Source organism: Schistocerca piceifrons, chromosome 6 (genome assembly GCF_021461385.2).
Source record: "Schistocerca piceifrons isolate TAMUIC-IGC-003096 chromosome 6, iqSchPice1.1, whole genome shotgun sequence".
In the NCBI taxonomy this organism is placed as follows: Eukaryota; Metazoa; Arthropoda; class Insecta; order Orthoptera; family Acrididae; genus Schistocerca; species Schistocerca piceifrons.
This window is the reverse complement of record NC_060143.1, coordinates 153,133,422-153,277,600: the sequence shown is the minus strand read 5'-3', so window position 1 is coordinate 153,277,600 and position 144,179 is coordinate 153,133,422.

The window sequence follows — 144,179 nt, the reverse complement described above, 5'->3', positions numbered from 1 at the left end:
GGTTTACTATATTCAGAAAATAGATGATTTAAATGCTGATAAATTTTACATAGATCTTTAATCACTCGACAACGTCTATACTCATAAACACGTTTCTAGCCACAACAAAGATACGACAGCATCCATACATAAATCTGACAAGATCACTACAGTGCGCAAACAACCAACAACTAAGTGCACCGGAAAAGGCAGATTACCAAAAAATCCTCAATTAACACCAGACTCTCCTCCGGTGCTGCCAGCACGATCATGGCAGGCTGCGACCTCCATATCGCGCAGCTTCTCTCCACCGCACATCGCGACCGGCCACTTCCGACTTCCCTCGACTACTGCTCGCTCGCTACTACTCGCGATAACAATATCTCTGAGCCGTGCTGCGGCTCGTGTTGGTGCTGTTTGTAGGTTTCCGTCTCTGTTGGAGGGCAGACCGTATCGTTTAGTTGCTATGGTTGCAGTTGTTTTGTCTTTTTCTCGTGTTGACTGGCGCCACTTGGTTTCGCAATCGTTGCCTGTCCGCTAGTGGCAGCACCGGCGGTTATCGATATGTAGCAACTGGGGCCCTATCTTTGGGCGACATCGTGGTTGTTCAGGGTCGAGTGACTGTACAGTTCGGTTGGGGACTCAGGAGGAGCGAGGTCTGCGCAGTGCGAGAACACGCTAGGACCGTTGGCGGCGCGCATGGACTGCTGGATAGAAGGCCTGCGGTCACCAGTGTGCACAACCTCATCGTAAACCGGATCCTGCTAGCTGTAAGTTGAGTTCACTTGGATTCAAGTAGAGAAACGTTCACCATTGTGACATCTTGCGATTCTCCAGTGACTTGGGTTCTTCTTGCTGCTCGTAGTGTTACCGAGACATAGAGCAGAAAGTGGAGTGCTTGGGGAAGGCGGATCTGATTAACTTTCCTGCACTTCCAATTACTTTTTATTGCATTCAGTTTGTTACTATTTGTCAAGTTCAACCAGCGGTATTTTTCCTGCCTCGTGGCCGCTAACGCCCCAGGTACGTGCCTTGGGGGTTAGTGTATGTAACGGCAGTGTACGTCTTCTCGCCTTGCCGTTGCCGTCCAGTGAGGCATGTAGTTTTGGCAGCCTTCTTGATTGTAGGTTGGTTGGCGATTCTTTTACCCTGGTAGTAGTGATTCCTTTCTCATTCTGGGCGCTCTAAGCACAGTATTCTGCGGACGGAGAATTTGGTTTATTGGACGTCAGGTAGCCTCAGAAAGATTATCATTAGTTATTCGTTAGACTGCCACTAGTCTGAGTTACCATCTTGTGAAGTGAATGCAACTCTTGGCTGCCTGTCTCATCGCTTATCATTAGTCATTCGTTAGACTGCCACTAATCTGAGTTACCATCTTGTAAATTAAATGCAACTCTTGACTGCCTGCCTCATCGCTCCCGAAAGAGTTTTTTGCCGGACCTACTCAGAGGTCGATTCCTGGTGCACCGTCTGTGCCTGGCCTTTGTGTTTTATTATCGTATTTGCTGTTTTATTGTATGTTTCTAATTCTTTTTATCTAATTGCCTTTCTTGGCGTTACAGCAGGTTTAAATGATTGTGTTACCAAGTTTACCATCGCTTTTTCTCACCTGTTTGGTGATCAGTTGCTTGTCCGTTTAAATTAACCTTTGCTGTTGTATTTGCTGTTTTGCTGTAAGTTTTTTTAAATTTTTTTATATAATTGCCATTCTTGGCACTACAGCGGGTTTAAATAGATGTGCTACCATGTTTAGCATCATTTTTACTCACCCGTTTGGTGATCAGTTGTCTGTCTTTTTAAATTATCCTTTGCTATTGCAGTGCTGTTTTACAGTGTGGTTGTTAAATTTTTTATAATTGCCGTTCTTGACGTTAAAGGCCTTCAGCCGTGACTGTGGTTACTTTCCTTAAAATTCCAATTGGGATCACATTGCCTTGTTTTTAAGAACATTATTTGCTGTGTCTGTATTTTATGCTCATTTGGTAAATTGTAATGCACTGAAAGCACTATTAATTACACAGTTGTTTATTCTTTCATTAATAACGTGTGATATCTTTATTATTGGTCAGTCTGGAATTACCGTTTTCAAATAAATGTGTGTAATTGCAATAGGGAAACAACAGTAACTGGTTACGGCCCCGTCCATAATCGTAATCGAATCCTGCCTTCCCTTGACCACCGCGTCTCAATGTCAGACTCAAGAGTTTGTGTATGCGAGCAACAGAATGTCAGGCGTCATACTTTCACAATCTTCGGTGAAATTATAAGCAAGGGCGTGAACATTGAGAGAGCAACGGGTACCACACTGTTAAAGGCACAGCAGAAAAAATTACGTGCGACTTGTTGCTACTCTGCAATTTTAATTACAGGATCTGTTGAATGGAATGCATAGTCCAACGATTTTAAGCTGCTGGAGGCCATCGACCACGACTTATACTTTTGGAGACTTATGTCATTGGTAATTAGGTAGCTAGAATAACTGGTTAATTTCTGATCAAAGATTCTTAATTATTGAACAAATGAGAATTTTTGATCAGAAATGACCAGTTATTCTAGCGATCAATTCAGCAGTGACAGTCTAATGACCACAGACTATAAATGGAAAGCATACCGAAGTAATTCGAAAACAGCGAAAAGTAGTAGAAATATTGGCGATAAACATAATGTCAAAATTGGTGACACCATGGAAAATAAATGAAGAAATTCAACTACTTTGAAAGTAAAATAACGAATCATGGTCTGAGCAAGAGGACATAAAAAGCAGAATGATACAGAGAAATAGGACATTAGTGACCAAATAGGTCTCCCTTATCAAACATGGGCCTTAATTTGAGGTACGCCAGGTCTTAGGCACCTTGCCACGGTTCGAGCGGCTTCCCCCGTCGGAAGTTCGAGTCCTCCCTAAGGCATGGGTGTGTGCGTGTTGTCCTTAGCATAAGTTAGTTTAAGTTAGATTCAGTAGTGTGAAAGCCTGGGTATCGATGCCTCAGCAGTTTGGTCCCATAGGAACTTACCGCAAATTTCCCAATTTTCCTAAATTTGAGGAAGAAATTTTTGAGATGCAGCACATCATTGTGTGATACTGAATCACGTACTGTGGAAACAATGGAAGAGAATCGACGTGGTGCTATAACAGGATGTTGAAAATTAGTGGCTGATTTAAGGAGTGAGCAGGTTTTGCAGAGAATCGGCGGAAACTAGAGCGCAAGGAAAACAGTGACGAGAAGACGGGGCAAGACGACAGCACATAACTTCCATGATACTAGAGGAAGTTGTAGAGGGTAAAACCTGTAGGGGAAGAGTCAGATTACAATGCATTCAACAAATAATTGAGGACGAAGGGAGCCATTAACAGTCTGTATGAACCGACCGGCACAGTACAGGAGTTCGTGGTATGATGTATTAACCCAGCCACTAGACAGAAGTCTCGAAAAAAAGAAATAAAATTAAAATAAAAAAAATAATAAAAAAGAAATGATAATGTTTCACACGTGTTATGTCGATGAAGTCCTCTTCAAAGTTTCTTTGCAATGTCACAGAATTAAGAATACAGTTCTATTTTGCAAGTTGGTGTCATTATTTTGGCAGCTAGAAAGGTTAAAAAGTTTTGGCTGAATTCGTCGCGTTGTCCGCTATAACTTAGCGGAAAAAGGACCCGATATATTTTCTTGTTATGAATTTGGTGGTCTACCTTACCTACTTATCCCGCGTATTATCTACTAAAAGTTCATCTACGGAAATAACTCATTATTTTATGGCTCTAAGTTTTTTCGTTTCTGAGTAAGGGAAAATTTAAGTTCTGGATAGAGCTAAGTTCCTGATGTTACATTTGTCAATATTCCAATTTTTTTCAAATCGTGGTTGAGAGACTGTTCTTAGTATGTTAATTTTTTTAATGGCATAACGAAATGAGCTTCGAACATTGAAACTGGATACTATTTTTATGCTCCTACTCTGCACAATGACTACTTAGTGCCTATGTGGGTAACTGTCACGGTGCGCTCGTCTAGGTAAACTTTCAGAGCGACAGGTTGGGAGACAGCGAAGGCTAGCAAGCCAAATCAATGTGGCGTATCAGCAAACCGGCCACCATGTGGCTTTTATACGGTTTTCCGAATCTGTGCCTAAGAAAATAAAATGCACAAGAAGTTGAATAACAAGTTTTTATTACAAGTAATTGTTAAAATCATCCATGTGATCCCGTTATACGTGTCGGGGAAATGCAGTAGTATACCACCAGCAAAACCATGACGAGGCGTCAGTCTGCGATGTTCCACATTATCATCACGCTCAGCAATGAATACTGCAATTTATTGCCTATAAAAGTAGTTTTTTTTAGAAGTCACTATTATATCTACAACTTTACTAATAGAAAGTAAAATATCTTGACACAAGAATCCTGTACATGTTAGCATTTATTATGTCTTTTAGAGTTGTCTATTGTAGATCCTTGATTTAAATGACTGTTACGCTGGTCGGGGAAATAAACAGCATTACGAAATCTTTCTACATTCTTCGTACGAGAAATTATATACATAAAAGCAGAAAAGAACAGCACGTGTTTTAGTTCCGCATTGTAGCGCATGTGAAGTTTCGTTTGCTGTGACTCTTAGTTCTGTTCGTGAGTGCCATTAAAGAGCTGTAGTTGTCTTCAAATAAAACGTTCTCTAATTGAATCTTCTGGAGTCCACTTTAAAGAGAATCCTCTGATCCTAGTAACAGATTACAGACTAATTCTCTCAGTAATCTTTGATTGAAGTCTCCCATTTGAAACGTCCCCTTTTTAACAATTTATACACGACTGTGCTTAAACTGACACACAATATTTTGTTAGCGCAACGCAATCTGACTTTCAAAATTCCCTACAAAAGAATGGCCCTGACTAACATTAAACTATATCTTCCAGAAATCACTTACCTCACAAAAATCTTCGCTACTCAAGCTACTGCAATACCGCGAGCGCCACTACTGCCAGCTAAATAAAGAAAGAAATGATAATGTTTCACACGTGTTATGTCGATGAAGTCCTCTTCAAAGTTTCTTTGCAATGTCACAGAATTAAGAATACAGTTCTATTTTGCAAGTTGGTGTCATTATTTTGGCAGCTAGAAAGGTTAAAAAGTTTTGGCTGAATTCGTCGCGTTGTCCGCTATAACTTAGCGGAAAAAGGACCCGATATATTTTCTTGTTATGAATTTGGTGGTCTACCTTACCTACTTATCCCGCGTATTATCTACTAAAAGTTCATCTACGGAAATAACTCATTATTTTATGGCTCTAAGTTTTTTCGTTTCTGAGTAAGGGAAAATTTAAGTTCTGGATAGAGCTAAGTTCCTGATGTTACATTTGTCAATATTCCAATTTTTTTCAAATCGTGGTTGAGAGACTGTTCTTAGTATGTTAATTTTTTTAATGGCATAACGAAATGAGCTTCGAACATTGAAACTGGATACTATTTTTATGCTCCTACTCTGCACAATGACTACTTAGTGCCTATGTGGGTAACTGTCACGGTGCGCTCGTCTAGGTAAACTTTCAGAGCGACAGGTTGGGAGACAGCGAAGGCTAGCAAGCCAAATCAATGTGGCGTATCAGCAAACCGGCCACCATGTGGCTTTTATACGGTTTTCCGAATCTGTGCCTAAGAAAATAAAATGCACAAGAAGTTGAATAACAAGTTTTTATTACAAGTAATTGTTAAAATCATCCATGTGATCCCGTTATACGTGTCGGGGAAATGCAGTAGTATACCACCAGCAAAACCATGACGAGGCGTCAGTCTGCGATGTTCCACATTATCATCACGCTCAGCAATGAATTCTGCAATTTATTGCCTATAAAAGTAGTTTTTTTTAGAAGTCACTATTATATCTACAACTTTACTAATAGAAAGTAAAATATCTTGACACAAGAATCCTGTACATGTTAGCATTTATTATGTCTTTTAGAGTTGTCTATTGTAGATCCTTGATTTAAATGACTGTTACGCTGGTCGGGGAAATAAACAGCATTACGAAATCTTTCTACATTCTTCGTACGAGAAATTATATACATAAAAGCAGAAAAGAACAGCACGTGTTTTAGTTCCGCATTGTAGCGCATGTGAAGTTTCGTTTGCTGTGACTCTTAGTTCTGTTCGTGAGTGCCATTAAAGAGCTGTAGTTGTCTTCAAATAAAACGTTCTCTAATTGAATCTTCTAGAGTCCACTTTAAAGAGAATCCTCTGATCCTAGTAACAGATTACAGACTAATTCTCTCAGTAATCTTTGATTGAAGTCTCCCATTTGAAACGTCCCCTTTTTAACAATTTATACACGACTGTGCTTAAACTGACACACAATATTTTGTTAGCGCAACGCAATCTGACTTTCAAAATTCCCTACAAAAGAATGGCCCTGACTAACATTAAACTATATCTTCCAGAAATCACTTACCTCACAAAAATCTTCGCTACTCAAGCTACTGCAATACCGCGAGCGCCACTACTGCCAGCTGAATAAAGGATTCAAACTACTGAAGGCACTAACTACTGATAGGGATAGTTAGCAAATGAAAGATATTAATAGAGAACGAACAATGTATTTACCTTGATATCATCTTATATATAGCAGTTCATGACAAATTTCAAAACTCCGCCATCTCTCTCCCCACATCCACCACTGCTGGAGGCTCACCTCCAACTGCCCCTCTACAACGGCAGACAACAATGCAAACTAGCCACAGACTGCACACAGCACAGCCAGTGATTTCATTTTCATACAGAGAGCGCTACGTGGCGGCGGCGTTACCAATATAAGAACCTAAACAGCCTACTTACATAAGAACCTAAACAGCCTACTTACATAAAGAAAACATAAACAGCCTACTTACATAGCCCCCATGCTCCCCACAAAAAATTTTTACAAATGGTGTTGGGCACTGGCCAATACAGATTTGACAAAACATTTTCACAATTACAGTAACAAAGATATAAAATGCACACACTTATTGATACAATGTTGGTCAAAAGCTAAAATTTTCTCACAGTCCATAAAGATAGTCCTGATCATTCATCATAATAGTAATTACAGTTTCTCATTAGTAAAAGAAATTGCACATAGAAGTAGTGGATTTCCATACAGTCTTGAAGAAGTAGTGTTGTCCTTCCAACGGAAAGACAGTGCTTACTCTTGACATGCTGACAGGTAATGGGCCACAATGGAGCAAACCCACAGCAGAGTCATTCGAAGTTTTGAAGAATATAGGTAGGTAGGTCATCACAGAGCAGACCCACTGGAGTCCTGGTAGAGATTGTGGTATTGGTGGGCCACCAGAGGTGCAGACCCACTGCAGTCCTTGTAGAAATAATGGTGTTGATGGATCATCAAAGATGTAGACCCACTGTAGTCCTTGTAGAGATAATGGTACTGGTGAGTCATCAAAGATGCAGACCCACTGTAGTCCTTGTAGAGATAGCCAGCAGCCATCTGTTGTGACTGTGCAGGTGCACAATCACCATTGAAGAGTCTTGCGGATAATATAGCAAGTCCATAACCACCACTTGCGCACTCACAAAGTTTTTGGAATTGTCCTTAGAACCAGCAATGCTGTTATCCAGTCCCTTGCTGAATCATTAACACACGTGCAAACACTATCAGTCCCTACTTCTCACATATTGTCCATATACTATGACCCACAGAAACGTGTGCAGTGAAATGTAACTTAATTTGAAGAACTGGCGTTACCAATATAAGAACCTAAGTAGGCTGTTTATGTTTTCTTTATGTAAGTAGGCTGTTTAGGTTCTTATGTAAGTAGGCTGTTTAGGTTCTTATATTGGTAACGCCGCCGCCACGTAGCGCTCTCCGTATGAAAATGAAATCACTGGCTGTGCTGTGTGCAGTCTGTGGCTAGTTTGCATTGTTGTCTGCCATTGTAGAGGGGCAGTTGGAGGTGAGCCTCCAGCAGTGGTGGATGTGGGGAGAGAGATGGCGGAGTTTTGAAATTTATCATGAACTGCTATATATATGATGATATCAAGGTAAATACATTGTTCGTTCTCTATTAATATCTTTCATTTGCTAACTATCCCTATCAGTAGTTAGTGCCTTCAGTAGTTTGAATCTTTTATTTAGCTGGCAGTAGTGGCGCTCGCGGTATTGCAGTAGCTTGAGTAGCGAAGATTTTTGTGAGGTAAGTGATTTCTGGAAGATATAGTTTAATGTTAGTCAGGGCCATTCTTTTGTAGGGAATTTTGAAAGTCAGATTGCATTGCGCTAACAAAATATTGTGTGTCAGTTTAAGCACAGTCGTGTATAAATTGTTAAAAAGGGGACGTTTCACATTGAACCGCCACTCCCACCCCACCGTCCAATCCCACCAGTTTTCTATTATGTTCAGTGAGAATTAATTCTAGAACCCAACAGTGTTGAATTATTTGTCATATATCACAGGTTACCACGATCACTGAGCCTCTAGTGTCGATAAAAAGCACAGAACATATTCCTTCGTCGTAAAGCATTCAGACTGCGAATTACACTCAGGAGATCAAAGTGTGTCCGACCTTCTTTTGCCTGCCGTAGTGCAACAACGCGACATGGTAGAGACTTAACAAATCGTTAGAAGACCCCTGCAGAAATACTGAGCCATGCCACCACTGTGGCCACCCACAACTCCGAAAGTGTTGCCGATGTAGGGTGTTGTGAATGAACTGGTCGCTCGATTATGTCCAAAAAATGTTCGATGTGATTCATGGCGGGCGATCTGGATCTCGAAATAATTCTCTCGAATTGTCCAGAATGTTCTTCAAATGAGTCCAGAGCCAGCGTGGGCCGGTGACGTGACACCTATGTTTCGGAACAAGAAATCCATTCATGGCTTCGAATGGTCTCCATATAGCCGAATATAATCGTTTACGGCCAACGATCAGTCTAGTTCCACCGGAGGACGCCGTCCATTCCATGTAAGCACAGCACACACGATTATTGAGCCACCACCAGCTTGCACAGTGCGTTGTTGACAACCTGGGTCTGGGCCGCACTCTAACATTACCATTAGCTCCTACCAAGTGAAATCGGGACTCATCTGATGAGAACACGATTTTCAAGTAGTCTATGTTCCATCTGAAATGGTCACAAGTCCAGGAGCGGCGCTGCAATCGATGTCGTGCTTTTAGCAAAGGCTCTCACGTCGGTGGTCTGCTGCCATACCCCATTAATGCTCGTCTGTTGCCACAGCCCAGTACCGTTTAACATTTTAATGTTCGGATAATAAGTTGCCGTCTCTTTAATCTAAGAATAGATTATCAATGCGGCTAGCCGCTATCTCCGTGTAATGTTTTGTCTGTATAGACGTGTATCTGTTGTCTTTAAGAACCCTTCACCTTCACACACAAGTTTATACAGTAAAGTAAGGCCCTCCCAGTTCTTGGCTGATCCGTGATAAGACAGGCGAAAAATTTGACTAAAGGAGGATTATTAGTATTATCTCTATTTTCATTCGCTCTCTCTCTCTTTCTCTCCTCTATCTATGTATAGTTTTTAATATAAGATTTCATTACGTGATATAGTGATAAAAAGAATCAGCCAAATAGAATCTTTGGTGGAGTCCTTCTACATCTACATCTACATTGATACTCCGCAAGCCACCCAACGGTGTGTGGCGGAGGGCACTTTACGTGCCACTGTCATTACCTCCCTTTCCTGTTCCAGTCGCGTATGGTTCGCAGGAAGAACGACTGTCTGAAAGCCTCCGTGCGCGCTCTAATCTCTCTAATTTTACATTCGTGATCTCCTCGGGAAGTATAAGTAGGGGGAAGCAATATATTCGATACCTCATCCAGAAACGCACCCTCTCGAAACCTGGCGAGCAAGCTACACCGCGATGCAGAGCGCCTCTCTTGCAGAGTCTGCCACTTGAGTTTATTAAACATCTCCGTAACGCTATCACGGTTACCAAATAACCCAGTGACGAAACGCGCCGCTCTTCTTTGGATCTTCTCTATCTCCTCCGTCAACCCGACCTGGTACGGATCCCACACTGATGAGCAATACTCAAGTATAGGTCGAACGAGTGTTTTGTAAGCCACCTCCTTTGTTGATGGACTACATTTTCTAAGCACTCTCCCAATGAATCTCAACCTGGTACCCGCCTTACCAACAATTAGTTTTATATGATCATTCCACTTCAAATCGTTCCGTACGCATACTCCCAGATATTTTACAGAAGTAACTGCTACCAGTGTTTGTTCCGCTATCATATAATCATACAATAAAGGATCCTTCTTTCTATGTATTCGCAATACATTACATTTGTCTATGTTAAGGGTCAGTTGCCACTCCCTGCACCAAGTGCCTATCCGCTGCAGATCTTCCTGTATTTCGCTACAATTTTCTAATGCAGCAACTTCTCTGTATACTACAGCATCATCCGCGAAAAGCCGCATGGAACTTCCGACACTATCTACTAAGTCATTTATATATATTGTGAAAAGCAATGGTCCCATAACACTCCCCTGTGGCACGCCAGAGGTTACTTTAACGTCTGTAGACGTCTCTCCATTGATAACAACATGCTGTGTTCTGTTTGCTAAAAACTCTTCAATCCAGCCACACAGCTGGTCTGATATTCCGTAGGCTCTTACTTTGTTTATCAGGCGACAGTGCGGAACTGTATCGAACGCCTTCCGGAAGTCAAGAAAAATAGCATCTACCTGGGAGCCTGTATCTAATATTTTCTGGGTCTCATGAACAAATAAGGCGAGTTGGGTCTCACACGATCGCTGTTTCCGGAATCCATGTTGATTCCTACATAGTAGATTCTGGGTTTCCAGAAATGACATGATACGCGAGCAAAAAACATGTTCTAAAATTCTACAAGAGATCGACGTAAGAGATATAGGTCTATAGTTTTGCGCATCTGCTCGACGACCCTTCTTGAAGACTGGGACTATCTGTGCTCTTTTCCAATCATTTGGAACCCTCCGTTCCTCTAGAGACTTGCGGTACACGGCTGTTAGAAGGGGGGCAAGTTCTTTCGCGTACTCTGTGTAGAATCGAATTGGTATCCCGTCAGGTCCAGTGGACTTTCCTCTATTGAGTGATTCCAGTTGCTTTTCTATTCCTTGGACACTTATTTCGATGTCAGCCATTTTTTCGTTTGTGCGAGGATTTAGAGAAGGAACTGCAGTGCGGTCTTCCTCTGTGAAACAGCTTTGGAAAACGGTGTTTAGTATTTCAGCTTTACGCGTGTCATCCTCTGTTTCAATGCCATCATCATCCCGTAGTGTCTGGATATGCTGTTTCGAGCCACTTACTGATTTAACGTAAGACCAGAACTTCCTAGGATTTTCTGTCAAGTCGGTACATAGAATTTTACTTTCGAATTCAATGAACGCTTCACGCATAGCCCTCCTTACGCTAACTTTGACATCGTTTAGCTTCAGTTTGTCTGAGAGGTTTTGGCTGCGTTTAAACTTGGAGTGGAGCTCTCTTTGCTTTCGCAGTAGTTTCCTAACTTTGTTGTTGTACCACGGTGGGTTTTTCCCGTCCCTCACAGTTTTACTCGGCACGTACCTGTCTAAAACGCATTTTACGATTGCCTTGAACTTTTTCCATAGACACTCAACATTGTCAGGTTCGGAACAGAAATTTTCGTTTTGATCTGTTAGGTAGTCTGAAATCTGCCTTCTATTACTCTTGCTAAACAGATAAACCTTCCTCCCTTTTTTTATATTCCTATTAACTTCCATATTCAGGGATGCTGCAACGGCCTTATGATCACTGATTCCCTGTTCTGTACATACAGATTCGAAAAGTTCGGGTCTGTTCGTTATCAGTAGGTCCAAGATGTTATCTCCACGAGTCGGTTCTCTGTTTAATTGCTCGAGGTAATTTTCGGATAGTGCACTCAGTATAATGTCACTCGATGCTCTGTCCCTACCACCCGTCCTAAACATCTGAGTGTCCCAGTCTATATCTGGTAAATTGAAATCTCCACCTAAGACTATAACATGCTGAGAAAATTTATGTGAAATGTATTCCAAATTTTCTCTCAGTTGTTCTGCCACTAATGCTGCTGAGTCGGGAGGTCGGTAAAAGGAGCCAATTATTAACCTAGTTCGGTTGTTTAGTGTAACCTCCACCCATAATAATTCACAGGAACTATCCACTTCTACTTCACTACAGGATAAACTACTACTAACAGCGATGAACACTCCACCACCGGTTGCATGCAATCTATCCTTTCTAAACACCGTGTGGACCTTTGTAAAAATTTCGGCAGAATTTATCTCTGGCTTAAGCCAGCTTTCTGTACCTATAACGATTTCAGCTTCGGTGCTTTCTATCAGCGCTTGAAGTTCCGGTACTTTACCAACGCAGCTTCGACAGTTGACAATTACAATACCGATTGCTGCTTGGTCCCCGCATGTCCTGACTTTGCCCCGCACCCGTTGAGGCTGTTGCCCTTTCTGTACTTGCCCAAGGCCATCTAACCTAAAAAACCGCCCAGCCCACGCCACACAACCCCTGCTACCCGTGTAGCCGCTTGTTGCGTGTAGTGGACTCCTGACCTATCCAGCGGAACCCGAAACCCCACCACCCTATGGCGCAAGTCGAGGAATCTGCAGCCCACACGGTCGCAGAACCGTCTCAGCTTCTGATTCAGACCCTTCACTCGGCTCTGTACCAAAGGTCCGCAGTCAGTCCTGTCGACGATGCTGCAGATGGTGAGCTCTGCTTTCATCCCGTTAGCGAGACTGGCAGTCTTCACCAAATCAGATAGCCGCCGGAAGCCAGAGAGGATTTCCTCCGATCCATAGCGACACACATCATTGGTGCCGACATGAGCGACCACCTGCAGATGGGTGCACCCTGTACCCTTCATGGCATCCGGAAGGACCCTTTCCACATCTGGAATGACTCCCCCCGGTATGCACACGGAGTGCACATTGGTTTTCTTCCCCTCTCTTGCTGCCATTTCCCTAAGGGGCCCCATTGCGCGCCTGACGTTGGAGCTCCCAACTACCAGTAAGCCCACCCTCTGCGACTGCCCGGATATTGCAGACTGAGGGGCAACCTCTGGAACAGGACAAGCAGCCATGTCAGGCCGAAGATCAGTATCAGCCTGAGACAGAGCCTGAAACCGGTTCGTCAGACAAACTGGAGAGGCTTTCCGTTCAGCCCTCCGGAATGTCTTTCGCCCCCTGCCACACCTTGAAACGACCTCCCACTCTACCACAGGTGAGGGATCAGCCTCAATGCGGGCAGTATCCCGGGCAACCACAGTCGTAGTCCGATCAGGGGATGCGTGGGACGAGCTGGCCGTCCCCGACAAACCCCCATCCCGACCCCCACAGTGATGCCCATTGGCAACAGCCTCAAGCTGTGTGACCGAAGCCAACACTGCCTGAAGGTGGGAGCGAAGGGATGCCAACTCAGCCTGCATCCGAACACAGCAGTTGCAGTCCCTATCCATGCTAAAAACTGTTTTGCTAAGAACGTCTGAACTAATCTACAGAGAGCGCAAACAAATCGACAAAATTTAAGCGGTTATTAAAATACAAGATTGCCTAGTAAATGCAGTAATGCTGCTACTTGCGCACTGCTGACACTGCTCGGCGGCGGAAGGAGACTAAGCGAAATTACACTATTCAGGTACTAAAACACGATGCTACACTCTCAAATACTATAATACGCCCGAAATTTATGAATTAAACACTGCAAGAACCAAAAACACGCAAAGAAATTAAGAGTTAAACTATGTAACAAATGAGTGAGCTAGGAGTATACGACTTGCTGCTCAGCTGCTTATCCAACGGCGGCAGGGAGCACACTGACTGCGACCAACCGACACTGGCCGTTCAAAACAAAACAGTAGACAAACGACTACGCGAATTTACACTATTCAGGTACTAAAACGCGATGCTACAACTCTCAAATACTATCATACGCTCGAAATTTATGAATTAAACAATGCAAGTACCAAAAACACGCAAAGAAATTAAGAATTAAACTATGTAACAAATGAGTGAGCTAGGAGTATACGACTTGCTGCTGCAGCTGCTTATCCAACGGCGGCAGGGAGCACACTCTTCGTCTTGGTAATCAGTGGCTGGCTAGCTGTAAGAGATCTTTACATTTATTATTACTGTTAAACACTGCAGTCAGTCGGGAGAATCAATCGTTTAGACAATTTGTTCCTTTTACGAAAGATTGCGAATTCCAGATGTGTACGAAGCCTTTTTGGACGATTTAACACAGACTCAGTGATTGCAGGCTCTCTTCGACACAGCTGAAACTTGCCCACTAATTACAGGGCCAACGTGATCAACAAATGATTCAGAAAAAAATCATTCGTTCATTCACTCCAGAACAAAAAAGTCACAAACCTTATTTATGGAGGAAATCGTGTATTAAATCCATCTCCATTACATTTCCAGATCTCCGATGATTCCACGTCATAATTATTTTCCTTTTACAATCTCTTTCTCTTCAAAACAAACCGCTAGCGGCACAAATGTTAATTGGCTCGTTTTAGCGAGAAGAAAAACAGAATATGTATCTCTCAGAAACACGTCAATCCCTCAACAGATACTCCAGAAGCTGTCCTAGTTACCACTCCTCTAACAACCATGGAGAATGCATATATACATCTCTGTTATTTCAAAGAATAAATGCACTAGAAAATACTCTGGCGTCGACGAGCTTGCGCCGCATATATTACGAGAAAATCAGATCAGATAACTTTTCCAAAGTGAATGAATGTGGATGGTTTGATTGAAATTTATTAATAGGTGCTTGGTAGATCGTATTTGCTGTGGGGACATTACAACCGCCAAATTTCTCACCACTGCCCTAACAGATACGCTCGTTGTACGTCCCACATTGATTCCTGCGGTTATTTCACGCAGTTGTCCGTTAACACTGACAACACTACGCAAACGCCGCTGCCCTCGGTCATTACGTGAAGTCAGTCGGTGGCTGTATTTTCAGTGGTGAGCGGTAATGCCTGAATTTTGGCGTTCTCAGCACACTCTTGACACCGAGAAACACGTGCGGCGCGGTTATGTCCGTCCATTACCAGCTGCTACCTATGAACTCGTTGCAGGAGATCGCCGGTGGGAAAGCCGAGCAGAAACCTACCGTGGTTCAACTCCCACCAGGCTGCATAAAACGTAACTATTCTGAGAACCGCGAAAAAAAGTGGAAATACTGACAAAACTTTGGTATATTCTGAATCTTGAAAAGTACACGTTCGCTGCCAAGCCCGTGCTAATCGTAGCACAGTCTTGCACAGGCCCTTTCATTCACGTTAGCAAGGTTATGGTAGCGTATTTCCCGAAATCTGAACAGCTAATAAGCACGGATTGTTCTTAAATGCCGGCCGGAGTGGCCGAGTGGTGCTAGGCGCTACAGTCTGGAACCACGCGACCGCTACGGTCGCAGGTTCGAATCCTGCCTCGGGCATGGATGTGTGTGATGTCCTTAGGTTAGTTAGATTTAAGTAGTTCTAAGTTCTAGGGGACTGATGATCTCAGCAGTTAAGTCCCATAGTGCTCAGAGCCATTTGAACCATTTTTTTGTTCTTAAATGAAAATCCTCGCCAAACCATCCAGTTTCTCGGTGTCTAATGCACTAATGTTTTTAGTCATCGATCTGCTCAATACGCCATTCGGAATTACTGCCTTTTCTCATACACAAAATTACTTAAAAATCCGCGCTTTCTAAAAAAAACACATCGGGATAAATATGCCTTCGCTTTAGAACGCTTTTGAAACTTTAGCACAACTAAAACTGGCAAATTATAACTTCCTTCGGAGCTCATACTACACACGACCGTATCATTCAAGGGCTGGGCTACGACTCTCCTTGACTGCTGTAATCATTCTATATCTCCAAGAGAAAAGACGCGCGAAGAATACTCCGATCTGATCGATCAGTTTTCTTTAAGGCCAATATAAAAACATTATTCTCCCGCGTTAGTCCGAGCTTTTCATGACTAACCAATCAACAAATAACACACTTTAGAACTGTACCTATCCCGAAATAAATATTTAACAGTTCGATGTTTTGTTTATACTTTACGTAATTAACTATTTTCATTTACACTCGAATTAGCTTTCCCTATAACATAAACTTACTTAACATATTATGATACAAAATTTCCCCTCGTCTGAATTCGCACTGTCTTAAAACTTTCTCGCACTAGTTCGTACTGCATTCATCAGCAAAACAATGATCTACATATTTACTTGAGACCACATTCTTAACTACATTATAGTTCTTTCTGTTTAGTCCTGTCCGCTACTGTCCTCTTTCAGATGAAAATTAGAACTATGTATTCGACTGAACCCGCTTCAGATCATCTGTCACTGAGCACGCATGAGCTATTTTCCAGATACACAGGCCCTAGACGGGAGCGATATAAGGTGCCACGCCCAACACACAATACTTAATTTTCTAACGATTTTCGAAATGGAATGTTCCATGCATCTAGCTCCAACTACCACCCACATTCAAAGTATGTTAATTTTCGTCGTGTGGCCATAATCACGTCAGAAACCTTTCCTCATGAATCACCTGAGTATAAATGACAGCTCCGCCGATGCAGTGGCCTTTTGTACCCCACCTAAGCGATACTATCTCCATCGCTATATTTGCTTATCGTTGCCTGATGGCTTTTGTCGCCTCAGTGATTCAGATAGATTGTGTCATGACTATTAGATCTGCAAAAAAGTTGATGCAATTGCTTGAAAAGCGCATAAACTCTTGTTACAGCTGATTTGACTTGGGTGAACAGAAATTTTAGAATAAATCTGTGCCTCTTTTAGCAGTACTGGAACGGGACAGAACCTCTTGTAGAAGTTGTAGAAATCTGCAACCTTGGATGTGAGGAAGCGGAGCACCATCTTTTTGCTGATTTACATGCAATACGTAACTTGCTAGAATGCAAGAACTGATTTTATTTATGAAATCAGTTTGGTGATGTACGTATAGAATTATGTACTATCCCTTATGCAAGTGCGGCTGCCACATCTCGCATCATTACTTTTGATAATCGTTTTCGATATTTTCAATACTGGGCAAGTCTCCGAATGCCGCATCTGAGAACACGATGCACAATCAGTCAAAATACGATAGCGCACGAAACAAGGTTTACACGATTCACAGACACATGGGCAGACGACTTTACCTCCATAGGTTATCTTAACACTTTGCCGTCCGGTGACACCATAGTGGTGTCGTGAGCGAAATAGTGGTCAACGGCTGGCGACACCACAGCAGTAACGTGAGCATAGTATCGTGCAGTGGCCGGTGACAGCACTTTAGTACCCTTTTCATTCTGTTGGTGTTTTGCTTACTTAACAATATGTTACACACGTTAACAAGTTTTTTGTTTTTATAAGTACTTGTGCACTTTCATGATGGCAGACGAAAGAGACAATAAGATTGTTTGCGATGAATGCGCGGACGCCTTGTCTCACGTTCCGGACGACTTGGCCGATTGGGAAAAAGACATTGGAAATCAAAAAATGAAAGTGAAGCAGAATTGTCGGAAGATAGTGAAATACGTCCAAGATGAATTCGGCGAACGCTATGGTTGGCAACTGATTCGGATGAATCAGACGAAGAAGACAGACTATGGTTTACCTAGGACCACTAATACATTTGAAGTATTTCCAAAGATTCACAGAGCGTCGTGGGTATCGCAGAATTATATATTTGGAACGATCTACACTCCTGGAAATTGAAATAAGAACACCGTGAATTCATTGTCCCAGGTAGGGGAAACTTTATTGACACATTCCTGGGGTCAGATACATCACATGATCACACTGACAGAACCACAGGCACATAGACACAGGCAACAGAGCATGCACAATGTCGGCACTAGTACAGTGTATATCCACCTTTCGCAGCAATGCAGGCTGCTTTTCTCCCATGGAGACGATCGTAGAGATGCTGGATGTAGTCCTGTGGAACGGCTTGCCATGCCATTTCCACCTGGTGCCTCAGTTGGACCAGCGTTCGTGCTGGACGTGCAGACCGCGTGAGACGACGCTTCATCCAGTCCCAAACATGCTCAATGGGGGACAGATCCGGAGATCTTGCTGGCCAGGGTAGTTGACTTACACCTTCTAGAGCACGTTGGGTGGCACGGGATACATGCGGACGTGCATTGTCCTGTTGGAACAGCAAGTTCCCTTGCCGGTCTAGGAATGGTAGAACGAATGGTTCGATAACGGTTTGGATGTACCGTGCACTATTCAGTGTCCCCTTGACGATCACCAGTGGTGTACGGCCAGTGTAGGAGATCGCTCCCCACACCATGATGCCGGGTGTTGGCCCTGTGTGCCTCGTTCGTATGCGGTCCTGATTGTGGCGCTCACCTGCACGGCGCCAAACACGCATACGACCATCATTGGCACCAAGGCAGAAGCGACTCTCATCGCTGAAGACGACACGTCTCCATTCGTCCCTCCATTCACGCCTGTCGCGACACCACTGGACGCGGGCTGCATGATGTTGGGGCGTGAGCGGAGGACGGCCTAACGGTGTGCGGGACCGTAGCCCAGCTTCATGGAGACGGTTGCGAATGGTCCTCGCCGATACCCCAGGAGCAACAGTGTCCCTAATTTGCTGGGAAGTGGCGGTGCGGTCCCCTACGGCACTGCGTAGGATCCTACGGTCTTGGCGTGCATCCGTGCGTCGCTGCTGTCCGGTCCCAGGTCGACGGGCACGTGCACCTTCCGCCGACCACTGGCGACAACATCGATGTACTGTGGAGACCTCACGCCCCACGTGTTGAGCAATTCGGCGGTACGTCCACCCGGCCTCCCGCATGCCCACTATACGCCCTCGCTCAAAGTCCGTCAACTGCACATACGGTTCACGTCCACGCTGTCGCGGCATGCTACCAGTGTTAAAGACTGCGATGGAGCTCCGTATGCCACGGCAAACTGGCTGACACTGACGGCGGCGGTGCACAAATGCTGCGCAGCTAGCGCCATTCGACGGCCAACACCGCGGTTCCTGGTGTGCCGTGCGTGTGATCATTGCTTGTACAGCCCTCTCGCAGTGTCCGGAGCAAGTATGGTGGGTCTGACACACCGGTGTCAATGTGTTCGTTTTTCCATTTCCAGGAGTGTATTTGAATATATTTGCATCGAAACCAACAAGTATTACAGTTAAAATTGTAATAGAAGGAAACTAGATTAAAAAAGATGCCAAATTTGTCGAGGTTACGGGACCTGAACATTGAAAATGGTTTGGGCTTGCTATCCTTACGGGAACAGTGAAAAAAGCAAGGATCGATGGTTACTGGTCAACGAATCCGTTGATGGAAACACCGATGTTTCGCAAAACGATGTTCCGCAACCGATTCAGACAAATATTATCATTTTTACATTTTTCCGACAACAACAATAAACCGGATAACGCCGACCGGCTTTTCAAAGTGCAGTTCGTAATCGATTATTTTTCCAAAAAGTTTAAAGAAACCTTTAATCTAAGTGAAGACATCTCAGTTGATAAAGGAATGTTGCCTTGGGGTGGACAGTTAATTTTTAAAGTTTACAATCCGTCGAAAATTACGAAATGTGACATACTAATTCGGATGCTGTGTGATTCAAGTACAGGATGCAATTCCACACTCAAGATATACTCCGGCGCTGGACAACCTTTAGCAAAAACAGTGATGGAGCCACTGACACCTTCTTACGGAAAGTGACATCACCTCTACGTGGATAATTATTATAACAGTGTAGAACTTGCAGAGAAGTTACTTGAAAAGAAAATTGAGTTTGTGAAACGATACAGCAAAAGAGACGATTTCCGGAAAAATTAAAACGCGCAGCCGGCCGGCGTGGCCGAACGTTTCTAGGCGCTTCAGTCTGGAACCGCGCGACCACTACGGTCGCAGGTTCGAATCCTGCCTCGGGCATGGATTTGTGTGATGTCCTTAGGTTAGTTAGGTTTTGGTAGTTCTAAGTTCTATGGGACTGATGACCTCAGAAGTTGATTCCCATAGTACTCAGAGCCATTTGAACCATTTGTTAATTCCCATAGTCCTGAGAGCCATTTTTTTAAAACGCGCAAAAGCAATGTGTTTGAAGCCTGTCGTCAACTGAAGGGTGACAAGCGGCCGGCGACAAGCCCAGTAATACGAATTACGCTGCCTGCTCCAACCGAATAAATTTGTACCAGACGTGCGGACGGCAAAGTGTTAATGACTGTGGAGCAGGAACAGACCAAACCATGAAAATTCAGACTCCGCCGTAAGTGGCATGAACGCTGGGGCAAAGAAAGAAGAAGATCGACTTTTAACCGACTGCTTCATGCGGCAGGACTTTTATTCATCATACCCTAAATTTGCAGTAATAATATTTGGTTCTGATATAAGAAGACAGACAACTTAGTGTATCACATTACATGTGCTTGAAATTATCCGTCTGTATCATATACAGTAAGTGAAAACTCCGTTTCAGTAGGTTATTTAATCGAAGTGGTTTTAGGTAGAAAATTGAAAAAAAATTGTAAATACGTTTTCAGACTGCTAATAATGCACTACTGGCCTTGGTACGCTTGGGTATTGAGTCAAACAGAGCTTGGATGGCGTGTAAGGGTACAGCTGCTCATGCAGCTTCAACACGATACCACAGTTCATCAAGAGTAGTGACTGGCACATTGTGACGATCCAGTTGCTCGGCCACCATTAACGAGACGTTTTCAATTGGTGAGAGATCTGGAGAATGTGCTTGTCAGGGCAGCAGTCGAACATTTTCTGTATCCAGAAAGGCCCGTACAGGACCTGCAACATGCGTTCGTGCATTATCCTGCTGAAATGTAGGGTTTCGCGGGGATCTAATGAATGGTAGAGCCACGGGGCGTAACACATCTGAAATGTACCATCCACTGTTCAAAGTGCCGTCAATGCGAACAAGAGGTGCCGAGACGTGCAACCAATGGCACCCCATACCATCACGCCAGGTGATACGCCAGTATACGAATACACTCTTCCATTGTGCGTTCACCGCGATGTCGCCAAACACGGATGCGACCATCATGGTGCTGTAAGCAGAACCTGGATTCATCCGAAAAAAGGACGTTTTGCCATTCGTGCACCCAGGTTCGTCGTTGAGTACACCATCGTATGCGCTCCCGTCTGTGATGCAGCATCAAGGGTAACCGCAGCCACGATCTCCGAGCTGATAGTCCATGCTGCTGCAAACGTCGTCGAACTGTTCGTGCAGATGGTTGTTGTCTTGCAAACGCCCCCATCTGTTGATTCAGGGATCGAGACTTGGCTACGCGATCCGTTACGGCCATGCGGATAAGATGCCTGTCATCTCGACTGCTAGTGATACAAGGCCGTTGGGATCCAGCACGGCGCTCCGTATTACCCTCCTGAACCCACCGATTCCATATTCTGCTAATAGTCATTGGATCTCGACCAACGCGAGCAGCAATGTCGCGATACGATAAACCGCATTCGCGATAGGCTACAATCCGACCTTTAAGAAAGTCGGAAACGTGATGGTACGCATTTCTCCTTCTTACATGAGGCATCACAACAACCTTTCACCAGGCAACGCCGGTCTACTGCTGTTTGTGTATGAGAAATCGGTTGGAAACTTTCCTCATGCCAGCACGTTGTAGATGTCGCCACCGGCGCCAACCTTGTGTGAATGCACTGAAAAGCTAATCATTTGCATATCACAGCATCTTCTTCCTATCGGTTAAATTTCGCGTCTGTAGCACGTTATCTTCCTGGTGTATCAATTTTAATGGCCAGTAGTATATTTCAAATGTATAATGTATATGGTAGGAAGCAAATAAGAATTTTCTAGTGACTGTAAAGATAGATTTTTTTTAATACATGAAGCAATTTAATTACTCAAATGCGAGAGGTGACTCACGTCGTCCAATGACCAGGCCACGCCACGTATTGCAGACGCCGCACTTTCGCGAGGCACTGCCGGACAGCTCTGCGTTATCCGGAGCGCTCTTCGGGATAAAGCCGCCCCTCCGTCACCCGGAGCGCTTCTGACGCCAAGGTACATCTTTCAGAGAGAGAGCCTTGCCGCCTTTGTTCCGGCACACGAGCGTTTGTTGTTGCTTGCGCCCTTTTGCCGGACCGCTAAAACTCGAAATGCGCACGATGTAATTTTCACGGTGCTGAAAAATGTAACAGAGTGCATTGTGTAGTCGGCACGGTAATGGAGCTCTTCTTTCAGTGCACCGCGGCGCGGGTCTGCGCGAAGCCTCTTCCGGACCCTCCTCCTCCTCCTCCTCCTCCCCCACCGACACCCTGCGCACTGGCGGACCCAAAAAAAGTGAAATTTTAAGACCTTTTATCCGGCCGCGCTGCCCTCCCGATTAGAGCCGAGCCGGTGGGGTCGCCGTAATGAGACGCGGGCCTCGCCCACCGAGCAGCGGAAACAGCGGCGGCGGTGCTACAGAGCGGCAGCCGGCCGTAATCCCCACACACGGCGAGTCGCGGACACGCCAGTAACGCGGCGCCAAATTGGGTTCGGGATTTCGACCGGTAATCGAGTTCTGATAGCGGACTCGGGGAAAACTTTGCGCCGAGCTCCCTACAGCCATGAAGTCTGGTGCTTCATGGAGTGCTGTGCGTGAGGAGAACGGAAACTCCCGGCCTGAGCGCGGTTATGCTTGGGAAAACAAAGTAGCGAGAGTTCCTTTCCGCTCCTTCTCTTCCTTGCCTGATTCACTTCTGTTGCACTCATCGCAGTTTTCCCTAATAGTCTTACTTTATCATTTGCTGTATAAAGATAATAGTACTGATCTATCCACATCTGTACTAGTAATAAAACTGTAAAACCGTCGTGTCTCTAAAACTCTGCATGTTAAACGCAATGATCCGGCTGAGGGACTGGTGTCATAGGCGAAGAAATGTATTTTTTTTTAATGTGTTGCTGTTAAGGCAATTTTGAAGCTAGACCCGCTGGCCGCTGTGGCCGAGCGGTTCTAGGCGCTTCAGTCTGGAACTGCGCTGCTGCTGCGGTCACAGGTTCGAATCCTGCCTCGGGCATGGGTGTGCGTGATGTTCAAAAATGGTTCAAATGGTTCCGAGCACTATGGGACTTAACATCTGAGGTCATCAGTCCCCTAGAACTTAGAACCACTTAAACCTAACTAACCTAAGGACATCACACACATCCATGTCCGAGGTAGGATTCGAACCTTTGACCGTAGCGGTCGCGCGGTTCCAGACTGAAGCGCCTAGAACCGATGTGTCATGTCCTTAGATTAGTTAGGTTTAAGTAGTTCTAAGTTCTAGGGGACTAATGACCACAGCAATTGAGTCCCATAGTGCTCAGAGCCATTTTTTGACCTTTCAGTTAGAAATAAAAGAAATAACTGTTTCACTATTTGGGCGATATAAGGGGGTTAAATAGGGCAAAACTGATTTACTGACGCATCATCACACGTCTCAAAACGATAAGCGTAGTAACTTGAAATTTGGTGAGGGTGTTGATCCTTATGCTGTAGACATCGTTTAAGAAGGGATTGTCCGAAATTCCACTCCAAAGGAGGTGAAGTAGGGGATGAAAAGCTTTTTGAAAATATATTGCTATTAAAACAATTTTGAAGCTAGAACTACGGAAACTGGTGTTTGGTTCCCCAGATATAAATAAAAGAAATTTTTGTTTTAGCATTTTTGGGAATTCAGCCGCTACCGGTATAAAATGATGAGTGAAAAGAAAATTTTGAAAATAAATCATTAGTGAAGAACTTCGACAGCATTTTTAAAACTGAATCTATGGAAATTAGTATCTGACTTCTAGTTGTGAAATAAAAAAATATATATATTTCATTCCTTTTGGAAATTGAACCTCTAATGCGGTGAAATAGGGAATAAAAATTTTTAAGAAAATATTTTGTTACATTAAAAAAAGTTTGAAGCTAAGTATATAAAAACATAAATTTCACTTATCAGTTAAATATAAAGAAATATATGCTAGGAGATGAAGGTTTTTATGGAGATACCACAGCAAAAGTCATTATTAACAAAAACCTTGGACCCCAGCAAACAGAATCGCTTTTTGACCAAAAGTACATTCGGAACAGACCACGAAGGCTCTGAGCACTATGGGACTTAACATCTGTGGTCATCAGTCCCCTATAACTTAGAACTACTTAAACCTAACCAACCTAAGGACATCACACACATCCATGCCCGAGGCAGGATTCGTACCCGCGACCGTAGCAGTCACGCGGTTCCGGACTGAGCGCCTAGAACCGCTAGACCACCGCAACAGACCACGATTTTATGGCCTTAATTAGCTGAAATCCCAATAAGGTGTTGTAATTTGTCAACAAGGAAAAGAAGTTGTGCAGACTGTATAGTCTACGCTAGCGAAGCATTGAGCGATGAGACAGTTGAAAATATTTAACGAAACTGATTCCAGATGGTGTAAGGCGTGTAACAGAAAACTGTAAGCCAATTTTTAAAAAGTTGGTCTGTCTGAACAGTTGAAAATGTCTGACAGTTGAAAATGTGTGCCCCAAGCGAGACTCGAACCCTTGATCTCCTGCTTACATGGCAGACACTCTATCCATCAGAGCCACAGAGGGCACAGAGGATAGAGCGACTGCAGGGACTTATCCCTTGTACCCTCCCCGTGAGATCCACATTCCCAACTTAATGTCCACACACCACATTCATAGTGCCCCTACCCGTTATACTCATTACTCGCAGCAGACAATCTTCCGAGTCCCGTAAGAGATCAGGCAATGCGTGTGCATCCGCACAGAAGGAGAAGGTCAATAATGATGGTATCTGTTCTTTCAGACATGCGCATGCACATGCATTGTCCGAACTCTTCGGGGATTCAGTAAGATTGTCTGCCTCGAGTAATGAGTGTAATGGGCAGGGGCACTACGAATGTAGTGTGTGGACATTAAGTTGGGAATGTGGGTCTTACGGGGAGCGTGCAAGGGATAAGTTCCTGCCGTTCGCTCTATCCTCTGTGCCCTCGGTGGCTCAGATGCATAGAGTGTCTGCCATATAAGCAGGAGATCCCAGGTTCAAGTCCCACTCGGCGCACACATTTTCAACTGTTCCCGTTGATGTATATCAACGCCTCTCGACAGCTTAAGGTCTTGATTTAATTATTATTTCATTCCAGAGAGTTGCACGGTCACCGATGGTATCTTCATATAAGTATAGTCTGTCAGTCAGTAACCCAAGGAGTCTCAGCCCAGATGGAACGAATGGGCTCACCGAAACCAGGAAGATACCAAGCATGACTTGTCACTTCAGTCCCGAGTAGACGGCAACGCAACGACATGCCCACCACAAGAGGCTCGACACACCATTGGCACATTCCAGAACTGCTGCTTGCTTGACAGCTCGGGCCCAGCGATTCACTACGTGACCTCAGTGACACCAATTGGTTGTACGTGAAGTTATTATGAACGCCCGCGACCTACACCTACTTTCTCGATCCTCGACGGCGTATAACTTCCCGCCCCAGTAAACTATCATTAGGCTAAAATATCTGCATCAGCGACACGCTGCTGGCAAGTAGGAACACGACCGTACCAATAATATGAGATCAAACATGAAGATGTCACTGCTCTGTATGTCTTACAGCTTCCATCCATTCATCTTATGAATCTTCCGAAGTACTTAAGAAGAACCCTTAAATTGTAAAAACCGGAACATACGAACGCTCTTTTCTGAGTACTTGGTATGTGGGGCTCGTGGTCTTCGGCAATCCCATAGGGAATAATAATGTACGGTGCACATATAAGGATCACTTTTTGAAACCCTGTAATTGTCTCCCATTGCAATGCTCAACTTAGAAATTTGGGTCAGAGGTGCCTACAACCTTCCTCCCTAATAGTGGAAAAGCGTGGCGCCCTGCGAAGCACACTCGTTCTTGGCGACGGTTCAGACAGCGAGGTGTCGACTCATTCCATAAAAAGGCCACAGGTCATAAATTTATGTGAAGTGTAAGGTGCTTAATGACATCACATTGACACCAAAATTCACCATAAATTCTCCGCCCAGAATCGACAGGAAAAGGCCGCAGAGCATAATGGGAGTCAAAGAACGATCCCTACCCTTGGAGTGTTGATTCCCACATATTCCACGGTTGGCCGCGCGGAGTAGCCGTGCGATCTCGGGCGTTTTGTCACGGTTCGCGGGGCTACTCCCGTGGGACGTTCGAGTCCTCCCGCGGGCATGGGAGTGAGTGTTGTCCCTAGGATAAGTTAGTTAGATCAAGTAGTGCGTAAGACTAGGGACCTATGGCCTAAGCAGTTAGGTTCCACAGTCCTTACCACAAATTTCCCAATTCCGCTATTCAAAACGATAGTTTGCAGTGCAGTGAGCATACGAGTAGCAGGACGATGTTCTTGACAACATTAGACACTGCTGAAAAGCCCCGGACGATTCAACCCTTCCCTAAGACATCGTGGGGCTGAAACCCCACTCAACGCAATCTGACTTCTTTGGAGTCAGATATTTTTACTCTGATATACGGGGTGAAACGACTAAAACCATTCGAAATCAATTGACTAAATTCGAACATGTGCCGAAGCAGCAAGGTATGTTTATGCTATTCTTCCATCCTGGTTCACCCTCTCCTGTGAAATGTTCATGGGGGCGGGGGGTGGAGGGAAGGGGCCGAGGTTGTTACATTGCCATGTGGTTGAGAAAAATACATGTAGCCTTCATCCTTAGTACCAACCGCACACCTTCGTTTAACACTTTAAAAATGTATTTGTACAGTGTTTGACACCTATTCAACTGAATGGCGCTCCACTGGTGCTGTCCTCCGGCGCTATAAGGCCAGCAGAGCTTGCAGGTATGCAGAACCTATCGGGGTGTCAAAGGTCTTGCCTGCCCTCAGGTGCTAGAAAATCAGCAGCTCACCACTCAGCCGAAAGGGAGCCCGAAGACTCTGTATAGGAACACTTTTGAAACGTTCTACAAAGACGCACGTGTGGCACCAATGTTCCACCCCTTCCCCCAGCCTTTTTCGATTCTGAAGGTCGATGTGTCTGAAATGTTTTCCTAGCCCCCCAGAAAGAGACCTGATTTCAACTCCGAGCTTCACAGTTCTGACCTTTAACGCAGTGGCGCCAACAAAAGGTGTGAAATGTGATTAAGAGAAGTGTGACGACCATTTAATCGTGTGACACGTCCACGGTGGCGTTGGGCAGAATTCTGTCGGATTCTGGTGCCAACGTTGTATCATTAACTCATATTATATCTCACATGAATTTCTGAGCCATGATGTTTTTTTAGCACGTGTAGACACGTTGCCATTTCAAGCGTCCACTAGAAACGTCGTAAGGCCGACACTTCTGCTCCATCACAGAGGAAGGCTAAAGGCAACTATTAGCGAAATTTCAAACTTCTATTGGCAATGGGAGACATTTGCGGGGTTTCAAATAAGTGACCCTATAATTGTGTTGTGCAGTGTGAATACCATTTTCTTATTATTTGGGGATCACAGTCATTCAGAACACCATTTAGCTGTTATTTTTATTCCATTTGAATTAAACTTAAAATTTTGTCTACGAAAACCCCGCCCTTTCTAGATTTTTATTCCTTTCGTACGTGCAAAGCATTTCCCTATTGCATCCTTTTGTAGTTAGTTTCTATTTGGTCTCTCTGATTCTTTCTTCGGCTACCATTTGTTCCGTAAGTCATTATTATTTTTAGCATTGTATTTTCATTCATTCTTTTGAAATGATCTGTTCATTTACTTCTATAGTATCTGATCTGTTCGTTTATGCTTTTCTATTTGTTGTATCTCTTATTATCGTAGCCAATTGATCGTCTTAACCTGATTTTTTCTTCTTCCACTCTTCTCTCGTTTCCAGCTTGTCGTTGCTCACGTCTCGCTGATCTTGTTTTGAATGATTTTAATGGAATTTCTTTCCTCTTTTCTATGCAGTGTTAGGTTTTCCAAAGTGTTGAATTCATTCACTCTGTTTTCTGGCCTTTTATTAAAGTTCTGGTTGGGACCGAGTCCTCGCTTTTAAAAGCGACGACTTCAGTTCTTTGAGTAGAGATTGTTAAGCTATAGCTCTTTGTGACTGAAATTGATTTAGAAATGCCTTATTAAACAGTGTTCTCACTGTCAGCTATAAAATGTAGGTAACCATTAAAGAGTGTTGCCATTAAGTACGTTCCTTGGTAAAGCTACGCTTGTAAAAGTCTACTTAGCGATTGTCTCAATGTGTCATCAGATGGTTCAAATGGCTCTGAGCACTATGGGACTTAACATCTGAGGTCACCAGTCCCCTAGAACTTAGTACTACTTAAACCTAACTAACCTAAGGACATCACACACATCCATGCCCGAGGCAGGATTCGAACCTGCGACCGTAGCAGTGGCGCGGTTCCAGACTGAAGCGCCTAGAACCGCTCGGCCACAATGGCCGGCCAATATATCATCAAAATTAGTTGTCTTTTGTGTCAGGTTTCATGGCTACAACATTTGATTCAGTATTTGACCATACAGGGATCGTCATGTTGGTGTAACGTAAGTCGTTTGTTAAGGAACAAATTAAAAGTATAGTGTACTGTATGGAACTGGTGACCTAGTAATGACGGAGAGGCTTCGTCCGCGTCGTAGCCCTCAGTGGTTCACAACCCCACAACAAGCTGCAGCAGTCCACTCACCCCACGGCCGCCCCACACCGAATCCATCATAACAGACGAGGGTAACCACAATGTGTACGTGTACGTGGAGAAAGTGTTCGCCCAGCAATCGCCGACATAGTGTAATTGAGGCGGAATAAGCGGAACCAGCCCGCATTCGCAGAGGCAGATGGCCTTAAAAACCAATCCACGGACTGGCCGGCATTAGCCCGCCGGGCGCATTCGTGCCGAGGACTGGCACGCCTTCCCGGCCGGAAAGCAGGGCGTTAGACCGCACGGTTAACCGGGCCAGCCAAGTATAGTGAAAGATGCCAATCAATTAATATGATGTTCTTCACGCGCAACACGACATGAGATGTTATAAAAAAATCGGAAGGACAGAAATGTATTACTTGACAGTGGCTACAAATCCAACATTAAATTAGCAGGGAGGACATCTAAAGCAGACTGCACAGGCAGAAAGGTCATTCCTATCCAAGAGAAGTCAACTTGTTCCAAGCATAGGTCTTAATGTGAGAAATTTCGGATAATGTACGTTTCATAGCACACTATTGTGTGGCAGTGAGACGTGGACTGTGGGAAAATGTTGTAAATTAGGTGGACTGATTAGGTAAGGAGTGAAAAGATTCTCCAGAGAAACAGCGAGGAGAGGAGCATATGGCAAACCCTGAGAAAAGACATCGGGTAATAACTTACATGTTACGATAGGAAGGTGTAGAGGCAGGCATAGATTGGCATACATACAGAAAATAACTGAGAATGTAGGTTCCATTCGCTACTCTGAGACGAAAAGGTTGGCACGGAGAGGAATCCGTGGCGGGCCGGATCAAATAGTCACAAGACTGATGACTGAAAAAAAAATAACTAAAATAAAATAAAAGTAAATTTAAGTGGAGCACTTAACAGAGTAGCCGTATTTCGCTCTAATTTTTTTTCTGATAAATTTTTAATTATGTGAGACAAAATATGTTCAGGTTATGTATGTCGCGAAGCTGTTTCTAAAAGTTTAAATCCGAAGTGTATCTTGCTTTTAAAACTCTTATTCCAAAATAGCAACCTTTCTTGTCTTTGGATACCATCTGTGTAGTTGGGGCCATACTTGAATTACGCCTAACTGTTATTGTTCAGTGTTGCGTCCTACCTACTGGTGTTCTTTTTTTTTTTTTTTTTTTTTTTTTTTTTACAGTGAGATATATGACAATACTTAACTTTGGGAATTTACAATGGTGTGTCGCAAGCAAATGGAGACAGTCAGATAAGAAGTCACTTCAGTGTATACAACTACCCGCCCCAATAGATGAGTGGTCAGCGCGACGGAATGGTATGCTGAGGGACCCGGGTTCGATTCCCGGCTGGGTCGGAGAGTTTCTCCGCTCAGAGACTGGATGTTGTGTTACCATCATCATAGGTTCCCATCGACGCGCAAGTCGCCGAAGTGGCGTTAACTATAAAGACTTGCACCAGGTGACCAGTCTGCCTGATAGGAGGCTCCAACCACACTACATTTCATTCCAGTGTGTACAACTCCTAATAAAAGTGAGACAATACAGTTCACAAGTCGCTGCTGTAGGATTCGTAGAACGGCTGGTCTTCAACTGGGCTGTGGCCACACGGAGGGGCGCATTTTTTCTCTTCACCTAAACGCCACTGCTGTCTCGTTGTCGTCCTAGAGAGGGGTCGGTCAGCTTACTATTGGCTGACGTGGTCTCACAGCCCTCTGTGCTCTAACGTTCGGGACCGGTCTGCCGGCGCTTGACGTTTCGCAGGAACATTCAAATGAAGAATTTATCGAACAGAATGGAATTATATTCAACTGCGTTGGGTGTGGAGCCTACACAACTTGAGTAAAAACTGAGGACACTGATCCAAACGAGAATATCAAAAATAATATGTAACTGAATCTGTATTTTCGTTTGTTGCATAGTTTCATGTTCTTGGAGTTGATTGGGCTTGTATGGTTTGAAATCGTTTTATTTATTGTCTGAACTGAAGCAGGGCACGCTTCAGAAATTATAATCCAGAATCAAGTCAAACTGACTGAGTGTGATGTAAATATGAGATAACTGCGATTCACCCAATAGAAGAGGCTTTTGTGGTGCAACAATTTCACTTACAATATACATCAAATAATAGGTCAGAGTAGAATTTAATTTTACGTAAGGGAAGGTAAAAGACGTTAAATTTTAGCAAGAATTGGTTTTATAAGAATTAGATAGTGAGACAGTGGGGCTGTAACAGAACAGTTATCGACACTCCAGTTCGCTGCCGTAAGAAACACAGGGTACAAGTCGTTAGAACTGATTAATAAGTGGCAATAAACGTCAATCAGCGATATCATTTATGGCGTTCAGAGGACCTTTCCCGTCGAACAAACAATCGTTGACCAGCGATCCGCTCCTCGCAAATACATTTACCGAACTACGTGTCCCTAGGCGATTTGTGCTAAAACAGAAAACGGATTTCGGTGGGACGTAAAACTGAATACAAGAGCTTCATTAACGCGGAGTGTTCAAATATACATGCAAAAAGTGCACGTTTGATGGCATTATCGACACTACAAACATCCCAGGCCTCAATTATGTCGTTCTTAATGTACAACACATAATTCAGAGGCTGTAATGTAACCTCATTCAGTTCGACGCATGGAAAACCACGAGAACGCTACAAAGCGTGAAATCTAAAACTGTTTCATCGTCCACGAACACTAAATTCTACAGGAAGTAATGTGGTAGTTACAGAATATGGTAACGTAATTTCATTTGAATAAATTCAATGAAGTGATTCAACTAGATTCAACGAGAATAAAATTAACGAATTCAGTGAAATGAATTAATAACAGTTAAACAAATTTGTTAATGGTGACATGCACTGTAATAAGCAGTAAGTTGTGACAAGATCTGATCCAGAAAAAGATTCGAACGTGAATTTCCTCCTTAGTGTGATCAGCCAGCCATCCATCTTCTTACTATTCTCGAACATTCTTAATCTATCTCCACGGTGGTGCAACTCTTTTCACATGCTGTTTGTCGTGTTTGTCTTTTCTAACACATTCCAGTGTACTTAAATTGCTACGACCATACATCCCGACAGAATAGACTGTCGTTCATCATGACCTCTCCGTCTCAGTGTGGGCCTGTTATTGGAGTTTTCAATTACCAGGACAGCAACACGAAGAAACTTGGAATGTTTTTAACAGTTTTCAGGTGGTGATAGGCATATGTCGAAATGAATCTGTTAATTTCAAGAATATTCATCTCCTCAGTACCTAAAACATCGCACCTTTGCGTCCGATGTCAATGTCCAGGGCAGTAAGTCCACAGGTTCACTGTTCCAGAATTACTGCTTTGTTCGACGACAATTCATTAAATATGTGAATCTCAGTCACGTTGAAACAGTTACATATTCTGTTACTTGTGTTAATCTAATCGCAGCTGCTTACTGACTGGATGCACTGTGCTTTAATTTGCATCTCGGCCACACCAAAAATATAAAATGCGAGAAGGAATCGAATCTTACGATTTCATGAAGGCCCTGGGAATCTGCTTAAGAGCAGAAAGCACTCTGTCGCATACTCAGTGCATATTTACTTTACAAAGCGTACGTTAGAGTGGTATACGTACACTGACGCCATGTGCCAGCAGAAATATTCATAATGACAAATAAATTGTACATGAATTACTGGAATCGGAGCATTAAAGTAAGACAAGTCTCCGAGAGAGGTTAGCGTATCTTACGACAACCGTTTTGCATACCAGCTTATGAGCGCGTTAATTACCCTTACAAGCTGAACATGAAGGACGTTATATAGAGGAAAGTGTACAAAACCGGTTCCCTATTTTGTCTTTGATTTTTTGAATTGAACATAGTAGAAAATTACGTTTTAAAATCATATAATATATACTTTATAATGTCACTTTTCATTTACATTCTACTATTAGTAAATATCATCTACCGTATATATCATCTACCGTACATATCGTCTACCATCTGTTATAAATATCATACGTATCTTACGTTAAAAATGCTTCCGAAACCTTTCACTTAGCGAGTTTGAAAAATATTTCTCAAATTGGACCCTTCTAAAAATAAGCAAAATCCTCTGAAACGAACTGGAAAAACGTACTAAATTAAAGAGAACGTAATTTAGTTCCAAAGCTGGTACATTATAACATTGTCCAGACGATTCCTTTGCCGATGGCGAGAGCCCTGATATAGGATGTGCCAGTAAACTTCCTTTCTGACGTTTAGTTTTGAGAAGCTTAAGAAAAAGTATGACCCAGTTTTTGTCAGCAATTTCGTCTGCTAATTGTACAGAAAATAAAAACCTCTTCATAAAAATTGTATGTGCGCCTTCTTTGTTTTTGCTGCTTTCTCTGGTCTACCGTACTTCACGCTCGACAATCTTGTAAGAGTTGTTTTGAGAACATTAAACTGTTTACTGGCCTTCTTCGAATCCATCTTCTTTTTCGGACCTGCATTAACAGCTTTGGTCATTTTTGAAGGTCTCCACATTCTTTGACAAATGGTCCCCTTTACCATCTTCGATTGTGCAGTAGAATACCAAAAGAATAAAAATAAAAATACGGGCAGACACTAAAAATGAAAAAGTAAGGGCTCCGGTTTACTTAGCTGAAGGGGGTCCAGTTTACGTAACTACAGCCTACACTTTACTAACCTAATAAATTTTTTGAACCAATCATCTACATCAATCCATTTGGTCATAAACTTTAGCCTCACTATTCAAGAACACATATATGTTGAAAGCCTTACCGGCCAATATCTAGGAACACAAAGAAAAATATAGAAAACGTAAGCACTTATTTCCGTTGTTACAACTTGTATTGGCAAACTTACAAGTAACACGAATTATGCACTTCGCTACAGAACTGTAGAAACATAAACTGTTATTTACAGTTGGTTCCACTACAGAACCAAGAACCAGCGGGTCCGCTGATGTATATACTTTCCAACGGAAGCTGGGAACTTATATTTGCGATATCACTTTATTTTTCCTTGGCGACGGTTCTCATTTTCCTGACAGTCATAGCATCAGTACAGACAACTTAATTTTGCCCTGAACATTCTTATAACAAACTAAAGCATTTAAGTGTCTCGATGCGTGTTCTAACTTGTTCGTCGATCGTCTCGTTTTCGCTCTGTCCATCTACTGAACACATCTCCGCGCTACTTAGTTGTTCAAGCCGCAGTTCACAGACGTAGTTATTGTACCAGATGTTCTTTTTGCTTGCTGTAGTAGTAGTCCGCTGGTGTATGAAGTTCTTGCATTTTTGCTGAAGATGACGAGTAAGCTATCGTATTTGTGGGCTCTCTGGTGTCCACATTGTTGGTGATGAAGCACGACACTAATACATATAGTCTGCTTTTTCGTTACTTTTCACTTTGTGTTTGCCGTAAGAAAAAAATACTTTAAAAAGGCGAGCGAATCATATACAAAATCTCACGATGCATGGCCCTGCACAACGAGCTGTATCGATGTTTATCTATGCCTACGATAACATGGAGTACAATATTTTATTTTTGGTTGGGTTAATAAGGTTCTGATTTGAATTATCTCCTTAACATATACAGAAATAGGCAGATTAATGATTGTATGTAATGTAATAATATATTTTCTAGCTATCTTAAATGGCGGAGAAACCAGAGATTTTGTCTGTTATTCCCTTCGAAAATTACATGAACAATAGATGTTTAACAGTTAGCGTAATATTCGCCACATTAAAATTGCAGAAAGAAAATATGAGATATTATCACTTTAGTGGTGTTCACTGTCCATACTCTTTACTTCTTAATAGTTTCAGTCTCTTTAACTATCGCCGAAAATAATGGTTTCTGTTTCTTCAACGATTGTATCAGACTTGGGGGAAAATGGTGGTCTTTGGAATCTACGTCGACCATACGGTGAATTCACCTTTTGGAAAAAAACGGGTGAAACCCAATCTGAAGAATTTTGTTTCAACTTTCAGTTCACAATTACACATCACAACGAAGTGACTAGTTCTAACCGACAAGGTTCTTATGGAACGGATCTGAACACACAGAGAGTGTACAATGAATGTTTCGGGCTTATACAACATAAAACAAACTACGGCGTTGAGCTTGAATTTCTTATGGTATTCAGTACACAGTATAGTACACAGTGGGTTGTCGACCGTGGGTCTGCATAAATGTGTTTACCAGTTCTAGTAACGTCTAACTAAAAGATTCACACATGAAAGTAATTTCTCGAGATCGTTTATTGCGAGCAACGGAATTTAATCTTATTACTATGTGCAATTAGGTTATTAGCTAAGCATACCGTCCTGGGAATTTGAAACGTAAACATTGTTGACCATTAGCCCATGTAGTTGAAACTGATATGTATATCAGTTAACTACATTTTGTGATATGTTACAATACAGCATCACCGGTCTATTGCGGTCTAACTGTGTTGGTGAGGCAGTAAATTTATCCACAGGGCAGTGACTGCGTCACTGCAATTCACTTTGGAAGTGTGGCGGTGGGACTTGTAGTCCCGTACTACCCTCTGACGGTGACAGTACTACATGAGTCAGGCAGAAAAATTTAGCCTAACGTGGGCAGGTATGATTGGAAAGTATTGGACGTAGAATGGGGGCTAGTCCCGCCAAAGGATGCGTCCGTGGTGGACGTGCCAGACCTATCGTTAGCCATGGTCGGAATCCGATTCCTCTAGGATGGTTAGGGGAACCGGATGTCGATGCCAGCGGCGTGGAAGTGTGGTTCCAACGTGGCGTAATCCATGGACAGTGTCCCGCAAGGGATCCACTTTCTCATAGAGCCGCCGCGTGTTGTTGCGTATGGTCGTCTTTAGGGGGACGATATCCGCTTCCTCGTGGAGAGTGACAATTCTCGTGTGTGGCGGGGCGTGCAGGCTCCACCTGAGCACCTTGTTCTGAAGGCGCTGCAATGTCCGCATCCTGGTGACACTAATCGTGGCCCATGCAGCAGATCCATACGTGAGGGCAGGCGGGATAACTGTTCGGTAAATGGAGGTTAAGTTCCCTACTGCGAAAGAGCGGGTACAAAGCCCTGGTTAGCTTTTGCCCCTTGTTGATGACATACTCCGCATGACAGTGGAAGAGCAACTTGTGGTCCATCTGGACCCCGAGATAGGCGATTGTCGGGGACCAGGGCACCTGCACACCTGTAATCGACATATTGCGGCAGAGGACTGGGCGCCGTTTCGTGAAGTAAACTGCAGTAGTTTTGGCGGCATTGAGAGCTATTTTGTTTGTCCGGCACCAGGTGATAGTGGCGTCCACCTGTCGCTGGAAGCGGGCGACGACGGCGTCAGTAATGCGGCCAGTTGTGTATAGTGCTGTGTCGTCAGCGTATTGTGCAAGGTGGCACTCGGGGATGACCGACATATCATTGACATTGATATTAAAAAGGATGGGAGATAGCACCGATCCTTGCGGAGTGCCTGTCGACAACTGGTGAATGCCAGAACGCATTCCCCGTTGGGCCACTAGGAAAGTCCTACCACGGAGGAAGTCATCCACGATCTTGACATAAATATCCGGTATAAGGGTCTGTGTCAGCATCTTGTGTACGAGGTTGTCGTGCCAGATCTTGTCGTAGGCGTTTTGCAAGTCCATAAAAACGGCAGCTGTCGACTTGGCAGTGTTGAAGCCTTTGCTGATGTGTTCAGTGATCCGTAGGACCTGAAGATCAGCAGAGAGGTGCGAAGTGAATCCGAACTGTTCAGAACGGATCGTCCCAGCTGCCGCAAGAGGTTGGGAAAGTTGGTGAAGGATCACAGATTCAAGGACCTTCGCCATAGTATTTAGGAGGCTGATGGGCCTGTTGTTGGTGGGGACTGTATGGTCCTTGAACCTCTTGGGGATCGCAGTCAGCTTGGCTTGTTCCCACTGAGGGGGGAAAAGGCCAGAAGTGAGACAACAGTTTAAAATCTTGGTGAACAAGATGAGTGGTGTGCGGGGAAGGTGTCAAAGATGTTCATTTAATATTCCGTCCAATCCAGGGCCGACCGGCCACGTTTCCGTCGAAACATGCGCTGAATTTCTGCCATGGACGTAAGAAGGGGAGCAGACTGGGGTGGGCGGTTGTGGAAAGCAGCAACAGCTGTCAGGACTTCATGTTCTTCCTGTGGTTCGTTCGGAGAAAGGTCCTGGACCAGAGGGCGGTTTTGGGCCTCGAACGCATCTGCCAGCGTTTCCACAATTTGCAGGGTATCATATGACAACCCCGCTGCTGTGCGAATAGGATGGGCAGTCGCTGGCTTAGAACGCCGCAGGGTGCGAATGACAGCCCAGTCAGATTTTTGGTGGAGTAGCAAAGTGGACATCCTGTCCTCCCACTGTTCGGACCTCCATTCGGCGAGCCGGTGGCTGAATTCGTGTTGGAGGCGTCTCATTTGGCGCTTGTCCTGAGGGTCACGAAACTGCTTCCACCTCCAGCGGTAGCGGTTCCTTTGCACCTTCAGCTCTCGTAACAGAGGGGGCAAGTCGTCCTGGGGTGTTAAATTTCGAGGTGCAGTGGAGGTGGAGAGTTTCACTGCTTTCTGTATTTTGGCGGTTAGGTAATCCACAGCACGGACTATATTGGCTGGTGTTGTCAAATCGAGGTCGTGTCGAGTGGTGTTATTAAGTACCCTGACAAACTTGTCCCAATTGGTGAGGGTCGCAGTGGAATGAACATCAAATGAAAGGGCAGCATTCGTGAGGTGCAAGAGTACTGGCTCATGGTCAGAGGCCAGTTCGTGGAGAACTTCCAGTGAAAACTGAGCGGTGATGTTTTTGAAGATGGCAGTTAGTACGGACTGGGATATGGGTAGGTTCGTGGGGGCCATAGACTGATAGTGCTAAAGTATCCTCCAGGTCAAGGAGGAGCCGGCCTTTGGGGTTAGACACGCGAGAATGCCAAGCTGGGTGCTTGGCATTGAGATCTGCCCCAATGATGAGCCTGTCAAAGGATGACAATGTGCGGAGGTCTGCTTCAGCAGTGGCTTGTTTGGGCTCAAATACGCTGTTGCAAAGGTAATGGCACCAAGGCGGTCAGAGCGGTAACACACCATGTTTCGAAGGCGGAAATCGTCTGCCGGTTTGAGGTGTGTTTCTGTGACCAGTAAAACATCCACACGATAGTCATGGAGGAAGGTGTTCAATTCCATCTTCATACATTTTATGCCATTGGCATCAAAAATGCAAGTGACAAGATCCCGAGGAGGCTGGCGGTGGTGTGGAGGTCCATTCGCCATTATAATATTTGACTAAACCCTTCCACTAGGGCGATGACCTTGGAGAGCCCGTCCTCTGACTGACGGATTTTTTGTGCAGTGTCACGAATAACAGCCCGGATGTGGGGTTTCGTGAAAAAGGAGATGACCTGGAGGATTTCGCATATGTCCGCCCGAAAGGAGACATCAGTCTCCACCACTGGGGGAGAGTTCCGGGTGGTCTGCTTGCCCCTACGGCCCGCAGGTGCAGGTGTAGTAATAGGCAGAGTGGGGGTAGGGGCAGAGGGCTGAGATAGAGCCACAGATGGACTGGGCAGGAAGGGGCACAGGAGCCACCGAACCATCTGGTGCCTGAGTGGCTGGTACCAGAGTGGCTGCTGAGGACAGTGCACAGGCTGACCCCGCAAAACAGGATAGTTGGTCATGTCCCGTAGCGGTGGGGGGAGGTCGAGTTGTTCTTTCTTTTTGGGCAGACGAGAAGACTTCAGTGCCTTCTGGTAAACAGGGCACCCCCTCCAGGATGCCATGTGGTGGGGATCGTGCGTCGTTCCCAAACATCTGGCACAGGCAGGTTTCTCCACAGCAGGTAGTGTGCAGTTCTCCACTAAATGTGGGCCAGCACACTTAACACACCGCAACGGCAGGGAGCAGTAATTCCCAGTATGTCGTAAACGTTGGCATTTGCGACAGATGGCTGGCCCGTTGCGGCCCTCGTACGATTCATTCCGGACTTTCGTGTACAGAAGATACCGGATTTGGTAAATCCGCTGTATGTCCTCCCTCCGGGAAAGGGAGACGACGTTGGTAGGGCAGGGGATCAATGCCCTGGTCTCAGGATTCCTCTTGCTATACTAGTGGACCAAAGGATCTTCGAAATCGAGTCGAAGCAGTTCCTCCTTGACCTCCTCTGCTGTAACCTCTGGTGCAAGTACTTGATGACGATTTTGGTGCGGCGATTACCCAACGTCGCCTTTGATTTTACGAAATCGAGAATGGTAAGATAGTCGTCCCTACTGTCAAGCAGGTATTTCACATGATCTTTTTGGTAAACAGCTCTCAATTGGCCGACAATGAGCCGGTGGAGCTCAGTGTTCAGTTTCGTATAGTTAATGACATTATATACAACAATGGGGGGGGGGGGGGGTATCTTCTCTTTCTTCAGAGGGCTTGACGGGATCTCTTGAGAATGAGGGTCGGGAGCATGAGCCATTTCCTCATCCACAGGACCATCCGGTGCGGCGTCCCCCGGCAGGGGGGTATCGGAACACTATCCGCTGCCACCACAACGTGGGCGGAGCGGCGTCTGGAGCGACGGCCAGAGGACTTTCCGACTGGATAAGGGCGTCCAGAAGACTCGCCACGGTGGCGGGACGGCGTAGAGGGAGGTGCAGGTACAGCCGGGTGGTGGTCAGACAGAGCCGATGTGTTCACCGCCTCACTACGAGAAAGATCAATTACTGGGCGGTCAGGTGAATCGTCGGACGACGACAACGACGGTGGACAGTCTTCATGATGATCGGTTTCAGTACCGGTGGTGTCCACCGGCGATTAGTGGCAGATGGCGCGATCCTTCGCCCGTTGCGAGGTGGGCGGAGCATTGGGCGTTTCCTACGCGGTTCTTCCCGAAGGACGGCGGTACAATAGTCGCCATACACGAAGGCTGCTACAGGATAACTGGAAATATATGATAGACCAGTACAGAATTTCAACTGCGAGCTACATCAGGCAATCGTCATGACTTTTGTGTTTCACTACCATCTCTATGAAGTGCTGGACGTTCTCCAGTTAAGCGACAGTGTGCTATGCTCACTCCTCGCGGAACACGTATGACACTCTGTCGCATATTTGTAAGAGGCAGTCAAATGAAAACGAGACGGATTGAAGTAAGTAAGTAAAGCGTTTATTATTTCATGGAAAAATCATTGCGGTAGCCTGCGGAACCATGATTGTACCCAGAAGTGCACCTTTTTTGTCTAATGCAAATCGACGACCACGAATGTTTCTCAAGGGCTCCAAAAATATGGAAATTGCGAGTCCAAAGGTTGAGAAGACTATTTCGACTACGCAGCAGAAGTGTCACTGGGAAGCCTTTATACATTCTCCATTTAGTCCCTATCTCTCCCCATGCAATTTCCATATATTTGGAGCCTTGAAGAAATTCACACGTGTAAATTGGAAGGAACACACAGAAAATGTTGTGGGGAAGGCTAACCAAAGACTGCGTTTCATTGGCAGGACACTTAGAAAATGTAACAGACATACTAAGGAGACTGCCTACACTACGCTTGTCCGTCCTCTTTTAGAATACTGTTGAACGGTGTGGGATCCTTATTAGACAGGACTGACTAAGTACATCGAAAAAGTTCAAAGAAAGGCAGCACGTCTTGTATTATCGCGAAATATGGGAGAGAGTGTCACAGAAATGATACAGGATTTGGGATGGACGTAACTAAAAGAAAGGCGTTTTTCGTTGCGGCGGAAACTTTCACGAAATTCCAATCACCAACTTTCTCCTCCGAATGCGAAAATATTTTGTTGACACCGACGTACGTAGGGAGGAACGATCACAAAGATAAAATAAGCGAGATCGGAGCTCGTACGGAAAGATATAGGCGTTCATTCTTTCCGCGCGCTATACGAGACTGGATTAATAGACAATTTTGAACGTGGTTCGATGAACCCTCTGCCTGGCACTGAAGTGTGATTTGCAGAGCATCCATGTAGATGTAGATGTACACATTCGTGGTCGTCTATTTGCTACAGATGAAGTGGTGTATGCCTGGGTACAAGCATGGTTCCGTAGGCATTCGAAAACATTTATCCATGAAAGCATTGACGGTCTTGTCTCACAGTAGGATAAATGTAATTACAGTTAGGGTGATTATTTTTGAAATATTGAAAAGTTAGTTACTCTTTTTCCATTTGTCTCGATTTTATGTGACTACTCCTTGCAAGTCCAGAAGTGCATAAACAGGTACACAATTGTGACATAGAGGCAAATCCGAAACTACGATTGCTTTTAATATGGGAATGGCATTCATTTAAGCACATTATTTTACTGAAGCCGTCGCACTTCAGTTCCTGTCTCTGTAACTCAACATACCTGTGACCACGACAATTTTTCTCATGTAAAGTGACCTTAGACTGTACCTACAAGTAAACTTGTTCCAGTCTTCTTAAAGCCACGCTCTCTCCCTTTTCTCCTTCTCCGTTCTGCACTTAACATGTGTATATACATGGTGGTCTCAAAATATGTAAAACTAACTTGTCACTTCTTCTGTGTTTAATCATATTCCCACCTCATTATGTTTCTGTACTTCAACGATCCACTGTATTTTTTAAACATTTTTCTGTAGCACTACATTTCAGATCCCCACATCTGCGATTATTCCCCCTGCATCACTTTTTGTTAGTCGCGTTTCTCCAGAAATGCAATTCCTGAGACGTCCTCCTCAGTATATCAGTGACAGGGACCATGTATAGTTTTGTTATCTTAACCGATTGTGAGCGAGCAGCGATGTTGTATAGCTCTATTGCAGAAATTAGGTTATTATCTTTGTTGTGCGTGGAGGCACAGGGTCAGATAATGTTAAGATGTATTGGAGTAAGGAAGCAATTGTAATGTTAGGTTCGAAACGTGAAGTCTCATTTTATCAATGTGTTTAATGAACATGATTATATCAAGATTGTAACGGAAACTGAGTTGTGAAGAAGAAGGCTTAATCGAACTACGTGTAAACCAGAAGTGGAATTTCAGAAGTAAATATTTTAATGATGTCACTTTTCTCACTATTGCTGCGTCATCGACTGACTTGGTTATTGTACTGAGAGTTGCTAGATTTAAATATGGGAAAGTGTACTATTTGGATGTTAAGACGTTCATTAAATTTGAAGTCATCTATAAGCACTTTTTCACAGTATCCAAAAATACTTAGTGTTGTCATTTATGCCATTATTTCATTTTTCACTTATTTTTCTCTCACAGTTTTTTAACTGACCATTTTTTTAATGGAAAAGGAACTACGTGTGTTCGGAAAATACTTCGATTTACAACTAACAGAGAACTCATTGCACCTAACGAGTATGTCTGTGTAGATATAATAATAGGCAGCTTTAGCATAGCGGCGCGCAAGGCAGAACATTACTGCAACGCGTTATCCAGATTTGCGCAGACTAGAGATAAGGACTAAATATTTTGAAGTTTTTTCATATATTCAATAAGAGCTTACTTGTGTCATTCAGCGAAATTAATCGCTAAATCAGACAGGAACTTAATAAAATTAATGCTCGCCTATCTATGAGAACTATTCCATTTCTCTGCTCCCATAATTTTGCCACGCTTTGTACCGATGAGAATATAGAACATTCTCCGCAACCTCAGCTTACTAAACGAGTCAGAGAAAGAGACTTTTTACAATGACATGACAACTCTCTCACCTTTTTCAGACGAAAGCATCCTTTTGATAATTTCAGAACCGATGGATACGAATACAAGCATTTTTATCTGTCAGGAAATTCAAGGTGTTTCGAAATGGTTTTAAATGTCTACATCGCCTGGACTGGATTCAGCAATTCACCTTTCCTTTGCCTCCAAACTGGCCTGTCTCTCATAAATTAGAATTTATTTGTAGCGTTTTGGAGGAGGAACCGTCAACGAGAATGTGACCTATTGCACGCCAATCTTTTCTGGTTGAGGAATTCCAAAGCGCTTTCCTCACAGATTACTGGTGTGAGAAGATACAGCGTGCAGCAAAAGACACATTAGTTAATTTATCCAATTTCAACAACCAGTTTTGAGACGTTATCACAGTACATTGAATACATGGTACAACAAAACCAACATTTAGCTGAGCCGTTCAGTCCGACAAATGATTCTCTGCATTTCAAATCTTCCAGGAAATCTGAAAAAAGCGTTAAGAGCAGGTCAACAAACATTTAACACCATGCGTTTCGGACGTTTTATTTTTATTCATTTTTCTTAACAGACGAATGATAATAACTTTTGTAAAAACATTCGTAATTTTCACTACAAACACAACGGTGGTCATGCTGGTACGATTTTCTATCGCAATAAGGGTAACTAGTTTTTGAATGAAAGACGTAACAGGCATTACAACAACAACGATTAGAATTTTAATGGTAATCGGTGTGGTGTCACCGCCAGACACCACACTTGCTAGGTGGTAGATTAAATCGGCCGCGGTCCATTTAGTACATGTCGGACCTGCGTTTCGCCACTGTGTGATCGCAGACCTAGCGCCACCACAAGGCAGGTCTCGTGATATGAACAAGCACTCGCCCCAGTTGTACGGACGACCTAGCTAGCGACTAGATGTACGAAGCCTTTCTCTCTCATTAGCCGAGAGACAGAATAGCCTTCAGCTAAGTTAATGGCTACGAACTAGCAAGGCGCCATTAGCCTTACAGTGATTGTAATTAAAGTCTCCTGTGTATAGTCAAGAGCGATGTACCACAATGATTGATTAAAGATAAGTATTAATCCAGCTACGTACTTTTCTTCATAGCATTAATTACGTAGCCTGTTCCAGTACTTCACGCCCGTCTGCGTTAGTCTAGCGTGCATTTTCAGCCATCTCGATCTACAAGGTGTTGGCCCAGCTGCCGACACATCAATCGGTAACTGCATTTTCAGCAGAACCAAAGTTTTCATTGTGGTGTTACCGCCAGACACCACACTTGCTAGGTGGTAGCTTAAATCAGCCGCGGTCCATTTAGTACATGTCGGACCCGCGTGTCGCCATTGTGTGATCGCAGACCGAGCGCCACCACAAGGCAGGTCTCGAGATACGGACTAGAACTCGCCCCAGTTGTACGACGACATTGCTAGCGACAATACGGACGAAGCCTTCCTCTCATTTGCCGAGAGACAGTTAGAATAGCCTTCTGCTAAGTCCATGGCTACGACCTAGCATGGCGCCATTAGCCTTACCTAGTTGAGAGTTATCGTATAAATGTCTCCAGAAGAACGTTGTAAACCAACAAAGAATAAAGTTAAGTATATTCCAAAGCTACGTATTTTCTTTATAGCAGTCATAACGTATCCTGTTCCAGACTTGACGACAGTCGGCGTGTGTGTACGCGTGCCTTTCGGCTCCCTTCTCAGTGTGGCGTAACTAGCTTGTTACGCCATACCATTCATAATGACTACCAACAGCAGAATCACAATTTTCAACAGTCTAGTCGGCAATATGCTAATTCAGAACAATACATAAGTTAACCTTTGCCGCAATAGCTGACACAGCAGCAATTTTGCAAAACAATTCAGGCAATAATTTTGTACACAGAAACAATGTGCGTAGCAACAGACAGCAACCGCACCAGCAAACTCCTATGGCAATGCCCAGCATTTTCATGGCCACAATGGGAATGAACAGAGAAATAGAAATTTCAATCATAATTATGGAAATAAAGGGTACTTTAATAACAGCCAGTCTTTATGCTTAAATGTGACCAGATTCACATTTTCATCCGCAACAAGGTAATCAAAAGCATTCAGAACCTCAGCACACTGTTCAGATTATTGAAGTCACTTCTTCCAACGCATCCGCTACGCAACAATGACTAGTGGACCAGGTGTCAGATGATGCCGACGCCGCGCCAACACAAGGTACATCGCATTCACCAGATATTATAGAGCATATGATCTTTTCCCTCAGGGAGTCACACCTAGTGATACGTGGCTGGCGACCACGGGGCCCCGAGCTGAGTCCTGGCAATGCTTCCACTTACTTATGCCAGGCTCCTCACTTTTATCTTTCCTATCTGGTCACCCTCGACCAGCTCTTGTTCTTTTCCGACCCTGACGCTATTAGGTTTCGAGGGCTAGGGGTCTTTCAATTTCCAACCTCTACTTCTCATGCAGCGTCTGACCCGGAGCATGCGCCTGCAAAAGGCTTCTGTATCCCATGTTAGGGGCGGCCTCCAGAACTGCGGAAGGCCACGGAATACCACCGCAGATTATCTTCCCTGCATAATGCAGTCTCCATTTTATGCACAAAAAATGGCTTCCTCTCATGTTAAATCAGTGTCCGGAGGTAAAATAGTGCCCGATTCGGATCTCCGGGGGGAACAACTTGAAAGGAGGCAAAAAATCAAAACGAGAATTGGTACCTGGGATGTCAGACCTCTGATACAAGCAGGAAAACTAGAAAACCTTAAAAGAGAGATGGAAAAGAATCATATGGACCTCGTAGGAGTTGCTGAGGTAAGATGGAATGGACATGGGAGTTGCAGTCAGATGAATATGTATTCTACTACTCAGAAGGAGAAGTAAAAGGAATTAATGTAGTAGGAATGATTATGACAAAGCAATTGGCTAAATGTGTGGAACATGTAGACTATGCAAATGACCGGGTTATTGGTGCAAGGCTGAAAGGAGCACAAGAAGATTTACTGATTGTCCAGGTGTATATGCCAACTTCAGAACATGATGACCAAATTGTAGAGGAAACGTACAATGTAACAGAGAGAATAATGGACGAAAATAAAAAATGCTGCAAAATAGTAATGGGAGACTGGAACGCCATTGTGGGAGAAGGGAAAGAGGGACACATAGTTGGCAGTCATGGTCTTGGAAAGCGAAATGACAGATGTGAATGGTTAATTGACTTCTGCAGGGAAAGGCAGCTAATACCGGCAAACACATGGTTCAAGAACCACAAGACGAGGCTCTACAGTTGGAAATCACCAGGGGATAAGTACAGAAACCAAATAGATTTTATACTGGTAGAAGAAAGATACAGGAATGGAATCAAGTTGGTACACACATTAACAGGAGCAGATATTAATAGTGACCACAACTTACTTGTGGCAGAAATAGAAATAAGAATGAAAAAACTGAAGAAGGCGACCATGGTGAAGAAGTGGGATTTAGAGAAGATAAGATCCAACAAAGAACAAATTACAGAAATGCTGTCTCGGGAGTTTCTAAACACATTACGAGACAACGAAGCACCTGATTATGCCAACGAGTACTGGAATATGCTGAAAGAAGGAATCATTAAAGCAGGACAGCAAAATATAGGATATGTAAAAGGGAAAAGGTCAAAAAAACCATGGGTCACACAAGAAATGATTTCCAAGATGGAGGAGAGAAGAAAATTGAAAAACAAGAACACTGAAGATGCAAGAAAGATATACCGAAGGTTAAATAATTAACTGCGAAGAGAAACAGAGGAGGCTAGGAAAAATGGCTAAAAGAGGAATGTGATGAAATTGAAGAACTGGACAGGAAGGGAAGATACGACGTACTATACAACAGAGTAAAGACTATGACATGGGAACAAAACAGAGCAGGAAGTGCTACTATGGAAACTTTGAGTAAAGACGAAGAGGTAGTATACAAAGATCGTGACGATGTCCTCCGGAGATGGGAAGAATATATAAAAGAGCTATATGACATAAATAGCAAACCAGAAACTTTGGAACTTGAATCACTCAACAGTGTAAGTGATGACGAGAAAGGACCGACCATCATAATGGAAGAAGTAAAGTCTGCCATAGCTGCAATGAAAAATGGCGAAGCGGTAGGTACAGATACAATACCGGGAGAAATACTAAAATGCTTGAACCACGATGGAATAAGAGAAATATTGAGGTTATGTAATAAAATATATGACAGTGGTGAATGGCCTGAGGACTTTCTGACAACAGTAATGATTCCATTACCGCAAAAACAAGGAACCAAGAAATGCAGCGAGCACAGGATAATCCGCCTCATTTCACATGCAGCCAAAGTGACGTTAAGAATAATTAATAAAAGACTTGAAAAAGTAATGGAGGAGAATCTTGGAGAGGAGCACTTTGGCTTTAGACGGAATACGGGCACCAGAGATGCAATAGGGCTCCTACGAATCTTGGGAGAAAGGTTTATTGCTTCATCGATCTAGAAAAGGCATTTGACAATGTGGTTTGGGACAAGCTGGTGGGTATAATGAGGGAAAAGAGAGTGGACTGGAAAATCAGAAGACTTATAAACTCATTATATCTTAATCAAAAAGTTTCAGTTAAAGTGAGAGGAGAAAGTACAAACTGGATCAGACTAGGAAAAGGAGTAAGACAAGGATGCTGTTTATCACCTACTCATTTCAACCTCTACTTGGAAAATATGATTGAACAATGATCATTAGATGACAAAGGAGTGGAAATTGGAGGAAGAAGAGTAGTGTGTTTGATATTTGCTGATGACATGGTCCTTCTAGCCACGGGGGAAAAAGAATTACAGGATTTGGTGGACACCATTGCAACTAACGGAAAAAAATATGGAATGAAAATTAACACAAATAAAACAAAAGTATTGGCACTAGGAGGAAATAAGGAAATAAAAATTATGGTGAATGGAGAAACACTAGAACAGGTGCTAAATTTTAAGTATCTTGGAAGCAGGATAGACACCGACTGGAAGTGCACCACAGAAATTAAAACAAGGATAGCAATGGCAAAAGAGGCGTTTTATAAGAAAAGGAGAACCTTCTGCAACGGTCTGGACAGAGAACGCAGAAAGAGACTCATAAAATGTCTTGTATGGAGTGTTCTTCTATATGGTGCTGAAACATGGACTATGAGGTAAAAAGACAGATAAAGGCTGGAGGCTTTTGAGATCTGGACATGGCGGAAGATGGAAAGAATAAGTTGGATGGACAGAGTAAAAAATTAAGAGGTACTGAGAAGAGTGGGAGAGAAAAGACAGTTACTAGATGTAATAAAGAGAAGAAAATGAAATTGGACTGGGCATATATTAAGAAAGAATGACGGACTGATAAAAACTGTTTTACAAGGTTATGTAGAAGGGAAAAGGAAGCGAGGAAAGAAGAGATTCCAGATACTGGATGACATGATGGTCGGTACAACATACAGCAGCCTTAAGAAAGAAACAATGAATCGCAGAAAATGGAGAGGCAAAGGACCTGCTAATATAGCAGATAACTGATGATGATGATCCGCTTAGAAGACATCAGAGATTAACTGTTATGTGAATCTGAACAGCCCCTGAAACGTTTTTATCATCCTGTTATTACCATTCAGGTTGGCAAACACGTATTAAAAGCAGTTCTGGATTCTGATTCTCCCGCTACTGTCTGAGTGACTCTGCATTCAACCGCTGAAATTCTAATGATTCTTGTCCGATTTTACCTCTCAATAAAATCAAAATAAATGCTGCTGTATCTGGTAAAAGCGCCGAAGTCAAATCTCAAACTCACTCACAGTTTTCCAAGTAAGGTCACACATTTTTCACCAATTTTGTTATCGTTCCATTATTAACAACTGAAGTCATTCTGGGCATCGATTTCTTAAATAGACATAAAGCAGTGCTGGATTTTAACAACTCTTGTTATTACGTTTAAATTTTGATCAGAGCCTCTCTGGCGAGGAACAAGACATTTATCAGCTGTATTTCCTTTCTTCAAACAGAAATATCGACTGGCACACCATATTACGAATGTCAAACAATTTCACCAATAGGACACATTCACACAGCTTTACAGACAACTTACCTACAATGAGAATTTGTTTACTATCGGATTGGTATGACCACAACCTAGGTTGTCATATATTGTTTTACAATGTTCTGTCTACCCTGATTTTGTGACTTTTCACAGAGTTCAATGAATAGGGCACACGTATACAACTTCACAGACAACACACTTACACTGTGTTATCACTACAGCCTATATGTCTTTTCTTATAACGTTGGACGTGCACTTATATTTGGATTTACAATGTTGTTACTCAGGAGAACTTTTTACCATTTATCTGATGCTATCCATAGCCTGTTGCTTTCGTACATTTTTTGTCTACCGTCAGATGGAATATTTGCTCAGAGCTACAATTTCCTTTTCTCAGGATCGATTGTTATTGCAAGTGTTTTGTGTACAGTGTTGCATGTTTTATACTTACGGCCATGGAGTGTTTCTCGTTTGGAAGACAACTTATGTAGACAGAACAGGGAATATTATTTTGGTGTATTTCGGATGAATTGTATTATGAAGTTTATTGCATATTTTTGAATTTCATTATGAAGATTGCTGATGTTATTTAATGAGGTATATGATAATGATTTATGTGGCATTTTTATATGTTGTATTATGTGAAGTCCCTCATGAGATGATGATAATGATGATGATGAATAATATTGAGGGAATGATTAGGGCTTAGCGGCCTTGTTTTTGTTGAGGTCGATTTTATTTCACGTAATGATATTACTGGATTATAAGTATAAAAGGTGAGTTTGGATTAGTCATGCCACGTTGACAATAGTAACTGTTCTACAGCTATTTGCTGTTACACAAAAGTTTCTTTTGTATGATACGCAGTTGACACTTTTATCAGATTTTTATGCAATCCTAGATATACTTGGTAGCTTGTTTTCCTTTCCTCTTTCAGAGCAACACAGCATGCTACAGCCATGCTACATCTTACAGCAATGTACATTTCTGGTCTAATAACTACAACATGTACGACATTTTTTTCTTGTCTACTAATAATCTACAGTATTACCCTGACTATTTTTTCTTGTGGAAACTATAACTTTCTCATGTGTACCAAATGAATTAGGAAACACATACACAGCTTTATGGATTACATACTCACACAAATGATATTACTACAGCTAATTTATGTCTTATCATTTTCCATACTCATGCTTTGTCTTTCCAAGAATGTTGTATGTAGGTCATACTATCCTTCATTTGCCTTATATTTAGGGACATTGTAGAGCGCTTTGCAATTTGTTATTACCTTTATACAGTTGTCTTACAGAGTGAGGATTATATTTTCTTTGATGTTTATGATGAACCCTAGTCTTGCAATTTTTTACTACTTGCACATTTTAATCCTATGTAATTAACTGATGCAGACCCACTTTCTGCTTCTAAATGTTTCCTTTTTGCCATCGTCCTACCATAATTTTGTTAAGGAGTGACAGATCTATATGTTTCAGCAGCTTAGTGCAGTCAGTTTGGTACATACAGAAGTAAGTGGTAAGCGTTCAGGTAACGGTAATGTGGCAGACACCTTGTCGAACCATGTATCGTGGTTTTGCAACTGATTAATTTTCGAAGTTTGTAATAATCCTTTTTTACAGATCTCCCCAGGTTGAAAACAGGTAAAGCACGGCCTTTGTCAGCAAACTGTATGATGTTTACCATATTCTGTACGTGTTTTCTTCCCCACAGGTTCACATTTTCGATTAGCTCCTCATATAAGTTTACTCATTATTTTCGCCAAACTTTTCTTTTTTCAACGTTGACTAACGCACGGCGAATGATTTTAAATTATTTCTTTCCACAGCTAATTAAGGCCTAGTGCACTATACAAATTTTCCTTTTTCTCCTCATGTCCTACTTGTTCCCATTGTTAGTGGAGCTCCTATTATTCCCCTGCGTGTTACCTCTGCAGAAATAGTTAACCTACATATTAATATAAATATTTTATGTTAACATAGAGATGTACTTGCGATCATATGGAAAATATTTTCATTAACTATTTTGTAGAACTGTGTTACTCCTGTTATTGATTTTGACATGTACTTTGCTCTCTATATTACACTGAATGAAATGGAATGTTCCCATACTATTTGTATGTACCATGACATAGTGGACTTTGTAAATCTTTTGAAAAGCTGATTACTTGCTTGGTTTTAAGCCATTTCGTTAGTGTTAAGATGTACTGTATTCTGGTATTTTTTGGTTTTTAACGTAATATCTTTCTCATTTGTTCCTCGATGTAACATATTTGCTTTTTTCACCATTGTATTTCATTGCCTGGACATACCCTCTTTTTTTATATGAAGGGTCCTACTTTATTTGCACTCTGCACAGATATTGAAATATTTTCATTGGGAGTAGCTGTTAGCCCTCACATTTTATTTGTCCAGAGAGTGTAGACTCTTATAGCCTGGCTTGTGATTAGCCTGTACTGCACTTAATATTATACATACTTTGGATGATCTCGTGATGACCTCTTTTTATAATGAGTGGTTAGGTTCTTGCTACGCTGTGGATGGACTACTTTTTAGCACATTCTGAGCTTGCTCCCTCCTAATTACTGCCACTACCAAATTTTTCTGATGTCGGTGTCAATGGGACTGCAAGATTGCCCTGCACTGGTCAATTATATCAAATATTTCCGATGACTGTGCCAGTGATACAGCAAGACTGTCCTGTACTGTTCAATTATACAACATACGAGGGCCGTTCAGAAAGTAACCTCCGGTTGATTTAAAAAAATACACCAAGTTAAATAAAAATATTTTAATATATACATCTTACAACTACATCTTTGCACTATTTTTCTACATAGTCTCCATAGCGATTGAGGCACTTATCGTATCTCTTCAAAAGGTTTGAAATTCCTTCTGCATAAAAATCACCCGCTTGTGCCTGGAGCCAGCCTGTGACCGCATCTTTGAGCTCTTCGTCGTCGTCAAACCGCTGTGACCCGAGCCATTTCTTCAAATGCATGAAGAGGTGATAATCACTTGGCGCCAGGTCTGGGCTGTAAGGTGGATGGTTGATAACGTCCCACTTGAAGGACTCAAGAAGGGCCGTTGTTCTGCGAGCAGAGTGAGGACGGGCGTTATCGTGCAAAAAAACGATACCGGAAGTCAGCATACCACGGCGTTTGTTCTGTATAGCCCGTCGTAACTTTTTTATTGTTTCACAGTACACGTCTTGATTAATGGTCGTACCACGTTCCATGAATTCAACCAACAACACCCCTTTGGCATCCTAAAACACCGTTGCCATCAGTTTTCTGGCAGAAAAATCTTGCGAGGCTTTTCTTGGTTTGGTAGGCGAATTGCGAATTTGAATGTGCCCACATCTTTGATTGTTCTTTTGTCTCAGGGATCACGTACTTAATCCAGATTTCGTCACCGGTCACGATTCTGTTTAACAATGGTTCTCCTTCGTCCTCATAACGTGACAGAAAGTCTAATGCAGAGGCTATTCTTTGAGTTTTGTGGTGGTCGGTAAGAATTTTGGGCACCCATCGTGCACAGAACTTACGGTAACCCAATCTTGCTGTCACTATCTCGTACAAGAGAGTCTTAGAAATCTGTGGAAAACCAGTAGACAACTCCGACATTGAGAAACGTCGATTTTCACGAACTTTTGCATCAACTGTCTGAACGAGTTCGTCAGTCACCAATGATGGTCTACCACTCCTCTCTTCGTCATGAACGTTTTCTCGTCCACTTTTAAATAAACGTACCCATTCACGGACAACTCCTTCACTCATAACTCTTGGTCCGTACACGGCACAAAGCTCACGATGAATAGCTGCTGCAGAATATCCTTTGGCTGTAAAAAACCTTATGACAGCACGCACTTCACATTTGGCGGGGTTTTCTATTGCAGCACACATTTCAAACTGCCACAAAAACTAAACTAGCGCAGGTACGACGTTCACTCGATCACAGCTTGATGCCGACTGACCTGTTGAGTGCGTGAACGCACAGATGGCGTCGCTACTCCCCCCACAACCCGCACTGTGACCAATCGGAGGTTACTTTCTGAACCGCCCTCGTATTTCCGATGAACGTTCCTGTGGGACAGCAAGATCGTCTCATTGTGTTTTTCTAATAAAATATATAATGTCATTGTCTGTGGGACTGCAAGATTTTCCCGCAATGTGCCGTATACTTTTCCTACACAGTTATGGTTGGGAGTTAAATTAGAAGCTTTACTGCTAAGAAGACGAGTTTTGCGCCATTTAGTTCAGGTGCACGTTGCAACCTATGGTGGTGATGAACACTTTCTTTGTATTCAGGACACTACTCTGTGCAGTATATATACACTGCGTGATGAAAAGTATCCGGACACCCCAGAAACATACGTTTTTCTAATTAGGTGCGTTGTGGTGCCATCTACTGCCACGGACCCAATATCAGTAAACTCAGTAGTCATTATACATCGTGAGAGAGCAAAGTGCGGCGCTCTGCAGAACTCACGGACCTCGAATGTAGTCAGGTGATTGGGTGTCACTTGCGTCATGTGTCTGTACGCGAGATTTCCACGCTCCTAAACGTCGCTAGGTCCATTGTTTACGATGTGATAATGAAGTGGAACCGTAAAGGGACACGTACAGCACACAAGCGTACTGGTCGACCTCGTCTGTTGACTGACAGAGACCGCAACTGTCAAAGAGGGTAGTAATGTGTAATAGGCAGACATCTATCCAGATCACCACATAGGAATTCCAAATTGCATCAGGATTCGCTGCAAGTAGTATGACAGTTAGACCGGAGGTGAGAAAACTTTGATTTCATGGTTGTGCTGCTGCCCATAAGCCACACATCACGCCGGTAAATGCCAAACAACGCATCGCTTGGTGTAAGGAGTGTAAACATTGGTCGATTGGACAGTGGAAAAACGTTGTGAGGAATGACGAATCACGGTACACAATGTGGCGATCCGATGGCAGGGTGTAGGTATGGCGAATGCCCATTAAACGTCGTCATCTGCCAGCGTATACAGGGTGAGTCACCTAACGTTACCGCTGGATATATTTCGAAAAACACATCAAATACTGACGAACCGATTCCACAGGCCGAACGTGAGGAGAGGGGCTAGTGTAATTGTTTAATACAAACCATACAAAGATGCACAGAAGTAGGTTTTTTAACACAAACCTACGTTTTTTTAGCTGGAACCACGTTAGTTTTGTTAGCACATCTGAACATATAAACAAATACGTAATCAGTGCCGTTTGTTGCATTGTAAAATGTTAATTACATCCGGAGATATTGTAACCTAAAGTTGACGCTTGAAACCTCCGACGTTCAGTTGCGTGTTGTAACAAACACGGTCACGGTCGGCGATCACCATCTGCAGGGACATGTTTACGATGACGACCGTGTGTGGGTGTAGTGCACTGTTGTGGTTTGGTCTAGCTGTTGCAGTGTCCGCATGTAGCGCTTGCTGCTATTGTTATTCTGCATTCGTCTCCGCACGCAGACCACCGTGTTACCAGACGTCTGTGATAGTGTAGTGTTGTAGGAACTGTGACCATGGTGTATTCGAACTCTGAAAAGGCGGAGATGATACTCATCTATGGCGAGTGTCGACGAAATGCAGCTGAAGCCTGCAGGGTGAATGCAGAATGGTACCTGGACAGAGAGCATCCAACGTGCCACACATTGTAAAACATCTACCGCCACCTGTATGAAACAGGTATGGTCGTAGCACGCAAACGGGTCCGTAACAGGCCCGTCACAGGAGAAGCGGGTGCAGTTGGTGTGTTAGCTGCTGTTGCCATGAACCCACAAATGAGTACACGGGACATTGTGAGAGCAGGTGGACTGAGTCAAAGTAGTGTCACGCGCATACTGCATCGTCACCGCTTTCACCCGTTTCATGTGTCGCTACATCAGCAATTACATGGTGATGACTTTAATCATAGAGTGCAATTCTGTCAATGGGCATTAACAGAGAATGCGTTGCAGTTCTACCTGTTTACCGAGGAAGCGGGTTTCACAAACCACGGGGCAGTGAATCTACGGAACATGCATTACTGGTCCGTGGACAATCCTCGCTGGCTCAGACAGGTAGAGCGACAGCGACCGTGGACTGTACATGTATGGTGCGGAATCATTGACGACCACCTCATTGGTCCTCACTTCATTGCAGGGGCCCAAACAGCTGCAACATACATCGCGTTTCTACAGAATGATCTGCCAACGTTGCTCTAAAATGTCCCACTGGAAACGCGTCGACGTATGTGGTATCAGCATGATGGTGCACCTGCACATTCCACAATTAACACTAGGCTGACCCTTGACAGGATGTTCGACGGTCGTTTCATAGGACGTGGAGGACGCATAAATTGCCCAGCCCGTTCTCCTGATCTTACACCTCTGGACTTCTTTCTGTGTGGTACGTTAAAGGAGAATGTGTACCGTGATGTGCCTACAACCCCAGAGGATATGAAACAACGTATTGTGGCAGCCTGCGGCGACACTACACCAGACGTACTGCGGCGTGTACGACATTCATTACGCCAGAGACTGCAATTGTGTGCAGCAAATGATGGCCACCACATTGAACATCTATTGGCCTGACATGTCGGGACACACTCTATTTCACTCCGTAATTGAAAACAGAAACCACGTGTGTACGTGTACCTCACCCCTCATGGTAATGTACATGTGCGTCAGTGAAAAAGACCAATAAAAAGGTCTTAGCATCTGGACGTAATGTGCTGTTCCAGTCTCTTCTGTACCTAAGGTCCATCACCGTTCCCTTTGGATCCCTACGTAATTCGGTGCTCTCCGATACACACGATCGAACAGCGGAGGAGTGGTACTCAAGCGTAAAATTTAGGTTACAATATCTCCGGATGTAATTAACATTTTACAATGCAACAAACGGCACTGATTACGTATTTGTTTATGTGTTCAGATGTGCTAACAAAACTAACGTGGTTCCAGCTAAAAAAACGTAGGTTTGTGTTAAAAAACATACTTCTGTGCATTTTTTTATGGTCTGTATTAACCAATTACACTAGCCCCTCTCCTCACGTTCGGTCTGTGGAATCGGTTCGTCAGTGTTTGATGTGGTTTACGAAATATATCCAACGGTAATGTTAGGTGACACCCTGTATAGTGCCAACAGTAACGTTCGGAGACGGTGGTGTTATGGTGTGGTCGTGTTTCTCATGGAGGGTGCTTGCACCCCTCGTTGTTGTGCATGGCACTATCACAGCACAGACCAACATTGATGTTTTAAGCACCTTCTTGCTTCCCACTGTTGAAGAGCAATTCGGGGATGGCGATTGGATCTTTCAACACGATCGAGATCATGTTCATAATGGACAGCCTGTGGCGGAGTGGTTACACGACAATAACATCCCTGTAATAGACTGGCCTGCACAGAGTCTTGACTTGAATTCTATAGAACACCCTTGAGATGTTTTTGAACGCCAACTTCTTGCCAGGCCTCAACGACCGACTTCGATACCTCCCCTGAGTGCAGCACACCGTGAAGAATGGGCTGCCATTCCCCAAGAAACCTTCCTGCATCTGAATGAACGTATGCCCGCGAGAGTGGGAGATGCCATCAAGGCTAAGTATGGATTAATACCAAATTGATTTCCAGCATTACCGATGGAGGGCGTCACGAACTTGTAAGTCTGGACGACACATATAAGCAGTGTGCATTACTGTGAGTGTACCCTAATATTCTACAAATGTTGTACTTGTAACAAAATGTTAAGTCCAACCATAATTTGTACTTATTTTCTGTCATGTATATGTTTATTATTACCTGTATTTTCATCTATTGTGTCTTTCAACTTACTTTTGTACTCACATTTCTACATATTTTTATCAGAATATTTCTTTTGTAAGGCAAAATTTACCAGTCTTAGCAATGTCACTGACATCACCTCGTCTGTGAAATTTTGGTCCGCCAGACGGAGGAGTGTCATTTGAGCAGTAATCGATTGTACAGTAATGTAATATCTTTGCTCTCATGTTGTTACATGTGAGCTAGCAGCGATGTTGTAAGGTGTATCGGAAGTTTATGTGATTATCTTTGGTGTGCAAGTTGGCGCAGTAGCAGATAGTGCTTAGCTGTGTTGAAGTGAAGAAGCAGTTGTAATGCTGTGTTTCAAATGTAAAGTCCCAATTTATCGATGTGTTTAATTAAAATGATTATGTAATGGTAACTGTTCTGCGAAGGAGGAAGTGTAATGGAATCTTTTATTTACGTGAAGAGGAATTATAAGGTAATTTTTTAGAAGTAACTCTTTTATTATTGCAGCGCCATTTCTCACCTACCTCAATCTTACAATTTTTAATTGATCATGGTTGTTTCAAGAGTAGAAAGGGAACCAAGTGTGTTCCGAAAATACTTCGATTAGCATCTAACAGAGAACTTAATTGCACCTCACGAGTGTCTCTGTGTAGTTCTGCAGTTTTAGCATAGTGGCGTGGAAGACACTACAGTACTCCAACGCAGATTTGTGCAGAAGAGCGGTAAGGACTAAAAATTTTAATTTTTTTTCAGTCAGGGCCAACTTATATAACTGAGAAACAGTTAAATTGTTCTTTGTTGTGATTCAGTTTTACTTGAGGATCTGTGATCAGTTTTGCATAACTAATCATCGTAGGTTTTATGTCAATGTTCAATATTCAGGCAGTTTATACTGTTCAAAATTCTTGCAGTCAGATTATTCGTTTCACTACTATTAAGGGTTTGCTTTCTCTTTACATCAGTTTAAGTTTTCCAGTTACTTCTACACAGCTGCTACTATACAAGTCATTGTCCACCAGTCAGTTTTTATTATTTAAAGTGAACTTCAATCCTGGAACTCGAATTATTCTAAGTCGACTCCTGCTTTCTCTTCTATCACGTCAGACAAAACTTCCCCTTCCTGTCTTCAGCGCAAGTCTTCCACCTCCCCATTCTCTCTTATACATTTAACAGTGAAAGTCCCATTGCCGTTTTAATGTTACCACCAACCGACAGTTGTTTTGACTTCTTGTGTGTTGAGTTAGTCGTACCGACAATCATGTCTTTTTCGATTTCTTCAGACTTTTCATGCAGACATTTCGTCGTAGCTTCCCTGCACTTCCTATTTAATTCATTCCTCAGCGAATTGTATTCCTCAATTTCCCTGAGTTTTTTTGTATTCCCTTCTGTCATCCATCAACTGAAGTGTTTCTTTAGCTACCCATGGGTTCTTGACAGTTACCTTCTTTGCATCTATGATTTACTTTCCAGCTTCTGCGATTGCCCTTTTTAGAGATATCCATTTCTCTTCAACTGTGCTTGCCTATTGAGCTATTCCTTATTCCTGTATCCAAGGCCTTAGAAAACTTCAAGTGAATCTCTTCACACCTTAGTACTTCCGTAGCCCACTTTTTTCGGTTTTGTTTCTTCCTGACTAATCTTTTAAATTTTAGACTACTCTTCACCACTACTACATTATGACCTGTCCCGTATCTGCTCCTGGGTACACTTCACAATTTATTCTGCATCTGACTTCAGAGTCTCTGTCTGACCATGAGTAATCTAACTGAAATCCTCCCGTGTCACCCGACCTTTTCCAAGTAGACCACTTCCTCTTGTGATACTTGAACAGAGTATTCGAAAAAATGGCTCTGAGCACTATGGGACTTAACATCTATGGTCATCAGTCCCCTAGAACTTAGAACTACTTAAACCTAACTAACCTAAGGACATCACACAACACCCAGCCATCACGAGGCAGAGAAAATCCCTGACCCCGCCGGGAATCGAACCCGGGAACCCGGGCGTGGGAAGCGAGAACGCTACCGCACGACCACGAGATGCGGGCAGAGTATTCGATGTTGCTAGCTGAAATTTGTGACAGATCCCAATTAATCTTCCTCTTCTTTCATTCCTTGTCCCAAACCCATATTCTCCTGTAACTATTTTTTCTACTCCTCCGCCTACAACTCCTTTCCAGTACCCCATGGCTATTAGATTTTCTTCTCCCTTTACATACTGTATTACCCTTTCAATATCGTTTCATACTTTCTTTACTTCTTCATCTTCAGGTTGTGACGTCGGCATGTACACCTGAACTGACACCGACTCTATCTAGATTGAGCCTTTGCACTTCCCTTTCCAGATTTCCTAGCTTCCCTACCACTTTCCATTCGGGAGGACGACGGTTCAATCCCGTCTCCGGCCATCCTGATTTAGGTTTTCCGTGATTTCCCTAAATCGCTTCAGGCAAATGCCGGGATGGTTCCTTTGAAAGGGCACGGCCGATTTCCTTCCCTCACCCGAGCTTGCGCTCCGTCCCTAATGACCTCGTTGTCGTTAAACACTAATCTCCTCCTCCTCCTCCTCCTCCTACCACTTTCAAGCTTCTGACATTGCACGCTCAGACTGGTAGTACGTTATCCTTTCGTTGGTTATTCAGTCTTTTTCTCAATGTCACCTCCACCCTGGTAATCCCCTCCCGGAGAACCAAATGGGCGACTATTCTGAGATCTTTTGCCGACGGATAGCTTGCCATGGCACTTTTTCAATTACAGGCCATATTTCCTGTGAATATACGCTATTCTTTTTAATGCAGTGGCCTCCATTCCTTTTCCATCCTTATACCGCTGATCATTGCTGATTCTTCTGCCCTTAAGGGCAGTTTCCCATCCCCAAGGACATGAGTGCCCTGAACCCCAGTCCGTATTCGGCTGCCAATACTGATTATTAATCAAAATTTAGTTGGTGATGGGATTCAAACCCGAGACCGAGGACCTTCTTTTTGTTACTAATCAACGATGCTACGCTTAGTCCACTAGTGGTAAAATGTAATACAAACAATAAGTAGAAGCCCCAAAGGCAGCGTTGCTGGTGATACAGTAAACGTATTGTCAACACGACGGCGGCTAGATGTTAAAACGTTTGCCTGATGCCTGGAACCACAACAAACTGAAAATATACGCAAACAAGAATAAAGTAATTATGATAGAAAAACCGAACAGACAAGTAAGGACAACCATAAGACAGAAATTGATATATTAATGTAAGTAAATGACACTTATACTTGGGGAGTGCAGCAACAGATGGCGGTTTACACATCCTGTAACCTATCTATGACATTTGCCTGTGTGAATCGCAATATTCTCCTGGATAAACCTTAGTTTAATGGGACTAACTGTATAGCCACCCAATGGATAACGAAAGATCTAACATATTTATGGAGAAGGTCATACATAAAAATTCAGCGAATATAAGCAGGGCAGATTCTGCTTACTGAGGAGAAATCACTCATAGGGTTCCTTTCCGCGAGGAACATTGAAAGGCTCTGTCTAGCGGAACAATCCCACCTAGCTGGACGAGCTCGAATGCTAGATCTGTGTGACAAAGTATTCCGCTTCCGTTTTCGTTTTCTATCAACTACGAGCGGTGGACATTTTGAAAAGATTGTGATGTGACTGTAGAACTGAATGCAAAGGACAAGTTTTTATGCCGGCTGACATGAACTGTACGGCGTGCAGCACAATTTATTAGCAGCTGTAACTACTTTTTTGAAATTATTTGTATGAAATTCTTATAGCTTTCACAATAAACATTCTTTTTGTTGCGTTCTTCTATCGATCTTTCTTTCATGTCATCATGTTATTTTATTTTTAAAACGTGCAACCCTCTGGTGGATATCAACGACAAGTGCAGAGTGCAACTTTTGTTCTGACATTTTGTCTGTCGAGTATTGAGGTGTATACCCTCATCCTGGTTTGGAGAACTCAGGTCGCTTCTTTGTTAGCATGCCCAACAAATAAATAGGATTACGAGCTCTTATGTAATATTTTTATGTTCAAAATAAAACAGACTGTGTTACTGACATTTTATCAGAATTTCAGTATGGCTGACATCAATGTGGTTATTGTGTAAACTGGTACATGAAGGTACTGTTACTTCGATAGCCATCAAGTGTACATGTCATGTATTATTTACCATTTACCAGCAACTGTCACACACTATCCAACTTTGAGCGAGAGAGTGTCTTATAAACTTCTGCTTCTGACGTTATTATTAGACCGTACGAATTCTGAATCATGTTCTTTTTTTTTGTTTACTATGTCACTCATAATACAAAAGGAAATCCATCAAACCTTACCGGTTCTTCATCATCATCATCATCATCATCATTTAAGACTGATTATGCCTTTCAGCGTTCAGTCTGGAGCATAGCCCCCCTTATACAGTTCCTCCATGATCTCCTATTCAGTGCTAACATTGGTGCCTCTTCTGATGTTAAACCTATTACTTCAAAATCATTCTTAACCGAATCCAGGTACCTTCTCCTCGGTCTGCCCCGACTCCTCTTACCCTCTACTGCTGAATCCATGAGTCTCTTGGGTAACCTTGCTTCTCCCATGCGTGTAACATGACCCCACCATCTAAGCCTGTTCGCCCTGACGGTTCTTTATTCATGCAAATCATGTATTTAATATAATGACTGAAACGAGTTGACGTGAAGACGGTTGTGCTAGAAACGTGAACTTCGAAATTTATGGTAGTATTCCCAAAGTAAAAATGGAATGAAATGTCAAAATTTATCATTTGTTGTAGAATTATGAATATGGGATCAGATATTTTGAAAACAATGTATATGAACATTTGTCGATGTTCTAATGATAATTTAATCAAATACGGAAAAATTGCGTGAGTGAGTCGAGATATTTTGACCTCTTGTTTTCACTGAGAACATTCGATTATTTCGGTAAGAGGCTTAAAAAATTAATCTAAAACCAAGCAGTAACTGTTTTCGTGCCTCATTACTTGATGGTAAACTGTCCCAAGTGATGTAACTTCCTGGCAGATTAAAGCTGAGTGCCGGACCGCGACTCGAACTCGGGACCTTTGCCTTTCGCGAGCAAGTGCTTGGTAGAGGACAAGTTTTTTAAGCCGGCTGACGCGAACTGTACGTTGCTTGGTAGAGCACTTACCCGCGAAAGGCCAAGGTCCCGAGTTCGAGTCTCGTTCCGGCACACAGTTTTAATCTGCCAGGAACTTTCATATCAGCGCACACTCCGCTGCAGAGTGAAAATCTCATTCTGGAAACATCCCCCAGGCTGTGGCTAAGCCATGTCTCCGCAATAACCTTTCTTTCTGGAATTCTAGTTCTGCAAGGTTTGCAGGAGAGCTTCTGTAAAGTTAGGAAGGTAGGAGACGAGGTACTGCAAGAAGTAAAGCTTCGGTAGCTCAGATGGTAGAGCACTTGCCCGCGAAGGGCAAAGGTCCAGAGAACGAGTCTAGGCCCGGCACACATTTTTAATCTGCCAGGAAGTTTTATATCAGCGCACACTCCCCTCCAGAGTGAAAAACCTCATTCTGACCCAAATGATGCTTATTATCTGACTGTAAAGGAAGAGTGGTTCCGACTCTGAATAAAAGTTACCAATCCTTTACTATGGTTTCTAACACAGTAAATTAAAAGTGAATAAAAACAGGAGGATAGTTGAAAGAGTAAATACATGTAGAATCTAGAAGATAACCATTCGCACTGCAGGGGAGAAACTGTTGTTCTGAAACCTACTGGAAGTTGAAATCTGTGTGCCGGAATGAGGCTCTAAACGAGAACTTGCGTTTTGCAAGAAGTTGTCTTGTCGACTTTCATAACCAAGTGTGACTGACAACGTCAGTCTTGCACTGTGGGATGATATATATTGAACGATCTGTCGAATGTCAATAGATGCGAAGGTTATAACAAAGGTGTAGAATTCTTTTTAGATTCTGGTATGACACAGACGGAAGATCAAAGGTCTTTGAGCCGATAGCTGCATAGCTGACACTGTTGTATAAGTATATATTACAATCTTCGGTTCATGATTGGCACTTGACTTTCGCTAGTGAGCACATGGTATGTACAATGGGTAGTTCTATATGTTAGACACTGCATGTTAGCCGTTAACCTGTTTTCGAGTGTGCCTACCGGCATCATACTTTTGAGGTATGTAGTAGTACGTGAACCACACAGACAGATTTCCATAACATTGATGTGTCACATATGTCGATGTAATAATTTGTGTGCCGGCCGCGGTGGTCTCGCGGTTCTAGGCGCTCAGTCCGGAACCGCTTGACTGCTACGGTCGCAGGTTCGAATCCTGCCTCGGGCAAGGATGTGTGTGATGTCCTTAGGTTAGTTAGGTTTGAGTAGTTCTAAGTTCTAGGGGACTGATGACCACAGATGTTAAGTCCCATAGTGCTCAGAGCCATTTAATAATTTGTGTTCTCCTTATTTATAGTACTCGACAGTGGGACCATGTCTTCCGCGAAACATGTTTTTAAGTTAAATAGATCACATCTGGTGCGTTACACTCTTCGTACTGAAGTCGTATTTCAAACACCTGTATTCACGAAATGCACGAGCGTAATCTGTGCTGCAGAAATATATGTTCACGTCTCCGATCGACAACGCTGCCCCTACCTGGAGGCCCTGAAGTGTGAATTTAACTATTTCCACACCGCTTTTGACTTTTCTTCGTTGTGATCCTCCGCACGTCGCTCCAAGGAAAGGAGCAGCGCGTGTAATTGAGAAAAGGACGGTTCGCTCGTAAAATTTTCTGCGGATGTTAATATGCAAAGCGAGCAGAATATTCAGACGCGCGTTCTCGGTGTAGACAGATGACGCAAATCCGCGGCCGGACGGAAATACAGGGTAGCAGAAAATCGGTAGCGCTCAGCGGAGCACAAAAGAAGGCGGCGCTGAAACGGAATAGCGAAGTGGCAGCGGCGACAGCTCCCGTCCGCTTCTGCAGGTACAGGGGAGCCGGTGAGCCTCTGGGCCGGACGCACGCACTAAACTCAGGTTAGTTTTTGCTGCCAGCGAGTGGAACAATGGGCTACGACAGGAACGGTGACCACAGTCAGAAAGTTTTCCATAGTCGTGAATATGTGGCACAAGTGTAAAACGTGGCACTCGTAGAGCAGTTCCATTTTCAGTTCTTTTCCACTCCTTTGTTGTTTCCATCCCTCGATGCAAGGGCAGGCTGGCAGCAGCGATGTACGCGCTCTTCAGCCGATAGCCTGTGAAACATGAAGTGGCACTAGACATAGGAAGACGAAAAAATACGATATTATTAAAAGCGTGATGACGCTAATGCGATGAAACTGACAGAGGGAAGTAGACAGAGGAAGAGGATGAGAAAAGGGAGCAGACATTAGAGCAGTAGAAAAAGAAGAAACGTCGCCCTGAAGAGGCCTCCTTCCGAAATCGGTCGAAACATCGGCATTTTATTCTATTGTGACAACTTCACATGGTATATACGCTATTTAACCAGAAAATTATACGCTATTTCTGACTTGAAAACGTAACTATATGATACTAAACGCCATGATACCGTCTTAACCAAGCATATTTTCAGTGTTGTTTTCTGCTTGGTTAAGTCTTCATTATAGCGTTTAGTGTTATTCTCAGCAATGACACATACTTTTCAGGTTAAATGGCTTGCAAGCCACGTGAAGTTGTCGCAGTACATATTTTTCCACTGTGAAATTGGTCCATGATCGAAAATAGTAGAATGTATTATGCATTTCTCCAGGTATGTGGATGGTGTTGTGCCTGAATTTTTTTTTTTTTTTTCTAACTGGCAATGGCTCTCTAGCAACTTATGAACTTATAAAAGAAGTAAAATATTTTTGGATGTGGTTTTGAGACGGTTCTGGAGACTGGAGGGCTCTAGCTGTGCTATGGCTTGGGAATGAACACTGCAGTGTCGGATGTGCTGCTCAAGGGTGAGTGGGAAAGTATTAGGCGAGAGAGTCTAGTGCGGAAAATGGGAAGCAAACGAGCTATTGCAATGTGGTTGCTCTACCTTCTTATAAAGCTCCTTAGGAAGAAGTGGAAGCGCTGGATTCATCCAATTAAGCAAAATAGGGAACATTCTACACTCTTTTTTAAGAACTTCGGCGTGCTGGGAGTAAGTTTTTAACTTCTTCATAATGCCTGTGGCATTCTTTAAGGAACATCACTAAAAGCTGAAAAATGAAATCCTACGCCAGAATACCAAAATCGGAAATTCGATTCGATCACATGAAAGGCTCGGTCTTACATTGCGGTAAGTGAAAAAAACTAGCTGACAGATTTAAATGAAAGTGCCTGATTACTAATTCAGTAGGTAAACACATGTGCACTTTTTCAGTTATTTGCTTAAAAATAGAAAGATCTTCAACATGAAAGAATGCCATTTTGTTTTTAGAGTGGACAACCAAATATTTTTTAAAGATGTGCGATATCAGACATATGTACCACAACTGATAACATGTTATTTATTGTTCAATGGACTGTGCGGCTGGTCCCTGCGGAGGTTCGAGTCCTCCCTCGGCCATGGGTGTGTGTGTTTGTCCTTAGGATAATCTAGGTTAAGTAGTGTGTAAGCTTAGGGACTGATGACCTTAGCAGTTAAGTCGCATAAGATTTCACACACATTTGAACATGTTTATTGTTCAATGAAGTTGAAAACAATAACTGAAGTGCATATAAAAGTAAAAATTTAGCCTATGTATAAGCTCAAAATACGTCTGTCCATCTTGGAAGCTTAGTCTAATCACAAATTTTACTGTTTTATATTAATAAAAAGAAAATTAACTCACTTTAAATTAAAGAATTTCGTAGGTAATATCTGTAGATACAGAAACAGATGGGGAAGCGCTGTACGTAGGTTAATAATCAGGGGATGCGGATGCCGAAGATTTTTGACAGACCTGTGGAATGGTTTGCTGTCGTTGGGACTCACGTTGCTTTCTTTTCGAAGAGCGTGTTTGTTGGTTATTTGAACTGGAATAACTGCAAAGTTGTGGATTACGGAACTACTGACTTTGGAGAAATGATGCCTGGAAGTAGTTATCTGAGTTGAATTGGTTTGAGTATGACGGTTGAGAATGGCGAAACGATGGAGGCTGTGGGAGGAGGTAGTTCTGATGGTAATATGGTTGTGTTTCTGATAGTAGCGGTTGGTTGAGTATTTTTTGTCATTGCTTTTTGAAACTAATTAAAGAACACTCATTTGAAGTTCGAAAACCTCACCATCGTCAGATATGTTTAGGTGTGGTAGAATTCCTTGAAAGAATGACATGTGGTTCTGGGTGTTGGTTGTTTTTAGTTCAGGTTCGTCTGGGGTGAGCGTCGTTTTCTATGGTGTTTATTGTTTTCGTTGCTGTTGTCTTCTTCACAGTGTAGTAGGCTTTCGATTTCGTCGACAAGTGATCATTGCAGCTACTGGTCATCATTGATAACACTACTGTCTTCTAAACTTTCTGCAACTTCCCTGAACTGATACAGTTTATTCAAAAATCGCATTCGGTAAGCGTAAACGTATTTTTTAATGTTAGGTACGCCGGCTCCACTTTTCTTTCATTCTTTCAGATTTCTCTTTGATTTTGAAAACGCATCGTGAAGATTACACCTCCTCTCCGTTACCGCTTTTTCTGAAACAACGAAAAGAAGAAAACTACAGTCGACTCTCGATTATCTGAGTGCGGATTAACCGGGTTGCGGATTAAATTTATTGTAGAGCTATATGTAAGATCCTGCCCACTCGTCTAATATAGAGTGCCTAGGAAGCTGTTTTCTCGGGTAGCTACATTCAAGCAAATCATATTAAAGGGAATTTATTACAGTAAAATGAATTGACAGCACTTAAATTTGCCTTCTTTACAATGAGGTGAGGCAAGCAACTGGCGACTTGCAAATAATCAATGTCCTTCGATGTATACAATTTCCATGCAAGCAATTAATGTAGGTCACAAGTCACGGCTAAATCGTTTGGATCACGGCTCGTCTTTTAGTCGGCTCTTCTAGTGCGGCCATTGCTAGCTGGAGCGGCGCTTATATTCTATTCTTGTAGAAGCCGCTCCTGTCGTGGTGCGGTCTAAGTCAGCGGGCTATTGGCTAGCGTTGTCTCACAGCCTTCTCTGCGGTGAAGTTCCAGGCCGTCGTGACGGCGCTTGATGTTACGCCGGAACATTATACGTGCAAATATCGAATGGAGATAGAGCTCCAAACGTTTTTACTGTAAAGGAAATGTAACTTACAGATAGCTGTTATTAATAAATCTTTTTCAACGTTACTGATGTCCAATATATCAAAATGAAGGGAGTCATTTTTACCTTAATTGTATTCTGATTTTATTTACTTTTACATTCTAACGTTTTGATATACTTTGCTTGAAAAGTACCTAAGGTAATTTTTTTAAATAAAAGTTATTACCATGTGCTATGATTAACAGACATACACGCCGAGACTCTAAAAAAGTGTCCTATATGAAAAAATAATAATAATAGAAATTTTAAGTCTGATTTGTTTGAATTATTTTTAACTTGAACTAAAACAAATACTTTTTATTTGCATAATATTGTGCGACAAATATTGTAGGAATGATAATTAAATGGACACCCTAACTGCAAACAGGCGTTGATGTACTTCATTGGGGACTCTTACGGGGGGCCAAAAACGGCATACTACACCGCTCTTCGGCCACAGATAAGTCTAATGATACAGAAGCAGACAATCGCAGAACAGACATGGTGGATATACAAACGTAGACATACGAAACTAAAACACACGGAGCCGTTCACGGGCGCAGTGTTCAAAATAAAAACCTTCAGAAACGTGGACACGCACAGAGATGACAGAAATGACACACGTGAACGTCGGAGCACACACGATGGAACACTGGAACACGAACACGACGGCACACACAAACACCAGGCGGTGATCTCCGGCGCGCGAAAGTTCATTGCATGTGTGCGAGTCCGGGGACCTGCCAAAAGGGGAAAAAAGGGGCGGGGGAAGAGGGAGAGGGGAGGGTGTAGATGCCAGTGGCAGAGGAGATGGGAGGGGGAGGAAAGAAGGTAGTGGGGTAGGGGAAGCCTGGGGGGAGGTGGGAGGGAGGAAGGGAGGAGGGAGAGAAGGGAGAGAGGGTGCCCTCAGGAAAAAACACAGCGTGTGGTAGAGGAGGATCAGAGTTAGTAGGAGGGGTAGATGGAGGGGATGAGGGCATCATCAGTGAGGCGGAGTTGGTGGAAGCCATCTTGGGCCATGATATGGAGAGTGGAGATATGGAGAGCAGATGGGATGTGGGAATGCAGGTGCAGCAGCAGATTGGGGTGGGAGAGGATGGGACAGGCCGGCCGGTGCGGCCATGCGGTTCTGGGCGCTTCAGTTTGGAACCGTGTGACCGCTACGGTCGCAGGTTCGAATCCTGCCTAGGGCATGGATGTGTGTGATGTCTTTAGGTTAGTTAGGTTTAAGTAGTTCTAAGTTCTAGGGGACTGATGACCACAGATGTTAAGTCCCATAGTGCTCAGGGCCATTTGAACCATTTTTGAGGATGGGAGAGGTAAGCGGGTGAGGGGGAGGTGTAGAGGATCCGTATCCATTCGAAGAAAAGGAGGAGGTGAGGGAACGGAATAAGGTCATATGGGATCCGTGTGGAGGAGGGGAGACTGATGCGATAGGCGAGGCGAAGCGCATGGCGTTCTAGGATTTGAAGATATTTGTAAAAGGTAGGAGGGGCGGAGATCCAGGCGGGATGAGTGGCAGGTAGTACATCTTCCTTTTTATACCTATAATAAATGTACTATGTAGTAGTTACAATATGTTATGATGTTACATTTTGTCATCTTTTTCTCTTCTTTTTCAGATTAAAAACAACTTTTATGGCACAAATTTCATGATGTTAAATTATCGTTTGATGGTACTATGTCGATGGTATCATTGCCACTTGTCCAACACCTTCAAATGCCGCCCTCTGCCGACTGCCGCGAGGGGCGGCCGGAGCCAGCTATGGGAGGACGGTTGCAACCAGAGAGCGAGATGGAGGAGCGGAGCCCCGGACTGTATAAACCTGCTACACGACGTGTTGCGGAGGGACGACGCCATTGGTCGGTATCGGTGACACAGACGATAGTACCGATCAATAACCTTTCTAGTTATAGTGAGCTGTGGTGACTGGAACAGTCGTCACCCAGCGATCTGAATACAGGGCGTGTTCTATGTCGCTCAGAGAACTCTACGGGAGGTGGAGTCTGGAAACTTGTCCTGCTATTCATATTTACTGTATTTAGATGGTTATTTTCGTGTCCCGTCCAGAAACAAACTCTGGTAGTTGTTTTCTTTTTTAACAGTTTGCATTGAGCAAGGATAGACGAATGAGGAAGTGCAATAATTTTGACAGGGTGAATGCATGTGCTGTATTCACTTCTGTAGGTAAAATTTTCTTGGTCAAGATTAAGCATTAAAGCTCCATTGTAAAGTTGTTTTAGATCAATTATTTTATGTTTTTTTTATAATGTTTGGGTGGTCATTACAGAAAAATTATTCTCAGAACTGATGTATTACACCTACCTCCTCACCACCAGCCCCTCCACTTATTGCTCTGTAATAGTATTTATGATTTCCTGTGTTGTTAGTCCATATGCGTAGTCCTGGAGACGGTTTTATTCGTTTCCCAGGCTCTAGCTGGTCGATTTCCGACGTATTTCCACCCACATTTATTACAACACATCGATTGCTTGGATATTTGTGTGTGTGTGTGTGTGTCAGAGAGAGAGAGAGAGAGAGAGAGAGAGAGAGAGAGAGAGAGAGATAACGAGAAACAAGGGGGGAGAGGAAGAGTCATTATTTATTTACTCTGTTTGTTTCAGATTTCTGTTTGTTATTGTAACATGAGTTACTCCTTACATTCATTTGCTCACAAATTAGTTTCTTTTACATTGCAAGGGCCCTTTGTATGTGGAAGTTTTCTTGTAACGGCAAGAGTTTTTTGTTGTGACTGTTCACTCTAATAAATTTCATGCTTTGTTCCATGCTGGATGCTTTGTGTCTGTCTTATCAGGTGTTCGACAAAGGTAGAATGATTAGTTTCATACATCTAGTTTCTTACATGTTCTTTAGCCTAGTTTTGAAGTTCCTGCATGTCATCTCCAGATACACTGATTCACGTTCTCGGCATTAAAACTGGTATATACGTGCTCCTTGGTATTATTTGGTTTGTATGTTGTTGTTTGGAAATGTGACTGTGGTGCATTTCTTGTTCTGTAAGCAATTTTTCATCCCCGTTTCTTTTATATAGTTGCTATCCTGTGTGTTGATTTGTGCTTCTACGTTAAAATGCACCATTTCTTTCTGTAACTCATGTATGGGCGTTATTATTGTACTTTCCCATGCGTCCTGTATTGTTTGTGGGGTTCTTTGGGGTTTGTGTTTTCTGCTTTTTTCGTTTTCCTTTTGCTGTGTTTTGATTTTTTGGTTAAGTCTTTGTAACATATTTGTGTTTTATCGCTTGCTTGTGGCTCAGAATTGTGTTGTTCGTAATTCTTTCTCATAGTTTTCTGTGATGAGTGAAATTATTTAGTATGTGCAACATGTGTCGTAGGGCTGCTAATTTTTGATTCTGCAGGTGGTTGGATGAAGCATGTGTAATTGTATCTGTATCTGTCGACTTTCTGAATAAAAAAATTAAAACAATCCGATTCCCTCTACTTAAACTCTCCCTTTCCTTCACATATCTCTCACTACACACGATGACATAATATCCTAGATGAGAAATAAACTAACAAAATGCATATAAACACCACAACGTAAACCAAAGACGACAGAAAACACAAAGCGTCAGTTGTTAGCACTATAAACAGTAAATATACACAACTAACACACATTTTTAAATACTTTTATTGGGAATGAAGTATTAGAGTCAAATATGCTGGCACATACCGAAAGTGGGATATCCTGGAGTAGCCACCCAACGATGTACTATTCCAAGGCGACGACACATACAGAGTACTCTAAAATTCCCCTTATAAACTTCTAGGGCTTGTAGAGGGGACTGAGTGGATAATATTTTTAATTGGAACACACGTCTGGAAAATCTACAATCATTTCAAAACATGTGGCCAACGTGACCACTTTGACAAGTAATTTATTGCGAGTTCTCTTTAACGTGATGCAGTACAGCTACATCCAGGTCAAGTGTGCGGCGCTTTCTTCGAATAACACAGTCACGCCTGCCGACAACGAAGGTACCTCTTCATCGAGGCCTTTTCGTAACTGTAGGGAAGAGGGTACGTGACGTTGTGAACAATTATGTTGATGAAGGCAGCTCTTCCATTAGCTTGAGCTTAACCATACAGAAGGATCATATCGGAGTATTCTGCAAACGTGCACTCAGAGACACATGAATGATGCTTTGAGGATAGAACCAGGTCAGAGAGGTAGGACAGGCGTCATATGACCTTAGCTGAACGGACATAAGCACATTCCCCTCCCACCACGACTACCTAGTTGAATGTCTACCTAGCAAACACTTTCTCAGACGGCTGTAACACGTAAATGGTACATTTCCGGACATAGGTTCAGATTTAAAACAGTGTCTACTCAGTCCCCTAAGGAAGTCCTACAAGTTTCAAGGGTAATTTTAGAGCACCATGTGTACTAAGATCTCAAAATTCAAATAGCAGTTTAACTTCAAAAAATGGAGAACCAAAAAGTGGTTTCTTACCTAACACTAACATAATAACGAAAAAACAGTAACATAGTACATTCGAAAAAATTCGTAACATGTTTGTTATACAGGGTGTCCTACCAAACTTTGCCACCTCACACATTTCCGAAATGAAACGAAATACGAAAAATTCAATTGGTGCAGGGACGCACCCATGTCAGTGGTGGGAATGTGCACTTCCTACAAGTAAACGGACATCACTTTCAACACAAAGGTACTTTTTTTTAATGGTGCGTATATGTTTTTCTACTGAAATTAAGACTAGCGATATAATTAGTGACTGCAGGCTTAGTTCCACGGCTGTAAGCCCTATACATTCTTGGATACTCTGACGTTAAATAATGGAAACGGTGCTACAGTTTCCGCCCTAATACTGTAACGCCGTATATGCAGGTTGCCTGCACTGTCTTAAAGCCTTAATCTGTGGATCATGGTAGAAACTTAGACATCGTTGCCATACTTTGAAGTGTATACTTATTTCCAAAGACTGAGATTTAGAACAGTGAAAACAAGACTTCCGTCAGTAACAGTACCTATTGTTTTCATTTCCGTAGGAAAAAGCATGCAGGTGTTATTTTCAAAAACCTAACTTTGTGTTGAAAGTGATGTTTGTTTACCTTTATGGTTTGTGTGAGTCACTGACATAGGTACATTTCTGCCCAACTGCATTTTTCATAGTTTGTTTCCCTTCCGAAATACGTGAGGTGGCAGAGAATGCGGAACATCCCATATAATACATGGAATTTTTATTAGTGGCCATTGACAATGCTTCATAACTAAAACGAAGCGAAATGTGAATGACATAAAAACCAATCATCTTTTATTCTGCTGCATATATGGATCGCATCTCCAAGAACATACGAGGGTTATTCGAAAAGTAAGGAACGACTGGTCGCGAAATGGAAAATACGGTGGAAATATTATGAATCTTTGCACAGATGCATTGGGGACTGCGTCTAGTATGCCCGTCCATCGCAACACGTCGCTCTTTTCAGTTCTGAGCTCACAGTGAGAACATAAAGATGGCCATAAATTAGCGTCTCCCGCCAAGTATGAGGACCTGACGAAAGATTTCGCCTGAAGCTGTGCAATCAACGTAACATAGCTGTCATGCAGTTCGTTCTACACGACAATTCTCGGCCGCACTCTACAGGGACAATGAAGATGCTCCTACAGCGTTTTCGATGGGAAGGGTATGATCACCCACACTACAGACCGTAATTGTCTACCCCTGAGGTTCATCTCTGCTCAAGTGAACCGCTGGCTGCGAAGGCAATATTTTTGACACAGACAACACTCCAGAGTAGAAAACTGTCGAAAAGCAGTGGCGGCTGTCTTCTATAACGAGGGAATTGGAAAGTTGGTACAACGGTACGACAGATGTCTAAGTCTGAGTGGCGACTGTGTAGAGAAGTAGCTGGAAGGAGTAGCTAACCGTTGCAAATAAAACAGTTTTTATTTTCACTGTGGTTTCCATTTCGCAACCTATCGTTCCTGTTTTCACTGTGGTTTCCATTTCGCAACCTAACTTTCCGAATAGCCCTCATAATAATTGTAGTATAGAAGCAAATAAAGAATGATAGAAAATGTAAAAATGACGATATATGCTGAAGTTCCTGAATGAAAGATTAATTCTAAGCACGGCCGATAACCGAATGACTTTTGTATAGGGGAATGTCTTTGGTTATAACTAACATACATGCAATATTTCAGATATTTTTCAATTTTCACAGAACATCGTTGCGACAACGCATTGATTTTCCCTGTCATTTTCTAATGTATTTGAAACTAGTCACATTTAAATAAATTGTTGTGGATATCAGTGAGTAAATTCAGCACGTTGTTCAAACACAGTTCCCTATTTTGCGTACATGCCACATTGTACTAACACTGTGTGTATGTATTCGTAGGTTATAGTGACAGGGGAGTGCTTAATTAAACTGATTCATCACAAATGGTATGTGGTGATATTTATAGAACTTAATGCATCATTTTGATACATCGGAGTAACGTTCCATTGCAAAAAGTCAAAGGGTGTTAAAATATTTCAGTATAAACAATCTAATTCTAGCTATATTTTAATGAATTCAGAAATATGTTTGAAACCTTCGTTACAACGTTAATTTCTTCACGATCACTCTACACAGCAGGACAGCAATATCAGAAACAAACTTTATACGAAAAAAAAAAATATATTAATGCCCCTACCTTCCAGTCCCTTGCAACAGGGTTGATTGAAAGGTATACAGACAAACGTGGTACTAGTTACTATCGCGACTTGCATTCCACCCTTAAGCAAAAAACGGGTGAAGATTTAGAAGCATTCGCGGACAGGATTAGAAGCGTCGCATGCCACACGTACGCACTAAGTGCCAGTTCTGCTCGTAACGAGGTTCTGTTGGAAGAATCAGAATGTCGTGCGATAGACGTGTTTATTCGTGGCATAAACCCTCAAATAGGGGGCGAAATCAAGGTAGCTTCCCCCCGCACCTTACACGAAGCCGTGCGATTAGCACTCTTGAGAGAGGAGGCGAGCCGATTTGTGGCCGTCTCCGCGCGGCAAAGTGAGCCCCGACGTGTCTTTTCGAACGATACTAAGTGTGGGCGCTGTAATAGACAAGAACATGTGGCAGAGCAATGTCGCGTGCCATATTGTCATCAGTGCAAGAACATGGGTCACCAAAGCGTGCATTGTCGAAATAATAGGCCACAACCGCCTGCAAATTCCAGGCGAAATGCAAACCAACCACAGAATTCGGGAAACGGCCGCGGGCCAGAAAGTGCCACCCCTCCCGGCCCCCGTTAAAAATAGTGACCCCCCTAGCTTATAAGGGAATCACGCAGGTGGCAAGCGTGGTTGTCGATGGTGTTAGAGGCCGCAAACCAATACGCGTGCTAATTGACGCAGGCGCACAGATCAGCTTGGCATTTTTATCGAAGAGAGATAAAAGAACATTGCAACCGCCGCGGTACCATATCAGTGGTATTGGTCCCGGCATAGTGAAACCTGATGGCAGCTGTTGCGTTGAGTTCATGTTGGACTCCACAGAATATGCTTTTACAATGGAGGTTGTACGAAACAGGCGCACGGATTACATCATCCTGGGAAGTGACTTTCTGCGTCTTTTCCAGGGGGTTATTGACTATAGGTTAAATACCGTCCAATTCGGCGACAACGTGCACCGTTTTGGACGTGACTGCACGTTTCTGGCGAGCGGAGTTGGGAAAAAAGGATCCGTTTCCCAAGTTTCGGAGTCTCTCGTAACGATGCTAAAAGCCGATAATCCCGTGGAGATACCAGAAGGCACAGGAAAGTTCCTTTGGGTGCCTGTCGGGATACATGAATCCGAAGAGGTTCATTTCTTGTTAGATCCACTCTGGCAGAATGAAACTCTTGACCAGATGCAGGTCCACGTAAAACGTAGCCTGTGCAAAGCGCAGCAAGTACAGAAAGAAAATTACGTACCCGTGTTTTTAGACAATTTTAGTCACAAGCAAGCTTTAATACCTCGTGGTACAGTATTAGCCAGCTTACAGGTTATCACAGAAGATGAGTTGCCAATGAGAACCCCTTCTCTGAAAAAAAAAAAGTCTGCTGCCGCCTCTCAACACCTTTTGACAATCACGTCACATCTGACAGATAAGTTTAAATCTAAGGTTAGTCACCTCCCATTGCATGAACAAAAGCTAATAAATGAAGTATTGAATGAGTATTTATGGTTGTTTGAAGACAGGAAATATTTACCAGCAACAGATCTAATCCAACATGAGATTCCAACCGGAAATGCTAGGCCAATAGCTCAAAAAGGGTACCGAATTCCCTACCATCTTCAGTCAGTGGTAGAGGAAACTATACAACATCAACTAGAAGCAGGAATAATACAACCCTCTTCTAGTGCGTGGTCTAGCCCAATTGTAGTCGTTCCAAAGAAATCTATAGACGGAGGAAAATCCTATCGCCTCTGTGTAGACATGCGAGCAGTAAACAAAGTTACTGCTCCAGATCATTATCCATTACCCCGGATCGATGAAACACTCGATCGTCTGGGCAATTGCCGGTACTTCACAACATTAGACATGCGCAGTGGGTATCATCAAATTCCAATTGCTCCTCAAGATCGAGCTAAGACAGCTTTTGTAGTTCCTGGTGGCTTATATGAATTCTTAAGGATGCCTTTCGGGCTTCGCAACGCGCCAGCAACCTTTCAGCGATTTGTAGATCTGCTATTACGTGGGTTAAAACCTACTATGTGCCTTGTGTATCTTGATGATATAATTATATTTTCAAAATCCATTGCTGAACATGCTGAACATCTACGCAGTGTACTGTTGCGCTTGCAAAATGCTAATTTAAGCTTAAAATTAAAAAAAATGTTCTTTTGCTCAATCACAAGTGCAGCATTTAGGTCATGTCATCAATTCCAGCAGAGTCAAGCCAGGTCCACGATTAACTGAAGCAATAGACACTTTTCCTATTCCAACAAATTTAAAGGAATTACAATCCTTCCTTGGCCTTGCAAATTATTACCGCCGTTTTGTTAAAGATTATGCTACTATTATCAAACCACTTACTAAATTGTTGAAAAAGGATACTTCTTTTGTTTGGACGGATGAATGTTCGACCGCCTTTCAAACAGTGAAAACTATTTTAACTAGTTCACCTCTACTTGTTTGCCCAGACTTCGCTGAACCTTTCATTTTATCTTGTGACGCATCTGATTTTGCTGTAGGATGTGTCCTAAGCCAAGTGCAAGATGGTGAGGAAAAACCCGTTGGGTATGCCTCTCGTCAACTGAATAAAGCAGGAACTAATTACAGTACTACAGAAAAGGAATTGCTTGCCCTTCTTTTTGGAATTAATTATTTTAGATGTTACCTTTATGGTCGCAAGTTTACAGTTCTTACCGATCACTCTGCTCTGCAGTGGTTATTGAATCTTAAAGACCCTAGCAGCAAACTTATGCGCTGGGCGATGAAACTGTCAGAATATGATTTTGAAGTTCGGCACAAGCCTGGTCGGTTGCATCAAAATGCTGATGCGTTAAGTAGAAAAGTGCGTGTCATTCAATCAGATGAGGCATCAATTGAAGAGTTAAAAGGAGCACAGCAGGTGGACGTTCAATGTCAAAGATACGCCACCTTGCCAGAATTTGAAGTAATAGACGACCTTTTGTATCGAAGAACTCCTCATGGAAATCGTTTGGTAATACCGGAATGCTTGCAGCAACGTATAATACGGCAATGCCATGATACAATCCAAGCATGTCACAGAGGAAAACGCGCTACGAACGCTCGAATTGCGACACGTTATTGGTGGCAATACCGACAGCGTGACGTGGACAGGTATGTAAGATCTCACCTGCCGTGTGCACAACGAGCACAAAATAGGCATCCGCGAGTGCCGCTGCAAACACTTCCTCAGGCATCTTCCCCCTTCGAAATTCTTGCTTTAGACTTCCGAGGTCCTTTTCCACAGTCGCAACAAGGTAACAAATACATTTTGTCTGTTATTGATCACTTTTCACGTTATCTAATTTTGGTTCCCCTCCCCGACATGACAGCTGAAACTGTGGCGGGAGAGTTTGTAAATCGTGTGATACTACCTTTTGGAAGTCCTGATGCCATTTTAACGGATCAAGGAACCAATTTCATGTCTGCTTTATTTGTACAAGTTTGTAAATTGCTAAGAATCAAAAAATGGCGTACAACTCCCTTCCATCCTAAAGCCAACGGTCGCGTTGAACGCGTACACCGTACAATTTGTAAAATGTTATCCTATTATGTTGCAAAAACGCACGCTGATTGGGACAGATATGTACCGTATATATCTTCTGCATACAATACCCGAATATATGAATTCACGGGGTATACCCCTTACGAAGCTGTGTTTGGACGGCAGATGAATTCGCCGTTCGAAATAGACAAACTACCTCAAGGTGTAGAAATAATGGATGTAAAAGGTTTAGCCCGCCGGCTAAAAGCGATCTGGTATAAGGTAAAGAGGAATAATATCAAAGCTGCTAATAAACAGTTGCACAGGCAGAACAAAAACGCTGTTTTACCGACTTATCAAACAGGTGATTTAGTGATACTACGAAACCCGGCAATCAAAAAGGGACGAACTAAAAAGTTCTCTCCCCGCTTTGAAGGCCCGTATCGGATTTTACGGTTGACTTCACCAGTCAATGCAGAACTGCAATTAACCGATCGTACGGTGATAGTGCACTTTGACCGCCTGCAACCTTACCACGGTAGGGCTGTGTCACCTCAACAGGTCGCAGCCCCCGATCCGCCTGTGCCTCCTCCACCTCAAGTGGAACAAAGACGAAAGAAAAAACGGAGGAGAGTGCCTCCACAGGGTTGTAGATACCCTTTGCGGAATCGACACCCTTATGGGTTGAGGTCGCGTGACTAATCACGCCTAATTACAGTTTTATGTTATGTTTTATTGCAGCTTAGTTTAAGTCATTTTCTCCAGGGACTTGGAAGCAAGACGTGCCTGGCCACCACGGATCTCCCAGCCATTCTCAATTGTCAATTTCCAGTCCTGTCATGTATTTTTGCTCATTTTTATATGTATGATTATGTTTTATGTTTTGCGAGCAATGCCACGCATTAGACGTCACGCAACTGACTTGCTTCAAATGCAACCATTACACTTGGTGTTGGCAGTACCGCGGCTGCTAACTCCGAATAATATTCTTCAATGTCCTCTATTGCCATCTATTTGGCAAACCGGTATATGTGGAGTATTTTTACTCCGAGCTTTTCTTAATACTTGTTACGTTGACGTGTAGTGTATTGTACTATATGTCGTAGTTCTGTATTTGCTGCAGCTAACCGTAAGTAATCGGAACAGATAAAGCCAGGACTTGAAATGCATACGCCTCGTACGCTTTGTTTACGGGACCAGCTGTTGGCGGGGCAACACATCAGCTGTCGCCTCCCCTCCTCTCTTCAGCGCTGTCCCATCTCCTCGCCAAGAACTGGCCAGCGGCCATCATTTTTTCTCAGCCAGTAACAGCGCTCCGCGCGATGACGTATCTTATCACCACGTGCGCTGCCCCCTCCAGCGTCTCAACACGCGGCGCGTCCGAGTAGTTACAAAAACAAACCTCAAATTACTGCCCTATCCTCCGTGTATGACAAACCATAACTAACAGCCTTTTTAAAAAAAACTCTTATTCTAGATAATTAGCAATTTCTAATTCATCGTTATTTCTTGCACACGCTAAGCGCGTGATATTTGTCCCTGCAGTAGCGGCCGGTCTCTCGCGGCTACACGCCGTCTCACATAACCGCTGACGTGCCGGTGCCTACTCCGCACCTACGCGTGCGCTGCGCGCTCGCTAACGGCTCCAAGCTGGTTTCTTTCATGCAGCTGTAAGACACGGCAAACAATATTCATTCAAACATCCCAATAAATCTTAACATAAATATTAAGCAGATGTGATTCATTGTTTAAATTTTTTTCCTTGTTTTGTTTCACATTAGCTGGATAAATCACACGAAGCTCTTAACGATGTACATTATTCTGCATACCTTAATGTGCCTATCCTATAAGTGAAGTTTCACTACTGCTTTGATTCATTGTATAAGCTACAAACTACAGCCCTAACCCTCTTACACATCGAACTATGAGGACATTTAACGTTATCTTCCTTGGGCAAACCAATGCAGTTCAAAAATGGCTCTGAGCACTATGCGACTTAACTTCTGAGGTCATCAGTCGCCTAGAACTTAGAACTAATTAAACCTAACTAACCTAAGGACATCACACACATCCATGCCCGAGGCAGGATTCGAACCTGCGACCGGAGCGGTCGCTCGGCTCCAGACTGTAGCGCCTAGAACTGCACGGCCACTCCGGCCGGCAAACCGATGCAGTGCCACGGGTTTTTCACGCTACTGACGAGGCACAAACGACCAGTCGTCCGAGCTGCCGTATATCGGTGGGCGATTGTTCCTTGGTTGCTACGCAGTTATTTTTGCCCTCCACATTTATTTTACTCTACCGCCGTGGTCATTGTTCTATCCTGTTTTCCTTCTTCTGTCGATGAGGAGGCCCCTACAATATGTTAGGTACCCTCTTCAGACAGTACCGGTCTTTTAATCTGACCACCCATTTACACCGAGATATTGCTCTCCCTTGTTGCAGTCTTGCTCCAAAATATCGGCCGATGATCCATTGTGAGATACGTACTTTGCCTCTAATTAGCCGGTGATGTAAGCGCTACGGGAACTGTGCCTAGTTGTCCTTTCAGTTCAATTTGTTATCGTCAGTTTTAAAACTAACACACACGCAGCCTAGCAGCCAGCCCCAGGTGGCCAGTGTTACATGTTAACGTTGAGCGTTCCGACTACTTACAGCGTTATTATTATACATCATTGTGTTTTTATTTTCCTGTCAATATATGTCATTGTGTTTAATTATGTCATTATGCTAGCGCCAGTGATTTACAGTTCATGATTTTCATTTTATGCAGTGTTATGTACTGCGCGCACAAAAAGTGACGCTATTTATGCATGTATGCTATCCTAGCTTCAGAGCTATTTTTATTGCTTGAACAGTCGACATTTTCGTAGTACAGCAGGTCGCTAATAACGCCGCTGATACTTTTATTCCACGTATCGCAGGAAACCCATGTGCCTACACTAATTCTTATTAAGTCAGACGGACGCCCTTAGGCCCGCTGAACCACGGATCGCAGATAGCTCCAATGAACTGCCTACCCCTCAATTATTAGACAGGTTGCCTTAGCACTGTCCGCAGGTTGCTCCATTGCCCTGCAAATTATATAATCATCAATCCAAGTCTGCAGATTGCACTAATGCACTGCTGAACTTATTAGTCGAGTCACTCGCGGGTAGCTAGTTCGCACCGCGAACTTGTACTTACACGTCACCGAACCCTAGGCTCCTCGGTTGAGCACAAAACAATTCATACATCAATTACCGTGAGACAATTTGCGCTCACACTACGCCTTTGGCACTCAACCACAAATAAACTGAGCCCCAGACGCTCTTTTATTACATTTTATACAACGCCACTTTCTTCTACATGGCAATTCCATTGCAAAATCATCGGATTCTGCCAAAGATTCAGATACCGTTCCCCAAATGGCAGCCTTTTCCGTTGCTGAACGGATTCGTTGCTTTTCACCATCTGACAGTGCAAACTGCACTTTTAAGAACAATGTTGTTATATACACACACTGTCGGATTCTACTGACGTAGTCCCTTATGCACTTCGTCAACCGACTAAAAACCAACATCCCATGACGGATTTCGTATCGGATTTGGAAGTTTATGTTCGGGAAATATTCCCTTTATTTTATTTCTTGTCAATTATTATTACTTCAATGTCACGTTTTATTGTCATCAATTTATAGTTATGATTAATGTTAGTACACTTTATGGTTATACGTTATTTGTGTGTCATATTCGGTATTCCCTTTTAATTTTCATTGTCTCTCAACTGGAAGTATCTCGGATAGCACCTATTGGCCTTCAATTCGTATCCGCCATCAGTTACCATTAGTCACACATTTACACAACACTTCATACGCCCAATAACAACTTACAACACACTCACACTGTTCATATCCACACTACCTTGGTGTAACTCGTTGATGTTACCAGACCTCTATTGTCATATAGTAAGTACATGAACAAAGCTTTTATCGTTTATGCCCTCCGCTCTTCGGAAGGGGAAAGGGAAGTACGTACGTATGTACGATATGTTCAGTAGCAGTTTCTTTTAATCAACAACGTAATCAATTTACCTGTTGTACACTTAAGATGCTCTGTTAAAATGGAATCAAACGTCTTTGTGACATCAGCTATTCGTTTATTATTGCTTTGCAATAAACTGTTACTTTTAAGTTGCACTTACAATGTCTTAGTCTCGGACGCAGAGCCACTAGCGCTCTCCGACGCTGTTATCTGAGCTCAGCACTCTGCCGGCTCAGCGCTGATAAAGCTGCTCTGCGCTGCCTCCACTGCTTCACGCCCAGCCTCTGTATTCACGAGCAACAGACTCGCTCTCGCTAACATTCATTTCCGACTTCAGTACAGTTAATCTCTCTATTGACCACTTCTGTAAGTAAGGATCCTATGATTATTGAGTTAACTTGAGTTGTCCTACCCTCATTCGGGGTTTCTACAGCTGAAAAACCACTCAATATTATTTCTGAAATTTATGAAGTACTTCACCTGTCTCGCCGTGTCGAGCCTTAGCGGGGTGGGTGCCCCTGCGTAGTGGCCAATGCGTGGGAGGTGCCTAGGCTGTGCGGGCTTACACCACGATCACAGGATTCCTTCTCATTTTATTCATTAAAAAAAAAAAAAAAAAAAAAAAAGAAAACTTTCTTCGTGCAAAATCTCAAATTAATTAACGACACTTGGCCTTCGTCCCATAGCAGGTTGAAAAATTTTTCGAGAGAGTTACGCTTAGTCTGCGCTGCGTAGTACTGCCTCCGCGTTAAGCGTCTTTTTTGCTGACGCGTGATTGATCAGCGGATACTCAGTGTTGAATTACACCACTGTCTTGCCGCCTTGCTACCCCCACGGCTGCCAAACTGTTGGTTGCCTGCCGTGATTCTACTTCGTGGCCTTCTTCATCAGTAAGCGTGACTGAACGGGTCCATCGGCGCTACTTGCCAGGTAATTATTGCTACAACGTTGTACCCCCTCTGTCATCTCTGAATTACTCATCAAGTAGGCCACGAAATTTTTACTTGTAGGGTCACTAATACTTTGTCTCGCAGTCGACCGTTATCAACATTGGAAGCCCAAAGCAACCTCCCGTTTTACTATGCTGCGTTGGAGGTCCGACTTACCCGCAATTCGGACGGTATTCGGATGCGAATGAGATTGCCAATCACGTGCGCAAATTGCGAATACGAGTGCTATCAAATATACATTTTTCCAGTCTCTTGGGCTACCCTTCACCACCATGTTGTTTTGCAAGAATTTTTAATAGTTAGTCGGGATCGACGAACTCACGCCACTCTCTCTCGCGCTGAACTATCCAGTTGCTTCCATACAACACATTACTTATGCTCCACGCTAATTTTACACACTAACACTACTGAGTTCGAGATGTCACTGTTTCTAGCTGAAACTACTACACCTCCATGTCCTCGTGTTCTAGTCTCACTTCGTCAACCAATAATTCAGCCTGTTGGCAACAGTTTTCTGTTCGCTGTTCCACAGACTGTCACCGCCACCCTGGTGTGCCACCGTTCAATGTCAGAGACTGAATTGTACCGGGTAACACTGAATAATAGTGGCCTAGTGTATAATAGTTCAAGATGTGACGTATACGCTGCTTCTATGAGGATATCAACTCCATTGCACCTTTCATGTCACCATTCCAACATTTACCTTATACCTTCCTGAACTCTCTTTTAAACTCCATCACCATGAGAAGCTAAAGAATTTACCGAATATCAATGATTCAGATCTACTCCAATCGATCAATGATCTCCTTACCCAGGAACACAACCAAGTTGCTCTTGACCGAGTGGCCTCACATATTGCTGATTGGCACCAAACCAAGCGATTAACCACCGTTGTATTACGCAGCGCTGGTTCGGTAATCATCATTGTAATGATTCTGATTATAGTATCCTGGATACTCTGTAAAAGAGGGTTTTGCAAATGTTTCACTTCCTTCCGAGAAGTAGTACCACCCCCACAACCTGAAGGTGAATATCACACCTGAAACTACCTGCCAACCTTGGTGCATGCGATCAGGCATGACCCCCCCCCCCCCCCTTAGAATTAAGTTGTAGTCTAGGTGTCAGGTCAATGAACTAATTTTGTAATGGATTTGTATTTCTATGTAAAGTCTATGGAATCACAATTTAACTGTCGAGTCTTAACCCTCATGTAAGTCATTTTGTTTTTTCTTTAAATTTTTGTCATTTTGTAATGTTCTCATTCACCCACTTGGGCAATTACCATTGTAATCCTAGATTTAAGAACTCAAAATAATATTACGGGGAAAAACCCCCTTGTGACTGTTCGGCCTGGGAGCATTCTCTCACTCCCACGAGGGTGGAGTGTTTCAGTGTGCTGTACTCCGGTGCCCCTCATCATCGCCTGGGTACCCACCACCACTGATACCGCCGACACACACTCACAGCATGGCGCCGCGCCACTGCCGTCGCACCAACTTCACAAGTTTGTTATTCAAGAGCCTTCCTTCAGGCCCTTCAGGCCACTTTGTAACTTTTGCACATATTGATATTTATACTATGTTATGGATGTTAATTTCTGGGACCCTTCATAATGATCATATATTTTTTAAATGGAATAATCAATTAGAATAAGCTCATTCATTTTCATCCAGAGAGCCTTCTTCGAAAGGGGAAAGGATGTGCAGGGAGGAGACCCCCCAAGAGGGATCATTGCCGACAAAATTTTATTAAATAAATTTTTTATGCATAATGTTCGGCCGTAGCCGGCTTGGGCATACTGTGGTGGAAGGTGCTGGCCGGAAGACCATGGTCGGCACATTCCTGCCACGTGCTCCTCGATCAGACTCAAGTCCCACGGGTTGGTTGCGCTGACGGGGGTACGCTACTAGCAAGGTGCGTTGGCGGAATCAATCCTCCAGTGAGAGACTAATTGTGTGATCACGTGGGAACGCGGCCGGGAGCGGCGAGGGCGGCTTGGAAACAGCTCCGCGCTCTCTTAGCTTCTGACCTCGGCCCCGAGTAGTCGCTCCTCTAGCCTCTGCCTCTCTGATGAGCAGACGGCAACCCCTCTTGGGACTGCTCGGCCCTACGTAGGCACCACTGTATCATCATTACAGGAATAAACTGGGTCCATTCCACTTCATTACTTTTCATTTTACAACGCCCTCCGCTCCTGACCTCTATCCTGACGAACAAATAAATTCATTAAAATTTCTCTCTCTGCTCTTCCATTGTGTGAGCATTTGAATCTGATGACAGTCACTGTAACAAGACACTTAGTGCATGTCAATAATGAGAAAATTAACTCAGGACTCGTGAAATCACATTGCCTTAAAGATTATGGTCGATATTGACTAAAAATTTCAGCACACTAACCACCCATTAGAGTAGAAAATATGTGGCGAGAAAGATGAATGGAAATGCTACTCGTTACAATGGCAAGGAGCTAGAAATGAAAAATTATGAAGCCTTTATCTCTAAATCAGGCGATATTTATAGAATTATTTACATCGTTGGCATTTAAATAATGTTGACGTGCAGTAAACGCCTTTTCACTCGAATTAATACTTTTGTAGAGAGTGGTACACGCCTTGCAAAAAATACTGGAAGCTCGTTTACCAGGGCGAAACGCGCGTACGCGCCAAGAAATTACTCGAAAAGGCAAACACACTACCATTTTGGAAGCAGAAAGAGAAAAAAAGGGGGGGGGCACAATTAAACTATCCATATGCGCTAGCTAGTTGTGCAGCTTCACCACTACTATCTCGATGAGTATTTCTCTTTTCTCTCTCTCTCTCTCTCTCTCTCTCTCTCTCTCTCTCTCTCTCCCCCTGTGTGTGTGTGTGTGTGTGTGTGTGTGTGTGTGTGTGTGCGTAGTCGCAATTGTGTTTGCACCTCGGTATACACGGTCAGCATTAAAACGAGAAGCGGAACTCATTTCGACGAGTGCCGAGACTCTGGAGGATGCATTCTGACATACCGGAGGAAAAATGTTCTGCAAATTGGAGGAAGAAATGGGAGTATTCACAATTTTTTGAATTTAAGGGTGTACTAGAAGCGCAAAAGAATTCCTACAATTTGTACTGCGTACGTGGAATTTCTCATCTCACGTAAATTAAACCACGTAGCAGACTTCTACTGTCGCACTTGAATTACTTCTTGGTTTCAAAGAATATGGACATCTGCGAACTGTAGGTAAACAAAAAGGCTATTCGCTGTAGGTAATGGAATTAATGAAAATAAGGTGGAACTGTAGACGCCTTAAATCGTTTTAAAACAACTTACGACTAAAAGTTACGAAGGAGAATATTATATAGTCTTTACGTTACTGTAGATTGCTATTTTCAAAGTTAAATTTCTTGTTACACAGTCTCATTTACAGTCACGGGCAGTCTACATTTACACAAGTATTTGTAAGAGAATCAGGGAATAAATTACGTACCGTATTTCTTTAGATAACCTCACTAGACTTTATGTATTTATTGGACTTCATACTATGCCAAATATTTTATTTCCAACAAGTTTCCATCACAGAAGATCTTCGTGTGCTTCAAGCAGTTTTGAACAATTGCACAGTCCGGAACCGCGCTGCTGCTACGGTAGCAGGTTCGAACCCTGCCTCGGGCATGGATGTGTGTGATGTCCTTAGGTTAGTTAGGTTTAAGTGGATCTAAGTCTAGGACACTGATGACCTCAGATGTTATGTCCCATAGTGGTTAGAGCCATTTGAACCATTTGAACAAGTGCAATGCAACAGGTACACTGTCACGGTGACGTCCAGTTTTGTGCAAAGAGTCATGTTTTGGCTGATATAATATAATCTACTGGTCAACATACGTCAACATGTCAAATTCAGGGTCGATCGCCTCACAGCTGTGATGACACTGATTCAGTATAATGCTCACAACAACGCAGCAAAGACAGCGACATAACATCTGCAACGAGAAACTAGTCAGTCATAAGCTTCAATAAGGTTGTCAAGCACATCATTGTCAAAACAGAGTTAATCTGGAGATCACATTCAAGAAACCTAAATGAAATACATGAAACAAATATTTCAGAACCATCAAGAGATGCTGATAAAAACATTCTTTGTGAACTACCAGTTCATCTGCTCACGTTCAGGTTTCAAAGGAGATATTAATACTTTTTACGCAAATAATTATATAGTACTTTGTCTTGCACGAAAGATGGCCTTAAAATATATTGATGAGTAGCTTTTTAATACATCACATGCCTGAAGGGAATTTTCATGTGTTGGGAACAAGTAATCTTTTCTTGATCGGTTCGGTGCTGTTGACATGCTCGGAAGCAACTTTTTTATTTGTGTCTTGTGGAGTCAGGATTTTTTATTCAGACGAGTTAAGCGGTGCAGGCAGTGAGATTATTAAGAGTTGATCGGATATGTAAATTACTAGTACTGCAGTGAGTGATGACAGAAAGTCCTCTAGCTGTGGTAAATCCTTTATAGCCTATTAGGGCACTTTGATAATGATCTTTTAGCTCAATACTTGTGCAGACTTACACTTGAAATTTAGTCATCCATTGAGAAGAACGGTTGGCATCAATAATTAAAAGTACTGGGGATAGGCAAAATAACGTAAACCCCTGAACTTACTTGGGAATAGTTTATTAATAAGGGGTTGGATCCCCATTTGTACGTAATACAGCTGAGATTCTTCTTGCAATACTGGCATATAATGATTGTATAGTCTCCAGTGGAATGTTATACCACTCTTTGATCAGAACCATTTCTTAACTCCTGCAGTGACGAGAGAGGCGGAAATCTGCTCCGGACTCTGTGCTGCAATAGTGCCCACAAGGGTTCGATAACGTTCAAGTCCGGGGACTGTGCTGGCCAGGGTAGACGCTGCAGTTCAGTTGCGTGCTCCTCATACCACGATTGTAGAGTCCTGGCTTTGAGAATGGATGTTGGGGAACAATATTCGAATAATGGGGTGCTCCTGACCACCTAAAATGTTCACATAATCGTTGCCTGTAACACGCCCTTTGAAAGTAAGGATGGTACCAGCGGAATATCGTGATATGGCTGCCTACACCTTCACACTTGCACCTCCATGCTTAACCGTTGAAATCAAGCAATCAGGAGTGTAGACTTCTTTTGGCGCTCTCCAGGCGCAAACTCGGCCCTATGTTGGAAATAACGAAAACGTTGACTCGTCGGACCATATAACGTGTTTCCACTGATCAGCCGTCCAGGATTTAAGCTCCTGACACCATTTTTCACGCTTCTTTGCGTTGGTTATCGTCACCAATTGCTTCGGTATAGTAGCTCGTCCATGAATATTCGCTTTATGGAGTTCAGTGTCGATAGATTCTGGATCTCGAAGATGGCTGTGAGCTCTCTAGTCACTTTGGACGCCGTAGTTTTTTGTTGTTTTGACACAATTCGTGCTAGCGTACGATGGTCTCCTTCATTTAGTTTTGATTTGCACCCACTATTGCTTTTACACAATGATGTCTTTCCAGTTTCATGTAGGGTGTCCTGACTGTTGAAGCAGTGGCTCTTGAAACATTCAGTAAGTAGTCTCTCTTCGTTACTGATGCTCCAGCTAATCGGGCCCCCCACGATCTGCCCTCTTTGGGACTCTGTTACGTGTTTCAATGTACGTCGACTTCGGCCTCTGAAAGCAAATACGAAGTGTGCACTACTCATAAACAACACGCACTGATGCCTAGTCGGTACTGAACACGCACAGTCAAGCGCGACACGTGCCTTACCTTCCGTTGTTTACCGTTGGACAAAACCATCCTATTACTACCAGTGTTCACGTTATTTTGCCTACCCTCTGTAAATGCCGAATAGGTTTCAACATGTGAATGGATGGAAGCGAGAATTTCAGTTGTAAGGTAAGGAGTGTTGTCTTGCACGGTTCAGGTAAATAAAGTTCTAATCTGGCTCTTGCTCTAGTCAAATCGACAGAGCTGCACTGCCCCTCGGAAGTGGTCGAAATCTCCACCTACATGTACACATACAGAGTCGCGTAACACCGAACACATTTTTAATATGTCGTGAGCGCTTCAAAACATTATCAAGTGGAGCTCTTATGCCAGGCTGCACCTTCGTTCACCACCTGATCAAAAGAATCCGAGCACCTATTAGCGAAGGTTAATATGGGCTATGTTCTCCCTTCGTCCATATGACGGCTTGAACTCTGCTGGAGACACTTTCAATGAGGTATCTCAATGTCTACGGAGGTGTTATAGCCAGATTCCCTCAAGCCATTTTTCCCCAATCGTCGAAACCGGAGAAGGTAATAATGAAGGACGTTTAGGTTTGGAACGCAGACGAATTATCGTTTTTATATTATATGCAGTACGGAAAGCAATAAAACATGTTCATACCCATCCGCATTGAGCATTTTTTACGCGCAATAAGGGATGCAACCGCCACCACGAGAAACGCCCCCATACCGTAACACCACCTATCCTGCACTTCATTGTTGGCACTGCACATGATGGGAAAATAACGTTCTCCAGACATCCGCCAAACCCAAACATTTCTGTCGAATTTCCACAGGGTACAGTGTGAATCATGGCTCTAAATTACTCGTTTCCGGTCATCCACCACTAGTACAAGCGTCGTGATTCCTCAACCATTGTCCCACATTCTTTATGACTGCCTACGCAAAGTCATGGTGTTAAATGTACTGCTGCTAGCACTTTAATTCCCATAAGTGGTTCTTTCTGCTGATTTTACGCGTTTTTACAACCATCCTTTGCAGTTCTATATGGTCCCTGTCCGTCTGTACATGATGATTGATTGGATGGTTGGTTGGATTGATTTTTAAAGGGACCAAACTACGTGGTCATAGGTCCCTTGTACTTGATGACTGCCTGGTCTTGATTTATCAGTGGTTGCTCCTTCTCATCACCAACAGTAGACTCAGGAGCCTTTATAAGTGTAAAATGCGCCTGATAGATTTGATACACAATTGTTATCCACCGACAGCGCCGCGTTAAAAGTCATTGAGATCTTCTGACTGAACTACTCTGCTGTTAATACTTATTTACTGACAGCACAATGTTCCGCGCCGCCTTTTATGCTGGCTGGTCTGCCTCCCTTGACATCAATTGGTCGGTTCCACGTTGTGTTGGGGTGTCCTAATATTTTTGATCAGATAGTGTACTTCCTCTTGATCGTGGAATGAATACTAGTTCAGCCACGGTTTCTGTTAATGGAACTCCAATTATATGCTGATTTATAGCGTATCAAAAGTGGCTCAAGGAAAGTGCTTCACATTTACGGACGCACTCATTTTTAAGTGAACAGATTCCGTGAAAACAAGAAAAGATCGAAAAGTTTCATACCGCGACGAAACCTGGCTTGAGAGTTTCGCCTTATCTTTCAGCTTTATATCATTCGTCAGTAATTTTGCATAAAATTTGAGTCCTAATATTAACAAGCCTTATATCACTGTATTCGTGTTTTCAAGAGTTTTCAAATACCGTTAAATAAAATACTTCGTTCGATCTAACAAACACATACTTGCACCAGTGTAACAGTTGATACAAAAGCTAACAAGATTAAACATACAAGAAAGTTACATCCATCTCTACGTATTATCATATGCCGACAATCTCGTTTCGACAATTCGAATTGTTCACGAAACGAAATTGGTGTTACGCCTCCCGAATTTTACCCTGTACATCTCACAACTCTACGTACAGCGCGTAGTGAAGAATACTTCGCGCCAATGTCATCAGACGTCTCTCTTATTCCATTCATGTCTTGAGCGAACAAAAAATGACTTTCTACATGCCTCTGTATGCTCCCTAACCTCTCTTCTTCGAAAAAAGTTTCAGTACTTGTTTAATCAATTCTATTTAGGATCCCGCCATTTTCTGGGGACATTATCGAGCTGTTATGATTTTGGTAGAGCGTCTATGAGGTCATTCGACCTTACGTCACACCTACTTGACAAGGACTCCAGTAATCTGAACAATTACGGTTGGTCGCACTAGCACCATTTATTTAAAGATTAACGACACTTTCTCAAGATTCAAGAAATATAAGTCTTTCATTCGCCTTCTCTACTACTGAAAGTACGTAATCGTTCCATTTCACATTGCTTCTTCGTCATCCTCATCATCAGAATTTCGTTCCAACTAGTCGGGTAGGAACTTTGTGAATAATATGCCTTCCCTGAGCTGATGGTATAGCTTTCCTCTCTCATCTGCGTCCCACATTACGCGCCTCGTCTTGAGATTTGCATTAACCTGATTTGTCAATCTCTTCCTAAGCCGCCTAATCGATGTTTTTCCTGGTACCTACATCTCCAGATATTGACGTGGAGTTCGAATCTGGTCTATTCGCTTCACATGACCCAACCAGTTCAATTTTCCAGCGCTCATTCTTTCCTTCATGTTCAAAGTCACCTGCACGTCTCTCTTTACATATTCGTTCCTGATCCTGTCTCTTCTGGTTTTTTGTAAAGCCGACCTAAGGAACGTCATTTCACATGCCTGTATCAGATTCTCTTCTCTCTTATTTACGACACAGGTCTCCAGATTATACTTCATGATTTCCAGGAGGTAGGTTTCATACATAGTCTGTTTAATCTGTTGTCCCAGACTAGGCTTCCTACTTGGTGGAAAAAGCTGGATCCTTTTGCTACTATGTTTAAAACTTCTGTTTCGGCACTTCCAACATTTGATAAGAGACTACCTACATAATCGAAACCTTTCACACATTCAACCTTATCTCCTTCCAGTGTGCTGTTACAAGGTGAGTGTGTCCCACACATCTTCATTGCCACTGTCTTGGTCTTACTCGCAGTCAACTTGAATTTTTTACTCTAATAATCCAGTCTTGTTTGAAGTTTCATTGCGGTCCCTCCCCAAATGACGAAGCTAAAGCAAAATCTTTGACATCGTTTTCTACCGCCTTGATTTCTTTCGTGATTCATTTCATAAGTGTAATGAAGAGTTGTCTTAAACCATCTTGCTCTCTTGCCTCTCTTTGTCTTAAACCATTTCGCTCTTCCACCTCCTAATAGTACACTTCTTTCACAAACTTCATACATTATCTGAAAATTTTAATTAGTGAATCAAGAACTTCATGTTTTCTCAAGTATTCCCATATTTTACCCTTTGGTACACTGCCTTATGCTTTTTTCAAATCCAGGAACACTATCGTCAGAGCCTTCCCTTTTTCCCAATATTTCTCGATTAGATGACTGAGGTAAAATGAGGTCTATCGTTCTCCTGTTACTTCTGAATAAATGTTGGCGTTTCTCAAGTTGATGTTCTAGTACTTTTCTCCGTCTCGTTTCTACGATCATTCCCATTATCGTAAGACAATGTGATAACAGTGTGATTTCTCGGTAGTTGGTGCATTTCTTTTATTTCCTTTCTTATTCAGTTTATCATAATTCATCGCTAACCCTTTAAATGGATACTATCGGTGCTTCCTCTTCGTCCTAGCTGTTATTTTACATTTAATCACATTTAAATAAAGCCAACATTCACTGACAGTGGAAATTTTTTTCACGTCCTTCTCCATTTCTTTACGGTCGTTCAATGACGATATTTCCTTCCAGACAACAGCACAATCAGCGAAAATGGCATTCGACTGCTAATTCAGGCCTGACCTGCATATTCAACAGATCAGTGTATACAGTCACGAGAGCCGTCACAGAGTCATCACCAGTATTTCACAATTTTATTTCCATTTTGTTCTGTCGGACTGTTGTTCAGCCAAAGTAATGAAAAATAGAGATATTTGAAAGGAAGAAACGTTTTCAGGAGTTATTAAAAGTTGCTCCGGTGACATCAGAGGTAGACATAATTACAGAAGCTTTTTAAGAAAACGATTGACGTTGTTCAATGAAAATCTTTCGTAAGAACATTAATGTACTCCGAGAATTTAGAGGAGCATTGGGAGCGCAGGCATCCTTGTGACTTTGGGATAGATGATAAGAAGTCGCAATTAGGCCTTCACAGAGAATAGTTGAATCAGGAAATCCCCATTTTCGGCCGATTGTTATAGTTGTAATTTGCTTTGGGCCTGTATTTGAACTGTTGGCAGATGAGACTGATTGACCGTAGTGGGCCTTACAGTGAAAGTTTAGACCATCAGATGTCTTAGATGTTGTTGAGTCTTCAGGGTTGTATATTTGTGGTCCATGAAACTTTTCCGTGCGTAACATTTCGAAGAGAGTTTCGCTGAATGTCTTCAGAGATGCTCCTGCCTCCACTCAATCTTGCCGACTCACAGACTGGACTTCAGAGAGCAACATAAATATTGTAAAAAGTCGGTGTGGTACTTAACATGACTGGCACAATAAATGCTTGTCAGAGACAAAAATTAACCATCGATGGTTGCCTATTAAAAATAAAACTATCTATCGATTCTGTAGAGCATCATCCCTTATATCACAAAGTATCACGGCATCTTCTTTTCTGTTAAAATTATCCTCACGTGTAAATATTTGGAGAGCTTCTTTGTAGAGCCTTGGATAACAGTTTGTCATTGTAGATACAATTTAAGTTTTGGAAAACTTCACTTAATGACTTCCTGACCGAAGCATTTGCTTTGGTACAACTGATTTTTAATTTTTTCCTAGTCCGCAAAGACCTCTATGTTTCTTCAGCCGTGTATTAATGCTGTTCTTTGCTGTTCTACTGTACAACTCACTGCATATACACTGAATTTTGTATACCCCGCTGAAGAGACCGATTATCCTTTACAGATCGGTGTTCTTGACGTAACTATATTAGTGATCTAAGCGCCGGTCTGATACTATGTTTCTGTAACATTTTTTCTGATATGATAAGTTACTTCCGTGGTTTCCATTAGCCATAAATGTTTCATAAGTAATCAAACGAAAGGTGAGAGAAAGCAACTCAAAAATTTAAATGCAGATGAAGAGATAGTGCGTCTTCCTGCTGATATGGCGGATGTTCCTGTTGTTTTCAATAAATAGGCTTATCGAAGCGAAAATTCGAATCTCTTAATCCCAGTTCAGTGCAAAAGCCTAAAGAAAGACTCTAAAGACACTGTACTGAAGTAAACACATTTTCTGAGAAAGTTCTTCAATTCCAAAGTATTATAAGAAAGCATTTTCGAAGAGTGAAGCTGTGTGTCCTAGACTTCAAGGCATACCCTAAATGTATAAAATTGATCCTCCTCTCAGGTTCATTGGTGGCACCATCAGTTCCGCTATGTACCAAATAGCCAGATAACAGGCAGTTCATTTACGACTATTTATCGGTACGTATTAAGTACTAAGTACTTAGAAATAAAGAGATACGCTACAGCCAGTGCGATAAGGCGTAGTAGGCAGTTCACTTGAATAGGAATGGACATTTCTATAAAGAGCAATAACGTAAATTGGAGAGGAAAACGTAGGTACAAGGAAGGTAGCTGCGAAGAAATCATGGCTAACAGAAAAATTACTTCGCATAACTGGCGAAAGAGGAAAGCACAAAAAAAAAAAAAAAACGTTCACGGAAATTCAGGAATACAAGTCATCTACGAATGACTAATGAGGAAGTGCAGGGAAGCTAAAGGGAAATGGCTACGTGGAAAATGTGACGAAATCTAAAAAAGAAAAAAAAGATACTGTCGGTAGAGCTAACACGGCATGTACAAAAGTCAAAACAACCTTCTGTGAAATTAAATGCAAGATGCCAACATTTAGAGTGCAATGAGAATCTTAGTGTTAAATGATGAGGAGAGGGTGGATAGGTTGAAGGAGTACATAGAAGTGCTCTATAAGGGGGAAAACTTATCTGATGACGTGATAGAAGAAGAAACACAAAGTCTTTAGAGAAAAGGTGTATGATCTAGTATTAAAATCATAATTTAGAAGAGCCTTGGAAGACTTAAAATCAAATAACGTAGAAGGAATGGACATTTCATTGGAATCTCTAAAATCATTAGTGGAAGTGGCAACAAAAAGATTATTCCCATTGGCGTGCAGAATGAACGAGACTGGCGATATACCATCTGACTTTCGGAAAAATTTCTTATACATATTTCTCAAGACTGTAAGAGCCGACAAGCGCGAGAATTATCACGCCATCGGCTTAACAGCTCAGTGATCCAAGCTGCTGACAAGAATAATATACAGAAGAACGGAAAAGAAAATTGAGGATGTGATTAGATGACGATCAGCTTGGCTTCAGGAAACATGAAGGCACCCAAGAGGCTGTTCTGACGTTGCCGTTGATAATGGAAGAAAGACTAAAGGAAAACCAAAACGCGTTCATTGAATCTGTTGACCTGGAAAGTAACTGAAGTTAAGGAATTCTGCTACCTACATATCAAAATAACCCAAGACGGACGGAGGGAGTAGGTCGTAAAAAGCGGACTAGCACTGGCAAAAAGGGTATTCCTAGACAAGAAAAGTCTACTAGTATCTAACATAGACTTTAATTTGAGGAAGAATTTTCTGATAATGTACGTTTGGAGCACAGCACTGTATGATAGTGAAACATGGACTGTGAGAAAACAGGAAAATGAGAGAATCGAAACGTATGAGATATTGTGCTAAAGAAGAGTGTAGAAAATTAGGTGTACAGCTAAGTAAGGAACGAGGGTGTTCTCCGAAGAAGGGAGAATATTGAAAACTTTGACAAGAAGAGGAGACAGGATGGTTGCACATCAGCTAAGACATTACGGAATAACTACCATGGTGCAGAGGTTAAACACTCTAGAGGAAGACAGAAACTGAAATACACTCAGCAAATAATTTGGGACGAAGGTTGCAAGTACTGCTCTGAGATGAAGAGAATTCCTCGTGTAAGAGGAATTCGTGGCGGGCCACATCAGATCAGTCAGAAGACTGATGACATAAAAAATAGTTTGGCCTAATTAAGCACTTTCACATCAAGACTTTTACTACGATCGACGTCGACTGGTTTCGTTATGTGTTAGTAACTGTGTGACTACAAACTCTAGCTGACGCCAGTGTTGGCACACGTCCTGTATTTTCAAGTTAAATATAAAGCTGGCCTCGTTCGACAGAACCAGCTATAGCTGTTAGTAACACATAACGTAGAGTGATATGTTATTAAATAGTGTTCATATTTCACTACAAATGGTGTTAGGTACATTCGATACTATTCAATGTCTATTACAAGTTCCGATTACCTGCAAACTAATATGGAATTGAACCGTCTTTCTCTTTGGAAGGACACCAAACCATTACCGTTTGTGGAAAGTTTCTTTTCCTAGAGTGGGGACGGATTCTCTCCCTTGCTCATCTCTGCCTACAGTGTTAACAATGGTGATTCAGACACCCAGGCTGTCGCTGGACAGATGTTAGATAGATCAGCGGAACAACACATGCACCTCTCCCTGTTTCTTCAAATGGTTCAAATGGCTCTGGGCACTATGCGATTTAATTTCTGAGGTCATCAGTCGCCTAGAACTTAGAACTACTTAAACCTAACTAACCTAAGTACATCGCACACACCCATGCCCGAGGCATGATTCGAACCTGCGACCGTAGCGGTCGCTCGGTTCCAGACTGTAGCGCCTAGAACCGCACGGCCACTCCGGTCGGTTCTCCCTGTTTGTCTTCAGCGTTCTGAATCAGGCAGATGAGATGTTTAGTTTCTAAATACAAGAGTAAAGGGGGATTAGCGAACTGCATTCTCACGTAATCGTGGGATTGCGAAGCGTAGCATGGGCTTCGAAGGATATTCTGCTCTGGTAGGGTTTGCTGGTCTCTTTCTGTAGAGAGTCTGCGGTAGTTCTCGGGGGGCCTGGCTGGCGAGACGCGAGCGGGAAACAAAACAGTGACGTGCAGCCGCGGCCGTAATGGTCCAAACGGTTTTTCAGTCACGATCCGAGACGAGTTGCTCCTTATTATTCCCGCAACGCACATATAAAAGTTGAATACCGCCTCGGTCATTATTCAATGTGAAATATAAGTTGCGGAAATACAGTAAACGCCGAGTTTTATGGAGACTGAATAAACGTCTCCGCGGCCGAAGATATAGAACTGTGGCTGAGAGAGTTTCGTTGCCGCCCCGACCGGCGAGACTTTAAGAGAGTTAGATTTACTGGCTTACTTGTGTGTTTCTCCTCCTTTTCTCCCCTCTTCAAAAGTTCCCTCCGGAGATGTGGGGCCAACACGCGAAATAAATAATAAAAGAAAAAGACACTCTGGAAGCGTGCAGTGTATATCTTGAGATGGCGATTTGTCTGTTACCCTACGAAACCGTGTTCTTCAAGAGCGTAATGAGAATGTTTGTTCATCAACACCGTGTTGGCACAACACAAGATGGAGCGGCTATGTTTCATACTCTTTTTAACGTCCGTTTTGAAAGAAAAAACATAACATCTAGAACGTCTAGGAGAGTAGAAAGAATGGTAGCATCCCTTTTTCAAGAAATTACTTATCATGTTATGGCACACACTGTGGCTTGTTTTAGAAAGTGCACAATTTTACAGGACCCTCATGGATCATTTTTATTAATACAGAATTGAGGTGTTACTTTTGCTATCGCTGGCTCACTATTTGGGAGCCGCTATATTTAAAAACAATAATCATAATAAGCCCTCTAACATTCGAAAAAAATATGAAATTTAAACGTAAAAGACAATACAACTAGACATCTCTGATTTCCGAAGAAAAGATGCCAAACAACAAACATGTCCTCGCTTGTGTAATATGAATATCTTATATCTGATAACCTGTCTTGCTTTAAAGGAAAACTTCAGATAAGTTGTTTTAACCCGCAAGACGCTGAGAGGTCACTCGTTGTGATATATTTGTCGATTTTAACTACATTTACATGTTTGTGCTCTGTAACCCAGCTGTCGATGAGAGTGGAGAATACATAATACAATAACTATACTGACAAACAAACAAACAGCAGAAATCTGACATCATAATTGCTATTTTCAATGTAGCTTTTCACGTACATTTCAAATATAAAAATTATTTCGCTCCGTTGCATTAGAGTTTAATATATCAACAGAGATCTGTTTCCCACTGAATACCGTTCGTAGATTTTTTTTTTTTTACTATGTGAAATGAAACGAGCACGTAAGGGTGGCTATATGGACAAATGGACGATTTTGGAAAAGTTCAACTCGTACAGAATACTAGAGCGACCCATTCTTGACTGCTGCTCAACTGTTTTGGTGCTCACCTGGTCGGATTAAGGGAAGACATCGAAACAATTCAGAGGCAAGTCGCTAGATTTGTTACAAGTAGCTTTGGTCAACACGCCAGTGTTACGGAACTTAGATGGGGATCTCTGGAGAGAAGACGACTTTCTTTTTGCGAAACACTTTCGAGAATGGAAAAACGGTATTTGAAGCTAACTGCAGAACGATTTTACTGAAACAACATACATTTCGATTAGGGACCATCAAGATGAGAGAAATTAGGACTCGTACGGATGCATGCACACAATCGTTTTTCCCATGCTCTATTTGTGAATGGAACAGGAAAAAAATTACTAGTAGTGGTAATAGGTGCGGGATGTCATGTACCATACAGTAGGTTGTGAAGTATGTACACTCCTGGAAATTGAAATAAGAACACCGTGAATTCATTGTCCCAGGAAGGGGAAACTTTATTGACACATTCCTGGGGTCAGATACATCACATGATCACACTGACAGAACCACAGGCACATAGACACAGGCAACAGAGCATGCACAATGTCGGCACTAGTACAGTGTATATCCACCTTTCGCAGCAATGCAGGCTGCTATTCTCCCATGGAGACGATCGTAGAGATGCTGGATGTAGTCCTGTGGAACGGCTTGCCATGCCATTTCCACCTGGCGCCTCAGTTGGACCAGCGTTCGTGCTGGACGTGCAGACCGCGTGAGACGACGCTTCATCCAGTCCCAAACATGCTCAATGGGGGACAGATCCGGAGATCTTGCTGGCCAGGGTAGTTGACTTACACCTTCTAGAGCACGTTGGGTGGCACGGGATACATGCGGACGTGCATTGTCCTGTTGGAACAGCAAGTTCCCTTGCCGGTCTAGGAATGGTAGAACGATGGGTTCGATGACGGTTTGGATGTACCGTGCACTATTCAGTGTCCCCTCGACGATCACCAGTGGTGTACGGCCAGTGTAGGAGATCGCTCCCCACACCATGATGCCAGGTGTTGGCCCTGTGTGCCTCGGTCGTATGCAGTCCTGATTGTGGCGCTCACCTGCACGGCGCCAAACACGCATACGACCATCATTGGCACCAAGGCAGAAGCGACTCTCATCGCTGAAGACGACACGTCTCCATTCGTCCCTCCATTCACGCCTGTCGCGACACCACTGGACGCGGGCTGCACGATGTTGGGGCGTGAGCGGAAGACGGCCTAACGGTGTGCGGGACCGTAGCCCAGCTTCATGGAGACGGTTGCGAATGGTCCTCGCCGATACCCCAGGAGCAACAGTGTGCCTAATTTGCTGGGAAGTGGAGGTGCGGTCCCCTACGGCACTGCGTAGGATCCTACGGTCTTGGCGTGCATCCGTGCGTCGCTGCGGTCCGGTCCCAGGTCGACGGGCACGTGCACCTTCCGCCGACCACTGGCGACAACATCGATGTACTGTGGAGACCTCACGCCCCACGTGTTGAACAATTCGGCGGTACGTCCACCCGGCCTCCCACATGCCCACTATACGCCCTCGCTCAAAGTCCGTCAACTGCACATACGGTTCACGTCCACGCTGTCGCGGCATGCTACCAGTGTTAAAGACTGCGATGGAGCTCCGTATGCCACGGCAAACTGGCTGACACTGACGGCGGCGGTGCACAAATGCTGCGCAGCTAGCGCCATTCGACGGCCAACACCGCGGTTCCTGGTGTGTCCGCTGTGCCGTGCGTGTGATCATTGCTTGTACAGCCCTCTCGCAGTGTCCGGAGCAAGTATGGTGGGTCTGACACACCGGTGTCAATGTGTTCTTTTTTCCATTTCCAGGAGTGTATGTAGTTCAATATGTAATTTTTTTCCAACGTTCATTAGAACAGTTACATTTTATGCGTAGAAAGTACTCTAACTACAGCTCCAATATACGCGTTCCTCCCGGAAATTGAAAGTTTAATTTGTTTCTCTTTTTTCAGTGACAATGAATATAATAGAGATTTTAGAATACTATAAGGGGCGTTCAAAATGAAACGAGCCGGAGGCATAATTACAGAAACCAGTACCTGTATGTTAGAAGTATTGACCTTGGCTGTTGAGACACTTGTCCCACTGTGACACAAGGCGGTGAATGGCTGTCACATAAAATTCCCGGGGCTGCGATGTTAACCAGTTCCGCACCTACAGCTCGACGTCGTCGTCTGAGGTGAATTGCTTGCCCCTCCGAGCCTTTTTAAGGGGACCAAAAATGGCGTAATTACAGGGAGAGAGGTCCGGACTGTATGGAGAGTGGCCGAGAACCTCTCATTTGAATTTCTGCAGGAGTCTGTGTTGGCCATACGACGCTTTGCATAGTCGTAGAGCAGAATGATCCCACGGGTGAAATTGCCTGGTCGTTTTGATTTCATCGCCTGGAGGAGGGTGGTAAAGGTTTACTAGTAACGCTGGGCATTCACTATTGACCTGTGCTGCAGGAAGTGAATCAGAAGGGCGCCATCTTTGTCCCCTGAGACGCAACTATTCATCTCTTACGAAGCTGTCCAGCTGTATGTACGGAACTGGTTAACATTGCAGCCCCACTAATTTTATGAGACAGCCATTCATCGCCTTGTGTCACAGTGGAATAAGTGTCTCAACAGCCAGTGTCAATACTTCTACATCTATATCTACATACAGACTCTGCAATCCACCATACGGTGCGTGGTGGAGGGTACCTCTTACCACAACTATCATCTTCTCTCCCTGTTTCACTCCCAAACAGAACGAGGGAAAAATGACTGCCTATATGCCTCTGTACAAGCTCTAATCTCTTGTATCTTTTCTTTGTGGTCTTTCCGCGAAATGTAAGCTGGCGGCAGTAAAACTGTACTGCAGTCAGCGTCAAATGCTGGTTCTCTAAATTTCCTCAGTAGCGATTCACGAAAAGACGGCCTACTTTCCTCTACAGACTCCCACCCGAGTTCCTGAAGCATTTCCGTAACACTCGCGTGATGATCAAACCTACCAGTAACAAATCTAGCAGCCCGCCTCTGAATTGCTTCTATGTCCTCCCTCAATCCGACTGATAGGGATCCCAAACGCTCGAGCAGTACTCAAGAATAGGTTGTATTAGTGTTTTATAAGTGGTCTCCTTTACAGATGAACCACAGCTTCCCAAAATTCTACCAATGAACCGAAGACGACTATCCGCCTTCCCCACAACTGCCATTACATGCTTGTCCCACTTCATATCGCTCTGCAATGTTACGCCCAAATATTTAATCGACGTGACTGTGTCAAGCACTACACTACTAATGGAGTATTCAAACATTACAGGATTCTTTTTCCTATTCCTATGTAAATTATCTATATTTAGAGTTAGCTGCCATTATTTACACCAATCACAAATCCTGTCCAAGTCATCTTGTATCCTCCTACAGTCACTCAACGACGACACCTTCCCATACGCCGCAGCGTCATCAGCAAACAGCCGCACATTGCTATCCACTCTATCCAAACAGCAGCGAACCTACCACACTTCCCTGGGGCACTCCAGATGATACCCTCACCTCCGATGAACACTCACCATCGAGGACAACGTACTGGGTTCTATTACTTAAGAAGTCAAACATACAGGTACTGGTTTCTGCAATTATGCCTCCGGATCGTTTATTATTGAACGCCCCTTATAGATATAGTGATGAAAGTCACGGGATACCGCCGTAATATTGTGCTGGAGCTCTTTTTTCCCAGCGTGGTGTAGTACCTCGACGTGCATGGGCTGAACAAGGTGCTGGAAGTCCCCTGCAGGATTACTGAGCCATGCTGTCTCTACAGCCGCCCATAATTCCGAAAGCGTTACCGGTGCAGGACCTTGTATACTGACTGACCTCTCGATTATGTCTCATAAATTTTCGACGGGGTTCATGTCGAGCAAGCTGGCTGCAAATCATTCGGTAGAATTATCCAGCTTGTTCTTCAAACCAATCTCGAACAATTGTGGCTCGGTGACATGGCGCTTTGTCCATCCACATAAATTCCATCCTTGTTTGAGAACATGGTCTCCAAGTAGACGAACATAACCATTTACAGTCAGTGACCGTTCAGTTGGATCAGAGGACTCAGTACATTCCATGTAAACACAGCTCGCGCCATTATGGAGCCACCACCAGCTTGCACAGTGCCAAGTTGACAACTTGTTCCACGGTTTCGTGTGGTCTGCGCCACGCTCGTACGCTGCCATCAGCTCTTACAAAATGAAATAGGAACTATATTAGAACAAATAAGCCCTCGGTCACAGATATTAAGTCAAAACTGACCAGGTTTCGACGCTACTATGAGCGTAGTCTTCAGAATTAAACTGACTGTTCTAAAACATAATAGGTATATAAGACATTAATAAACTAAAGTGTGTACTGACTGGAAAGAGATGCAGTACTTACCAGTCACATTTTAAAAAAATCTTAGCCGGTAAGGCGACGTCATGAAAAGTTATAAATAAGATAAGATGGCGAGCTGCTAAGGGCTGCTCGTACCTGAGTGAACACAGGTTGCAACAAAACTGAGGTGCCCACGTTAGAAAGTGTGGGCAAGTGTACATGGTGTTACTACGAGCGCCATCTAGTAGCCGCAGAAACAACTGGGCTACTGTACATTCAAAATCCACTGGCGATAGCAATATTCTGCATACCGAAAAGAAGCGGCGTAGATTAGATGTTTTAGAGGAATTGGAGATTTTCAAACATCTATCTCGTCACGATGGCCTCGTTCTCAACGAACAGCTGCAGCTGCGAAATAAAAATTTTTTCGACTGTATAAAGCCGTTGCTTGATCTTTGATTCAGATTTCCTCATGCAGTTTGCCAAAATGTTATTTTTCTGTTACGTCCTTGCTGTTTTCTTGTATGTCATAACCTACGTTTTTTTACGTTACAAAATGTATCTCTGTTTAAAGCAGATAAATATCTAACTTCATCTTACTATTAGTGCTTACGTTATGCCTGAATCAGCTTCATTATAATTTCATGTGTCTAATTTTCAATGTACAGTCGCCTAGTTGTTTCTGCGGCTACTAGATGGCGCTCGTAGCAACACCATGTTTACTTGCCCACACTTTCTAACGTCGGCACCTCAGTTTTGTTGCAACCCGCGTTCACTCAGGTACGAGCAGCCCTTAGCGGCTGGCCATCTTATCTTATTTATAACTTTTCATGACGTCGCCTTCCCGGCTTAGATTTTTTTAGAATGTGACTTGTAAGTACTGCATCTCTTTCCAGTCGGTACACACTTTAGTTTCTTAATGTCTTATATACATATATTGTTTTAGAACAGTTAGTTTAATTCTGAAACCTGGTCAATTTTGACTTAATACTGTGACCGAAGGCTTATTTGTTCTAATATAATTTTGACACGGTCACTGAACCTTAGCAGCTGTGTTCAAAGAAATAGGAAGTCTTTTGACCAGACCTCCGTTTTCCTGTGACCTACGGTCCAACCGATAGTCTCACGAACACAGAGAGGCACTGCAGGTGATGTCGTGCTGTTAGCAAAGGCACTGGCGTTGGTCGTCTGCCTACTAACGCCCAATTTCGCTGCACTGTCCTAACGAATACGTTCTTCGTACGTCCAACATTGATTTCTGTGGTTATTTCAAGCAGTGTTGCTTGTCTGTTAGCACTGACAACTCAACGCAAACTCCACTGGTTCCGGTCGTTATGTGAAGGCTGTCGGGCCCTGCATTGTCAATGGTGAGAGGTAATGCCAGTAATTTGGCATTCTCGGCACACTCTTGACACTGTGAATATTGGAATATTGAGTTCACTAACGATTTCCGAAACGAAATATTCCATGCGATTAGCTCCAACTACCATTCCTCGTTGAAAGTCTGCTAATCCCCGTCGTACGGTCATAATCACGCTGGAAACCTTTGTACTTGAATCATCTGAGTGCAAATGACAGACCCGCCGTTGCACTGTCCTTTTATAACTTGTGTACCGTTACTACCGCTAACTGCGTAAGTGCATATCGCTTTCCCCAGATTTCTGAACCTCAGTGTATTTTGCTATGCAACAGACATTCAATCTCCAGACTTTTACACCCTATTACTATTCGATTCCACATTGAAAAGTGGCAAATATTAGGAACTACGATTTATCTATGAGACGTACTTGATCAAACCAGCATGACTGAATAGGGAAAGAAGGCATCTGGAGATAGGTGCGTCATACAGTCACATTACAAACTGTTATTTCGGTTTGATAAGCATCAGTGTATTCTCTCGAAATATTCCTGCGTCTCTGAAGTATTTAGACCAGGGTAGGTAACCTTTCGCATGTTGTCACCTACTTTTGAATCTCTGTTAATATTAAAATTTTCTAACCGCCCACCTGTTCTACAGTATTGATAATTTATATAAGAGGAAAGTAACTTTACTTTACTAAAATGTATAAAGCAGAATTGCAGCAAGTCAAATCATATTATAACAATTTCTTACCAAATACCTTACGTCAGTGTTCTATGAAAACGTAATGAAAATGTTGAAAAACCTGTTGTCTGCAGCCGAAAATGAAATTTGGACGCCCATTAGTGGGTGATAGGGATCAGGTTCAGTACCACTCGTTCTCTAGGTTTCTAACCAAGTTCCAAACGAGTCTGTCACCTGATCGAGTCCGCAGCTCCTGGTCTAGTGGCTAGCGTTCCTATCTCTGGATCACGAGTTCCCGGGTTCGATTCCCGACCAGGTTGCGGATTTTCTCTTCCGGGGACTGGTTGTTCGTGTTGTCCTGAGCATTTCATCATCATTCGTGAAAGTGGCTATAGTGAACTGTGTAAGGATTGGTACTTCGTACGGGCGCTGATGACCATGCAGTTCAGCGCCCCATAAACGAAAGATGATCACCTGATAGAACCAGCAGAAAGTGCAGGATACTCAGTAGGTGAAGAAAGACGAAAAAAATTGTTCTTCCAGCTGTCTCCAACGATTCAGATTTAAGTTGTCACCCTATAAAAGATATTCGTCCAATGCAAGAAGGTTGTCTTTGCAACATCGTACAGGACGTGCCACAAAATTCGTATACGTTAGTACACTACTTACCAGTAAATACTCCATTGAAACTACCCTCTGCAAGATGGCACAAGGTTAAACCCGTATGAATGGCTCATGCCATATACTTGACGAACTGTAGGTGCCACTGAGAAAAGCTTTTAGATATTACAAGGCAGATTCAGCATTACCTAATTGTCATAGCGTGCTTTATATCTTCTTTAAGTGCTTTGCCCCTCGTCTTGTTCTGTTGACTGGTAGAGTGCAGCAACGAGTCACCAATGCCTAAGCCTACGAAATATTAGAGTAACTGAATCCAAATGGGCTTTGGTCAGCAAAACTCGTATTTTATTTTGAAATTTTATTGAATTATAAAGTTTGTCTAGCCATGATAGTGGAGTTTGTTCTCAGCCAACACATCTACATCAATATCGACTAGCTTACTATAATTGAGCCTTTGTTCCCTCTACATTATTCACCCCTTCAATTCCTATATTTCCCTCCGTATCCTGACTGACTATTACGTTACACCTCGTGATGTGTCCTGTCATCCGATCTTTCCTTTCCCTCAGACTGTGTCATAACATTTAGTCCAGTTCGATTCCGTACACCTAACTACTCTATCTTTCCACCTGATAATGAGTTTTCTCCTGTAGCACCAGATTTTAAATGCTTCTATCCTCTTCTCAACTACATTGGTTACGTCCACGTTTCACTTCCACGAACGAATATAATCCAGAATTTAATTTCTGTGGCAAAAAGGAGTTACAGTTCCATCTGTTGATACTTCACGATCTCTATGCACAAAAACAATACATTTTATTCTAGTCCACTTCTCTGAAAAAAGTATCAACAAAATAGTATTGTAGGTTGCTTCTAAAAGACTGTCCTTGTATTTGGGAGGATAAAGACTATTGTCTTCTGTCCTGAAGCCAAGATTAAATTTTCCGTGTTTTCTTGAACTGTAATAATATGACATGTCTCATTTTATTGTAAAGGTAATCCATGGATGAATAAAACTATCACAATTACTTGTATATCCACCAGCATCCCTACTACTACTGCTATTACAACCGAAGCAACTTCATAATCTTTCAACACTAAAGTCCAAGAGAGGATATACTGCCTGTTTCGCCCAATAAATTCTTTGGGCATGTAATGAAACAGAACTGACTTTCTATCAAGTCATTATTAAGAAGCCTTAATTTCATTGACTAGCAGATACACTGGACTCTGAATTACGTACAAAAACCTACTACAGAATTATCTCCGTAAATTTTTGTTAAACAAAGCCGCAGCAGCTGCTGAATAATACTTTATTTTTCGTAACACTGAAGTTGCATCGTCGGGTACACCTAAATAGAAGAAACAGAGACTGGGGCGGGGAGAGGGGGGGGGGGGGGGAATTTTAATCTGCCTGGTGTGTTTTTATATATTATTCTCCACGCTTATTTTTATAACTTGCATTTCACATGGCCGACTCCTTTATTCCGCCGCTCTCAGTTTGACAACATTTCTTTTTAAGGACGTTTTAAACAACCTGACTGAGCGTGATAAGGATTCCAATAATCTCTAACTTTCGCTGTAAATGATTTGTTTGTGAGTATTCTTATTATTGTGTATCTGAATCCCTTGTGGGTTACTGTCCATTTCGTATACTTAAAAGGAGAGGTCCCCAGTGATAAGACATACATGGTTTTGCAGATTAATTTCACAGAATCACACATGCAGCCATTTACCCTGGTGGGAGCTCATTTACGAGTAACTAATGAAAAAAAGCGGTGTTTTGTGTGATACTCAGTAGTGTTAAAAAAGATACACAGGCTGTATGGTTGCGCGATGTAAATAGATGGGATTGTAGCTCCACATGTAATGGATTTTGGTCCAAAAAATCGATTTTTCTAAAATATTATTTTCTTGATCTACACAGTTTAATCTATGTTGTGTGTCAATTTTGTCGTGATAGCAACCTTAGAAATGCGTTTCAACTGTTAAACTGATTAACTCTGCACTCGCGGTCACTCCCAACTTTTCCGAAAATTGAGAAGCTGCTTGCATCAGCGAAATTTTTGTCTCTGTAAAGACTATTTTCTTTCGATATCTTTGGCTGACATCTATATCTCTGGCTGACATCTATATCTTGGCCTGAAAACTTTCTTGCATGTGATTTATTGACGTTTTACAATACTTACACATATTAGTAGGTGGAAGGTTACATGCGCAAACCGTTACGTGGAAATCAAGATTTATGCATAATTCGTGGTGGTAAAACTGTGTTGAGGAATCGGAGGTTTCATGGATATCGGTTTACCAACAAAAAAGGGGAAGCAGCTCGAAATGAAGAACATAATCTCTCAGCTTCAGCATCGAAACTTGGGACAGGAGAACTGTACAGGTGCGTGAATGACGTTGATATGGATTCCACTGGATTTAGACTTATTGATTTAGAGCTTCTCTGCCAGGCTATAAAGTTTTCATGTTCATGTGTTAGCCGTAAAAATACGAAATGCATGATTGTTGTTGAAAGAAGAAGAGTGGGAATAGCTTGTGATTTTAAATTAATTTGTAACTCGAGGGGCTATGGATTTTCATTTTCCTCCTGCAAAAAAACTGACACTGGTATCAATGAAAGCAATTTTAGGTTAGCATTTGCTCTGAGATGCCTTGGTCAGGGCAGGGAAGGAGGTAATTTTTTGTGTGGTTCTCTGAACATGCCTCCACCTTGTGCAAGGTTTGAAAGAATTAATAAAGAAATGTCTGATTCTGTATGCGATACTGCAAAAATTTCTATGAAGAAAGCAGTGAAGGAATTGATGGAAATAAATCAAAAAGAAATAGATCCTAGGGTAGACATTCACGACAGTGTTTCTCCTGCAAATGTTACATCTCTGTATGGAGCTGCATCTGTTACTGGTGTTGACTCAGGTAAAGTTTCAGATGTAGAAATTACGTCTAAATACTGCCACCAGTGTGCAACAAGGAAAATGTCCAACAATGAAGACAGTGAGAAACTGCGGCAAGAAAAGCATGCATTAGCGCTCTAAAAATTACAGTGGCTCAAGGGGTGGGGGTGGGGGGGGCAAGGAGGCTGCTGCAGTTGTGAGGATGTTCTCCAGATCTGAGGACCAGTATGGTGTTACGTATACTAAATACCTCGGTGATGGCGACTCATCTTTGGTCAAAGCTGTAACAGATAAAAATCCGTAGGCCACATCCAAAAGAGGCTTGGTGGTACGCTTCGTCGCCTGCTGAAAGAGAAGAAAGGTGAAGTACTTGAGCATGGAAAACCATTAGGAGGAAAAGGCAGGCATATTCTGAAAGAAATTTATTCTCTTCAGTTATTTTATGGGAGAGCTATCAGAAAAAAAACACACATAAAATAGAGGCAATGAGACGTGCTGTGTGGGAAATTTTTTGTCTTCAAACTATCCACTAACCAAACACCAGTGCACAATCTGTGTCCAAAATAAAATTGGTGTAGATTCAACAACAGAAATGAGATGTATTCATATAAACACTCATTACCAGAACCTGTTATGAATGCAATTAACTCCACATTCAGGTTTCTTGCGAACCCTGATTTATTGAGGAAGTGTCTTCACGGAAAGACACAAAATGCAAATGAAAGCCTCAATAATTTAATTTGGATTAGATGCTCCAAAACGACCTTCTGTGCACTTGAAGTAGATGTACTTAAAATAGGTGTCCATGATGCAGTTTTGTCTTCCAATAGCGGAATTAATGGCAGAATTGAAGTGCTGAAGAGAGTTGGTATAGATGCTGGTGTGTTTATAACAAAAGCATTTTACACCATCGACGACAGCAGGGTCAAGAAAGCTAACAGATCAGTGTCTTACCGGCAAATACAGCCCCGGCAGATTCAAAGATGAAACTGGGAGAGTGAGGAATACCAGTATGGAGGATTTTAAACTAGAGGTAAGTTTATCACATGTAGAGGTATGAGAATAAAATCTTTGAACCTAATTTTCTCTGTTTTACATTTTTTATGTTATTAGAAGTCTTTTCTCAAAACGTATATGCACTAATGTTAGGAAATTTTCAGGAACTGTTCGCAACGTGTTGCTGTCTCCCTGTAACTAAAAAATACGAGATCCTGCAATTACATGCTGATTTTTAAATGATTGTATGTAGAAAAAAGTTAATTTTTGATGTGCAAAATCAAAAACTCTGTTAATGGTACTATTTTTACCATAAGTTCATAACTGTAGATCACTGGTCTTATAACCTTCTCAGGACATTAAAATAAAATTTTCAGATTAACTGCATGATTAGAATTTGAGTTATGGCTTTTTATAAAAAGACAATAAAAAATTCGAAATTCAAGTTTCTGGCAAAATATTAACCTACATGTTTTATTATATTTTCACGTTAAAACAGAGATATTTTGCTTTACACATAGAAAATTTTAGATTTGTACACTAGTAAATATGGCTGTAATGATTTTTTTAAATAAATGTGTACACCTACCGTTACATCCCCCCTTAAATCTTTATCGAAAAGGCTTTAATCATCATTTTCATTCAGGTAACTGATTTAAATCTAATGTTTTTATTTCCAGTCGCTTGTCACATCATTTTTATCATAACACCAATTTTTCATTTGCTCTGATTTTTCTTCGTATCGTTCTTTTTCCACTTGAAATCTTTGTTCATATGCTTTAATTAATTTTACATATTTTATGTTTTTTCGTCCCCATTATCGCTTTCGTTGCATCTATTTCTAATTTTGTTTGAATTTCATTTAAATCTTCACCTGCGCTATTTTTCCACAGCGCAATAGGAATTTATGTTTTGTTTTAAATGTTTGTATAACGATTAGCATGCAAAAAATTGCACATCTGGTGAGGTTACGATGTGTTTACTGCATAGCATGGCGATCCTCCCTTGTGGTGGTCAGACATGGTCGATCGAAACTTTGATGACAGGTTTTCCTGCCCTCAAGTTCCCGTACAGCTCGACACTGGATGACTGTTCAATCTGGGTACCGGAAAAATCTGGATATTGACGACTCGATTAACTGGATAAATGTAAGGCACCAATGAAACCTTTTCAAAAGTCTGTTACGTGCTGGGTAAAGTTAGCACGTCATTTTGATTTACGTAAGTTATCGATGTACACGCCTGAGAGAGAGCAAGTTATTTTACTGTTAAACAACCTTTCGTCTTGTTGTGGCCCAGTTTCTGCCTTCGCCCAGCCTGATACATCCTTAGTTGAAGACAAGGTTATTGAAAAGAGGGTTGGCCCGAAGCGATTGACTGGCGCATGGACATCACTATAGGAGCAAAGGCTCTTAAACACAAATAACGCAATAAGTTCTCATAGAATTATTTGAAACAGTTGATTTACCTGTTCTGGTGGTGGTGGTGGTTAGTGTTTAACGTCCCGTCCACAACGAGGTCATTAGAGACGGAGCGCAAGCTCGGGTTAGGGAAGGATTGGGAAGGAAATCGGCCGTGCCCTTTCAAAGGAACCATCCCGGCATTTGCCTGAAGCGATTTAGGGAAATCACGGAAAACCTAAATCAGAATGGCTGGAGACGGGATTGAACCGTCGTCCTCCCGAATGCGAGTCCAGTGTGCTAACCACTGCGCCACCGCGCTCGGTACTTACCTGTTCTATTTACCTGTTAGTAGTGGATGAAAAGTGCCACTGTAGGCATTTTCACTTTTCTGCTGCAGCCACCGGTTGCATTTCAAGCTTCATGTTAGGAAATAGTAAGCAAATATAGTCTTGTTCTACCATACATGTGACGATTTATGGTGAAAAATCAGCATATTTAATTCAGATAGCAGCGCAGATTGTTCTTACTACATTACTTTCCTACGAAATACTTTGTAAACCGCTAAATTCATTAAAAATAAATTCAAACTGTGACACTTTGTGTAGCCAGTCACCGGTCGGAACTGTATGTCCACACCAATATGTCCAACCAATGTGTTCCACATCTATTGGAGAAGGACTTAAAATATCACTAACGGTGTTCCCAGTGTGTCGTAGGTATCGGAACCCTTCTGCAGAGAAATCCTTCGCTAACAGCTGATTCTTCAGGCGCAGGTTGAAGAGGATAATTAATACCTTACAGTTCTCTTTCATCATCTGCCATTTACAGTGTTTCGCTCACGTCGGGCAAAATTCCTCTGAACAGATTTGACGTCAAAAGTCCATCACAGTCATCAGCGTCTTCGAAAGTTTCATTTGATAAAGGAATATCGTGAGCGCTGTGCCACAAGAGCAGCAGCCGTAATCGATGTTTCACTTCTGTTGGAGAAGGCTTCGAGTGGAAATTATCTGCGAGAATAATTTTTCCAGAGCACCTTGATTCAGTCGCGAAGTTTGATTACATCTCATGTCTGAAAACAGTCCAAATAACGACCGAAAAGTTTCCATGGTGCCTTTCTGGAATGGGAGCAAACTATTTGTACTGTTTTTTCGGTACATGAGTACAGTTCCCTTAGTAGCCTTTCTTGAACGTCTTTGTGCGTCCCATAACCACAGGATAACGTATTCTCATTGTTTGATCTTTGGGCATTCAGGACGTCAATGGGTCGTTGGCAAGCTGAAAACAATTAGCTGCTTCCTCTTCTTCGGGCGTCAGATATCTTATGGCTTTAGCCGTCGAACTCGAAAAAAGCTGTATTGCTAAATAAACCCTTTGACGTTCTCTGCCCTGACACTGAGGTGAATTGTAATCTAATGCGAGTAGTCTTTCTGCAACAGATTTGTTAACAGTTTTCCCGCTTGGATGTCTTATTCCATCGTCCAGAAAGTGGTTCCTCATTAATTTAAATAAATGAGAAACATCGGAAAACGCCCAGCGTCTTTTATTTTCATATTGAGGAACTGGAAACCAGGAATTTATTTGTTTCTGTTATTTTAAGACATTTCCACGCAGATAGATTTTTTTGTGCCAAAATCATACACATCTGTCATACACAGATGTTTGAGGTAAGACTCTAGCACTAGCTTTTCGGAATGATTATTGTCAGTTATTTAACTTTGACAACTTGTTCAGAGCTGAGAGAAAGCCAATCCTACTTCACCGAGGCATGTATTAACATATCACTGATTAGGATGTTTGGTTTTTATAGATATCTCCGTTAACATGGTACCCTTCCTAAGTTCGTGTTCACTTTGTAAAGCATAGTATTGTTTAGGCCAATGTTATCTGTAAGGATCACGCGAAGTTTTACTCTGTCTTTTTGCATACATACTTCTTTCTAAAATCGGTGCCATGGAACATTAATTCGTAGGAATAGTTACTCTCACCATCTCACAGTTTAAAGAAGGTTTATCATTACTCATTACCACATTGCAGCATATGGTTTGCCAGAATTTGAATACTATTTGGAAACTTTACTTAAAATTAGAAATCTAGCTTAGCCGCTGCCTGCTTGCATTTTGCTGTTGTGCCTTCCAGAAATTTGTAACAATTTTCTCAAGACACGATGTACGTGGAAATTAAGATTAGGGCCACATAAATGTGTTATTTCACTTGCGAATTTAATATAAAGACAGGTTTTATTCTGACCAGTTACTGTTCAATTCATATTACGTTTTGTTTAGTCAAAGGTAACATATGAGTATAAGTTAGATAACAGTTTGTAGATACATAGTTTTGGTATTACAAAGACGTTTTATAGAATGGGAGGTAAATTTGGGCTAAATTTCACACAGAAAAACATAGTAGGGATCATACAGCCGATACCGATGTCTCACTCGATGACACGGCACCTCTGTCTCTTCCACCGTTGCCTTTTAACACCTAACGCTTTGAATGCTCCAAATGTACCGTACCAGGATTGGTAACAACACTAAACAGGAACAACAGTGATTCACTCTGGTGACCAGTCTCCTTGTCACAAGCAATTGCAACTCCAGTCATTCACATACCTGTCTACAAGGTCTACGAAAGTATTGACACCATATGTTGTGCTATTCTGAGAGAAAGCGATTGTAGGAGAAGTTGTAACGTTCTTTATAAAAATGTTAATGCTGTTTGTTTGTTAATTTACTGTGTGGTATGTTGACGAGCAAATGGTGTGCTTAATAATTTTTAATGTAATCCAAAAAAATTAAACAACTTAATATGGAAAACCAATATGCAGTGTACATAATGCAATCAGTCACTCTGAAATCTACGGCTTCTCGTGAGCACCGAGTTCTATGGCTCTATACAATAAGCTGACAAAATTTCCTGTGCAAATAAACAACGAAATAAATGTTATTTAGCTCTATAGTCGCAACAGATGTGAACTTGGTAATCTGTTCTCTCCACAATAGGCATAGAAAATATCCAGTCTTGGCACAGCGAAGTGCAATGCTGGCCGTAAAATAGCTTCATGCAAATGATATCAGTAAACTGGCTGATAAATGAATAACCTTGCAAACGTTCAGTGAAAATACTGGATATTGGCTCAGAGCTCTGCAATGCTGCCCGATTTGAAACTGTGACAAACATTAATACTTCTCTGATTCTGGCGCATTAATACACTATGTGATCAAGCGTATCTGGACATTCCCAAAATCATACTTTTTCATATTAGGTTGCCACCTAATGTCAGCTACTCCTTATCAACGACCTCAGTAGTAATTGGATATAGTGAGAGAACAGAATGAGGCGCTTCGCGGAACTCACGGACTTCGATCGTGGTCAGGTGTTTGGGTGTCACTTGTGTCATATGTCTGTACGTGAGATTTCCAAACTCCTGAACATCTCTAGGTCCACATTTTTATAGGTGATAGCGAAGTGGAAACGTAAAGGGACACGTACAGCAGAAAAGGGTACAGGCCGACATCGTCTGTTGACTGATAGAGACCGCCGACAGTTGAAGAGGGTCGTAATGTGTGGTAGGCAGACATCTACCCAAACCATCACACAGGAATTCCAACCTGCATAGGATCCACAGCAAGTACGAGGGCAGTTCAATAAGTAATGCAACACATTTTTTTTCTCGGCCAATTTTGGTTGAAAAAACCGGAAATTTCTTGTGGAATATTTTCAAACACTCCCGCTTCGTCTCGTATAGTTTCATTGACTTCCGACAGGTGGCAGCGCTGTACGGAGCTGTTAAAATGGCGTCTGTAACGGATGTGCGTTGCAAACAACGGGCAGTGATCGAGTTTCTTTTGGCGGAAAACCAGGGCATCTCAGATATTCATAGGCGCTTGCAGAATGTCTACGGTGATCTGGCAGTGGACAAAAGCACGGTGAGTCGTTGGGCAAAGCGTGTGCCATCATCGCCGCAAGGTCAAGCAAGACTGTCTGATCTCCCGCGTGCGGGCCGGCCGTGCACAGCTGTGATTCCTGCAATGGCGGAGCGTGCGAACACACTCGTTCAAGATGATCGACGGATCACCATCAAACAACTCAGTGCTCAACTTGACATCTCTGTTGGTAGTGCTGTCACAATTGTTCACCAGTTGGGATATTCAAAGGTTTGTTCCCACTGGGTCCCTCGTTGTCTAACCGAACACCATAAAGAGCAAAGGAGAACCATCTGTGCGGAATTGCTTGCTCGTCATGTGGCTGAGGGTGACAATTTCTTGTCAAAGATTGTTACAGGCGATGAAACATGGGTTTATCACTTCGAACCTGAAACAAAACGGCAATCAATGGAGTGGCGCCACACCCACTCCCCTACCAAGAAAAAGTTTAAAGCCATACCCTCAGCCGGTAAAGTCATGGTTACAGTCTTCTGGGACGCTGAAGGGGTTATTCTGTTCGATGTCCTTCCCCATGGTCAAACGATCAACTCTGAAGTGTATTGTGCTACTCTTCAGAAATTGAAGAAACGACTTCAGCGTGTTCGTAGGCACAAAAATCTGAACGAACTTCTTCTTCATGACAACGCAAGACCTCACACAAGTCTTCGCACCCGAGAGGAGCTCACAAAACTTCAGTGGACTGTTCTTCCTCATGCACCCTACAGCCCCGATCTCGCACCGTCGGATTTCCATATGTTTGGCCCAATGAAGGACGCAATCCGTGGGAGGCGCTACGCGGATGATGAAGAAGTTATTGATGCAGTACGACGTTGACTCCGACATCGACCAGTGGAATGGTACCGTGCAGGCATACAGGCCCTCATTTCAAGGTGGCGTAAGGCCGTAGCATTGAATGGAGATTACGTTGAAAAATAGTGTTGTGTAGCTAAAAGATTGGGGAATAACCTGGTGTATTTCAATGCTGAATAAAACAACCCCTGTTTCAGAAAAAAAAGTGTTGCATTACTTATTGAACTGCCCTCGTACTATGACAGTTAGGTGTTGCATTTCATGGTCAAGTGTCTGCTGATAAGCCACACATCACGTCGGTAAATGCCAAACGACGCCTCGCTTGGTGTAAGGAGCATAAACATTGGACGATTGAACAGTCGAATTACGGTACACAATGTGGCAATCCGATGGCAGGGTGTGGGTATGGCGAATGCCCGGTCAACATCATCTGCCAGCGCCCACAGTAAAATTCGGAGGCGGTGGTGTTATGGTGTGGTCGTGTTTTTCATGGAGGGGGCTCGCATCACTTGTTGTTTTGCGTGGCACTGTCACATCACAGGCCTACATTGATGTTTATAGCACCTTCTTGCTTCCCACTGTTGAAGAGCAATTCGGGGACGGCGATTGCATCTTTCAACACTATCGAGCACCTGTTCATAATGAACGGCTTGTGCCGGAGTGGTTATATTGCAATAACATCCCTGTAATGGACTGGCCTGACAGTCTCCTGACCTGAAACCTATAGAACACGTTTGGGATCTTTCGGAACGCCGACTTCGAACCAGGGCTCACCGATCGACATCGATACCTCTCCTGATTGCAGTATTCCGTGAAGAATGGGCTGCCATTCCCCAGGAAACCTTGCAGCACCTGACTGAATGTATGCCGACGAGACTGGAAGCTGTCATCAAGGCTATGGGTGGGCCAACACCATACTGAATTCCGGCATTACCGATGGAGGGGGCCACGAACTTGTAAGTCATTTTCAGCCAGGTGTCCCGATACTTTTGATCGCTTAGTGTATTTATCTGATTATGACTGGAAAATGATTTCTTTTAAACAATAGTCATTGGATTTAAATAAACACGACATGGAAGGGGATGAGGTACTGATAATGGGATATGCTTGGACCGAATGCTTCAGCTTGAAAATTGTATTCAAAATAAAGTTTCTCCTTCACAAAATCTGATATGAAACATTTTACATTAACTTCAAAATCAGTGAGCGGCTCACCTGATCTACGATTCTCACTTACTGACGTAGTTAAAAAAAGCTTGGACTGTTACACGAGAAAAAGTCTGACATCGTTTGACGAAACACATTCCAACATTTAACCGCTCTGTATCAGGATTACAAATGGATATACCTCATCAACCTAAACATTAAATCCGATGGATAAAAGCTGGTTCGTACACTCGAGGGGCAGTAATATAAAATTGAGCGAAATCCACATTTCGCGTTGCTGCATATTTAAAGCTGAATATACAAATTTTCATGACCTTATATATTGGTTCCAGTTGCTTTCCCTTTGAATTATAGTATCAATTCATTACTATTTTCTCATTGTCAGAGACAGTGGTCAATATTTGTGAACGATTAGGATCACATCAAATTCTTGATAATCTTATAACCTCACAAAAGAATAATATATACTTTACAACCTAACATCTACTGGCTCCGTGTGAGCACAAAGAATATCATTCATTACTTCTTTTTATAAGAACTGTATTATGCTGCGTCGTTAGACCAACAACTAAATTCTCACAGATAGCCACTAGCTTTAAGTCTTACATCCTACCAGTAACAGAGTGCAACTACAACTGCTACTGCACTCCACGCGCTCCAACACTACTGGCCATTAAAATTGCTACACCACGAAGATGACGTGCTACAGACGCGAAATTTAACCGACAGGAAGAAGATCCTGCGATATGCAAATGATTAGCTTTTCAGAGCTTTCACACAAGCTCGGCGCCGGTGGCGACACCTACAACGTGCTCACATGAGGAAAGTTTCCAACCGATTTCTCATACACAAACAGCAGTTGCCCGGCGTTGCATGGGGAAACAGTGTTGTGATGCCTCGTGTAAGGAGGAGAAATGCGTACCATCAAGTTTCCGACTTCGATAAAGGTCGGATTGTAGCCTATCGCGATTGCGGTTTATCGTATCGCGACATTGCCGCTCGCGTTGGTCGAGATCCAATTACTGTTAACAGAATATGGAATCGGTGGGTTCAGGAGGGTAATACGGAACGTCGTGCTGGATCCCAACGGCCTCGTATCACTAGCAGTCGAGATGACTGTCATCTTAGCCACATGGCTGTAACGGATCGTGCAGCCACGTCTCGATCCCTGAGTCAACAGATGGGGACGTTTGCAGGACAACAACCATCAGCACGAACAGTTTGACGACGTTTGCAGCAGCATGGACTATCAGCTGGGAGACCATGACTGCGGTTACCCTTGTCGCTGCATCACAGACAGGAGCGCCTGCGATGGTGTACTCAACGACGAACCTGGGTGCACGAATGGCAAAACGTAATTTTTTCGTATTAATCCAGGTTCTGTTTACAGCAGCATGATGGTCGCATCAGTGTTTGGCGATATCGCGGTGAACCCACATTGGAAGCGTGTATTCGTCATCGCCATACTGGCGTATCATCCGGCGTGATGGTATGGGTTGTCATTGGTTACACGTCTCGGTCACCTCTTGTTCCCACTGACGGAACTTTGAACAGTGGACGTAACATTTTAAACGTGTTACGACCCGTAGCTCTACCTTTCATTCGATCCCTGCGAAACCCTACATTTCAGCAGGATAATGCACTACCGCATGTTGCAAGTTCTGTACGGGCCTTTCTAGAATCAGAAAATGTTCGATTGCTGCCCTGGCCAGCACATTCTCCTGAGCTCTCCCCTACTGAAAACGTCTGTTCAATGGTGGCCGAGCAACTGGCTCGTCACAATACGCCAGTCACTACTCTTGATGAACTGTGGTATCGTGTTGAAGCTGCATGGGCAGCTGTACCTGCACATGCCATCCAAGCTCTGTTTGACTCAATGCCCAGAGGTGGTTATTCTGGGTAATGATTTCTGAGGATCTATGCACCCAAATTGTGTGAAAATGTAATCACATGTCAGTTCTAGTATAATATATTTATCCAATGAATACCCGTTTATCACCTGCATTTCTTCTTGGTGTAGCAATGTACTTACACTCGATTCTGCCACTCAGGCATCGACTTTGGTTCAGTGGTGTCAAAGAAGCAATCTGTACTACATGTGACAAACGTTTCACGTCATTTTCATTACTTATATTACAAAACCTGGCTCCACGTACAAGTGGACCCCTCACAAAGTTGGAGCGCCTCAGACCAGAAGAAACCGTGTATAACTGACCACATATCTTTCACTGAAGATGGCGACAGCAGTGGAAGCCTACGCTTATACAAGGAGACATTGTCTTCAGCTTACTCAAGTTCACCAACAGCTGTGGAGCTCCACCGGTCGTTGCAGAGCAGCACAAGAAGAACTGGCTGACGCTGCGAGGTGCCAATGCAGCGCGTGGCCGCGCTGCGGATTAGATTAATTCCCGCAGCGCAGTGCAGCGCAAAGCGCAGATCTGGCCGCGGAGGTGCGTGGTGCGAGCAAGCCGGCAGCCGCGTTGTAATTGGCGTGATTTAATTAAGGATCCGCGGCGGCGCGCTGACAGCTGCCGGCGCAAACTTGCCGACTTCACCGCTCGCCGCCGACAGCCCGCCCGGGCCCCGCTAATCCTGCGGGACAAAGCGGCCCGCTCACTCTGGCTGCACAGGCAAGTGTCCACAAATCTGCGAAGAAAACGGAACAGTTTCGCGAATTTAACTTTCCTCTCTCCGTGCTGTTGTGCAGCTAGTTCGGTTGTGCTTGACGCGCGTGGGACTTCCCTCATACCTGAAGTTTGTCGAAAGAACGTTAAATGTTCCCTGTGCGGCACCAGATTGTGCACAAGAGACAGTCGAAATGAAGTCTTGATGTTTATCTGCAGTCAGTTCGATTCATCGAATAAAATAATGAAATTCGAATTTCGCATCGTATTAAGGGTAAACTGCACTACTGGCCATTAAAATTGCTACACCAAGAAGAAATGCAGATGATTAACTGGTATTCACTGGACAAATATATTATACTACAACTGACATGTGATTATATTTTCACGCAAATTGGGTTCATAGATCCTGAGGAATCAGTACCCGGAACAACCACCTCTGGCCGTAATAACGGCCTTGATACGCCTGGGCATTCAAACAGAGCTTGGATGGCGTGTACAGGTACCGCTGCCCATGCAGCTTCAACACGCTACATCAAAGAGGCATCAAAGAGTAGTGACTGGCGTATTGTGACGAGCCAGTTACTCGGCAACCGTTGGCCAGACGTTTTCAATTGGTGAGAGTTCTGGAGAATGTGCTGGCCACGGCAGCAGTCGAACATTTTCTGTGTCCAGAAAGGACCGTAAACGACCTGCAACATGCGGTCGTCCTTTATCCTGCTGAAATGTAGGGTTTCGCAGGGATCGAATGAAGGGTAGCGCCACGGGTCGTAACACATCTGAAATATAACGTCCACTGTTCAAAGTGCCGTCGATGCGAACAAGAGGTGACCGAGATGTGTAACTAATGGCACCCCATACCATCACGCCGGGTGATACGCCAGTATGGCGATGACGAATACACGCTTCCAATGTGCGTTCACCGCGATGTCACCAAACACGGATGCGAGCATCATGATGCTGTAAACAGAACCTGGATTAATACGAAAAAATTACGTTTTGCCATTCGTGCAACCAGGTTCGTCGTTGAGTACACCATCGCAGGCGATCTTATCTGTGATGCAGTGTCAAGGGTAACCGCAGCCATGGCCTCCGAGCTGATTGTCCATGCTGCTGCAAACGTCGTCGAACTCTTCGTGTAGATGGTTATTGTCTTGCAAACGTCCCCATCTGTTGACTCGGGGATCGAGACGTGGCTGCACGATTCGTTACAGCCATGTGGATAAGATACCTGTCATGTCGATTGCTAGTGATACGAAGCCGTTGGGATCCAGCACGGCGTTCCGTATTACCCACCTGAACCCCTCGATTCCATATCCTGCTAACAATCATTGGATCTCGACCAACGCGAGCGGCAATGTCGCGATATGATAAACCACAATCACGATCGGCTACAATCCGACCTGTATCAAAGTCGGAAACGTGATGGCACGCATTTATCCTCCTTACACGAGGCATCACAACAACGTTTCACCAGGCAACGCCGGTCGACTGCTGTTTGTGTATGAGACATCGGTGGGAAACTTTCCTCATGTCAGCACGTTGTAGGTGTCACCACCGGCGCCAGTCTTGTGTAAATGCACTGAAAAGCTAATCATTTTCATATCACAGCATCTTCTTCCTGTCCGTCAAATTACGCGTCTGTAGCACACCTTCGTTGTGTAGCAATTTTAATGGCCAGTAGTGTATTAAGCAATTACCGCCATCTGGCGAGAAAGGCATATCACATCCAGAAGGGTGGAAAAAACGGAATGATACTTCACAGGTGACAGTGTATGTCAAATAATTACAAAATCTAGTCAAATTAACAACTCGGAAATTTAATGTCAATTATCTGTATGAAAGTGTAACCTCTATAGCTGGAATGTGTGCACTGATTTGGTTCGGAAGGGAGGTCCAGTGTCCGTGTAGCAGAGAGTGTAGCCATTACTAACTGGACAGCAGAATTTAATGAACGAGACAAACTTGACGAGGTGTAATAGAAGAGAATACATGTATAACAGAAGATAGTAAATACTGCCTGTATTGTGCATTATTTCTGTCTTTTTTTTCTTTTTAACATTGACTGTTATCCAGCTTCATGTATGGAGGCCAGCATAATTTGTTGTATGACACCACTCAACAATGTTACGACTCTTGTGTACGATTATTACTCTTATTTTTGCAGTTTACCACTGAGTTATTTCACAAAAATTTTTTGACATTTAGTGACTTATGGTTAGTCAATGTTCAAGATAATCGTTTGCTGCTACATTAACAACTTCCACAATTTAGTTTGCAACTCTGTTTCATTATTTCGCCTACTACTTGCTTGCTGCAAAGATGTTATTGTATGCCTAGTTATCGACTGTGTACAGCGTACGTGATCTTTGTATGTGTATGTGTGTGTGTGTGTGTGTGTGTGTGTGTGTGAATGTGGGTGGGTGGGTGGGTGAGTGGGTGGATGGGTGGATGGGTGGATGGGTGGATTGGTTTGTGTCTGTGTGTGTGTGTGTGTGTGTGTGTGTGTGTGTGTGTGTGTGTGTGTGTGTGTGTGAGAGAGAGAGAGAAAGAGAGAGAGAGAGAGACAGACAGACAGACAGACAGAGAGAGAGAGAGACAGACAGAGAGAGAGAGAGAGGGCTGCAACTCTGCATGCACTGTGGTAAGATGTAGTTTAACGGCGTGCAGTACTGCCACACGTGTAGTATCGGTTTACTACTCATTTACATACCTCATGAAGTTCGTACGAGATCATTTTCTTGGTTAACACTGCGAAATTGATGGGAGAGTAGTTCACTGAAACTTTCATGCCTTGTGGAGATCCGTTATTTGTGACTTTCTGAGGAGAGAATGTTTCGATCCTAGGTGCAGAATTTGTTTGTCTCTAATTCAAGCGAATGGTAGACCTTTTAATATGATCGTACAATCTACTAAAGCCGCTTTTCAATGTTCTGCGACTGGCGCAGATTTAACTTTGTTTGATTTTCTTACGTGCTGGAATTCTGTATGCCATGTGTTTTCTGAGCATTAGTCTAAACCATCCTATCGTAGTTTAACTACCTTTGAAGAAAACTATATGAATTTACTTTTAGATCTTGTTTCTTACCAATCACTTTCTTATTTATATGAGTTTATGACGACTTGAACTAAGCTGTCAGTATACGACCACTGAACGCAAAATGTACTACCTGTCTTCAGCAGTTAGTTATTTTTGTGGATATCACACAGGAATTAATAGGATAAACCTTGGTAATTTCGTGACGATTTCTGTGTTAAGTTAATTTAAATTACATAAAAAGTATTTTGAAAGCCTGCTGAATTACATATGTAAGCCTGTCCTTAAATGCATTACTCATTATGCACAATGTTGTGATTAGTTGATTCTACATTCTCTCCCTTATGATTTCATCAACTAAGAATTTTGTAGGTTATTTCGTGATACCCCTTGGTAAGTTCATGACATTACTTGGGTAATTTCGTGATAATGCAGTAATTTCCTGATAATGCATTATGTAAATAATGAAAGCATTGTATTGCTATAAAAGATTTTATTTTGACATTTTACGACATTGAGGCTTATTTATGATAATAATGATAAAGTACTGATGAAGTAATGAGCAAAACCACTGAACTGAATTTACTGATTAAATGAAAGCCTCATTTTAGTCTTCATCAGAAAGGTTTTGACACTTGGTACACATAAAAATGTCCTCAGTCTCTTCAAAAGTATGTTGACACTTCGAATGGTACCACATTAAACAAAAACTACACTCAATCCATAGCGCCCCTGATTTTTTCCTCGCGTCTTCTAAATGACTGCTGCCACAGGATCCACATCTATTGTCATCCTTCGTCTTCTTTGTCACTCCAGAGGTGCTGGGTTGTGGATTTAATGTATCTTCCTTTTGTGTCCTACCTATAAATCAATAAATTTGATTAAAATAAATAACCAACAACTCGAAGGAACAACTGTCAACTCTGTTAATGAAATGCGTAGGCCTACCTCTGGTTCTTTTGGGAGCTGCTTCTTGAATTGGAGGCAGACATTTTGCCTTGCTATCTGTCTTTCTCCTCCGCTTGCATTTGTTCCCATCATCTGTTAAGACAGCCAGACCAAGAAGTTCATTCACCTCTGAATGAATTTCTGAATCATCTAATGCTGGTTCCAGATTGTCTTCTGCAGGTTTGTCTGTCAGCTTTGATGTTGCTATTGCCTCATCAGTCACAGCGGCAGGATTAAATGGATATATCCCAGTCTTCCTAAAAGCTGATATGATTGTCTCAGGACTGAAAGCACTGTAGTAAGCAGGTTTCAACAATTTGTGGTAATCAGATCTCTTGGGTCTGAGACCTGGATTCTTGACCATATAGCTATTTAAAGATTTTCCCCATGATCTTTTAAGTTGCCTATATACCACTACATCCAGGGGTTGCAGAATGTGAGTAGAGTGAGAAGGAAATGTCAGAAGAAAGATCAGATTCTTCTTGGCCAGATCAATGACCTCCTCTGAAATATAGGATCCATGGGAATCCATTACTAAAATTATAGCTCTAGCAGGAGGTATACATTGTATGAAATGATTGAGCCATTCCAGAAAAAGTTCTCGATTTATCCACCCTTTTGGTGATGATAGTTTCACAATGGTGCCAGAAACAACATCTTTCAGAACGTCTTCTGACATTCGAACACCCTTAAATATCACCATGGGTGGTATCCAGGGATCACTAGCATTGACACAGGCAAGCAATGTGTGATTTTCACCTCGATCAGCAAGCGTTCATCTATATACATACTTTTTGCCGATTGCTGTAACGATCTCGGATGCTTTCACCACATATGAGAGCCCTGTCTCATCGCAATTCCATACTAGATGTGGACGATCTTGAACTCCTAAATCTGTGACTAATGCTTCTAATATTTGATAAAAGTCAGTAATTTCCCATTGAAGATCTATAAGCAGCTATATTTTCAGGTACTCTTAAGGTAAGCCCATAAGGTGTATTAAAATCTTTCCACCACCAGTCCCCTGCCGCTTGTTGTTCTTCATTGAAGGAATGTTTCCCACCAGCTGCTGTAGCTAGCTTACATGCCAGTTTTCGAATCTGAATTACAGTCAATCCGAATCCTAATTCCTGCATGGAAAGTATGTAGTTACATATTCTTTGTTCCATTTGTACGGGTGAAACAAACGGTTTCCCTAATTTAGGTAGGCTTACACATTCACCTTCAGTCATGCTAAGAAAGTCTTACAGGGTAGACCATGGTACTTCACATTGCTTTGAAGCCTTGTAAATAGAGTACTTCTCCTCTTTTACCAACCTTGCTGCTGTAATAATATTTTGGTTGTCATATTTGCGACATTTTGGAGGCATTTAAAACGCAGAAGAAAAAAAGTGGTTAAGTTCGTGATAGCTTGGTTAATTCGTGATATGTAGATTTAATATATTATCTGGTTTAAAATGAAGTGCTCTATCTATACCACGGGCATGCTACTACAAATAATTAAATATCCGCTTTTAAATAAGTTTATTAGGCAGTATTTACGAAGACTGTCTAGAGTGGCGCAAGATGGCAGTTAAAATGCTAAGATTTTTACTAATGCATCTAAAGCTATTACGTGTAAACTAACGAACGCAAAGACACAAACCTTAATCAGAAAAATGTATTTATGTCACATAAACATCTGTGCAAAATCAAAAAATGTTACCTTGTTAATATGAGGAGTGATCAGCACTTTGAAAATACGTGGGATTCTGCAGCGTGGGATTCTGCGGCGTGAAATGCCGCTGCAGGTAGGGGACATGTGCTGCTATTTGTGGGTCAGCGACTGCACATCTAGCGTTGTTGATAAATCTGTGGAGAGGAATCCACAAAGTATCACGAAATAAGCAATGCCACGAACTTACCAAGGTATACCCTACTAAAACTAATCACTCTGAACATTATAACTCGTGCATCCATGGATGATAGTTCAGCAGAAAAAGTATGTGTTGTTGATGGCAGCAGGCAGAATGGCAGTCTCTCAATCTACATAAAGCGTATTTATTTGCTATCTCGTAACTGTGAGCCGTCGTAGCAGACTGTTACCTTCTCCTTCTTCTCATGGCTTCATAATCCTCTATCAGTCTCACCAACAGCCGCGGTTCGAAGGGCTCACCCCGGCGGAGGTTCTAATCCTCCCTCGTGCATGGGTATGTGTGTTGTCCTTGGCGTAAGTTAGTTCAACTCAGATAAAGTAGTGTGTAAGCCTTGGGACCGATGACGTCGGCTGTTTCGTGCCAAGGAGAGAAAAAAAATCCCACCTTTCTGCTCTCTCCAGAGCGGTTCTCTACCATCGTCTTGAACTATAATCTCAACTCCATGCTCTCCTTGTCTTCATCTACGCCTGAACACTCTCAACCTTTCCCTTCCACCAAATATCCTGAAGTACAGCAGTAACTTCCAATCCAGAACTTAACGTTTCTTTCGCAATACTATTTGAAGGTTCTGCGCTAGCAGAGTAGAAATGCAGGAGACCCAAGTCCGAAAACAATTTATTGGACTCACCGAAACGAAATAATAATGCAATATCCAAAAGAACAACCGGTCAAATGAGTCCCTATTTCAGTTGGTCAGAGTTGGTGGTGGGGTTCGAGTGCACACCACACGAAACCATGGACCCAAGTTGTTAACAGGGCACTGTGCAAGCTAGCGGTGGCTTCGTAATAGTATGCCCTGTGCTAATGCCGAATGGACTGGGTCCTCAATGTAAGTGAACCGATGATTGTGTGTAAACAGTTACATTCAGTTGCTTGGAGACCATTTGCAGCCATTCATGGAATTGATGTTCCCATACAACGACTGATTTGTCACTGGCCACAATTGTTCGTGATTGCTTTGACATAGTTGTCAATTCGAGTGAATGATTTAGCCATCCAGATGGCCCAACATGAACCCCATCGAAGATTTATGAGATACAATCGAGAGGTCAGTTTGCATAAAATCCTGCACCGGCAGCACTTTCTCAATTATGAATGGCTGTAGAGGCAGCATGGCACAATATTTCTGCAGGGGAGTTCCAACGACTTGCTGAGTCAATGGCACATCGAGTTACTGCACTACGCCTTGCAAAAGGATGCCCGACACGATATTAGGAGGTACCCCAAAACTTTTGTCACCTCAACGTAAGACTTCCATTACAAATAATGCGATATAAATTTACAATAGTTTTCCACGTAAGATAAAAATTATTTCTACTCAGTAGCAGAACTTTTAGAGCAATTAAAATGCAAGACTTGAAACGAAGTGCTAAAGCTAGTACTAGAAGGAGTAGTGCATGTTCTCCTGTAGATCAAGTCGAAAAAATTTTTATTTACAGCAAAGTTACTAATAATTTTTCTGTACTTTGCTAATGTTTTTAGGCTCGTTCTTTCGTGTGTGTGAGAGAGAGTGAGAGTGTGTGAGAGTGGGTGACTGGGTATGAGTGTGGATCTTTGCATGTGTGTGTGCGTGTGTGTGTGTGTGTGTGTGTGTGTGTGTGTGAATATGCGAGTATGTGAGAGTGTGAGTGTGCGTGCGTGTAAATAATGTACGTGGGAAATAGATCACGAGGCTGCAACAATTCAAACCTGCTATCCAGTACACTACGTCAACAGACGGCAGAATCAGTCTGTGTCTTCGATATTACAATGCACTCTACGTCACAACTGCCGATAAATCATTAAGAAACTTCTAATTATAAGAAATCGTACCGTAAAAGAGGCATTTCTGATAAAACTTAAATGCAACGATGCCTGGAAATGGCATATTATCATAGTACTCAAGTTACTGAAGGTATCAAACACGAAAAGAATTTAACTAGCCATATTTTATTATAAGAAATCGGTTCTGAATGTGTAGGTGCTTTGAAACGTTATATATTTATAAAACATATATTGTAATATAAAAACCGTCAAATGTGGGCTTCAAATGCATGTAGCTAAACCAGTATGGTGTCTCCTGATTCTTGCTTAAATGTTGTTTTTCGTATCATTAGCTGTGTCCCTCCCCTATGAAGCAAAAATTTTTCATGTATGCTTCTGCCTTCCACGCTGTTGCCGAGACGATCTCTAGCTCTTCGCTGTGATTCATATGGCAGTCATTGTGCGAGTTTGTTCGCATGGTTCTCGTGGCAAAGTACTTATAACGTCCGTGCGTGCCATCACACATTCAGCCGCTTCCATTTGTGTGCAAATGCGATCTCTGCAGAGTTGGAATAGACCGCGATAGGAAGGAAAGACCTTCCATCCTCTGCTGAGACCCTCTGGGACTCCTTATGTCTTCCGTTTACAGACGTGTATGCTGCCACAGTTGCGCCAGAACTGCCGCGTACTGGGCGGTTCACTGCATTTTTGACGCACTGAATTTGTATTTTGAAAAGGTTCTCTAACTTCTAAACGCAGTTAATTTGCATCTTTGGTGCTTTCGCAAATCTGTTTGGCCGTCACAGTAGTATGTCTTCCAACTACCTGGCAAACTTCTTTTACGTTGGGCATGCTGTTTACATTTGTGATGAGGGCACGCCCCATTTATCTGTGACGTCATCATCATCACATGATAAGCCCCACCACCTTTTCCCCTCCTTACCATCTCCCCCTGCATCCCTCTCCCTCCCCTCAACCAATCAACGCGTTCTATTAAAAAGAGACAGCCAATCACTACTCCGTATTTTAGCGGCCATTAAAATGATAAAGACAATGATAACTGTTGTATCCCGCATTTCTCGTCTAATGTGGCGTGCCTAGGAAACCTTCTTTTTCGGATCGGTAGACAACAATTCAAGCTAATCGTATTAATGAATTTTGTTTACAGAAAATTGGTGACAATTTACGATAGAAACCTAAAAACCTGAAGGAGGACATTCGCAATAATTTTACAAATTGCCAATGCGGTCACGCACCAAGAAGAAGAATTCCACTGACTGTGACAGCGGCCGCGGAATCCTGTTTACGTAAATTAAGTTGTTTACTTTTTATAGGTATTATTTCTAACAAGGCACTTAACAATCTGAAGTGTAAGAAACTGTGTATTTATATGTTGCGCAGACATTACGTTGATATTTCCAATACTGTCTGCGAAACAGTTCACACACTTTGTCATAACGAAAAGTTGGGTTTATAAGATCATACGATAAGAGTGTAAGTTCAGTTATATGGGACAGACTGGGCGATCAATCAGTTCTAGGCCCAGAGAACACCATAGGAGCTGGATATTAAGGAAGCCAGACTCATCCTACGCCGAATATTGCTCAGACCGGAAGAACTAGTAGGTAACAGATACAGATGTCCTACACACAGTGGAAAAGGCTGTACCTTTTATTAGAAATATTAGAAAATTAAACAAAATACAACTCTGTGTATCCCCAGATATTCTAGTGAACGAGTGCAGACATTTCAGATATAGGCCTCTTTTAGATAATGCAACATCTACATAGCGATGAAAACGATTTCAGTTTGCGACTTTGGTGCGATTATTCGTAAATAGGCATTTAAAAATAACCATTTCTGAGTACACAGCTCTATATTTTCAGTTGAAGTTAGATTAAATGTCATCCCAATGAATGGTTCAAATGGCTCTGAGCGCTATGGCACTTAACTTCTGAGGTCATCAGTCCCCTAGAACATAGAACTAGTTAAACCTAACTAACCTAAGGACATCACACACATGCATGCCCGACGCAGGATTCGAACCTGCGACCGTAGCGGGCGCGCGGTTCCAGACTGTAGCGCCTAGAACCGCTCGGCCACTCCGGCCGGCATCCCAATGAATGTCATGAGCTTGTAAAATACAGATATAACTGTTTCACCATGAAAATAGTCAACAGAGATAGCTTTTACAGTTCACGTCGAGAAGTGACAGATTAAGGTATAGACATATGTACAAATTTTTTAAGCGTCAATTTTTGGAATCAGTAAAGTACCAGAAAACATGATTCCAGACCGAAACTCAGACAAAAGAATATAAAGTCCTATAGAACAAGGGAAAATGATATTTCCTTTTCTGAGCACAATATCTAATCTTCCATCAAGAATCAGTACTTGAATTAGTTGCAACGATAAGGGTAGGAGGACTGTTAGAAGTTGCGGACAGGCCACGATGACTACCCAGCTCAGAAATTTACGTTTTGTATTTCAGTGACGATTGTACAATTAGCCAATTAATGATTTACTAACTACCTTCTGGAGAAAAAAGAAGGATAGTAGATTCTCACTAAACAACTCAGACGGTTAATACGACAGCAACAGCGCGGTTACAACAATGAGGAAGGAAATCACATCTGAGCTATTAAAAGGGACCATCTCGGTACTCGGTGTAATCAGTTTAGCCAAACCATACACACTGATGGAAAAAAATCGCAACACCAAGAATAATTAATGTTGAGTAACGAAATTTCGCGAATAAGTTGACCTAAATAGTATATTTAAAAGATTAAAATTTCAAGATCACTGGATAATGTAAGAGCGAGCTAATCCATTGCAAATGTGACATACTGATACATCAATAATCGATGTAACCACCAGAATGTTAACCGTAAGTATCCAAACGTGCATGCATTGCGTTGTACAGGTACCAGATGTCACTTTGTGCGATGGAGTTCTATGTCTGTGAACTTTGTCGATCAACATGAGGACGCCGAATGAAGTATGTGGATGACGCTGGAGTTGTCATTCGATGTGCTCGAATGGAGTCAGATCGAGCAGGCTACGTCAACATGTCAACATTCTGTAGAGCATTTTGGGTTACAGCAGTTTTACGTGGGCAGGCGTTATTCTGTTTTAATACGCTCCTAGGAATGCTCAAATCACCAGACCGACATCCAAATTAGTAGTCAATTTGCATGGTATAATCGCGATAGTTCTCCTTCTGTCATACGAAATCGCGCCCCAGACTATGACTCCATGTGTTGGTCCTGTGTGTCTAACAGACAGGTTGGTTGCTGGCCCTCAACTAGCCTCGTTCTAACCGTCTCACTGCCATCGCTGACACCGAGGCACAAGCATATTTCATCAGAAAACACAACAGACCTCCACCTCAAACTCCAATGATCTCTCGCTTGACACCACTGTAGTCGCAAATGGCGGTAGTCTGAGTCACTGGAATACACGCTGCACGGCGTCTAGCTCGTGACGTCCTTGAAGTAAGCGATCTGTAAAAGTTCGTTTTTTCAGTGTGGTGCCATCTGCTGCTGAGATTGCTGCTGGAGGTGCAGTACGATGCGCCAGAGACCCACGTCGAACACGATGGTCGTCCTCGTCGGAAGTGTCACGTGTCAGTCCAGAGCTCGATCTTGTGACAACTGCTGCCAGCAGTCTTGTATAGTGGCCACATTGCTGCCCAGTCTTTCTCCTGTATGGCAGAAGGAACGTTCAGCTTCTCACAGCCCTATTACACGACCTCGTTCAAACTCACTGAGGTGCTGATAATGATGTCTTTGTCGTCTTAAAGGCATTCTTGACTAACATTAATTCACCTTGTCCACTCTCAAAGATAACTGACGATCACGCCCGTTACAGCGAGTATTTAAAGCAAATAGGATTTTCATCCGCATATTGGCGCTACTAGTGCCATGTTTATGCGACTTACGAGAAATTTGAATAGACAGCATCTCTGAGACGTAGAAACATGTCTACCAACTTTCGTTTATATTACGTAACTTTTTCTTGGTACTGCAATTTTTTTCTCTAAGTGTATAACGACATTTTTGTAGTCTCGTGTTGTGGAGCTAATTAATGTGGCAATGCATTCTTTACGATATCCCGCTAGAAAACGTAAACTGTTGTTACCGCGATGTGATGCTCACGCCATCGTTGAAATTAACTTTACTTCACTTAACGCCACTGGGCAATGTAGAATATGCCGGCCGGTGTGGCAGAGCGATTCTAGGCGCTTCAGTCTGGAACCTGTAACACTACGCTCGGGCGTGCGATACTCTTTAAAGCATGTACTATGGTAAGTTAACGGGCTTCACCTTAAGAGAAAGGATTTTTGTATAGATTTTGACCGCGTGTACCTGAATGGAGGCAAATCAGACTTACACCCACTCAGTAATAACAATGATACGTCAAGCAATTCCGAAGTGCAACCACACGTTAGGACGGACAAGAAACAACAGAGCAGATGCTACCAAATTGTTAATAATACGGTCGCCAGCCTAATTAGGCATTAACTGAGTTTCTTCCCTGTACAAGTTGATGTACGTTCATACAAAACAACACGTAATAACACTGCATAATATGGTAAATTTTATAACCAGAAAATCTACTGAACTAATATTTTCACTTTCTGTACTAATATGGACAAGCTATAAATACACCACAATACAGTATAATGTTTACTACAAACTTCGTACTGCCTATTGATCTGATTAAAATCGGGCATAGGTTACCCTAGAAATAGCACTTTCGAAACACACATACAATGTCAATTTTGGAAAAGGTAAAACACCGATAAATTTTGGTTTTATATTGACTTTAACTTTGCTGGTCAAATCAGTTCAGTACACTCCAGAATTCAAATGAATAGAAAAGGGGGGCGGGGGACCCTGAAACTGTTATGATCGCTGTATCGAAAATTTTGATTATTGAAACCATTAAGCACTTAAGATTTCCAATATATGAGTTACTACTCTTTTTAGCTTATTTCCTTCTCATTTAAAATACCATTACATCTGCCTCAAAATAATTAAACTTCAGTACTAATTCCCTTTCAAAATTATCCTCCTACTTTGTCAGACCTTTGTTATTTACCTATATATTTCATTAACAACAAAGTTCTCTAAACATCATTCTAACATAGATAGGTCTGCAGGTAATTATTATTAACATAAATTTTAAATCTTCATCTCGGGACACTCGGATTGCACAACATGTGAAAAGGACCCTGCCTAGGTTAGTTGTGAGGATAATTAAATGATAGTACAGTTCTGGTAAAATTTAAGTTGTTATTGAACAGTATGGAACAAAAGTAACACTGGTCCACACGAATACAGTACTAAAAGTTTCAACCTGTTCGTATCGATGCGGCGGTCGGCAAGCGGCGAGATGGCGAGGCACAGAGCACACATACAATCACAGCTATGGCTCTTGATGTATCGGCACTTTACTTCTTCATAGTGTTGAAATACTTTTCCATTTAGTGCCTATGGAATATTGCCATGCTGTATAGGCGTCAGAAACGGCACATCCGAGGCTCAACGAAATCACGTTTTCCAGGAGAGCCTCCTCGATCCAAAACGTGTTTCTCAGACCGATGCCCAACTCCGACTACTACTGCTGAGCCCGTTATGCCGTGCAGCGCCCGTGCGCATTTTCCCGCGCTCACCTGCCATCCACCTTTTACCGCTCCTCTACAGACAGGATATTCACCAGAGGTTTTGCATTCTACATATCCCAATACATTGCCTACGTATGGACCAGACGCACAATTACAACTTCGACATCTTACAATAGTTTCAATGTTTCTTACATTTCAATTCTGTTATAATATTGCTCGAAATTTGGCATAAACATTAATATTCACATCGAAAGCTGTTTATAGTTTCTTTAACACAATTGCAAGAAAAGAAAAAGAAATGAAATCAGAACATCGATTACACTAATTTATCGAAAATCAGAAGAAAAAATTATTATATGTACAATAGTACAGCGTTGTTGTTGTTACAAACCGCGCGACCGGTACGGTCGCAGGTTCGAATCCTGCCTCGGGCATGGATGTGTGTGATGTCCTTAGGTTAGTTAGGTTTAAGTAGTTCTAAGTTCTAGGGGACTGATGACCTCAGATGTTAAGTCCCATAGTGCTCAGGGCCATTTTTGAATGTAGAATATGCTGTTGTCCTCGACTTCCCATAAGTGGAGGGATACACGCCGCCAGTGATCAATATACGGCGGTAATCCCACTGGGCAGCAACGAGCATAACCCCACACCAGTCGTGACTGTGTTGGTGTGAGGGACACTCAGTGCTTTGTCAGCTTGAGGACATAGTATGTTGTTGGGATTCTCCCGTGGCAGTCACATATTGTTAGAAGTAGTCTTAGTCATTTCCGTTGTTACCACAGTCACCAGTTGCAGCGCAACCGTAAGTACCTGTTGCTGTCTTAATATCTTGTTACTGTAATTTTGTCCACGTCCTTGCTGGTATTATTTTTATAACATCTGCAATCTATGATTGTGTCTATAAGATTCTGTGGGCGAACTTTTAAAATACATAAGATCAGAAAAATTTCGAGGTATTAAATTGGACAGCAAACTTAACGCGAGATTCTCTTCAGTCTTCAATTCTAAGATGTATACTGAGCTGAAGAAAACAGTTTTTGACCAATGTACGCTAGCTGTAATACCTTAACGGCTGCAAGACATACACGTTAAATGAGTTCATTTTTAGAGAACTCACAGACGCTCAAAGAGGAATTGCGCTGAGCAAAGAAGGACAAAAAGAAAGAATTATCAACAAAGGTCAGTGACATGACGGAAAGTGTATATTCCTTGAAATTGCAGTGAGTGGGTTACACCGCTCGAAGAAAGAATGCCAGGTAGTCAAAACAAACACTAGGTTGGAGCCCTGTTTACCAACAAGATGGCAGATGGGGGAGAGACTTACGAAAGACAGCTGAGTTCCATTGGCAGTGGGAAGCTAGTCAGAGATGGCGGAACCTGCTGGGATCCATTGTTGCACATCGACTGAAAGAGACCACATCAACAAGCAATTTTTTGCCCAGTGCTGCCCCTCCCCTTCTGCCCGGTGTCAGTAACTGTGTTTATCACGTATAAACTTAAGTGCAGCCCTTGCAATGAATATGAAAATAAGCAGATCAGTTCTGATATCAGCTGGAATATAATCACAGTACACTACCAAGGTTTTTTTCCTTAAAACTTTTTCATTTTGGGTTACACTTAAATTCTTGCATTTGTCTTTACAAACTTACTGAAGAATTTACTTTGAAATAACTAACAAATCCTCATCAATATAGTAGTGTGAGATGTCCCCCCTACTATTACACTAATGATAAGAGGTGTTTGTTGTTGCTTTGAGGCAAGCAGAATAAAGGCAAGCGGAACTTTATAACTGCTGTAATGTACTTTACTATCAGACAACACATGGTCCATGAGTCCGACCATTTCTCTTGCATCACGCTCTGTTTTCGCAAGGTAAAAATTGCATACCTCCCGAACAAATGTTCTTTATAGAGACATTCCTGATTAGTGTTAAACCCGATTTTTCTCGCTACCAGATTCTGTAAAACCCAGGTTCATGCGTTGTTCTCTGTAGCAGATCTTGCAGGACAACAACGATTGAAATGCGTAGTTCCTCTGACTTGCAGCTAGTATATAACTCTCCAGGAGGTTATCTTGGAACGTCATTGTCTGCAAAATATGCAGAACCCTCTTATAAACATTACACGTTACGAACATACACTCCTGGAAATGGAAAAAAGAACACATTGACACCGGTGTGTCAGACCCACCATACTTGCTCCGGACACTGCGAGAGGGCTGTACAAGCAATGATCACACGCACGGCACAGCGGACACACCAGGAACCGCGGTGTTGGCCGTCGAATGGCGCTAGCTGTGCAGCACTTGTGCACCGCCGCCGTCAGTGTCAGCCAGTTTGCCGTGGCATACGGAGCTCCATCGCATTCTTTAACACTGGTAGCATGCCGCGACAGCGTGGACGTGAACCGTATGTGCACTTGACGGACTTTGAGCGAGGGCGTATAGTGGGCATGCGGGAGGCCAGTTGGACGTACCGCCGAATTGCTCAACACGTGGGGCGTGAGGTCTCCACAGTACATCGATGTTGTCGCCAGTGGTCGGCGGAAGGTGCACGTGCCCGTCGACCTGGGACCAGACCGCAGCGACGCACGGATGCACGCCAAGACCGTAGGATCCTACGCAGTGCCGTAGGGGACCGCACCGCCACTTCCCAGCAAATTAGGGACACTGTTGCTACTGGGGTATCGGCGAGGACCATTCGCAACCGTCTCCATGAAGCTGGGCTACGGTCCCGCACACCGTTAGGCCGTCTTCCGCTCACGCCCCAACATCGTGCGGCCCGCCTCCAGTGGTGTCGCGACAGGCGTGAATGGAGGGACGAATGGAGACGTGTCGTCTTCAGCGATGAGATTCGCTTCTGCCTTGGTGCCAATGATGGTCGTATGCGTGTTTGGCGCCGTGCAGGTGAGCACCACAATCAGGACTGCATACGACCGAGGCACACAGGGCCAACACCCGGCATCATGGTGTGGGGAGCGATCTCCTACACTGGCCGTACACCACTGGTAATCGTCGAGGGGACACTGAATAGTGCACGGTACATCCAAACCGTCATCGAACCCATCGTTCTACCATTCCTAGACCGGCAAGGGAACTTGCTGTTCCAACAGGACAATGCACGTCCGCATGTATCCCGTGCCACCCAACGTGCTCTAGAAGGTGTAAGTCAACTACCCTGGCCAGCAAGATCTCCGGATCTGTCCCCCATTGAGCATGTTTGGGACTGGATGAAGCGTCGTCTCACGCGGTCTGCACGTCCAGCACGAACGCTGGTCCAACTGAGGCGCCAGGTGGAAATGGCATGGCAAGCCGTTCCACAGGACTACATCCAGCATCTCTACGATCGTCTCCATGGGAGAATAGCAGCCTGCATTGCTGCGAAAGGTGGATATACACTGTACTAGTGCCGACATTGTGCATGCTCTGTTGCCTGTGTCTATGTGCCTGTGGTTCTGTCAGTGTGATCATGTGATGTATCTGACCCCAGGAATGTGTCAATAAAGTTTCGCCTTCCTGGGACAATGAATTCACGGTGTTCTTATTTCAATTTCCAGGAGTGTAAGTCTGCCTAGCCGAATGGGAATTTGGATCAGGCTGCTACCGAATGTGACCACTCTGCCACGAAATACTTGTGAAACCATATCTGTAAAAGTTTGTGTTTAATGTGTACTTACATATTTAAATTCCGATATAAATTCGAATCAGTGATTATTGTCCTTTTATTAAGATAGTAACAGTCTGCAGTACATGTCCGTAAAATTTAGTAATTAATTATTTACACGATGCTCATCATAACATCTACTGGAAATACAAAATGAACTTGCAAGACACATTTGTGTTGAATTGTGGTGTGGAACGCCAAATGGAACTTAGTACAACACAACACACTCTGTTGTTCCTACATATGGTACAGCTGTTTCTTTTCACACATTGTGGTGCCAGTAAGCCTGATGTAGATATAGATATTAAGAAAAGGTTTTGTTCTTCTAGAAGGTTTGATAATGGTTATAGCAGATCCTGGAAATCAATAAATTCGTTGAACTTGCGATCTGAACTATTATTAAATTTTAAAACCTTTCCTTATAGTTAGAGGCGAAATAGTAAAAGACACCCAGTGACGAAAACCCTAGTAACGACCAGCGACCTTGTGAATATTATACACCAAGAAGCAAACTGGGGTGCAGAAAGTAAACAGATCATAAAATTCGATCGTTAGGTTAATTAGGACATAGCTTTTGTAAAAACCAATCCTGTGAAAACAGATTAAAATTAATTCGATTCAGTTACCGCCTGTATATAACACTGTCTTGGAATAAATAAATTGACTGTTTTAACTGTAAAACTACTAACATTTTGAAGCTAACAGGTAAGTGATTTTCTTTGTTATTTATCCCACTTGCAAGCGAGAAATTTATACAAGTTATTAAACTGTTGGAGAGTGCTCTGTCAACACATCCCTTCCCTCCCTCCCTAACACAACAGGCTGTGATGACAAATCAGTCATCTAGAAATAGGATCCAGAAAACTAAACGAATTTTCTTAAAAATGCTAGGGATACTGTTCGATTCTTGCTAATGTACCAATTTTGAACCAGGAATCTGCTAAGAAGAAACAAATGCGAAACTATGGTGAAGATCTCAGCTTCAGTATCTCCGTAGTACTTCAAATCCTTTGCTGTGTATTGCAAATATAGGAATAACATAGCTTGTGATTATTTTTTCTCCCCGTTCTCCGCCCCTTTCTCTTCCACCATTAAATTCCAGTTTTCCTGTTCCGGTCTTAATATTTAGTTTTATCTATGGAGTGATCTCTGTTCATTTTTCGAATAACAATTATTTAAATTAGAGAGCGTTGTCTGACGAGATTACCCTGTTTCCGAAGCCTGGTGTACACTGAAATAATTTACAATACTTTCCATCGTGATTTTCTAAAGAACGACTGAAACTTCTACAGCTTGGTTTTCGAATGTAAATACCTTAAGGTAAATCCATTTGTGTAAACAGAATATGGCGGCAAGAAATTTGAGAAAATTTATGTTTACATTTTTATTTGTTTGTGCTTTCTGACTGGCTTACACTTCAAAGAGTATTTTACTTTGAAACTTCCTGGCAGATTAAAACTGTGTGCCCGACCGAGATTCGAACTCGGGACCTTTGCCTTTCGCGGGCAAGTGCTCTTCCATCTGAGCTACCGAAGCACGACTCACGCCCGGTCCTCACAGCTTACTTCTGCCAGTATCTCGTCTCCTACCTTAATCTGCCAGGAAGTTTCATATCAGCGCACACTCCGCTGCAGAGTGAAAATCTCATTCTGTAGTATTTTACTTTGTTTTCTAGTCGATTATTCGATTGTTGAAAAGAGATTTTATGGTCGAGTTAACTAAGTACGCTCTCATTTGCCTAAATGCCTTACAAGGAATACGTTACCTCCTGAACGTTCTAATACTTTAACATCTCCTCTATGGCATAGAAGAAGTACTAAAGACATGCCTGAATATAATACGGATTCGATTTTTTGTGTGGACGTCTTTTAAAGACACCAGATCCGTGTCCAACAGTGACACTCAGCTATTACACTTACACATTTTTGTCCTGAATGGTTTTGTTTGTATGGTTTTAATTATAAACTGCTATTATTTTATTCCTACCACAGTTTTAAGTGAAATTGCCAGTATACCGTTTGTGTCCGTTCTCGGTATGGTATAAAATTTCTCTGCATGTGAAACGAAGCATTGCTTTATGCCTTTCGTATCTGTGAACACTTCAGTAACAGCGCTTTGGCAAACATAGTAGAACATCAAATATTTCGTGAGTTTACGCATGAATTTCATTAGCATTCAGAGCGCTTACAGGTAAACGTTTGTCAGGCAAAGAGAACTGTTGCCTCGAAGTAGGCAATTTGTACGCTTCCACGAACCAAGACAATCGTCTGCTTTAATTACGCGTTTCTACAGCCAATACACAATGTCTTAAACTTGAGAAATATCCTTTACACATTTGCGCTGCCTGTCTTAGCCTCTTCATTTCTTCCCTTTGTGAGTACAGTCGCTGGAAATGTGCTCCTGGTCGGGACAAAATCGTCCTGTTCTGTCTGTTACAATTACGTTCCGGAAATATGGCGCTATGCGTGTCCTACAATCGCTGCTACCTAAACGACCAATTATTTACGAACCAAAACGGTCTCTCTAATCCAATATTTATCACAATGGCCTTAGATTGTATGTAAGCTACGCATAAAACTTTACTTTCAAACTTACGGCAGTATCGCACGGTGCTAACCGAAGAAATGTAGTTATCATCTAAGCTTCCTTATTTATAGCGCCTTTTCTACATCTAAACCCCCAGCTATAATCCATGAATAACGGTGATGTGCGTGACAGAATGTACTTTTTATAGATCTTCGTGTTAAGATTTCTTCTTCGTTTCAGGTGTAGAATATGACTGCTTTTTAAACATTTCGCTAGACCAGGCAGGTCGTCAAGGTCTCTATGGGAAAAATTCTTAGAGGATCATAAAGATTCGTGTCTTACATATTTAAAACCTGGTTTTGGGGTTTTTCAAGAAGATTTCCGCAACGTATTAGACATCTAGGCTTAAGCGTCTAGCGATCTGGATTTTTCAGTATTTGTTATTTCACTTTCTTGTTCCTATTAAAAACATGTAACAGTTCGTTCTGCCCATCTTTACATAAAGCATATATCATGGGGTAAATAAACTGGGATACATATGAGTATTCGCCTTTAATTGAATTTTTAGAAAGTTACATGTTGACTATTACGTGTTATTAAACAATAAAATGGAAACAGTATGCGTTACAGTGACTAAACCAAGCTTTCAGGAAAATGACGACAAGACACACAACACCACGAAATGGCATTACGGAAACGAAACTCTCATATACTGGTATTAAACAGGGGTTTACACCGAAACATTGAACCAAGTATATAAACTGCGTTAGGAAGTAGTAACCAAACAGCAATAACTAAAGTCGCCTCCATAGTAAGTCCTAATTCTCACTGTTTATGTGTATATCACATTGTATGAGTGGATACACCAATATCGAACATATCTATTGGTATCCCGGATAATGTCTCTATCACGAAGCAAAGGGCTTAGAAAATTCAAAACCATATGTGAACAAAACGTACTGTTGTCGGATCAAGTAGCGACGAAACATTGAGAGGGTCTTTTACATTAAAGACAGCTCTTTACAATGTTTGGCATAAACAGAGCAAACCTATGGTGAACTGATGAGTATTATAGGTGTCGTTCTTGGGTACTTCACATTTTAACCACTGTAAGCTTCTTGCATTCTAATAAAACATTACTACGGTAAACATGATTTTTTTATTTATTTCTTTTTCATCACACGTAGTACCTGTCTGATAATAGATTAATTACCTACATTGGGTCAAACTATGAAACACGTTATCGACATTTTACGTTTCTTGTCATTGAGTATCTCAGACAGTCAAGGTAACTACTGGCCATTAAAATTGCCATACCACGAAGATGACTTGCTACAGACGCGAAATTTAACCGACAGGAAGAAGATGCTGTGATGTGCAAATGATTAGCTTTTCAGACCATTCACACAAGGTTGGCGTCGGTGTGCGACACCTACAACCTGCTGACATGAGGAAAGTTTCCAACCGATTTCTCATACACAAACAGCGTTGTTGTGATGCCTCATCTATGGAGGAGAAATGCGTACCATCACGTTTCTGAGTTTGATAAAGGTCGGATTGTAGACTATCGCGATTGCGATTTATCGTATCACGACATTGCTGCTAGCGTTGGTCGAGACCCAATGACTGATAGCAGAATATGGAATCGGTAGGTTCAGGAGGGCAATACGGAACGCCGTGCTGGATTCCAACGATCTCCTATCACTAGCAGTCGAGATGACAGGCATCTTATCCGCAGGGGCTGTAACGGATCGTGCAGCCACGCCTCGATCCCTGAGTCAACAGATGGGGACGTTTGCAACACAACAACCATCTGCACGAACAGTTCGACGACGTTTGCAGCAGCATGGACTATCAGCTCAGAGACCATGGCTGCGGTTGCCCTTGACGCTGCATCACAGACAGAAGCGCCTGCGATGGTGTACTCAACGACGAACCTGGGTGCACGAATGACAAAACGTCATTTCGTAGGATGAATCCAGGTTCTGTTTACCGCATCATGATGGACGCATCCACGTTTGGTGACATCGCGGTGGGCGCACTTTGGAAGCGTGTATTCGTCATCGCCATACTGGCGTATCACCCGGCGTGATGGTATGGGGTGCCATTGGTTACACGTCTCGGTCACCTCTTGTTCGCATTGACGGCACTTTGAACAGTGGACGTTATATTTCAGATGTGTTACGACCCATGGCTCTATCCTTCATTTCTGTATACAGAAAATGTTCGACTGCTGCCCTGGCCAGCACATTCTCCACATCTCTCACCAACTGAAAACGTGTGGTCAATGGTGGCCGAGCAACTGGCTCGTCACAATACGCAAGTCACTACTCTTGATGAACTGTGGTATCGTGTTGAAGCTGCATGGGCAGCTGTACCTGTACACGCCATTTAAGCTCTGTTTGACTCAATGCCCAGGAGTACCAAGGCCATTATTACGGCCAGAGATGGTAGTTCTGTGTACTGATTTCTCAGGATCTATGCACCAAAATTGCGTGAAAATGTAATCACATGTCAGATCTAGTATAATATATTTGTCCAATGAATGCCCGTTTATCATCTGCATTTCTTCTTGGTGTAGGAGTTTTAATGACCAGTAGTGTAGTAACCAAAAAGCAGTAAAAAAAGTATCCTACATAGTAAGTCCTAATTGTCACTGTTCACGTGTATATCACATTGTATGAGTGGATGCACCAATGTTGAAAATATCTATTGGTATCCCGGATAATGTCTCTATGACGAAGCAAGGGGCGTAGAAAATTCAAAACCATATGTGAACAATACCTACTGCTGTCGGATCAAGTAGCGATGAAGCCTGCTTGTTACATTGAGATGGTCTTTTACATTAAAGACAGCTCTTCACAATATTTGGCATAAACAGAGAAAACGTATGTTGAACTGATGTGTACTATACGTATCGTTCTTGGGTACTTCAATTTTAACCACTGTAAGCTTCTTGGATTCTAATAAAACATTTCTACGGTAAACATGATTTTTTTTATTTATTACTTTTTCATCACACGTAGTCTCTATTTGATAATAGATTAATTACCTACATTGGATCAAACTATGGAACACGTTATCGACATTTTACGTTTCTTATCATTGAGAATCTCAGACAGTCAAGGTATTAATTTACGCAAATTTCACTGCCGAAATGTGGGTTGTCTATTTCCTAGGTAAATACTACGCTCACTTACAGAAAATGACTTGTGTTTTACCAGTGACCATTAGCCTTTACTGTGAGTAATGTTCTCTAGAACTTAGACCTAGGTTACAACAGCTCTAATCAATTTCACGGTACGAATTCCTTTTTAACGCACAGCTTCCTCAGCACCTGTTGTGCGGCTTCTTTCCTTATGGAAGTCCGATAGTGTGCCAAGATTCGATGATTTATCACAAATGCACTAAAAGAGAGAATACCTGCGTCTGAATCGGAATGCTGGATGCGTTGTTGAGGAGCAGCAAGAATGGATGCCATACGAAACAAAGGACTGTAAAATGTGAATCGGCAATGTAACACACAGAGTTAACTAAACATAAAACCCTCAGAGGGTTTGGACATAATAAGACGAATTCCATGTACAAATGGTCCGAAGAATATTAAATTACAGAATTGAGATAAAAATTAAGGTCATCTAGAAGCAACTAGAGTACGGGATTTTAAGAAAGGCATGGACGCCCGAGGGCTAGAAGCGTGAGACTGGAAAGGCCGACAACACTAACAACTGAACAGCGACAGAAGGAACAACTGCACACAGACATTCCTGGTCATGACGGTGACATTTTATTCCGTCAGTGTGCGGACACAGCAAGAGCGTTACACAATGTAATACGGCGCAAGATGTTAAATTCTCCGGGAAACAGGTTTAAGCAAAGACGGATAATATATCGCATGTACAAAAGCCAACAGGACAAAATAAGAATGGAAGACCACAAAAACGAAGTGGTGAATTGGATGGCATATAAGACGAGGAAGTAGTCTTTCGCCCATACTCCTAAATGCGTAAGTCGAAGATCAATGACGAAAATAAAATGAATGTTTCGGGAGTGGGCTTGAAATTTAGGTTAAAAAGATATCAGTGATAAAATTGTCTAAGGAAATAACTATCCTCAGTGGTTGTGAGGATGAATCATAGGATTTCTGATGAATGGAAGAGGGAAACACAAATGCTGGCAGGGCGGACTGTGGTTGAATATGGCTTTATTTTCATCTAATTGTGTTTCATAAACGTGTCACACTCAAGTTCATCAATAAAAAAGGGGTAGGCGGCATTCCTATATACGACAGTGTGATCAGTGATTTTATAACTGGTTGGCTGCAGATAACGACTTATACTTTAATTCCTCATATCGCCCTCGAGTAGCTTACTAATTGTTTACTTTCATCAATGCGTCACAAGTTACGTTTAAGCAAGAGAGGCATTACAAATGCAGACGATTAAATTTGAATAGTGATTAAGTGATCAGAGAATGGCCGTGCGGGATCAGCCGAGTGGTCTCAGGCGCTGCAGTCATGGACTGTGCAGCTGGTCCCGGCGGAGGTTCGAATCCTCCCTCGGGCATGGGTGTGTGTGTTTGTCCTTAGGATAATTTAGGTTAAGTAGTGTGTAAGCTTAGGGACTGATGACCTTAGCAGTTAAGTCCCATAAGGTTTCATACACATTTGAACATATTTTTGATCAGAGAATGCTATGAATAACCACCTGGGTAGTTACATTGAACAAATAAAAAACATGTTAGGATAAATGTGTCTGCTCCTCACTCTTAACCAATAGACAACTCATCATTAAATCTCAGAGGGATTGCACTCTCTTCTACGCACAAGATCATTGTAAGCACCACATGCATTATGGGATCGTTGGGGGGAAAACACATGAAAGAATCAATCACTAGTACACACAGACCGCAGAACACTTAGAAAAGAATTCGCTTAAGAGTTCTACGCCATGCAACACTGTGCTGCGATCGACAAAGATGTACAACTGTTCCAAAAATGAAATGTTCAGGCATTGCATAAAGTATCGTTAAATTTTGGAGTAGTGACGCGTATTGTGACGAGCCAGTGACTGGCGTATAGCGACAAGCCGGTTGCTCGGCCACCATTGACCACACGTTTTCGGTTGGTGAGAGATCTGGAGAGTGTGCTGGCCAGGGCAGCAGTCGAACATTTTCTGTATCCAGAAAGGCCCGTAAAGGACCTGCAACATGCGGTCGTGCATTATCCTGCTGAAATGTAGGGCTTCGCAGGGATCGAGTGAAGGGTAGAGCCACGGGTCGTAACACATATGAAATTTAACGTCCACTGTTCAAAGCGCCGTCAATGCGAACAAGAGATGACCGAGAAGTGTAACCAATGGCACCCCATACCATCACGCCGGGTGATACTCCAGTATGGCGATGACGAATACACGCTTCCAATGTGCTTTCACCGCGATGTCGCCGAACACGGATGTGACCATCATGGTGCTGTAAACAGAACCTGGATTCATCCGAAAAAATGCCGTTTTGCCATTCGTGCATCCAGGTTCGTCGTTGAGTACACCATCGCAGGCGCTTCTGACTGTGATGCGGCGTCAAGGGTAACCGCAGCCATGGTCTCTGAGCTGATAGTCCATACTGCTCCAAAGTTGAATATGTTTTACTAATACGAATCCTTCATCGACTGGTACTTGGGTGGAATTGAGGGGGGACGGGGGTGGGGTGGGGGGAGCTCAGTTTAATTATTAAGACTACAACAGGCTATGGTTCGTCTGAAGGATACGTGGTTGGTCGTCACTGAAATATCAGAAAGTGCTGACTATTATTCCAGCAATAAATTACGTAGTGAATTGTACAGCGTGCGCAGCTTGATAACTGAACCTCTGCTAGTGAGTTGTCCTCACTCAACATAATCTTTATCTTTGTACACGTTCACATGTGACCGACACAGGAACGGGACGACACAAACCCCCAAGTCCTGTCACAAGCAAAAATAATGCTCGCTTTTATCACTGCTAATAGCTAATGGTAAATTTACCGCGATAAACTTCTGGTAACCGCAAACAGCCTTTGGGCGATCACTACACGTGGCCAGTGATTCAGAACACGAAGCAATCTCGCAGAAGCTAATAAAACTCGTCTCATATATAATTTATATGTGCTTTAAAGCTATAACTTCAACTAGCATCTTAATTCTGAAGGATAAAGTTCTTAGAAATAATAGTCGCCTTCTTCTTCTTTTTCTTCTGCTTCCTCTTCTTCTTCTGCACATCGTGTGTTAAGCAATGTGGCCTGTTCGGCTTCGGAACGTATATGACCTTCGTTTCTTTGATATCGTGGATATCTTGTCCCCGTAGGTCTATAGTGCAGCACTCTGCCTGGGGTCCTCTCCGTCGACATTCTATCAACAACGCGCTTTCTCCAACATTCTTTATAGTTTAATATTTTTTCTTACAAAGAGCTTATTCGTAACACTTCCCAATTTTTTTTTCATTTGTAATTTTATTTAAGATCTTACACCCTTTAACTGTTTTAACAGATTCATTTCGGCTGCCTGTATCTTATCAGCTTTAGCCATGGTCCGTGCTTTAGACACATAGAGAAAAACACGAACAGCCACTACTTTTCAGAATTTCATTTATATTTCTTTTCTGATTTCAGTTTTAGGCCTCTATTTGTCGTACCGTAAGTTTGCTGAGACGTGAAAAACTTGTTTTTAAAATGATTTTCATTTTTATAACTGACATATGTTCCTAAATAATTAAAACACGTGACTTTCCCTAATATTGTGTTACTAATTATAATTTTCGTTCTAACGTTTTATTTAGATTGGAAGCCTATTATTCTTCTCTTATTTAAGGATATTTTGAAATTACAGTTCTCAGGTAATTTCTGTAACAATTACACTCCTCTTTTCATCTCGTCTTTGGTTTTACTTATAATAATCTGATCATCAGCAGATAGAATTGTCTTAAGCGTTAAATTTGATGCGATACAAATATTTCCTTTAATATTATACATCCATTATCTCGTCATATGGTCTATATAAATGGGAAATAAAATAGGAGAGAGGCATAAACCCCCATTACCCCTTGTCTTATATGCACCATTTCATTATGCCTTCCATTTACAGCATGCACGCAGACAACTGCGTCTTTATATATACATTTTAATATTTTAATTAAGTGATTGGGTCATGATTTCCCGTAATTGTCTCTACTTACCAGGTCGAATGTTTTCTCACAGTCAATAA